Source organism: Scophthalmus maximus, chromosome 4 (genome assembly GCF_022379125.1).
Source record: "Scophthalmus maximus strain ysfricsl-2021 chromosome 4, ASM2237912v1, whole genome shotgun sequence".
NCBI classification, from domain to species: domain Eukaryota; kingdom Metazoa; phylum Chordata; class Actinopteri; order Pleuronectiformes; family Scophthalmidae; genus Scophthalmus; species Scophthalmus maximus.
The window spans coordinates 28,694,007-28,836,513 of NC_061518.1; the positions used below are offsets into that span (position 1 = coordinate 28,694,007).

At 42.4% G+C, this 142,507-nt stretch overlaps 3 protein-coding genes and 42 non-coding genes across 45 annotated transcripts; 11 read left to right on the forward strand and 34 right to left on the reverse strand.

The window, feature by feature from the left end:
* Window positions 1-2,473: 2,473 nt before the first annotated feature.
* Window positions 2,474-2,547, reverse strand: trnai-aau. The gene has a single exon. It is a non-coding gene; the product is annotated as a tRNA-Ile (tRNA).
* A 16,065-nt stretch (window positions 2,548-18,612) lies between these two features.
* Window positions 18,613-18,686, reverse strand: trnai-aau. Its single transcript has one exon. It is a non-coding gene; the product is annotated as a tRNA-Ile (tRNA).
* A 1,416-nt stretch (window positions 18,687-20,102) lies between these two features.
* trnai-aau lies at window positions 20,103-20,176 on the reverse strand. The gene has a single exon. It is a non-coding gene; the product is annotated as a tRNA-Ile (tRNA).
* A 2,039-nt stretch (window positions 20,177-22,215) lies between these two features.
* trnai-aau lies at window positions 22,216-22,289 on the reverse strand. The gene has a single exon. It is a non-coding gene; the product is annotated as a tRNA-Ile (tRNA).
* A 2,660-nt stretch (window positions 22,290-24,949) lies between these two features.
* Window positions 24,950-25,023, reverse strand: trnai-aau. The gene has a single exon. It is a non-coding gene; the product is annotated as a tRNA-Ile (tRNA).
* Window positions 25,024-27,066: 2,043 nt separating this feature from the next.
* On the reverse strand, window positions 27,067-27,140 carry trnai-aau. Its single transcript has one exon. It is a non-coding gene; the product is annotated as a tRNA-Ile (tRNA).
* A 2,040-nt stretch (window positions 27,141-29,180) lies between these two features.
* On the reverse strand, window positions 29,181-29,254 carry trnai-aau. Its single transcript has one exon. It is a non-coding gene; the product is annotated as a tRNA-Ile (tRNA).
* A 2,038-nt stretch (window positions 29,255-31,292) lies between these two features.
* trnai-aau lies at window positions 31,293-31,366 on the reverse strand. Its single transcript has one exon. It is a non-coding gene; the product is annotated as a tRNA-Ile (tRNA).
* Window positions 31,367-33,404: 2,038 nt separating this feature from the next.
* trnai-aau lies at window positions 33,405-33,478 on the reverse strand. The gene has a single exon. It is a non-coding gene; the product is annotated as a tRNA-Ile (tRNA).
* Window positions 33,479-36,138: 2,660 nt separating this feature from the next.
* trnai-aau lies at window positions 36,139-36,212 on the reverse strand. The gene has a single exon. It is a non-coding gene; the product is annotated as a tRNA-Ile (tRNA).
* A 2,043-nt stretch (window positions 36,213-38,255) lies between these two features.
* trnai-aau lies at window positions 38,256-38,329 on the reverse strand. The gene has a single exon. It is a non-coding gene; the product is annotated as a tRNA-Ile (tRNA).
* Window positions 38,330-40,369: 2,040 nt separating this feature from the next.
* On the reverse strand, window positions 40,370-40,443 carry trnai-aau. Its single transcript has one exon. It is a non-coding gene; the product is annotated as a tRNA-Ile (tRNA).
* A 2,038-nt stretch (window positions 40,444-42,481) lies between these two features.
* trnai-aau lies at window positions 42,482-42,555 on the reverse strand. The gene has a single exon. It is a non-coding gene; the product is annotated as a tRNA-Ile (tRNA).
* A 2,038-nt stretch (window positions 42,556-44,593) lies between these two features.
* Window positions 44,594-44,667, reverse strand: trnai-aau. The gene has a single exon. It is a non-coding gene; the product is annotated as a tRNA-Ile (tRNA).
* Window positions 44,668-45,552: 885 nt separating this feature from the next.
* Window positions 45,553-45,625, forward strand: trnar-ucg. The gene has a single exon. It is a non-coding gene; the product is annotated as a tRNA-Arg (tRNA).
* A 1,708-nt stretch (window positions 45,626-47,333) lies between these two features.
* trnai-aau lies at window positions 47,334-47,407 on the reverse strand. Its single transcript has one exon. It is a non-coding gene; the product is annotated as a tRNA-Ile (tRNA).
* Window positions 47,408-48,825: 1,418 nt separating this feature from the next.
* On the reverse strand, window positions 48,826-48,899 carry trnai-aau. The gene has a single exon. It is a non-coding gene; the product is annotated as a tRNA-Ile (tRNA).
* Window positions 48,900-50,313: 1,414 nt separating this feature from the next.
* trnai-aau lies at window positions 50,314-50,387 on the reverse strand. The gene has a single exon. It is a non-coding gene; the product is annotated as a tRNA-Ile (tRNA).
* An 885-nt stretch (window positions 50,388-51,272) lies between these two features.
* Window positions 51,273-51,345, forward strand: trnar-ucg. The gene has a single exon. It is a non-coding gene; the product is annotated as a tRNA-Arg (tRNA).
* Window positions 51,346-53,053: 1,708 nt separating this feature from the next.
* On the reverse strand, window positions 53,054-53,127 carry trnai-aau. The gene has a single exon. It is a non-coding gene; the product is annotated as a tRNA-Ile (tRNA).
* Window positions 53,128-54,545: 1,418 nt separating this feature from the next.
* On the reverse strand, window positions 54,546-54,619 carry trnai-aau. The gene has a single exon. It is a non-coding gene; the product is annotated as a tRNA-Ile (tRNA).
* Window positions 54,620-56,033: 1,414 nt separating this feature from the next.
* On the reverse strand, window positions 56,034-56,107 carry trnai-aau. Its single transcript has one exon. It is a non-coding gene; the product is annotated as a tRNA-Ile (tRNA).
* A 263-nt stretch (window positions 56,108-56,370) lies between these two features.
* Window positions 56,371-56,443, forward strand: trnar-ucg. The gene has a single exon. It is a non-coding gene; the product is annotated as a tRNA-Arg (tRNA).
* A 1,706-nt stretch (window positions 56,444-58,149) lies between these two features.
* On the reverse strand, window positions 58,150-58,223 carry trnai-aau. The gene has a single exon. It is a non-coding gene; the product is annotated as a tRNA-Ile (tRNA).
* A 1,416-nt stretch (window positions 58,224-59,639) lies between these two features.
* On the reverse strand, window positions 59,640-59,713 carry trnai-aau. Its single transcript has one exon. It is a non-coding gene; the product is annotated as a tRNA-Ile (tRNA).
* Window positions 59,714-59,976: 263 nt separating this feature from the next.
* On the forward strand, window positions 59,977-60,049 carry trnar-ucg. Its single transcript has one exon. It is a non-coding gene; the product is annotated as a tRNA-Arg (tRNA).
* Window positions 60,050-61,756: 1,707 nt separating this feature from the next.
* Window positions 61,757-61,830, reverse strand: trnai-aau. Its single transcript has one exon. It is a non-coding gene; the product is annotated as a tRNA-Ile (tRNA).
* A 1,418-nt stretch (window positions 61,831-63,248) lies between these two features.
* Window positions 63,249-63,322, reverse strand: trnai-aau. The gene has a single exon. It is a non-coding gene; the product is annotated as a tRNA-Ile (tRNA).
* A 1,419-nt stretch (window positions 63,323-64,741) lies between these two features.
* Window positions 64,742-64,815, reverse strand: trnai-aau. Its single transcript has one exon. It is a non-coding gene; the product is annotated as a tRNA-Ile (tRNA).
* A 263-nt stretch (window positions 64,816-65,078) lies between these two features.
* Window positions 65,079-65,151, forward strand: trnar-ucg. Its single transcript has one exon. It is a non-coding gene; the product is annotated as a tRNA-Arg (tRNA).
* Window positions 65,152-66,863: 1,712 nt separating this feature from the next.
* On the reverse strand, window positions 66,864-66,937 carry trnai-aau. Its single transcript has one exon. It is a non-coding gene; the product is annotated as a tRNA-Ile (tRNA).
* Window positions 66,938-67,200: 263 nt separating this feature from the next.
* trnar-ucg lies at window positions 67,201-67,273 on the forward strand. Its single transcript has one exon. It is a non-coding gene; the product is annotated as a tRNA-Arg (tRNA).
* Window positions 67,274-68,979: 1,706 nt separating this feature from the next.
* trnai-aau lies at window positions 68,980-69,053 on the reverse strand. The gene has a single exon. It is a non-coding gene; the product is annotated as a tRNA-Ile (tRNA).
* A 1,418-nt stretch (window positions 69,054-70,471) lies between these two features.
* trnai-aau lies at window positions 70,472-70,545 on the reverse strand. The gene has a single exon. It is a non-coding gene; the product is annotated as a tRNA-Ile (tRNA).
* A 1,425-nt stretch (window positions 70,546-71,970) lies between these two features.
* Window positions 71,971-72,044, reverse strand: trnai-aau. The gene has a single exon. It is a non-coding gene; the product is annotated as a tRNA-Ile (tRNA).
* Window positions 72,045-72,307: 263 nt separating this feature from the next.
* Window positions 72,308-72,380, forward strand: trnar-ucg. Its single transcript has one exon. It is a non-coding gene; the product is annotated as a tRNA-Arg (tRNA).
* A 1,709-nt stretch (window positions 72,381-74,089) lies between these two features.
* trnai-aau lies at window positions 74,090-74,163 on the reverse strand. Its single transcript has one exon. It is a non-coding gene; the product is annotated as a tRNA-Ile (tRNA).
* Window positions 74,164-75,659: 1,496 nt separating this feature from the next.
* trnar-ucg lies at window positions 75,660-75,732 on the forward strand. The gene has a single exon. It is a non-coding gene; the product is annotated as a tRNA-Arg (tRNA).
* A 1,706-nt stretch (window positions 75,733-77,438) lies between these two features.
* trnai-aau lies at window positions 77,439-77,512 on the reverse strand. The gene has a single exon. It is a non-coding gene; the product is annotated as a tRNA-Ile (tRNA).
* A 263-nt stretch (window positions 77,513-77,775) lies between these two features.
* On the forward strand, window positions 77,776-77,848 carry trnar-ucg. The gene has a single exon. It is a non-coding gene; the product is annotated as a tRNA-Arg (tRNA).
* Window positions 77,849-79,558: 1,710 nt separating this feature from the next.
* On the reverse strand, window positions 79,559-79,632 carry trnai-aau. The gene has a single exon. It is a non-coding gene; the product is annotated as a tRNA-Ile (tRNA).
* Window positions 79,633-81,052: 1,420 nt separating this feature from the next.
* trnai-aau lies at window positions 81,053-81,126 on the reverse strand. Its single transcript has one exon. It is a non-coding gene; the product is annotated as a tRNA-Ile (tRNA).
* Window positions 81,127-84,795: 3,669 nt separating this feature from the next.
* On the forward strand, window positions 84,796-86,001 carry gjd6 (gap junction protein delta 6). Its single transcript, XM_047331698.1, has 3 exons — window positions 84,796-85,125; window positions 85,192-85,321; window positions 85,394-86,001. Exons 1-3 carry the CDS (start codon window positions 84,796-84,798, stop codon window positions 85,999-86,001), a joined length of 1,068 nt encoding a protein of 355 aa, XP_047187654.1.
* A 3,148-nt stretch (window positions 86,002-89,149) lies between these two features.
* Window positions 89,150-99,248, forward strand: lto1 (LTO1 maturation factor of ABCE1). The gene is made up of 5 exons (XM_035628556.2): window positions 89,150-89,522; window positions 94,369-94,474; window positions 94,606-94,676; window positions 95,578-95,695; window positions 98,782-99,248. The coding sequence occupies exons 1-5, from the start codon at window positions 89,398-89,400 to the stop codon at window positions 98,851-98,853; spliced, it is 492 nt and encodes a 163-aa protein (XP_035484449.1). The 5' UTR covers window positions 89,150-89,397; the 3' UTR covers window positions 98,854-99,248.
* Window positions 99,249-115,567: 16,319 nt separating this feature from the next.
* On the reverse strand, window positions 115,568-120,806 carry ccnd1 (cyclin D1). The gene is made up of 5 exons (XM_035628555.2): window positions 120,358-120,806; window positions 118,986-119,201; window positions 118,197-118,356; window positions 117,925-118,073; window positions 115,568-117,811 (listed from the first exon to the last, which is right to left on the reverse strand). The coding sequence occupies exons 1-5, from the start codon at window positions 120,553-120,555 to the stop codon at window positions 117,650-117,652; spliced, it is 885 nt and encodes a 294-aa protein (XP_035484448.1). The 5' UTR covers window positions 120,556-120,806; the 3' UTR covers window positions 115,568-117,649.
* Between the last annotated feature and the right edge of the window lie 21,701 nt (window positions 120,807-142,507).

Sequence of the window (142,507 nt, forward strand, 5' to 3'; positions counted from 1 at the left end):
GTTGGTTTCCTGGTCGTCTTCCCCGGTCCGTTTCTGCATTTTTCCCCAGTCTGTTTCTGCCCTTTCCCCCCTGGCTCCAGTATTTGGGTTACCTGTTTTGCTACATGTCGTGGACACCCTTGGTTTGATTCTGTTTTCGTTTTATTATTAAATATCCTTTTTTTCCCCACATCTGCATTTGGGTCCTGCTTCCTGACAGTCAATATTACAATATTACAGGGAAACCCCAAAAAATCCCACAATGAGCAAGTATTTGGCGACTGTTTTGACAGGAAGAAATCTCTTGCAGAAGAGGACTCAGTGGTGGGCGGTAATCTGTCTCGACTGGTTGGGGTGAGGAGGGAAATGGGGGAGAGAGGAGAGAGAGAGAAAGGACAGTTGTACAACCGCCGCTTTAATCTTTATCAAACTTCTCTCGTCTTCTCTCTCTTAGATTCATCGTCTGACTTGTGGAAGACAATATGCAAGCCAGCAGGTAAATCCGTAGCAGATTAAAATCGGAGAGTCTGAGATATACGCCAACAGCCGGACAGAGATATCATTCTAGAGGTAAATCAACAGCCGGACAGAGCTTAAGTACAGGTGGGTTTCGTGTTTCCGTGACCGGCAGCCCAGGCATCCATCGGAGCGTAGCCTCCGTCAGCAACAGCTCCAAGGACCCTTTTCCTGCCCCTTTTATGGCTGTATATTTTAAGGATTACTCTGGTCCTCTTTTAGATCCAGTAAACCCTCCCTGGAATGAGGATCGGGGAAAAGCCGATTTTTCACTGTTTTTATGTGTCACCATCTGTCAGCGCTGTTTCTGTTTTTACAAGTTGTTTTTACCAGTTTTCTAGAGGTTTTTAGTAAGGAGGTTTTTATTCGTGTTTTTTTTACACTAGCCAACACAAATAGAAGAGCCAGCTTTTAAACTTCATTTTAGGGCAGGCCAAGATGGCGGTGTACGTCAGCAGAGAGAGGAAGGTAGAGGGAAACCTCCATGTTGAGTCGGTCCCTGTCTGTGTCAACTGGATCAAAGCCAGACTGTTGGTTGATTTTAGTTTCTACAGAACAGCAGGTGACCTTGACTCTTTTAAAGATCTGTGGTGCAGAATAACAGTTTGTGTTCTGTCACAGCTGGGAAACTCATTCATGCAAATTACCTCATGTGAATGATTTATTTTTTTAAATGTTTTTTTTGAAAATAATTTATTAGGTAATTACTTGGTACACTGTGTACAGTTGAGAAAAAAAGCCTAATAAAAGTTGATTTCAAAAATCTAAAAATCTCTTTCTCTCTCTGCCCCCATGTATTTACATTACATGTCACTAACTCTGTTTTCTCTCTCTCCTAGTGTATCTCTGACCCCAGAGCTACAGGATCCAAACCCGTCATTATTATTACTATTATTATTATTAATAACATCATTGCATTTTTTTCAGTTTTTCCCATAATTATAAGTATCAATCTGGTAGAGATTAAAGCAACTGTTATACAACTCTTCTCTCCCCGATATGTTTACATTACATGTCACTAACCCTGTTTGTGTTTTCTATCTCTCCTAGTGTATCTCTGACCCCAGAGCTGCAGGACCAAACCGGTCATTATTGTTATTATTATTATCACTAATAACAAAAATGACATGATTGTAATTGTTTGTAATTATAAGTATCAGCCTGGTAGAGACTAAAGCGGCAGTTGTACAACTGTCCTCTCTCCTACTGTCTCTCTTCTCACTTCTCTTTCTACCCACCTCTCCTCTCTTCCCCATTTCTCTCCTCACCTCAACCGGTCGAGACAGATGACTGCCCACAACTTAGTCCGGTTCTGTCAGAGATTTCTTCCTGTTAAAAGGGAGTTTTTTCTCTCCACTGTCGCCAAGTGCTTTGCTCATTGTGGGATTTGTTGGGTTTTCCCTATAATATTGTAATATTGACCTCACTTTGTAAAGTGCCTTGAGACAATGTCTGTTGTGATATGGCGCTATACAAATAAAATTTAAGTGAAATTGAATTGAAATTTTTTAGTAATGGTCAATCTGACTGTGGCAGACAGTCACTGTGTTTGTGTGTGAGAGAGAGAGAGCGAGAGACTTACTTTGTTAAAAAACAACAACTGTGAAAATGGTTAGAGCGTGGTGCTAATGATGCCAAATTCATGGTTCAATCCCCATACTGGCCAGTCATCTTGATAAAAGAGTATCCCAGTGCTTTTGTCATCATCTGTTTTGTTGTTGTAATATACTATCACTTGATACAAATATTTCTCCACTTCCTGTAACATTCATGTCCCCAGACTTTTAAGTGCAAGGCCAAAGAAAATCATCTTTTCTCAAAACACAATGAAAGAGGACTTGAAAAACATCACTGCTGTGGAAGGCTACCAGAGAAATTTGTTTATTTTACATTCTAATCAATAATTCTGCTTTCTGCCTCACGTCACCGAATGGAGGGTGATTAGACCCACCCTGCTATAGTACAGTTTGGTGACTACTGGCCAGTATGGGGGTTGAACCCATGACCTTGGCATTATTAGCACCACGCTCTAGCCATCTGAACTAACCGGCCACGTTTTGTATTCATGCATAACTGTTGATGAACAACTGTGTGGATCTTCAGTCGGGTGTAACAGGTGTAGGTGGGCATGCAGTGGACAAGCTCTAAATCAGACAAAAACATAAGTCACCAAGACTTGTATTGAGTTCTATGACTGTAATTCAAAGCTACCATTACAATTAGCATGTTCAACTCTTTAACAAATAACTGCTTCAACAATCAAATCATAGTTTTCTCCTATCCAGCCACCACACAGCTCCACTCTTGAGTTTTGTGACCATGTGATCTAATGGAGAAGGCGTCTGACTTCGAATCAGAAGATTGAGGGTCCCTTCGTGGTTGGAATCAGCATCCTCCTAGTTGTAGGCTGTACGAGACGTGGTTTCTATAAAATGACATAAGAACAAAAAAAAACCTCACTGCTACAAGTGAAGGAACATAAAAGGTCTTTCAATATCTCAACACTTTGGCTGTGGTGTTAATAAGGCAAAGTTTATACCTTCAGCCCCCATACAGGACAGTGTTTACCTTTCTAAAAGGACCAGAACACTTCTAAATTCAGATCAAACTGAACTGACTTTACTTGGCCCTACACAACGGGTTGGTGTTTGCTGAGGAGAATTTGCTGAAGTAGTGTGACTGCTGCCCTGCTGCCCACATATGAATATAATGACGGCATGAGGAAATGGCATCATTATTGGCTGACCTGCACATACAGCACATGCGGAGGGTTTGCATAAACATTAGGATGCTTTTCATTGCCTTTGCCAAAGAGGTTATTTTTTCACCCTTGTCCAATTATTTTTTGTCAGCAGGATTACACAAAACTCTGTGGAGGTATGGGACATGGATATAGACTGTATATACAAATGGATGCAGTCACCGGATCCAGCAAGTGAAGCGAATGGGAAGTGCCTGAAACCTGTCATCTTTGGAATAACCAGCCGACGGTCACTGTGTTTGTGAGAGAGAGATTTGATATTTGAAATCAATTTTTATTAGGCATTTTTTCCATGGGTGTACCAAGTTATTTCCTAATAAATTATATTGTAAAACTTGAACTTGTAAAAACAGAAACAGCGCTGACAGATGGTGACACACATAAACGGTGAAAAATAGTCTCTCTTAAGCCACAGAATGGGCATTTGTCCTCCATAGCTTGGTTTATAATGGACACGAAAGAGTTCACTGCCATTATCCCATGGAGTATCCTCCACTGTAAGTCCCCATGCCTCTTGGATAGTGGAGGCTTGTATAAAGACCTCCACTGAGGTCTGGATCCCAGGTCCAGCCCTAGTTAATCCCTCCATGCAGTGAGAGTCCGTCCGTTCAGTTTTTTTCTGTTGGTCCAGTATAGTCCCGTACAGAACGGCTCCTGCAGCAGCCAGTGGAGGGAATCCGCCTGCTGCTTTCTCTCCTTTTTAATCAGGTTCCAGACAATAAAAACACTTTTATAAAAAACAGGAAGAGATGATGCAAGAACCTTATCGTCATCCATTAAAAACAGGCTTAAATCAAGACCCAGGCTGTTAAAATGCCTCAGGATGCACCGGGATAAAGGTCTCCACAGAGTGTCCTCTGGCCCAGTCAGTAGCCTTTGGATAAATTGGAGTCGGAAGGCAGCGCCCCTGCTGGCCAGATGGACCAGGCTCTTGCCTCCCTCCTCCCTCCCTTCCCTGAGTTTATGGAGCAGGGTCTCCATGACCAGGGAGTACAACATGCCAGAGAGAGAGCAGCCCTGCCTCACCCCTCTCTGGATGTCAAACGGAGTACTCAGCCCGCCGTTTATCTGTAGGACACTCGCAATGTCACTATAGAGAACCCGGATCATGGCTATAAAACCTGGGTTGAACCCAAAAGCAGACAGAGTCTGCCATCAATACTGGTGTTCAACCCGGTCGAAAGCCTTTTCCTGATCTATGGAAATAAGACCAGTTTCTACAGCCAATGAACTGGAGAGGTCCAAAACATCTCGAAACAAAGTGACATTGTCACTGATGAGTCTGCTGGGCACACAGTAAGTCTGGTCAGGGTGGACGACGGAGCAGTAGAAAAGACAGTGATCAGTGAAACCCACAGGCTGAATAAAACACCTTTTAAAAATGTTAAAATGGTGTTTCATGGCGGTCCAGTCTGGCCAAAGATGAAAGGTTTCCCCTTGAGTGGCTCCAGGTGTACTGTCTGTGATAACTGTTAAAAACCCTCCACAGGTCAGACAGCTCATGTTCTTCTACCAGCTGTCTGATCCTGTGGGATGAAGCAGGATGTGGTTCAGGATGATTCCAGTCTAGGTTGGGCAGTTAACTGTGCAGTTAAAATCACCCCCTAAAAAAATACAATCCTTACTACCACAAGCTGTAACAGAATCACTTAAAATGTTTAAAATCAGTACTCTTTCCACCCCATTGGTGGGCGAGGACAAGAAAACACAAGCTTCACATTCTCATATTCAGCTATGACTTTCAATAAAACACCCAGAATTATTTCTTCAATTACACATGAAACAGATAAAAAACTTTTGGAAAATAAAATCCCCACCCCCCCACTCAGATTGGACTTGTGCCTTAAAACAACCTCCCCGTTAAAAGCCATCCTCCAGTCATCATTATCTGGTGTGCTGTGGGTTTCCTGTACAAACGTAAAAAGAGCAGCTCTTTTAAAATCAGCCCTGGCTCCATTCAGGTTTGAAGTGCTGATATTAAAATCACACATTGGTGGAGGGAAGTTCAAAAAGAAAACAACAATGATAAAACATGTCAATAAATAACAGCACAAGGTCTTATGTTTAAAACTCATCTTCATCAATGACGATTTGTGCTTTCACTCTCACAAGCAGTTTTTGTGGCGATATATCTCCTTGTCTGTAAGTACCTCCTCAGCCTTCCCAGTCTTCCTGATGAGAGGCTGAGCAGACTGGATTAACAGTCTCAGGTTGTTAAAATGATCTTCTACTATGGGAAGTCTGGCTCCTTTTATGACCTCTAAAAAAGTTTGAATGCTTTCAGGAGAGTAGAGACTCTGCTGCTCCTCTTGAGTCATGCAGAAGTCACTCTCTGACTCTGCTGCAACATTTGACTCTTTTACACCAGTTTTTTGGGGTTTAGTGTTTGACTGCAACGCTTCAGAGTTTTTCCTCTTTTGGGATAATTTCATGACGTCGTCATCAGAAAAATCCTCATTCATTATATGTAACTTTATGGTCTCGTTTTCACTATTTTCCATGATGTCATCACTTTTGCTCATCTTGAGCCACTTTCTGTTTCACTGCTTCTGGCTGGGCTTTTTTCATTATCTGTTTCTCCCCTTTACATGTCTCAGAACCAGAGCATAAGGGGGGGTCACTGCTCACAGGGTCGACAACGAACCCCGAAGGCTCGGCAGCCTCGAAGGCAGGGGCACCGCCTCTGCCACCGCAGGCAGCGGAGCGCCCCCCGGCTCCCCAGCAACCACCCCGACCGGTCGCGGCTCTCCGCCGGCAGTGGTAGCAGCTGGCCGCTGTCCCGCCCCTCCCTCCGGGCAGGAGTTGACTAAGTGTCCCTCAGCCCCGCAACCAAAGCACTTCATGTTTTCCCAGGAAGCAAACACTATATAGTTGAAACCCTCAACTTAAAAAGATTAGGACAGGTTGAGATTGCTTGTCGTGTCTTTGAGGATCATGTACACCTGGCTCCGGTGACACACAACATCATTTAGCTGCGGGGATCTGCAGCCCAAAGAAACCATTTTTATCTGAGAGACCAGCTGGCCAAACCGTGACAACTCTTGAACCAGCACTTCGTTCTTGATGATCGGAGGAGCATTGGAGATCGTTACCTTGGTGGCCGGACTCACCAGCAGGAGAACGGGAGTGAAAGTGTCTTTTATCACGACCCCGTTCTCCACCACCTCGCCAACCTTAGCCGTGCTATCCAGGAAGATAACGATCACTCCATTCATGGGGGAGGCAGACTTGATGCTGCCATACCCACCACCTCTCCCATCGATAAACCTGCCTCCTCAGCCGAGTACTGCACCGCCGGGAGGAGTTTGATGGCTGATGCCGAGTCAGCCTCTCAAACTCCGCGGCAGCAGCAGCCGCCACCGGCATCGTGCCAAACAAAACTGCTTTAACCCTCCACCAACACACCAAACACACAAAAAACACTCTACTAACTAAAAGAAAACACCCATACACATAAACTCAGAGAAAAAATAACAACAAAACACTGGAAAACTTTTCCACATCTTTCATTGCATCATAATAGTTCAAATCTAGCTTCATACGAGCTTTCACCATTTTACCAAACAACAGAACAGCATCATCATCCACAGCTTTCTATCTGCCTTCGGCTCAGATAGACGGCCACCTTGGCTCTGCCCAGAATGAAATTAAAAAGCTGACATTTATCCTTGCTCTTTTGAGAGTATCTGTACCCCAGAATGAACACTTTCCTGGAAAACACTTCCCCAAACAGATGGAAAAGGTTCTCCAGCAAAGAGAACAAAGGCATCAGTCGACAACACTCCATAAAACAGTGAAACACCGTCTCATGACTGGAACAGACTGGACAGTCATGACTCACTCAAAATTATAAATGCAACACTTTTGTTTTTGCCCCCATTTTTCATGAGCTGAATGAACTCAAAGATGTAAGACTTTTTTTATGTACACAAAAGGCTTATTTCTCTCAAATATTGTTCACAAATCTGTCTAAATCTGTGTTAGTGAGCACGTGTCCTTTGCCGAGATAATCCATCCACCTCACAGGTGTGGCATATCAAGATGCGGATTAGACAGCATGATTATTGCACAGGTGTGCCTTAGGCTGGCCACAATAAAAGGCCACTCTAAAATGTGCAGTTTTACTGTATTGGTGGGGTCCGGGGGGGGGGGTGTCCGAAAACCAGTCAGTATTTGTCCGGTGATTATGCTGGCAGTTTATGCAGAAATTCTTTGGTTATGCAAACCGATTGTTGCAGCAGCTGTCCAGGTGGCTGGTCTCAGACGATCTCGGAGGTGAAGATGCTGGATATGGAGGTCCTGGGCTGGTGTGGTTACACGTGGTCTGCGGTTGTGAGGTCGGTTGGATGTTCTGCCAAATTCTCTGAAACGCCTTTGGAGACGGCTTATGGTAGAGAAATGAACATTCAATTTACGGGCAACAGCTCTGGTGGACATTCTTGCAGTCAGCATGCCAATTGCACGCTCCCTCAAAACTTGCGACATCTGTGGCATTGTGCTGTGTGATCAGCGTCTTAATATGCCACACCTGTGAGGTGGATGGATTATCTCCAGAAAGGAGAAGTGCTCACTAACACAGATTTAGACAGATTTGTGAACAACATTTGAGAGAAATAAGCCTTTTGTGTACATAGAAAAAGTCTTACATCTTTGAGTTCAGCTCATGAAAAATGGGGGCAAAAACAAAAGTGTTGCGTTTATAATTTTGTTCAGTGTAGGTGAGCTCTCCATGGATTATCAACATTACCGTTTAGTTTATCCCGGTTCAGAGCTTTGACAAAAATACTATACATTAATTTACTTGGAAAGAAACCATCTCACTAGTTAAAAGCGGTCCTGTACAGTCCCCAAAGTCTTGGGAAACATTCCGAGAAGGGAACACGTCATTAACATCAGCTACCATTAGTCCATCACAGTACTGGTGCAGCAGAGTCCACTCCCTCTCCGAGAGAGCTGCCCTCTACCTGCTGAGCACCAGAGATACAACCGGGTGGAACTCAGCTGCAGGCAGGAGGCCAGAGGAACTGCATTGTCCATCTTAGCCCCTACACAATGAACCACATGACCAAGAGTCACCATCTTAGCAGAACAGAACCGCCTGATCAGTCGGCCCCACCTGACAGCCGGCATCCAGACGGGTCCCTCCAGGTATTGTCCTAACATCCAACTGTCTCAGATCCATAAGGAAAAGAGACCTATCCAGTCCCAGTCCACCCAGCTCATTCAGGATGATACAGGCCAGCGGCCTCCACACTAGATCCTTAGGACCAAACATGAACCGCTGCAGTAACCGGAAACAGAAAGCAGCCCCCCTGCTTCCCAGGTGGATCAGGACCTGTCCTCCCTCGTCCTTTGGGAGGAACAGGACACTCTGGGGGACCCAATGGAGATTGTCCCAGAAAAAAATCCACAAGAGCCTGAATCTTGGCTAGCAGGTCTAGTGGGGGCTCGACACATGACAGGAAGTGCCATAGAGTGGATGAAACCAGATTGTTTATGATGAGCATGCGACCTCTGTACGACATTTTAACCAAAATCCATTTCCACTATGTTTAGCAACCTTTGACCTTCTCTAATACATTCTCTCAGTTTCTAAGGAGCCGATCTCCTAAAAAAACTCCCAAGTACTTCAACCCCAGCGTTTTCCAGATTAACCCTGCAGGTAAGGTGAAATTCTCCAGAACAACTCCAACACTGAGAGCTTCACTTTTGGACCAGTTGACTTTGGCTGAGGAGATCAGACCAAACTGGGCCACGTATCTAGCTAATACATCAATGTCCTGCTGGTTGTCCACCAGGACCACCAGATCATCTACATATGCAGACAGTTTTAAAGGGACATTACACCCAGGAAAGTTCAGACCAAGGAGATATTTTCTGAGTTTTTGTAACAATGGTTCAAAAGCTACAGCATAAAACAATAAAATCAAGCCTGGCTATTGACAGGCAATTGTTTCTAGCATGTGTCCAGGTGTATTGTCTGAGTGTGATGGAAACCTCTCCACACACCACACAACTCATGAGTCTCCATAACCTGGAGCAGCCGAGTATAGAGGCAGCATGAGGTTCTGGATGGTTCCTGTCTAGGCTGCTGTCAATAGTACAGTTAAAAATCACCTGCAATAAATACAAACTCTTCACGGTTACATTCTCAATCACTTCTTTCCAAACATCCAGGGAGACCATACTCTAGTAGTCGGTCTGTAATGACCCCCTCAGTTTCCACAGACTGAGGAATAAAGACTCTGGAGAACAGAATCCCAACCCCACAGGTGCTGCTGGTTTTATGGCTGAGGAAGGTTTCACCAGACCACTCTTTCCTCCAGTCGGCCTCTTTGTCAGGATTACTGTTTCCTGCACAAAAAATTACATTGAACTTTTTCATAGAACACAGTTTGAAAGGAGAAGCACTCTTCCTATGTTCCCTTGCTCCATTTAAATTTAAAGTGCCTATTTTTATGTGTCCCATTACACACAAAGAGAAATGTAAAACAAAAACAAAGAGACAAGACAGTGAAAAGGAACACGATTAAACATCATTGTACATCATTTTGGAGCTGTTTTTTTGACCTTTTGGACCAGTTTCTTTAGACAGTACATCTCCTGGTCAGTGAACGCCTTCTCCCCCCAAACCCCCAGCCCTTCACAGAGTCACAGAAGAGCTGCAGGTCAGGGAACACCAGCTCCACCTTTACATGCCTGCTTCACTATATGTTCTGTAGGAATTTCATGATGCTCGCTAAAGAGTAACCACTCTGTTTATGAGCCACCGGCTGAGAGGAGGCCAGAGACTCTTAATCGCTCTCCTCCTCATCCTCACTCTCCTCCAGCTAGTCACTCTGAAAAAAGACGTTTTTTCCTTTACAAGACAACTCTTTCCTCTTTTTATCTTTATCGTTGGACAGGTCATCAATTAACATTTCATTTCCTTCATCTTGCAAAACAGTAACTGTGTCAGTGTCAACAGTAACTGGACCATCAGTATGAGGAGAGAAATAGTCTTGTTCCCACCAGAACAAGAAGCAGCACTCTGCTCCACAGTAACCGGACCAGAAACCCCAGGACCAGTAGCGCTCGGTCCCGCAGCACCTGATCCGGACTCATTCGGACCAGTAGTGCCCGGTCCCGCAGCACCTGATCCGGACTCATCCGGACCAGTAGTGCTCGGTCCAGCAGCATCTGAACCAGCAGTCTGGGGATCCTGCTCCGGTCCAGGAGCTGCAGCTCCGAGGACATGAACGGATGAGGTGATCCTCCATTCCACAAGCAAAACACTTCATTCTTTCAGAGAAAGCATACACAGTGCAATCAAAGTTATCAATTCTGAACCCTTAACTTTAAATTGAGCTCCTCAGCGTTGTTCTTCAGGACCATGAACACCTGCCTTCTGAATGAAACCACTTCAGGTGCGGAGACTTACAGCCCAGATTAATCATTTTTATGGGAGACATTAACTGTCCATGTTTCACCAGCTCTATGTGTAACATTTTGTTACTGATGAACGGAGGGACTTCGGACAGAATCACTTTTTTTGCCGGGTTAATCAGAGGTAGTACCGGAACAAAGGTATTGTGGATCACCACGCCTCGTTCACCTCACCCCGACTTTATCTATTGAGTCGAGAAAAATAACAACTCCGTTGTTCATTCGGGACGCGGACTTGACACCGCCGCACCCGACGATCTCACAGAGCAGTTAACCGTGGGACACAACATCAATCCTCGTCAGGGTGTGAGCTTCTCCAGCCCATGCCTCCCACTAAATGAGTCGACATGACTCCCACACACAGCCGCGCCGACACCCCTCCAGAACCGGCCCGACGAACAACACAACAATATAACTACTGACAAAGTAGTAAAAAAGATAGAAAACACAAGAGAAAGAGAGAGAGAGAGAGAGAGAGAGAGAGAGAAAGAGAGAGATTTTAGATTTTACAAAAGCACTTTATTTACATTATTTAACACTTTTTATAAATACATGAAAAAGTGTTATTTGTGCAAACAGTTTTTAAAATAAGTTATCAAATAAAAGTTTGTGCAAAAATCAATTGTTCATCTGTGACACAGCAGAGAATGTCTTTATAGCACCAATGTTGTGTGAATGTCTGTATGTCTCCTATTGCCTTGTAATACTTGAACTCAAGCCAGAGTCTTGTTCTGATGTTACAGAGGAACACAGAGAGAGCCTCCTGCTAAGCTCTCTCTTCCACCTTGTTCCTCCTGCTGATATAAATGGCCATTTTTGCTCCTCCTGAAAGGAATTTTAGTAGCTGCCATTTTTTAAAGGTTTTTTTTGTATCTGGCACCAAAGATAAAAACACTCTCTGAAAAATGCACATTAAACAGACTAAAACCCAAAGTTAAAAGAGGGAAAAAACTTGCGAGTCTTTTGCACTTTGTGAACACATGGAAATATTAAAATGGTGTTTAAAACAATGAAAACGATCTAGTCTGGCTGAAGATATCCTACTCTCTTTGAGGTGGGACCATGTACTGACTGCAGTCTGTGTGCATCCTCCTCCACACATCCACCAGGCCGTGAGCAGAGACCAGCTGCCTCAGAGCATGCTGGATGAGGCTCTGCATGATTTAGGTCTAAAATCTAATTTTCAGTACAATTAAAATCCCCACCCAAGAATAAAAAATCCTCTGTGCACAGCCATTTAAAACACCATTTACCTTTTCTAAAAACATCTTCCTCTCTGCACCTTTGGTTGGAGCAAACAAATGAATAAAAGCAGCCGTAAAATTGGAGCATTTTAGCCTCCCCTCGATAAAATGCTCGACCTCCAGTGAGACTGGAGTGAAAGCCATGGAGAAGAGGAAGCCCACTCCTCCACTCAGAGACATGTCATGGCTCAAAATGGCTTCCCCTTCCCAATCTCTCCTCCAGTCTGCCTCATTCCCTTTGTCACCAGGGCGGGTTCTTGGCATAGGCCGTCGCCTAGGGCGCAGAATGTCAGGGGGGCGCCGCAAGGATCAATTATTAAATTTTTTTCATAAGTGCGCAGCAGCATAGGAGAGCAATGCCAGTGTGCGCCGCCCTCCCCTGTTGTACTCCGGTAATCAGGGGAGCGCGACCAGGCGGGGAGAAAGACCCGTGGGAGAAGTGACAATCCCCAGCGAGGCTGCACCAAGCCCGGGGACTTCACTCAGCCTTGAAGCAGGAAAGACATGGCCAGTCAGTGGTACTGCAGCGAAAAATCCAATGCGTCCGCCGTGCAATCTGGGTACGCGCGATCATGTCCCCGGAACGAGGTTTCTTGCTTGGTTATGGTGTTGAGAACGAGTATGTGGAGTCAGTCTGGTACTGAAGACTGATGTCAGGCGGAACAGAATTAAAATACATGTGGGTCGAATGGTTGTGATCCGCTTGTCGCTGTGTCGAGATGTTTAAAAGACCGAAGCAGAAGATAAACGAGGAGCAGGTTGCGGTGTAGACTTGTTGCTCTGAGCTAACAGGCTAAGCTAACAACAACAGGCTGAGCTGCTCAGGCAGCTCGGGTATGAGCTCATTCACCCGCAGACAGTTTGACAGTTCGATGGAGTTCAGTTCATTTCACCACCTCGACAAACGACATTAAAAAAATGTAATTTGACACCGTGTAAACCCACCGTCAGGGACAATCTATCTTCAGTCCAACCTGTTAGTGTTACTGTACGGTTCTTATTTTTATTTGAAATGTTCTCGTTCATCACATTAATCTAAATGTTCAGTAACATGCTTTAATATTTTAAAGTTCTTGAACTTCTATCAATTGTTTTTTTTCTTTTTCCTTATCAAATATGTGGGGAATGAATGTATTTCATGAAAACATGTAGTTCTGCAGTAATGTGGAAATATTCTAAACGTGGAACTGTTTCATAAGAGTCACATGCAGCCTTCAATTCATCTACATATGGAAGTCTGATGATGTTGTGACATCAAATGAACTCACAACATCCAAAATATCAATCATTTATCACCATTAATAAGTTGAGTTCAACTTACAAAACACAAATGAATCTCACGTCATAAAAGATTTAATTTATTTTGAATCCATCATGAACACAGATCATATTTGCTGTACTTCAGTCCACATACAGTAAACATACATGTGACATGCTCATCAGCTCGTCTATTGGACAAACTACATGTGGCTCTTCACCTTTTTTTAAATGTTATAATATTAAATACAGTTTGGTCTTTGACAGTGAAATCAAAAAGCTGAGGTGGATCAAAGTGGTGAGGCTCCTAAAAGACTCAAATAATCGAAAGACAAAATATCAGTGTATCATTGGTTTAAATCAACACATTGCATCTGATATGCTGCAACATAAATAAAGTCCTGACAGGTCATGTGACTGTTGGAGGAGCCAGTGTTGCACTGAAGAGAAGTCTTGCTTGCATGATGAACTCAGCTCAGCCCTGACTGCAGCAGACAGCTGTGGGGAACCATGACACATATCAGCATTAACACTGAAGACATGTCATACAAATATACTGTTCAATAAAAACAGGTAAAGAACTTATTTATAAAGACCCAATAATAACTTTATCCCTTTATTTTTCAATAAAAATGACAGAGACAGAATTAACTCTTCTTGCCTGGTTGTGGTTTGTTGTGGAGAATCCAGTGACATTTTCACTGGTTAATATTTAACACGTATTAACCATGAAATGAAACGATTTTAGCGATTTAATATAAACTTACTTCTCACATGAACTTCATTATCGGTCGCTGTTGACGTCTGCATACATCCGAGGCGAGTCCCGTAAAAGTCTGAGTAAACATCCGTGAAGTCCACTAGAACAGGATGTAGCTAGCATCTCGTAGCATTCATGGACGCGCAGAGCGAGATCCAGAACACGGTTTGCTTGTCCTCATAACCCAGAGCCATGATGAGAGAGACGCTACTGCGCAGAATCATTCGGCCCACGTCCAGGAAGTAACGTGGAAGTCAGAAACTTTATTGGCACATGCGGTGAGTGAGCAACTTTTGTGGAAATGAATGACGCCGCCATTTTGTCTGGGCGACATCTGTTATCTAGGTTTTAAATAGTAAACGCACACTTGTAGGTGATCTGTGATTTATAAAGGGAGAATTGCGCACAGGTGTGCGTATGCACGGTTTTATAAGTCTGAATATTTTTCGGTGTATGCCATTTTCGGCTTTTGGGCGCACGTACACTTTTAGTGAGGATCCTAAGCACAGTTTTATTAATGAACCCCTGGTTATTAAGAGTTAGACTCAGACAGAACCGTGAACCGGAGAACAACACGCCTTTGTCTTATTGACAACGTCTCTCGTTGACGAGTCCCAGCTGCAGCTGCTCCAGAGCTATGATCAGCTGTTTATTAAAAATGTATCATGTCCAAATTCAACTCTGCACTTTCTTGGCCCACACACAACAAGTGTTTGACAGACAGACAGACAGATTTCTTGCAACATTAGTAAAATGTCTTCAGTAGTGGAGAGTTCATGTACATTACAGTACATTCTGCTGCCCTTATATATAAGATGTATGTCTCAAAATTATCTTCATTTCTATGAGGATCACAAAACATACAGTGGTGTGAAAAAGTGTTTGCCCCATTCCTGATTTCTTATTTTTTTTGCATGTTTGTCACACCTAAATGTTTCAGATCATCAAACAAATTTAAATATAAGACAAAGATAACACAAGTAAACACAAAATGCAGTTTTTAAATGAAGTTTTTTATTATTAAGGGGAAAAAAATCCAAACCTACATGGCCCTTTGTGAAAAAGTGTTTTCCCCCCCTGTTAAAACATAACATAATTGTGGTTTATCACACCTGAGTTCAATTTCTCTTGCCACACCAAGTCTGGAAAAGGTTATAAAGCCATTTCTAAACCTTTGGGACTCCAGCGAACCACAGTGACAGCCATTATCCACAAATGGCGAAAACATGGAACAGTGGTGACCTTTCCAGGAGTGGCTGGCCGACCAAAATAACCCCAAAAGCGCAGCTACGACTCATCCAAGAGGTCACAAAAGACCCCAAAACAACATCCAAAGAACTGCAGGCCTCACTTGCCTCAGTTAAGGTCAGTGTTCATGACTCCACCACAAGAAAGAGACTGGCCAAAAATTGCCTGCATGGCAGAGTTCCAAGACGAAAACCAATGCTGAGCAAAAAGAACATTAAGGCTTGTCTCATTTTTGCCAGGAAACATCTTGATGATCCCCAAGACTTTTGGGAAAATACTCTGTGGACTGACGAGACAAAAGTTGAACTTTTTGGAAGGTGTGTGTCCCATTACATCTGTAAAGTAACACCGCATTTCAGAAAAAGAACATCATACCAACAATAAAATATGGTGGTGGTAGTGTGATGGTCTGGGGCTGTTTTGCTGCTTCAGGACCTGGACTTGCTGTGATAAATGGATTCTGCTGTCTACCAAAAAATCCTGAAGGAGAATGTCCGGCCATCTGTTCGTGACCTCAAGCTGAAGCAAACTTAGGTTCTGCAGCAGTACAATGATCCAAAACACACCAGCAAGTCCATCTCTGAATGGCTGAAGAAAAAAAAAATTAAGACTTTGGAGTGGCCTAGTCAAAGTCCTGATCTGAATCCTATTGAAATGCTGTGGTATGACCTTAAAAAGCCGGTTCATGCTCGAAAACCCTCCAATGAATGGCTGAATTACAACAATTCTGCAAAGATGAGTGGGCCAAAATTCCTCCACAGCGCTTCACTCAACACTTCATTCTCACTCTCTCTCACATCATTCACACACTCGCCCTTGTGTATTTTCATTACTCACCGCCCTGTTCCTGCACCAGCAGCCCCTCTCGGACCAGGCGGATTCGGATCACTTTGTCTTGGGCAGGCTCTCACCATGTATCCCTCTTCTCCACAACTGAAGCAACTTTAGCAGTTGCAAAAATCACATACTCATAACCATCTACTTTGACATGGAATCGGATGTTGAGCTCCTCATTCCGGTTGTTTAGTATCATATAAAGCGGTGAGAAACTACGTGTTTCAGCAATTGAGATTTACATCCAGACAGGATTTTTTTAATGGGGGAACAATATTCCTGTGTCTGGAGAACTCTCTACTGAGAAACTCATCGGTTATGAATGGTGGGATGTTCGACAAGACAGCCTTGGTAGCAGGTTGTCACAAGGGCAGTACCTGAACAAACATTTCATTCACGGTGATGCCTGCCTCAATGACTCAGTTCACCTTCTCTACCTGGTCCAGAAAGATGACCACGGTGCTGTTCATCCAAGCGGCCGACTTAATGCTTCCTTACCCGACATTTCCCCCCCAGCCAGCCCAATGTTCTCCACACTACACAGAAAACTTGGACAGATTTTTTTTCCATGTTTTCTGTTCAGCATGGGGAAACCACCTCCGTTTACCATGGCGGATGCACCCGTCGACCGGCGAGACGCTGGCAGGAGACACAATCAAACAAAGCAAACCCAATTAACCACCAAGCAAATAACAAAGAAAAAATTTAAGTGACCTAATACCAATAAGCTGTATGAAATGTAAAGTCACAATCAGAAAAAATGGGGGGGAAATGTTAAAAAAAAAACACAATCGCTCTCCAGCTCATTCACTCAATGCTCTCAGCATCCACTCAGAGAGAGAGAGAGAGAGATAGATAGATAGATGAATACTTTATTCATCCCAAGCTGGGAAATTCTGGTGTTGAGAACAGAACTGCCACTCCACCACTGTTGGACAGTTTGTGGCTGAGGAAGATTTGCCCCGGCCACTCCATCTTCCAGTTGCGCTCGTTCTCACCATCACTGAGTTTCCTGTAATAAAACCACGTCTAGGTGTTTTTAAAAAGAGAAGCTCTTTTTTAACGCTTCCTGCTCCATTTATGTTTAAAGAGCATATTTTATTGTGAGCCATAGAAAAAAAATCAAAGGAACAAAAACACATACAACAAGTATGTTGACAAAAAACTTAAACTATACATCGTCTCCTATGAGAGGCGCTTGGACCTTCGTCACCAGTTTCTTGAGCCTGTACAGCTCTTGGTCACTGAAGGCATCATCTTCCCTCCTCAGCCGAGTCACAGAATTGATGAAACCTCTGAGATCTGTGAAAAACTCCTCCGTCTTCACGGCCCTCAGCCCCTTAGTGAGCGACAGAAAGGCCTTGATTTTATCCAGCGGATACAAAGTTATGTCCTCCTCCTGTGACGGTGTCCACTCACACTCCTCATTGTTATCAAACCCCTCCTCCAGAGCCTTTCTTGCTTTAGCTCCGTTTTGACCTTTGACACTGCTGTTTTTTCTCTTGCCCAGACTATCCCGGCCCGGATGGCCGGCTCGGCCCGCTCTCTCTTTTCTGGGCACGACTGGATCAAGTGTCCTTCCCCACAACCAAAGCACTTCATAGTCTCAGAGGTGGCAAACACCACGTAGCTGAAGCCCTCCACCTTGAAGCTCAACGTCAGGTTGAGGTCCCCCGTACTGTACACTTGTCCCCTGTGGCACACCACGTGCTTCAGTTTCGGGGACTTGCTCCTCAGCAGAACCAATTTCATCCGGGACACCAGCTGCCCATAGCACGACAGCTCTTTGGCCAGATCATAATTTTTTATAAACGGAGGTGCATTAGATATAATAATATTTTTCGCCGGCTTCACCAGCGGGAGAACCGGTGTGAAGGTATCGCGCACCATGATGCCGTTCTCAAAACCTGCTCCAATTTAGCGACATCGTCCAGGAAGATGACGATGGCGCTGTTCATTCGAGAGGCTGGCTTGACACTGTGGAAGCCGATCAGTTCTCCCACAGCGAGACTGGCCTCCTCCACAGAGCATCCGACCACCAGTGAGACCCTAACTGCATGTCGGCGAGTCAGCCTCTCCAGCTCCGCATGGCCGCTGACGAAGGACATGACGCCCGACTGCCTTCAAAGCTCACTCGTCCCGCAACAACACCCCCCACTCACTCCACACTCATGCATGCATTCTGAGAGGGAGAGAGACTTGGTGCTGATGAAAAAAAATGTTAAAATGGTTAGAGCGTGGTGCTAATGATGCCAAAGTCATGGTTCAATCCCAATACTGGCCATTCATCTGGACAAAACAGTATCCCAGTGCTTTTGTAGTCTGTTTTGTTGTCATAAAATACTATCACATGATGAAAATAGTCCTCCACTTCCTGTAACATGTCACGTCCCCAGACTTTTAAGTGCAAGTTCAAAGAAAATCATCTTGTCTGAAAAAACAAAGCAAGAGGACTTGAATTATATCACTGTTGTGGAATACTCCCAGAGAAATGAGTTTATTTTAGCATCTAATCAATTAATCTGCTTCCTGCCTCAATTACCAAATGGAAGGTGATTAGACCCATCCTGCTAAAGTTTGGTTGCAATTGGCCAGTATGGAGGTTGAACCCATGACCTTGGCATTATTAGCACCACGCTCTAACCATCTGAGCTAACCGGCCACATTTTGTATACATGCCTAACTGTTGATGAACAACTGTGTGGATCTTAAGGCGGGTGTCACAGGTGTAGGTGGATGTGCAGTGGACAAGCTCTCAATCAGACAAAAGCATAGCTCACCAAGTCTTGAATTGAGTTCTATGATTGTAATTCAAGGCTACCAGTAAAATTAGCATGTTCAACTCTGTAACAAATATCTGCCTCAACAATCAAATCATAGTTTTCTCCTATCCAGCCACCACACAACTCCATCCTCGAGTTTTGTGGCCTAATGGACAAGGCGTCTGACTGTAAATCAGAAGATTGAGGCTTTGAGTCCCTTCCTGGTTAAAATTAGCATCCTACTTGTTGTAGCCTGTACAAGACATATGGTTTCTATGAAATCACATGAGAACAAACAAAAACCTCACTGCTACAAGGGAAGGAACATAAAAGGTCTTTCAATATCTCAACACTTTGGCCGTGGTGTTAATGAGGTAAAGGTTATAGCTTAAGCCCCCATACAGGACAGTATTTACCTAACTAACAGGATACTTTTAAATTCAGATCAAACTGAGATGATTGTACTCGGCCCTACAAAACTGGTTGGTGTATGCTGATGAGAATTGGCTGAAGTAATGTGACTGCTACCCACATATGAATGCCTTGATGAAATGGCATCATTATTGGCTGACCTGCACGTACAGCACATGCGGAGGGTTTGCATATACATTGTGATGCATGTCATTGCCTTTGCCAAGGAAGTTGTGTTTTCAGCACTGTGCGGCGGTTATTTGTTGCCTTGTATGTTATTTTTTTGCCAGAAGGATTACACGTAAAATACTGAACGGATTTCAGCAAAACTCTGTGGAGGTATGGGACATGGATATAGGGTGTATATACAAACGGATGTAGTCACTGGATCCAGCAAGTGAAGCCAATGTGGAAGTGCCCGAAACCTGTCATCTTTAAAATTATCAGCAGACGGTCACTGTGTTTGTGAGAGAGAGAGAGAGACAGAGAGAAAGAAAGAAAGAGGGAGAGAGAGAGAGAATTACTTTGTTCAAAAAAAACAAACTGTTAAAATGGTTAGAGCGTGGTGCTAATGATGCCAAAGTCATGGTTCAATCCCCATACTGGCCATTCATCTGGACAAAACAGTATCCCAGTGCTTTTGTAGTCTGTTTTGTTGTCATAAAATACTATCACATGATGAAAATAGTCCTCCACTTCCTGTAACATGTCACGTCCCCAGACTTTTAAGTGCAAATTCAAAGAAAATCATCTTGTCTGAAAACACAATGCAAGAGGACTTGAATTATATCACTGTTGTGGAATACTCCCAGAGAAATGAGTTTATTTTAGCATCTAATCAATTAATCTGCTTCAATCACCAAATGGAAGGTGATTAGACCCATCCTGCTAAATTTGGCTACAATTGGCCAGTATGGGGGTTGAACCCATGACCTTGGCGTTATTAGCACCACGCTCTAGCCATCTGAGCTAACCGGCCACATTTTGTGTACATGCCTAACTGTTGATGAACAACTGTGTGGATCTTAAGGCGGGTGTCACAGGTGTAGGTGGATGTGCAGTGGACAAGCTCTCAATCGGACAAAAGCATAGCTCACCAAGTCCTGAATTGAGTTCTATGATTGTAATTCAAAGCTACCAGTAAAATTAGCATGTTCAACTGTGTATCAAATATCTGCCTCAACAATCAAATCACATTTTACTCATATCCGTCGACCATACAGCTCTCTATGTGAGTTTTGTGACCATGTGGCCTAATGGACAAGGCGACTGATTTCGAATCAGAAGATTGACGGTTCGAGTCCCTTCGTGGTTGAAACTACCATCTTACTTGTTGTAGTCTGTACGAGACATATGGTTTCAATAAAATGACTTAAGAACAACAAAAAAAACTCACTGCTACGAGTGAAGAAACATAAAAGGTCATTTAAATGAAATAGGGAAAAAGTTATAGCTAATCAATAAATCTGCTTCTTGCCTCACAACACTAAATGGAAGGTGATTAGACCCATCCTGGTACAGTTTGGTGACAACTGGGCAGTATGGGGGTTGAACCCATGACCTTATTAGCACCACGCTCAAACCATCTGAGCTAACCGGCCACATTTTGTATACATGCCTAACTGTTGATAAACAACTGTGTGGATCTTAAGGCGGGTGTCACAGGTGTAGGTGGATGTGCAGTGGACAAGCTCTCAATCAGACAAAAGCATAGCTCACCAAGTCTGGAATTGAGTTCTATGATTGTAATTCAAGGCTACCAGTAAAATTAGCATGTTCAACTCTGTAACAAATATCTGCCTCAACAATCAAATCATAGTTTTCTCCTATCCAGCCACCACACAACTCCATCCTCGAGTTTTGTGGCCTAATGGACAAGGCGTCTGACTGTAAATCAGAAGATTGAGGCTTTGAGTCCCTTCCTGGTTAAAATTAGCATCCTACTTGTTGTAGCCTGTACAAGACATATGGTTTCTATGAAATCACATGAGAACAAACAAAAACCTCACTGCTACAAGGGAAGGAACATAAAAGGTCTTTCAATATCTCAACACTTTGGCTGTGGTGTTAATAAGGTAAAGGTTATAGCTTAAGCCCCCATACAGGACAGTATTTACCTAACTAACAGGATACTTTTAAATTCAGATCAAACTGAGATGATTGTACTCGGCCCTACAAAACTGGTTGGTGTATGCTGATGAGAATTGGCTGAAGTAATGTGACTGCTACCCACATATGAATGCCTTGATGAAATGGCATCATTATTGGCTGACCTGCACGTACAGCACATGCGGAGGGTTTGCATATACATTGTGATGCATGTCATTGCCTTTGCCAAGGAAGTTGTGTTTTCAGCACTGTGCGGCGGTTATTTGTTGCCTTGTATGTTATTTTTTTGCCAGAAGGATTACACGTAAAATACTGAACGGATTTCAGCAAAACTCTGTGGAGGTATGGGAAATGGATATAGGGTGTGTATACAAATGGATGTAGTCACTGGATCCAGCAAGTGAAGCCAATGTGGAAGTGCCCGAAACCTGTCATCTTTAAAATTACCAGCAGACGGTCACTGTGTTTGTGAGAAGAGAGAGAGAGAGACAGAGAGAAAGAAAGAAAGAGGGAGAGAGAGAGAGAATTACTTTGTTTAAAAAAAAAACTGTTAAAATGGTTAGAGCGTGGTGCTAATGATGCCAAAGTCATGGTTCAATCCCCATACTGGCAATTCATCTGGACAAAACAGTATACCAGTGCTTTTGTAGTCTGTTTTGTTGTCATAAAATACTATCACATGATGAAAATAGTCCTCCACTTCCTGTAACATGTCACGTCCCCAGACTTTTAAGTGCAAGTTCAAAGAAAATCATCTTGTCTGAAAACACAATGCAAGAGGACTTGAATTATATCACTGTTGTGGAATACTCCCAGAGAAATGAGTTTATTTTAGCATCTAATCAATTAATCTGCTTCAATCACCAAATGGAAGGTGATTAGACCCATCCTGCTAAATTTGGCTACAATTGGCCAGTATGGGGGTTGAACCCATGACTTTGGCGTTATTAGCACCACGCTCTAGCCATCTGAGCTAACCGGCCACATTTTGTGTACATGCCTAACTGTTCATGAACAACTGTGTGGATCTTAAGGCGGGTGTCACAGGTGTAGGTGGATGTGCAGTGGACAAGCTCTCAATCGGACAAAAGCATAGCTCACCAAGTCCTGAATTGAGTTCTATGATTGTAATTCAAAGCTACCAGTAAAATTAGCATGTTCAACTGTGTATCAAATATCTGCCTCAACAATCAAATCACATTTTACTCATATCCGTCCATCATACAGCTCTCTATGTGAGTTTTGTGACCATGTGGCCTAATGGACAAGGCGACTGATTTCGAATCAGAAGATTGAGGGTTCGAGTCCCTTCGTGGTTGAAACTACCATCCTACTTGTTGTAGTCTGTACGAGACATATGGTTTCAATAAAATGACATAAGAACAACAAAAAAAACTCACTGCTACGAGTGAAGGAACATAAAAGGTCATTTAAATAAAATAGGGAAAAAGTTATAGCTAATCAATAAATCTGCTTCTTGCCTCACAACACTAAATGGAAGGTGATTAGACCCATCCTGGTACAGTTTGGTGACAACTGGGCAGTATGGGGGTTGAACCCATGACCTTATTAGCACCACGCTCAAACCATCTGAGCTAACCGGCCACATTTTGTGTACATGCCTAACTGTTCATGAACAACTGTGTGGATCTTAAGGCGGGTGTCACAGGTGTAGGTGGATGTGCAGTGGACAAGCTCTCAATCGGACAAAAGCATAGCTCACCAAGTCCTGAATTGAGTTCTATGATTGTAATTCAAAGCTACCAGTAAAATTAGCATGTTCAACTGTGTATCAAATATCTGCCTCAACAATCAAATCACATTTTACTCATATCCGTCCATCATACAGCTCTCTATGTGAGTTTTGTGACCATGTGGCCTAATGGACAAGGCGACTGATTTCGAATCAGAAGATTGAGGGTTCGAGTCCCTTCGTGGTTGAAACTACCATCCTACTTGTTGTAGTCTGTACGAGACATATGGTTTCAATAAAATGACATAAGAACAACAAAAAAAACTCACTGCTACGAGTGAAGGAACATAAAAGGTCATTTAAATAAAATAGGGAAAAAGTTATAGCTAATCAATAAATCTGCTTCTTGCCTCACAACACTAAATGGAAGGTGATTAGACCCATCCTGGTACAGTTTGGTGACAACTGGGCAGTATGGGGGTTGAACCCATGACCTTATTAGCACCACGCTCAAACCATCTGAGCTAACCGGCCACATTTTGTATACATGCCTAACTGTTGATAAACAACTGTGTGGATCTTAAGGCGGGTGTCACAGGTGTAGGTGGATGTGCAGTGGACAAGCTCTCAATCAGACAAAAGCATAGCTCACCAAGTCTGGAATTGAGTTCTATGATTGTAATTCAAGGCTACCAGTAAAATTAGCATGTTCAACTCTGTAACAAATATCTGCCTCAACAATCAAATCATAGTTTTCTCCTATCCAGCCACCACACAACTCCATCCTCGAGTTTTGTGGCCTAATGGACAAGGCGTCTGACTGTAAATCAGAAGATTGAGGCTTTGAGTCCCTTCCTGGTTAAAATTAGCATCCTACTTGTTGTAGCCTGTACAAGACATATGGTTTCTATGAAATCACATGAGAACAAACAAAAACCTCACTGCTACAAGGGAAGGAACATAAAAGGTCTTTCAATATCTCAACACTTTGGCTGTGGTGTTAATAAGGTAAAGGTTATAGCTTAAGCCCCCATACAGGACAGTATTTACCTAACTAACAGGATACTTTTAAATTCAGATCAAACTGAGATGATTGTACTCGGCCCTACAAAACTGGTTGGTGTATGCTGATGAGAATTGGCTGAAGTAATGTGACTGCTACCCACATATGAATGCCTTGATGAAATGGCATCATTATTGGCTGACCTGCACGTACAGCACATGCGGAGGGTTTGCATATACATTGTGATGCATGTCATTGCCTTTGCCAAGGAAGTTGTGTTTTCAGCACTGTGCGGCGGTTATTTGTTGCCTTGTATGTTATTTTTTTGCCAGAAGGATTACACGTAAAATACTGAACGGATTTCAGCAAAACTCTGTGGAGGTATGGGACATGGATATAGGGTGTATATACAAACGGATGTAGTCACTGGATCCAGCAAGTGAAGCCAATGTGGAAGTGCCCGAAACCTGTCATCTTTAAAATTATCAGCAGACGGTCACTGTGTTTGTGAGAGAGAGAGAGAGACAGAGAGAAAGAAAGAAAGAGGGAGAGAGAGAGAGAATTACTTTGTTCAAAAAAAACAAACTGTTAAAATGGTTAGAGCGTGGTGCTAATGATGCCAAAGTCATGGTTCAATCCCCATACTGGCCATTCATCTGGACAAAACAGTATCCCAGTGCTTTTGTAGTCTGTTTTGTTGTCATAAAATACTATCACATGATGAAAATAGTCCTCCACTTCCTGTAACATGTCACGTCCCCAGACTTTTAAGTGCAAATTCAAAGAAAATCATCTTGTCTGAAAACACAATGCAAGAGGACTTGAATTATATCACTGTTGTGGAATACTCCCAGAGAAATGAGTTTATTTTAGCATCTAATCAATTAATCTGCTTCAATCACCAAATGGAAGGTGATTAGACCCATCCTGCTAAATTTGGCTACAATTGGCCAGTATGGGGGTTGAACCCATGACCTTGGCGTTATTAGCACCACGCTCTAGCCATCTGAGCTAACCGGCCACATTTTGTGTACATGCCTAACTGTTGATGAACAACTGTGTGGATCTTAAGGCGGGTGTCACAGGTGTAGGTGGATGTGCAGTGGACAAGCTCTCAATCGGACAAAAGCATAGCTCACCAAGTCCTGAATTGAGTTCTATGATTGTAATTCAAAGCTACCAGTAAAATTAGCATGTTCAACTGTGTATCAAATATCTGCCTCAACAATCAAATCACATTTTACTCATATCCGTCGACCATACAGCTCTCTATGTGAGTTTTGTGACCATGTGGCCTAATGGACAAGGCGACTGATTTCGAATCAGAAGATTGACGGTTCGAGTCCCTTCGTGGTTGAAACTACCATCTTACTTGTTGTAGTCTGTACGAGACATATGGTTTCAATAAAATGACTTAAGAACAACAAAAAAAACTCACTGCTACGAGTGAAGAAACATAAAAGGTCATTTAAATGAAATAGGGAAAAAGTTATAGCTAATCAATAAATCTGCTTCTTGCCTCACAACACTAAATGGAAGGTGATTAGACCCATCCTGGTACAGTTTGGTGACAACTGGGCAGTATGGGGGTTGAACCCATGACCTTATTAGCACCACGCTCAAACCATCTGAGCTAACCGGCCACATTTTGTATACATGCCTAACTGTTGATAAACAACTGTGTGGATCTTAAGGCGGGTGTCACAGGTGTAGGTGGATGTGCAGTGGACAAGCTCTCAATCAGACAAAAGCATAGCTCACCAAGTCTGGAATTGAGTTCTATGATTGTAATTCAAGGCTACCAGTAAAATTAGCATGTTCAACTCTGTAACAAATATCTGCCTCAACAATCAAATCATAGTTTTCTCCTATCCAGCCACCACACAACTCCATCCTCGAGTTTTGTGGCCTAATGGACAAGGCGTCTGACTGTAAATCAGAAGATTGAGGCTTTGAGTCCCTTCCTGGTTAAAATTAGCATCCTACTTGTTGTAGCCTGTACAAGACATATGGTTTCTATGAAATCACATGAGAACAAACAAAAACCTCACTGCTACAAGGGAAGGAACATAAAAGGTCTTTCAATATCTCAACACTTTGGCTGTGGTGTTAATAAGGTAAAGGTTATAGCTTAAGCCCCCATACAGGACAGTATTTACCTAACTAACAGGATACTTTTAAATTCAGATCAAACTGAGATGATTGTACTCGGCCCTACAAAACTGGTTGGTGTATGCTGATGAGAATTGGCTGAAGTAATGTGACTGCTACCCACATATGAATGCCTTGATGAAATGGCATCATTATTGGCTGACCTGCACGTACAGCACATGCGGAGGGTTTGCATATACATTGTGATGCATGTCATTGCCTTTGCCAAGGAAGTTGTGTTTTCAGCACTGTGCGGCGGTTATTTGTTGCCTTGTATGTTATTTTTTTGCCAGAAGGATTACACGTAAAATACTGAACGGATTTCAGCAAAACTCTGTGGAGGTATGGGAAATGGATATAGGGTGTGTATACAAATGGATGTAGTCACTGGATCCAGCAAGTGAAGCCAATGTGGAAGTGCCCGAAACCTGTCATCTTTAAAATTACCAGCAGACGGTCACTGTGTTTGTGAGAAGAGAGAGAGAGAGACAGAGAGAAAGAAAGAAAGAGGGAGGGAGAGAGAGAGAGAATTACTTTGTTTAAAAAAAAAACTGTTAAAATGGTTAGAGCGTGGTGCTAATGATGCCAAAGTCATGGTTCAATCCCCATACTGGCAATTCATCTGGACAAAACAGTATACCCGTGCTTTTGTAGTCTGTTTTGTTGTCATAAAATACTATCACATGATGAAAATAGTCCTCCACTTCCTGTAACATGTCACGTCCCCAGACTTTTAAGTGCAAGTTCAAAGAAAATCATCTTGTCTGAAAACACAATGCAAGAGGACTTGAATTATATCACTGTTGTGGAATACTCCCAGAGAAATGAGTTTATTTTAGCATCTAATCAATTAATCTGCTTCAATCACCAAATGGAAGGTGATTAGACCCATCCTGCTAAATTTGGCTACAATTGGCCAGTATGGGGGTTGAACCCATGACTTTGGCGTTATTAGCACCACGCTCTAGCCATCTGAGCTAACCGGCCACATTTTGTGTACATGCCTAACTGTTCATGAACAACTGTGTGGATCTTAAGGTGGGTGTCACAGGTGTAGGTGGATGTGCAGTGGACAAGCTCTCAATCGGACAAAAGCATAGCTCACCAAGTCCTGAATTGAGTTCTATGATTGTAATTCAAAGCTACCAGTAAAATTAGCATGTTCAACTGTGTATCAAATATCTGCCTCAACAATCAAATCACATTTTACTCATATCCGTCCATCATACAGCTCTCTATGTGAGTTTTGTGACCATGTGGCCTAATGGACAAGGCGACTGATTTCGAATCAGAAGATTGAGGGTTCGAGTCCCTTCGTGGTTGAAACTACCATCCTACTTGTTGTAGTCTGTACGAGACATATGGTTTCAATAAAATGACATAAGAACAACAAAAAAAACTCACTGCTACGAGTGAAGGAACATAAAAGGTCATTTAAATAAAATAGGGAAAAAGTTATAGCTAATCAATAAATCTGCTTCTTGCCTCACAACACTAAATGGAAGGTGATTAGACCCATCCTGGTACAGTTTGGTGACAACTGGGCAGTATGGGGGTTGAACCCATGACCTTATTAGCACCACGCTCAAACCATCTGAGCTAACCGGCCACATTTTGTATACATGCCTAACTGTTGATAAACAACTGTGTGGATCTTAAGGCGGGTGTCACAGGTGTAGGTGGATGTGCAGTGGACAAGCTCTCAATCAGACAAAAGCATAGCTCACCAAGTCTGGAATTGAGTTCTATGATTGTAATTCAAGGCTACCAGTAAAATTAGCATGTTCAACTCTGTAACAAATATCTGCCTCAACAATCAAATCATAGTTTTCTCCTATCCAGCCACCACACAACTCCATCCTCGAGTTTTGTGGCCTAATGGACAAGGCGTCTGACTGTAAATCAGAAGATTGAGGCTTTGAGTCCCTTCCTGGTTAAAATTAGCATCCTACTTCTTGTAGCCTGTACAAGACATATGGTTTCTATGAAATCACATGAGAACAAACAAAAACCTCACTGCTACAAGGGAAGGAACATAAAAGGTCTTTCAATATCTCAACACTTTGGCTGTGGTGTTAATAAGGTAAAGGTTATAGCTTAAGCCCCCATACAGGACAGTATTTACCTAACTAACAGGATACTTTTAAATTCAGATCAAACTGAGATGATTGTACTCGGCCCTACAAAACTGGTTGGTGTATGCTGATGAGAATTGGCTGAAGTAATGTGACTGCTACCCACATATGAAGGCCTTGATGAAATGGCATCATTATTGGCTGACCTGCACGTACAGCACATGCGGAGGGTTTGCATATACATTGTGATGCATGTCATTGCCTTTGCCAAGGAAGTTGTGTTTTCAGCACTGTGCGGCGGTTATTTGTTGCCTTGTATGTTATTTTTTTGCCAGAAGGATTACACGTAAAATACTGAACGGATTTCAGCAAAGCTCTGTGGAGGTATGGGACATGGATATAGGGTGTGTATACAAATGGATGTAGTCACTGGATCCAGCAAGTGAAGCCAATGTGGAAGTGCCCGAAACCTGTCACCTTTAAAATTATCAGCAGACGGTCACTGTGTTTGTGAGAGAGAGAGAGAGAGACAGAGAGAAAGAAAGAAAGAGGGAGAGAGAGAGAGAATTACTTTGTTCAAAAAAACCAAACTGTTAAAATGGTTAGAGCGTGGTGCTAATGATGCCAAAGTCATGGTTCAATCCCCATACTGGCCATTCATCTGGACAAAACAGTATCCCAGTGCTTTTGTAGTCTGTTTTGTTGTCATAAAATACTATCACATGATGAAAATAGTCCTCCACTTCCTGTAACATGTCACGTCCCCAGACTTTTAAGTGCAAGTTCAAAGAAAATCATCTTGTCTGAAAACACAATGCAAGAGGACTTGAATTATATCACTGTTGTGGAATACTCCCAGAGAAATGAGTTTATTTTAGCATCTAATCAATTAATCTGCTTCAATCACCAAATGGAAGGTGATTAGACCCATCCTGCTAAATTTGGCTACAATTGGCCAGTATGGGGGTTGAACCCATGACCTTGGTGTTATTAGCACCACGCTCTCACCATCTGAGCTAACCGGCCACATTTTGTGTACATGCCTAACTGTTGATGAACAACTGTGTGGATCTTAAGGCGGGTGTCACAGGTGTAGGTGGATGTGCAGTGGACAAGCTCTCAATCGGACAAAAGCATAGCTCACCAAGTCCTGAATTGAGTTCTATGATTGTAATTCAAAGCTACCAGTAAAATTAGCATGTTCAACTGTGTATCAAATATCTGCCTCAACAATCAAATCACATTTTACTCATATCCGTACATCATACAGCTCTCTATGTGAGTTTTGTGACCATGTGGCCTAATGGACAAGGCGACTGATTTCAAATCAGAAGATTGAGGGTTCGAGTCCCTTCGTGGTTGAAACTACCATCCTACTTGTTGTAGTCTGTACGAGACATATGGTTTCAATAAAATGACATAAGAACAACAAAAAAAACTCACTGCTACGAGTGAAGAAACATAAAAGGTCATTTAAATAAAATAGGGAAAAAGTTATAGCTAATCAATAAATCTGCTTCTTGCCTCACAACACTAAATGGAAGGTGATTAGACCCATCCTGGTACAGTTTGGTGACAACGGGGCAGTATGGGGGTTGAACCCATGACCTTATTAGCACCACGCTCAAACCATCTGAGCTAACCGGCCACATTTTGTATACATGCCTAACTGTTGATAAACAACTGTGTGGATCTTAAGGCGGGTGTCACAGGTGTAGGTGGATGTGCAGTGGACAAGCTCTCAATCAGACAAAAGCATAGCTCACCAAGTCTGGAATTGAGTTCTATGATTGTAATTCAAGGCTACCAGTAAAATTAGCATGTTCAACTCTGTAACAAATATCTGCCTCAACAATCAAATCATAGTTTTCTCCTATCCAGCCACCACACAACTCCATCCTCGAGTTTTGTGGCCTAATGGACAAGGCGTCTGACTGTAAATCAGAAGATTGAGGCTTTGAGTCCCTTCCTGGTTAAAATTAGCATCCTACTTGTTGTAGCCTGTACAAGACATATGGTTTCTATGAAATCACATGAGAACAAACAAAAACCTCACTGCTACAAGGGAAGGAACATAAAAGGTCTTTCAATATCTCAACACTTTGGCTGTGGTGTTAATAAGGTAAAGGTTATAGCTTAAGCCCCCATACAGGACAGTATTTACCTAACTAACAGGATACTTTTAAATTCAGATCAAACTGAGATGATTGTACTCGGCCCTACAAAACTGGTTGGTGTATGCTGATGAGAATTGGCTGAAGTAATGTGACTGCTACCCACATATGAAGGCCTTGATGAAATGGCATCATTATTGGCTGACCTGCACGTACAGCACATGCGGAGGGTTTGCATATACATTGTGATGCATGTCATTGCCTTTGCCAAGGAAGTTGTGTTTTCAGCACTGTGCGGTTATTTGTTGCCTTGTATGTTATTTTTTTGCCAGAAGGATTACACGTAAAATACTGAACGGATTTCAGCAAAGCTCTGTGGAGGTATGGGACATGGATATAGGGTGTGTATACAAATGGATGTAGTCACTGGATCCAGCAAGTGAAGCCAATGTGGAAGTGCCCGAAACCTGTCACCTTTAAAATTATCAGCAGACGGTCACTGTGTTTGTGAGAGAGAGAGAGAGAGACAGAGAGAAAGAAAGAAAGAGGGAGAGAGAGAGAGAATTACTTTGTTCAAAAAAAACAAACTGTTAAAATGGTTAGAGCGTGGTGCTAATGATGCCAAAGTCATGGTTCAATCTCCATACTGGCCATTCATCTGGACAAAACAGTATCCCAGTGCTTTTGTAGTCTGTTTTGTTGTCATAAAATACTATCACACGATGAAAATAGTCCTCCACTTCCTGTAACATGTCACGTCCCCAGACTTTTAAGTGCAAGTTCAAAGAAAATCATCTTGTCTGAAAACACAATGCAAGAGGACTTGAATTATATCACTGTTGTGGAATACTCCCAGAGAAATGAGTTTATTTTAGCATCTAATCAATTAATCTGCTTCAATCACCAAATTGAAGTTGATTAGATCCATCCTGCTAAAGTTTGGTTACAATTGGCCAGTATGGGGGTTGAACCAATGACCTTGGCGTTATTAGCACCACGCTCTAACCATCTGAGCTAACCGGCCACATTTTGTATACATGCCTAACTGTTGATGAACAACTGTGTGGATCTTCAGGCGGTTGTAACAGGTGTAGGTGAACGTGCAGTGGACAAGCTCTCAATCAGACAAAAGCATAGCTCACCAAGTCCTGAATTGAGTTCTATGATTGTAATTCAAGGCTACCAGTAAGATTAGCATGTTCAACTGTGTATCAAATATCTGCCTCAACAATCAAACCACAATTTACTCATATCCGTCGACCATACAGCTTTCTATGTGAGTTTTGTGACCATGTGGCCTAATGGACAAGGCGTCTGACTTCGCATCAGAAGATTGAGGATTCGAGTCCCTTCGTGGTTGAAACTACCATCCTACTTGTTGAAGTCTGTACGAGACATATGGTTTCAATAAAATGACATAAGAACAACAAAAAAACCTCACTGCTACGAGTGAAGGAACATAAAAGGTCATTTAAATATAATAGGGAAAAGGTTATAGCTAATCAATAAATCTGCTTCTTGCCTCACAACACTAAATGGAAGGTGATTAGACCCATCCTGGTACAGTTTGGTGACAACGGGGCAGTATGGGGGTTGAACCCATGACCTTATTAGCACCACGCTCAAACCATCTGAGCTAACCGGCCACATTTTGTATACATGCCTAACTGTTGATAAACAACTGTGTGGATCTTAAGGCGGGTGTCACAGGTGTAGGTGGATGTGCAGTGGACAAGCTCTCAATCAGACAAAAGCATAGCTCACCAAGTCTGGAATTGAGTTCTATGATTGTAATTCAAGGCTACCAGTAAAATTAGCATGTTCAACTCTGTAACAAATATCTGCCTCAACAATCAAATCATAGTTTTCTCCTATCCAGCCACCACACAACTCCATCCTCGAGTTTTGTGGCCTAATGGACAAGGCGTCTGACTGTAAATCAGAAGATTGAGGCTTTGAGTCCCTTCCTGGTTAAAATTAGCATCCTACTTGTTGTAGCCTGTACAAGACATATGGTTTCTATGAAATCACATGAGAACAAACAAAAACCTCACTGCTACAAGGGAAGGAACATAAAAGGTCTTTCAATATCTCAACACTTTGGCTGTGGTGTTAATAAGGTAAAGGTTATAGCTTAAGCCCCCATACAGGACAGTATTTACCTAACTAACAGGATACTTTTAAATTCAGATCAAACTGAGATGATTGTACTCGGCCCTACAAAACTGGTTGGTGTATGCTGATGAGAATTGGCTGAAGTAATGTGACTGCTACCCACATATGAAGGCCTTGATGAAATGGCATCATTATTGGCTGACCTGCACGTACAGCACATGCGGAGGGTTTGCATATACATTGTGATGCATGTCATTGCCTTTGCCAAGGAAGTTGTGTTTTCAGCACTGTGCGGTTATTTGTTGCCTTGTATGTTATTTTTTTGCCAGAAGGATTACACGTAAAATACTGAACGGATTTCAGCAAAGCTCTGTGGAGGTATGGGACATGGATATAGGGTGTGTATACAAATGGATGTAGTCACTGGATCCAGCAAGTGAAGCCAATGTGGAAGTGCCCGAAACCTGTCACCTTTAAAATTATCAGCAGACGGTCACTGTGTTTGTGAGAGAGAGAGAGAGAGACAGAGAGAAAGAAAGAAAGAGGGAGAGAGAGAGAGAATTACTTTGTTCAAAAAAAACAAACTGTTAAAATGGTTAGAGCGTGGTGCTAATGATGCCAAAGTCATGGTTCAATCTCCATACTGGCCATTCATCTGGACAAAACAGTATCCCAGTGCTTTTGTAGTCTGTTTTGTTGTCATAAAATACTATCACACGATGAAAATAGTCCTCCACTTCCTGTAACATGTCACGTCCCCAGACTTTTAAGTGCAAGTTCAAAGAAAATCATCTTGTCTGAAAACACAATGCAAGAGGACTTGAATTATATCACTGTTGTGGAATACTCCCAGAGAAATGAGTTTATTTTAGCATCTAATCAATTAATCTGCTTCAATCACCAAATTGAAGTTGATTAGATCCATCCTGCTAAAGTTTGGTTACAATTGGCCAGTATGGGGGTTGAACCAATGACCTTGGCGTTATTAGCACCACGCTCTAACCATCTGAGCTAACCGGCCACATTTTGTATACATGCCTAACTGTTGATGAACAACTGTGTGGATCTTCAGGCGGTTGTAACAGGTGTAGGTGAACGTGCAGTGGACAAGCTCTCAATCGGACAAAAGCATAGCTCACCAAGTCCTGAATTGAGTTCTATGATTGTAATTCAAAGCTACCAGTAAAATTAGCATGTTCAACTGTGTATCAAATATCTGCCTCAACAATCAAATCACATTTTACTCATATCCGTCCATCATACAGCTCTCTATGTGAGTTTTGTGACCATGTGGCCTAATGGACAAGGCGACTGATTTCGAATCAGAAGATTGAGGGTTCGAGTCCCTTCGTGGTTGAAACTACCATCCTACTTGTTGTAGTCTGTACGAGACATATGGTTTCAATAAAATGACATAAGAACAACAAAAAAAACTCACTGCTACGAGTGAAGGAACATAAAAGGTCATTTAAATAAAATAGGGAAAAAGTTATAGCTAATCAATAAATCTGCTTCTTGCCTCACAACACTAAATGGAAGGTGATTAGACCCATCCTGGTACAGTTTGGTGACAACTGGGCAGTATGGGGGTTGAACCCATGACCTTATTAGCACCACGCTCAAACCATCTGAGCTAACCGGCCACATTTTGTGTACATGCCTAACTGTTCATGAACAACTGTGTGGATCTTAAGGCGGGTGTCACAGGTGTAGGTGGATGTGCAGTGGACAAGCTCTCAATCGGACAAAAGCATAGCTCACCAAGTCCTGAATTGAGTTCTATGATTGTAATTCAAAGCTACCAGTAAAATTAGCATGTTCAACTGTGTATCAAATATCTGCCTCAACAATCAAATCACATTTTACTCATATCCGTCCATCATACAGCTCTCTATGTGAGTTTTGTGACCATGTGGCCTAATGGACAAGGCGACTGATTTCGAATCAGAAGATTGAGGGTTCGAGTCCCTTCGTGGTTGAAACTACCATCCTACTTGTTGTAGTCTGTACGAGACATATGGTTTCAATAAAATGACATAAGAACAACAAAAAAAACTCACTGCTACGAGTGAAGGAACATAAAAGGTCATTTAAATAAAATAGGGAAAAAGTTATAGCTAATCAATAAATCTGCTTCTTGCCTCACAACACTAAATGGAAGGTGATTAGACCCATCCTGGTACAGTTTGGTGACAACTGGGCAGTATGGGGGTTGAACCCATGACCTTATTAGCACCACGCTCAAACCATCTGAGCTAACCGGCCACATTTTGTATACATGCCTAACTGTTGATAAACAACTGTGTGGATCTTAAGGCGGGTGTCACAGGTGTAGGTGGATGTGCAGTGGACAAGCTCTCAATCAGACAAAAGCATAGCTCACCAAGTCTGGAATTGAGTTCTATGATTGTAATTCAAGGCTACCAGTAAAATTAGCATGTTCAACTCTGTAACAAATATCTGCCTCAACAATCAAATCATAGTTTTCTCCTATCCAGCCACCACACAACTCCATCCTCGAGTTTTGTGGCCTAATGGACAAGGCGTCTGACTGTAAATCAGAAGATTGAGGCTTTGAGTCCCTTCCTGGTTAAAATTAGCATCCTACTTGTTGTAGCCTGTACAAGACATATGGTTTCTATGAAATCACATGAGAACAAACAAAAACCTCACTGCTACAAGGGAAGGAACATAAAAGGTCTTTCAATATCTCAACACTTTGGCTGTGGTGTTAATAAGGTAAAGGTTATAGCTTAAGCCCCCATACAGGACAGTATTTACCTAACTAACAGGATACTTTTAAATTCAGATCAAACTGAGATGATTGTACTCGGCCCTACAAAACTGGTTGGTGTATGCTGATGAGAATTGGCTGAAGTAATGTGACTGCTACCCACATATGAATGCCTTGATGAAATGGCATCATTATTGGCTGACCTGCACGTACAGCACATGCGGAGGGTTTGCATATACATTGTGATGCATGTCATTGCCTTTGCCAAGGAAGTTGTGTTTTCAGCACTGTGCGGCGGTTATTTGTTGCCTTGTATGTTATTTTTTTGCCAGAAGGATTACACGTAAAATACTGAACGGATTTCAGCAAAACTCTGTGGAGGTATGGGACATGGATATAGGGTGTATATACAAACGGATGTAGTCACTGGATCCAGCAAGTGAAGCCAATGTGGAAGTGCCCGAAACCTGTCATCTTTAAAATTATCAGCAGACGGTCACTGTGTTTGTGAGAGAGAGAGAGAGACAGAGAGAAAGAAAGAAAGAGGGAGAGAGAGAGAGAATTACTTTGTTCAAAAAAAACAAACTGTTAAAATGGTTAGAGCGTGGTGCTAATGATGCCAAAGTCATGGTTCAATCCCCATACTGGCCATTCATCTGGACAAAACAGTATCCCAGTGCTTTTGTAGTCTGTTTTGTTGTCATAAAATACTATCACATGATGAAAATAGTCCTCCACTTCCTGTAACATGTCACGTCCCCAGACTTTTAAGTGCAAATTCAAAGAAAATCATCTTGTCTGAAAACACAATGCAAGAGGACTTGAATTATATCACTGTTGTGGAATACTCCCAGAGAAATGAGTTTATTTTAGCATCTAATCAATTAATCTGCTTCAATCACCAAATGGAAGGTGATTAGACCCATCCTGCTAAATTTGGCTACAATTGGCCAGTATGGGGGTTGAACCCATGACCTTGGCGTTATTAGCACCACGCTCTAGCCATCTGAGCTAACCGGCCACATTTTGTGTACATGCCTAACTGTTGATGAACAACTGTGTGGATCTTAAGGCGGGTGTCACAGGTGTAGGTGGATGTGCAGTGGACAAGCTCTCAATCGGACAAAAGCATAGCTCACCAAGTCCTGAATTGAGTTCTATGATTGTAATTCAAAGCTACCAGTAAAATTAGCATGTTCAACTGTGTATCAAATATCTGCCTCAACAATCAAATCACATTTTACTCATATCCGTCGACCATACAGCTCTCTATGTGAGTTTTGTGACCATGTGGCCTAATGGACAAGGCGACTGATTTCGAATCAGAAGATTGACGGTTCGAGTCCCTTCGTGGTTGAAACTACCATCTTACTTGTTGTAGTCTGTACGAGACATATGGTTTCAATAAAATGACTTAAGAACAACAAAAAAAACTCACTGCTACGAGTGAAGAAACATAAAAGGTCATTTAAATGAAATAGGGAAAAAGTTATAGCTAATCAATAAATCTGCTTCTTGCCTCACAACACTAAATGGAAGGTGATTAGACCCATCCTGGTACAGTTTGGTGACAACTGGGCAGTATGGGGGTTGAACCCATGACCTTATTAGCACCACGCTCAAACCATCTGAGCTAACCGGCCACATTTTGTATACATGCCTAACTGTTGATAAACAACTGTGTGGATCTTAAGGCGGGTGTCACAGGTGTAGGTGGATGTGCAGTGGACAAGCTCTCAATCAGACAAAAGCATAGCTCACCAAGTCTGGAATTGAGTTCTATGATTGTAATTCAAGGCTACCAGTAAAATTAGCATGTTCAACTCTGTAACAAATATCTGCCTCAACAATCAAATCATAGTTTTCTCCTATCCAGCCACCACACAACTCCATCCTCGAGTTTTGTGGCCTAATGGACAAGGCGTCTGACTGTAAATCAGAAGATTGAGGCTTTGAGTCCCTTCCTGGTTAAAATTAGCATCCTACTTGTTGTAGCCTGTACAAGACATATGGTTTCTATGAAATCACATGAGAACAAACAAAAACCTCACTGCTACAAGGGAAGGAACATAAAAGGTCTTTCAATATCTCAACACTTTGGCTGTGGTGTTAATAAGGTAAAGGTTATAGCTTAAGCCCCCATACAGGACAGTATTTACCTAACTAACAGGATACTTTTAAATTCAGATCAAACTGAGATGATTGTACTCGGCCCTACAAAACTGGTTGGTGTATGCTGATGAGAATTGGCTGAAGTAATGTGACTGCTACCCACATATGAATGCCTTGATGAAATGGCATCATTATTGGCTGACCTGCACGTACAGCACATGCGGAGGGTTTGCATATACATTGTGATGCATGTCATTGCCTTTGCCAAGGAAGTTGTGTTTTCAGCACTGTGCGGCGGTTATTTGTTGCCTTGTATGTTATTTTTTTGCCAGAAGGATTACACGTAAAATACTGAACGGATTTCAGCAAAACTCTGTGGAGGTATGGGAAATGGATATAGGGTGTGTATACAAATGGATGTAGTCACTGGATCCAGCAAGTGAAGCCAATGTGGAAGTGCCCGAAACCTGTCATCTTTAAAATTACCAGCAGACGGTCACTGTGTTTGTGAGAAGAGAGAGAGAGAGACAGAGAGAAAGAAAGAAAGAGGGAGGGAGAGAGAGAGAGAATTACTTTGTTTAAAAAAAAAACTGTTAAAATGGTTAGAGCGTGGTGCTAATGATGCCAAAGTCATGGTTCAATCCCCATACTGGCAATTCATCTGGACAAAACAGTATACCAGTGCTTTTGTAGTCTGTTTTGTTGTCATAAAATACTATCACATGATGAAAATAGTCCTCCACTTCCTGTAACATGTCACGTCCCCAGACTTTTAAGTGCAAGTTCAAAGAAAATCATCTTGTCTGAAAACACAATGCAAGAGGACTTGAATTATATCACTGTTGTGGAATACTCCCAGAGAAATGAGTTTATTTTAGCATCTAATCAATTAATCTGCTTCAATCACCAAATGGAAGGTGATTAGACCCATCCTGCTAAATTTGGCTACAATTGGCCAGTATGGGGGTTGAACCCATGACTTTGGCGTTATTAGCACCACGCTCTAGCCATCTGAGCTAACCGGCCACATTTTGTGTACATGCCTAACTGTTCATGAACAACTGTGTGGATCTTAAGGTGGGTGTCACAGGTGTAGGTGGATGTGCAGTGGACAAGCTCTCAATCGGACAAAAGCATAGCTCACCAAGTCCTGAATTGAGTTCTATGATTGTAATTCAAAGCTACCAGTAAAATTAGCATGTTCAACTGTGTATCAAATATCTGCCTCAACAATCAAATCACATTTTACTCATATCCGTCCATCATACAGCTCTCTATGTGAGTTTTGTGACCATGTGGCCTAATGGACAAGGCGACTGATTTCGAATCAGAAGATTGAGGGTTCGAGTCCCTTCGTGGTTGAAACTACCATCCTACTTGTTGTAGTCTGTACGAGACATATGGTTTCAATAAAATGACATAAGAACAACAAAAAAAACTCACTGCTACGAGTGAAGGAACATAAAAGGTCATTTAAATAAAATAGGGAAAAAGTTATAGCTAATCAATAAATCTGCTTCTTGCCTCACAACACTAAATGGAAGGTGATTAGACCCATCCTGGTACAGTTTGGTGACAACTGGGCAGTATGGGGGTTGAACCCATGACCTTATTAGCACCACGCTCAAACCATCTGAGCTAACCGGCCACATTTTGTATACATGCCTAACTGTTGATAAACAACTGTGTGGATCTTAAGGCGGGTGTCACAGGTGTAGGTGGATGTGCAGTGGACAAGCTCTCAATCAGACAAAAGCATAGCTCACCAAGTCTGGAATTGAGTTCTATGATTGTAATTCAAGGCTACCAGTAAAATTAGCATGTTCAACTCTGTAACAAATATCTGCCTCAACAATCAAATCATAGTTTTCTCCTATCCAGCCACCACACAACTCCATCCTCGAGTTTTGTGGCCTAATGGACAAGGCGTCTGACTGTAAATCAGAAGATTGAGGCTTTGAGTCCCTTCCTGGTTAAAATTAGCATCCTACTTCTTGTAGCCTGTACAAGACATATGGTTTCTATGAAATCACATGAGAACAAACAAAAACCTCACTGCTACAAGGGAAGGAACATAAAAGGTCTTTCAATATCTCAACACTTTGGCTGTGGTGTTAATAAGGTAAAGGTTATAGCTTAAGCCCCCATACAGGACAGTATTTACCTAACTAACAGGATACTTTTAAATTCAGATCAAACTGAGATGATTGTACTCGGCCCTACAAAACTGGTTGGTGTATGCTGATGAGAATTGGCTGAAGTAATGTGACTGCTACCCACATATGAAGGCCTTGATGAAATGGCATCATTATTGGCTGACCTGCACGTACAGCACATGCGGAGGGTTTGCATATACATTGTGATGCATGTCATTGCCTTTGCCAAGGAAGTTGTGTTTTCAGCACTGTGCGGCGGTTATTTGTTGCCTTGTATGTTATTTTTTTGCCAGAAGGATTACACGTAAAATACTGAACGGATTTCAGCAAAGCTCTGTGGAGGTATGGGACATGGATATAGGGTGTGTATACAAATGGATGTAGTCACTGGATCCAGCAAGTGAAGCCAATGTGGAAGTGCCCGAAACCTGTCACCTTTAAAATTATCAGCAGACGGTCACTGTGTTTGTGAGAGAGAGAGAGAGAGACAGAGAGAAAGAAAGAAAGAGGGAGAGAGAGAGAGAATTACTTTGTTCAAAAAAACCAAACTGTTAAAATGGTTAGAGCGTGGTGCTAATGATGCCAAAGTCATGGTTCAATCCCCATACTGGCCATTCATCTGGACAAAACAGTATCCCAGTGCTTTTGTAGTCTGTTTTGTTGTCATAAAATACTATCACATGATGAAAATAGTCCTCCACTTCCTGTAACATGTCACGTCCCCAGACTTTTAAGTGCAAGTTCAAAGAAAATCATCTTGTCTGAAAACACAATGCAAGAGGACTTGAATTATATCACTGTTGTGGAATACTCCCAGAGAAATGAGTTTATTTTAGCATCTAATCAATTAATCTGCTTCAATCACCAAATGGAAGGTGATTAGACCCATCCTGCTAAATTTGGCTACAATTGGCCAGTATGGGGGTTGAACCCATGACCTTGGTGTTATTAGCACCACGCTCTCACCATCTGAGCTAACCGGCCACATTTTGTGTACATGCCTAACTGTTGATGAACAACTGTGTGGATCTTAAGGCGGGTGTCACAGGTGTAGGTGGATGTGCAGTGGACAAGCTCTCAATCGGACAAAAGCATAGCTCACCAAGTCCTGAATTGAGTTCTATGATTGTAATTCAAAGCTACCAGTAAAATTAGCATGTTCAACTGTGTATCAAATATCTGCCTCAACAATCAAATCACATTTTACTCATATCCGTACATCATACAGCTCTCTATGTGAGTTTTGTGACCATGTGGCCTAATGGACAAGGCGACTGATTTCAAATCAGAAGATTGAGGGTTCGAGTCCCTTCGTGGTTGAAACTACCATCCTACTTGTTGTAGTCTGTACGAGACATATGGTTTCAATAAAATGACATAAGAACAACAAAAAAAACTCACTGCTACGAGTGAAGAAACATAAAAGGTCATTTAAATAAAATAGGGAAAAAGTTATAGCTAATCAATAAATCTGCTTCTTGCCTCACAACACTAAATGGAAGGTGATTAGACCCATCCTGGTACAGTTTGGTGACAACGGGGCAGTATGGGGGTTGAACCCATGACCTTATTAGCACCACGCTCAAACCATCTGAGCTAACCGGCCACATTTTGTATACATGCCTAACTGTTGATAAACAACTGTGTGGATCTTAAGGCGGGTGTCACAGGTGTAGGTGGATGTGCAGTGGACAAGCTCTCAATCAGACAAAAGCATAGCTCACCAAGTCTGGAATTGAGTTCTATGATTGTAATTCAAGGCTACCAGTAAAATTAGCATGTTCAACTCTGTAACAAATATCTGCCTCAACAATCAAATCATAGTTTTCTCCTATCCAGCCACCACACAACTCCATCCTCGAGTTTTGTGGCCTAATGGACAAGGCGTCTGACTGTAAATCAGAAGATTGAGGCTTTGAGTCCCTTCCTGGTTAAAATTAGCATCCTACTTGTTGTAGCCTGTACAAGACATATGGTTTCTATGAAATCACATGAGAACAAACAAAAACCTCACTGCTACAAGGGAAGGAACATAAAAGGTCTTTCAATATCTCAACACTTTGGCTGTGGTGTTAATAAGGTAAAGGTTATAGCTTAAGCCCCCATACAGGACAGTATTTACCTAACTAACAGGATACTTTTAAATTCAGATCAAACTGAGATGATTGTACTCGGCCCTACAAAACTGGTTGGTGTATGCTGATGAGAATTGGCTGAAGTAATGTGACTGCTACCCACATATGAAGGCCTTGATGAAATGGCATCATTATTGGCTGACCTGCACGTACAGCACATGCGGAGGGTTTGCATATACATTGTGATGCATGTCATTGCCTTTGCCAAGGAAGTTGTGTTTTCAGCACTGTGCGGTTATTTGTTGCCTTGTATGTTATTTTTTTGCCAGAAGGATTACACGTAAAATACTGAACGGATTTCAGCAAAGCTCTGTGGAGGTATGGGACATGGATATAGGGTGTGTATACAAATGGATGTAGTCACTGGATCCAGCAAGTGAAGCCAATGTGGAAGTGCCCGAAACCTGTCACCTTTAAAATTATCAGCAGACGGTCACTGTGTTTGTGAGAGAGAGAGAGAGAGACAGAGAGAAAGAAAGAAAGAGGGAGAGAGAGAGAGAATTACTTTGTTCAAAAAAAACAAACTGTTAAAATGGTTAGAGCGTGGTGCTAATGATGCCAAAGTCATGGTTCAATCTCCATACTGGCCATTCATCTGGACAAAACAGTATCCCAGTGCTTTTGTAGTCTGTTTTGTTGTCATAAAATACTATCACACGATGAAAATAGTCCTCCACTTCCTGTAACATGTCACGTCCCCAGACTTTTAAGTGCAAGTTCAAAGAAAATCATCTTGTCTGAAAACACAATGCAAGAGGACTTGAATTATATCACTGTTGTGGAATACTCCCAGAGAAATGAGTTTATTTTAGCATCTAATCAATTAATCTGCTTCAATCACCAAATTGAAGTTGATTAGATCCATCCTGCTAAAGTTTGGTTACAATTGGCCAGTATGGGGGTTGAACCAATGACCTTGGCGTTATTAGCACCACGCTCTAACCATCTGAGCTAACCGGCCACATTTTGTATACATGCCTAACTGTTGATGAACAACTGTGTGGATCTTCAGGCGGTTGTAACAGGTGTAGGTGAACGTGCAGTGGACAAGCTCTCAATCAGACAAAAGCATAGCTCACCAAGTCCTGAATTGAGTTCTATGATTGTAATTCAAGGCTACCAGTAAGATTAGCATGTTCAACTGTGTATCAAATATCTGCCTCAACAATCAAACCACAATTTACTCATATCCGTCGACCATACAGCTTTCTATGTGAGTTTTGTGACCATGTGGCCTAATGGACAAGGCGTCTGACTTCGCATCAGAAGATTGAGGATTCGAGTCCCTTCGTGGTTGAAACTACCATCCTACTTGTTGAAGTCTGTACGAGACATATGGTTTCAATAAAATGACATAAGAACAACAAAAAAACCTCACTGCTACGAGTGAAGGAACATAAAAGGTCATTTAAATATAATAGGGAAAAGGTTATAGCTAATCAATAAATCTGCTTCTTGCCTCACAACACTAAATGGAAGGTGATTAGACCCATCCTGGTACAGTTTGGTGACAACGGGGCAGTATGGGGGTTGAACCCATGACCTTATTAGCACCACGCTCAAACCATCTGAGCTAACCGGCCACATTTTGTATACATGCCTAACTGTTGATAAACAACTGTGTGGATCTTAAGGCGGGTGTCACAGGTGTAGGTGGATGTGCAGTGGACAAGCTCTCAATCAGACAAAAGCATAGCTCACCAAGTCTGGAATTGAGTTCTATGATTGTAATTCAAGGCTACCAGTAAAATTAGCATGTTCAACTCTGTAACAAATATCTGCCTCAACAATCAAATCATAGTTTTCTCCTATCCAGCCACCACACAACTCCATCCTCGAGTTTTGTGGCCTAATGGACAAGGCGTCTGACTGTAAATCAGAAGATTGAGGCTTTGAGTCCCTTCCTGGTTAAAATTAGCATCCTACTTGTTGTAGCCTGTACAAGACATATGGTTTCTATGAAATCACATGAGAACAAACAAAAACCTCACTGCTACAAGGGAAGGAACATAAAAGGTCTTTCAATATCTCAACACTTTGGCTGTGGTGTTAATAAGGTAAAGGTTATAGCTTAAGCCCCCATACAGGACAGTATTTACCTAACTAACAGGATACTTTTAAATTCAGATCAAACTGAGATGATTGTACTCGGCCCTACAAAACTGGTTGGTGTATGCTGATGAGAATTGGCTGAAGTAATGTGACTGCTACCCACATATGAAGGCCTTGATGAAATGGCATCATTATTGGCTGACCTGCACGTACAGCACATGCGGAGGGTTTGCATATACATTGTGATGCATGTCATTGCCTTTGCCAAGGAAGTTGTGTTTTCAGCACTGTGCGGTTATTTGTTGCCTTGTATGTTATTTTTTTGCCAGAAGGATTACACGTAAAATACTGAACGGATTTCAGCAAAGCTCTGTGGAGGTATGGGACATGGATATAGGGTGTGTATACAAATGGATGTAGTCACTGGATCCAGCAAGTGAAGCCAATGTGGAAGTGCCCGAAACCTGTCACCTTTAAAATTATCAGCAGACGGTCACTGTGTTTGTGAGAGAGAGAGAGAGAGACAGAGAGAAAGAAAGAAAGAGGGAGAGAGAGAGAGAATTACTTTGTTCAAAAAAAACAAACTGTTAAAATGGTTAGAGCGTGGTGCTAATGATGCCAAAGTCATGGTTCAATCTCCATACTGGCCATTCATCTGGACAAAACAGTATCCCAGTGCTTTTGTAGTCTGTTTTGTTGTCATAAAATACTATCACACGATGAAAATAGTCCTCCACTTCCTGTAACATGTCACGTCCCCAGACTTTTAAGTGCAAGTTCAAAGAAAATCATCTTGTCTGAAAACACAATGCAAGAGGACTTGAATTATATCACTGTTGTGGAATACTCCCAGAGAAATGAGTTTATTTTAGCATCTAATCAATTAATCTGCTTCAATCACCAAATTGAAGTTGATTAGATCCATCCTGCTAAAGTTTGGTTACAATTGGCCAGTATGGGGGTTGAACCAATGACCTTGGCGTTATTAGCACCACGCTCTAACCATCTGAGCTAACCGGCCACATTTTGTATACATGCCTAACTGTTGATGAACAACTGTGTGGATCTTCAGGCGGTTGTAACAGGTGTAGGTGAACGTGCAGTGGACAAGCTCTCAATCAGACAAAAGCATAGCTCACCAAGTCCTGAATTGAGTTCTATGATTGTAATTCAAGGCTACCAGTAAGATTAGCATGTTCAACTGTGTATCAAATATCTGCCTCAACAATCAAACCACAATTTACTCATATCCGTCGACCATACAGCTTTCTATGTGAGTTTTGTGACCATGTGGCCTAATGGACAAGGCGTCTGACTTCGCATCAGAAGATTGAGGATTCGAGTCCCTTCGTGGTTGAAACTACCATCCTACTTGTTGAAGTCTGTACGAGACATATGGTTTCAATAAAATGACATAAGAACAACAAAAAAACCTCACTGCTACGAGTGAAGGAACATAAAAGGTCATTTAAATATAATAGGGAAAAGGTTATAGCTAATCAATAAATCTGCTTCTTGCCTCACAACACTAAATGGAAGGTGATTAGACCCATCCTGGTACAGTTTGGTGACAACTGGGCAGTATGGGGGTTGAACCCATGACCTTATTAGCACCTACCTCTAACCATCTGAGCTAACCGGACACATTTTGTATACATGCCTAACTGTTGATGAACAACTGTGTGGATCTTCAGGCGGGTGTCACAGGTGTAGGTGGATGTGCAGTGGACAAGCTCTCAATCGGACAAAAGCATAGCTCACCAAGTCCTGAATTGAGTTCTATGATTGTAATTCAAGGCTACAAGTAGGATTAGCATGTTCAACTGTGTATCAAATATCTGCCTCAACAATCAAACCACAATTTACTCATATCCGTCGACCATACAGCTTTCTATGTGGGATTTGTGACCATGTGGCCTAATGGACAAGGCGTCTGACTTCGAATCAGAAGATTGAGGATTCGAATCCCTTCGTGGTTGAAACTACCATCCTACTTGTTGTAGTCTGTACGAGACATATGGTTTCAATAAAATGACATAAGAACAACAAAAAAAACTCACTGCTATGAGTGAAGGAACATAAAAGGTCATTTAAATAAAATAGGGAAAAAGTTATAGCTAATCAATAAATCTGCTTCTTGCCTCACAACACTAAATGGATTTTGATTAGACCCATCCTGGTACAGTTTGGTGACAACTGGGCAGTATGGGGGTTGAACCCATGACCTTATTAGCACCACGCTCAAACCATCTGAGCTAACCGGCCACATTTTGTATACATGCCTAACTGTTGATAAACAACTGTGTGGATCTTAAGGCGGGTGTCACAGGTGTAGGTGGATGTGCAGTGGACAAGCTCTCAATCAGACAAAAGCATAGCTCACCAAGTCTGGAATTGAGTTCTATGATTGTAATTCAAGGCTACCAGTAAAATTAGCATGTTCAACTCTGTAACAAATATCTGCCTCAACAATCAAATCATAGTTTTCTCCTATCCAGCCACCACACAACTCCATCCTCGAGTTTTGTGGCCTAATGGACAAGGCGTCTGACTGTAAATCAGAAGATTGAGGCTTTGAGTCCCTTCCTGGTTAAAATTAGCATCCTACTTCTTGTAGCCTGTACAAGACATATGGTTTCTATGAAATCACATGAGAACAAACAAAAACCTCACTGCTACAAGGGAAGGAACATAAAAGGTCTTTCAATATCTCAACACTTTGGCTGTGGTGTTAATAAGGTAAAGGTTATAGCTTAAGCCCCCATACAGGACAGTATTTACCTAACTAACAGGATACTTTTAAATTCAGATCAAACTGAGATGATTGTACTCGGCCCTACAAAACTGGTTGGTGTATGCTGATGAGAATTGGCTGAAGTAATGTGACTGCTACCCACATATGAAGGCCTTGATGAAATGGCATCATTATTGGCTGACCTGCACGTACAGCACATGCGGAGGGTTTGCATATACATTGTGATGCATGTCATTGCCTTTGCCAAGGAAGTTGTGTTTTCCGCACTGTGCGGTTATTTGTTGCCTTGTATGTTATTTTTTTGCCAGAAGGATTACACGTAAAATACTGAACGGATTTCAGCAAAGCTCTGTGGAGGTATGGGACATGGATATAGGGTGTGTATACAAATGGATGTAGTCACTGGATCCAGCAAGTGAAGCCAATGTGGAAGTGCCCGAAACCTGTCACCTTTAAAATTATCAGCAGACGGTCACTGTGTTTGTGAGAGAGAGAGAGAGAGACAGAGAGAAAGAAAGAAAGAGGGAGAGAGAGAGAGAATTACTTTGTTCAAAAAAAACAAACTGTTAAAATGGTTAGAGCGTGGTGCTAATGATGCCAAAGTCATGGTTCAATCTCCATACTGGCCATTCATCTGGACAAAACAGTATCCCAGTGCTTTTGTAGTCTGTTTTGTTGTCATAAAATACTATCACACGATGAAAATAGTCCTCCACTTCCTGTAACATGTCACGTCCCCAGACTTTTAAGTGCAAGTTCAAAGAAAATCATCTTGTCTGAAAACACAATGCAAGAGGACTTGAATTATATCACTGTTGTGGAATACTCCCAGAGAAATGAGTTTATTTTAGCATCTAATCAATTAATCTGCTTCCTGCCTCAATTACCAAATGGAAGGTGATTAGACCCATCCTGCTAAATTTGGCTACAATTGGCCAGTATGGGGGTTGAACCCATGACCTTGGCATTATTAGCACCACGCTCTAACCATCTGAGCTAACTGGCCACATTTTGTATACATGCCTAACTGTTGATGAACAACTGTGTGGATCTTAAGGCGGGTGTCACAGGTGTAGGTGGATGTGCAGTGGACAAGCTCTCAATCAGACAAAAGCATAGCTCACCAAGTCTTGAATTGAGTTCTATGATTGTAATTCAAGGCTACCAGTAAAATTAGCATGTTCAACTCTGTAACAAATATCTGCCTCAACAATCAAATCATAGTTTTCTCCTATCCAGCCACCACACAACTCCATCCTCGAGTTTTGTGGCCTAATGGACAAGGCGTCTGACTGTAAATCAGAAGATTGAGGCTTTGAGTCCCTTCCTGGTTAAAATTAGCATCCTACTTCTTGTAGCCTGTACAAGACATATGGTTTCTATGAAATCACATGAGAACAAACAAAAACCTCACTGCTACAAGGGAAGGAACATAAAAGGTCTTTCAATATCTCAACACTTTGGCTGTGGTGTTAATAAGGTAAAGGTTATAGCTTAAGCCCCCATACAGGACAGTATTTACCTAACTAACAGGATACTTTTAAATTCAGATCAAACTGAGATGATTGTACTCGGCCCTACAAAACTGGTTGGTGTATGCTGATGAGAATTGGCTGAAGTAATGTGACTGCTACCCACATATGAATGCCTTGATGAAATGGCATCATTATTGGCTGACCTGCACGTACAGCACATGCGGAGGGTTTGCATATACATTGTGATGCATGTCATTGCCTTTGCCAAGGAAGTTGTGTTTTCAGCACTGTGCGGTAATTTGTTGCCTTGTATGTTATTTTTTTGCCAGAAGGATTACACGTAAAATACTGAACGGATTTCAGCAAAGCTCTGTGGAGGTATGGGACATGGATATAGGGTGTGTATACAAATGGATGTAGTCACTGGATCCAGCAAGTGAAGCCAATGTGGAAGTGCCCGAAACCTGTCATCTTTAAAATTATCAGCAGACGGTCACTGTGTTTGTGAGAGAGAGAGAGAGACAGAGAGAAAGAAAGAAAGAGGGAGAGAGAGAGAATTACTTTGTTCAAAAAAAACAAACTGTTAAAATGGTTAGAGCGTGGTGCTAATGATGCCAAAGTCATGGTTCAATCCCCATACTGGCCATTCATCTGGACAAAACAGTATCCCAGTGCTTTTGTAGTCTGTTTTGTTGTCATAAAATACTATCACACGAGGAAAATAGTCCTCCACTTCCTGTAACATGTCACGTCCCCAGACTTTTAAGTGCAAGTTCAAAGAAAATCATCTTGTCTGAAAACACAATGCAAGAGGACTTGAATTATATCACTGTTGTGGAATACTCCCAGAGAAATGAGTTTATTTTAGCATCTAATCAATTAATCTGCTTCCTGCCTCAATTACCAAATGGAAGGTGATTAGACCCATCCTGCTAAATTTGGCTACAATTGGCCAGTATGGGGGTTGAACCCATGACCTTGGCCTTATTAGCACCACGCTCAAACCATCTGAGCTAACCGGCCACATTTTGTATACATGCCTAACTGTTGATGACCAACTGTGTGGATCTTAAGGCGGGTGTCACAGGTGTAGGTGGATGTGCAGTGGACAAGCTCTCAATCAGACAAAAGCATAGCTCACCAAGTCTTGAATTGAGTTCTATGATTGTAATTCAAGGCTACCAGTAAAATTAGCATGTTCAACTCTGTAACAATTATCTGCCTCAACAATCAAATCATAGTTTTCTCCTATCCAGCCACCACACAACTCCATCCTCAAGTTTTGTGGCCTAATGGACAAGGCGTCTGACTGTAAATCAGAAGATTGAGGCTTTGAGTCCCTTCCTGGTTAAAATTAGCATCCTACTTGTTGTAGCCTGTACAAGACATATGGTTTCTATGAAATCACATGAGAACAAACAAAAACCTCACTGCTACAAGGGAAGGAACATAAAAGGTCTTTCAATATCTCAACACTTTGGCTGTGGTGTTAATAAGGTAAAGGTTATAGCTTAAGCCCCCATACAGGACAGTATTTACCTAACTAACAGGATACTTTTAAATTCAGATCAAACTGAGATGATTGTACTCGGCCCTACAAAACTGGTTGGTGTATGCTGATGAGAATTGGCTGAAGTAATGTGACTGCTACCCACATATGAATGCCTTGATGAAATGGCATCATTATTGGCTGACCTGCACGTACAGCACATGCGGAGGGTTTGCATATACATTGTGATGCATGTCATTGCCTTTGCCAAGGAAGTTGTGTTTTCAGCACTGTGCGGTTATTTGTTGCCTTGTATGTTATTTTTTTGCCAAAAGGATTACACGTAAAATACTGAACGGATTTCAGCAAAGCTCTGTGGAGGTATGGGACATGGATATAGGGTGTGTATACAAATGGATGTAGTCACTGGATCCAGCAAGTGAAGCCAATGTGGAAGTGCCCGAAACCTGTCATCTTTAAAATTATCAGCAGACGGTCACTGTGTTTGTGAGAGAGAGAGAGAGACAGAGAGAAAGAAAGAAAGAGGGAGAGAGAGAGAGAATTACTTTGTTCAAAAAAAACAAACTGTTAAAATGGTTAGAGCGTGGTGCTAATGATGCCAAAGTCATGGTTCAATCCCCATACTGGCCATTCATCTGGACAAAACAGTATCCCAGTGCTTTTGTAGTCTGTTTTGTTGTCATAAAATACTATCACACGATGAAAATAGTCCTCCACTTCCTGTAACATGTCACGTCCCCAGACTTTTAAGTGCAAGTTCAAAGAAAATCATCTTGTCTGAAAACACAATGCAAGAGGACTTGAATTATATCACTGTTGTGGAATACTCCCAGAGAAATGAGTTTATTTTAGCATCTAATCAATTAATCTGCTTCAATCACCAAATGGAAGGTGATAAGACCCATCCTGCTAAAGTTTGGTTACAATTGGCCAGTATGGGGGTTGAACCCATGACCTTGGCGTTATTAGCACCACGCTCTAACCATCTGAGCTAACCGGCCACATTTTGTATACATGCCTAACTGTTGATCAACAACTGTGTGGATCTTCAGGCGGTTGTAACAGGTGTAGGTGAAGGTGCAGTGGACAAGCTCTCAATCAGACAAAAGCATAGCTCACCAAGTCCTGAATTGAGTTCTATGATTGTAATTCAAGGCTACCAGTAAGATTAGCATGTTCAACTGTGTATCAAATATCTGCCTCAACAATCAAACCACAATTTACTCATATCCGTCGACCATACAGCTTTCTATGTGAGTTTTGTGACCATGTGGCCTAATGGACAAGGCGTCTGACTTCGCATCAGAAGATTGAGGATTCGAGTCCCTTCGTGGTTGAAACTACCATCCTACTTGTTGAAGTCTGTACGAGACATATGGTTTCAATAAAATGACATAAGAACAACAAAAAAACCTCACTGCTACGAGTGAAGGAACATAAAAGGTCATTTAAATATAATAGGGAAAAGGTTATAGCTAATCAATAAATCTGCTTCTTGCCTCACAACACTAAATGGAAGGTGATTAGACCCATCCTGGTACAGTTTGGTGACAACTGGGCAGTATGGGGGTTGAACCCATGACCTTATTAGCACCTACCTCTAACCATCTGAGCTAACCGGACACATTTTGTATACATGCCTAACTGTTGATGAACAACTGTGTGGATCTTCAGGCGGGTGTCACAGGTGTAGGTGGATGTGCAGTGGACAAGCTCTCAATCGGACAAAAGCATAGCTCACCAAGTCCTGAATTGAGTTCTATGATTGTAATTCAAGGCTACAAGTAGGATTAGCATGTTCAACTGTGTATCAAATATCTGCCTCAACAATCAAACCACAATTTACTCATATCCGTCGACCATACAGCTTTCTATGTGGGATTTGTGACCATGTGGCCTAATGGACAAGGCGTCTGACTTCGAATCAGAAGATTGAGGATTCGAATCCCTTCGTGGTTGAAACTACCATCCTACTTGTTGTAGTCTGTACGAGACATATGGTTTCAATAAAATGACATAAGAACAACAAAAAAAACTCACTGCTATGAGTGAAGGAACATAAAAGGTCATTTAAATAAAATAGGGAAAAAGTTATAGCTAATCAATAAATCTGCTTCTTGCCTCACAACACTAAATGGATTTTGATTAGACCCATCCTGGTACAGTTTGGTGACAACTGGGCAGTATGGGGGTTGAACCCATGACCTTATTAGCACCACGCTCAAACCATCTGAGCTAACCGGCCACATTTTGTATACATGCCTAACTGTTGATAAACAACTGTGTGGATCTTAAGGCGGGTGTCACAGGTGTAGGTGGATGTGCAGTGGACAAGCTCTCAATCAGACAAAAGCATAGCTCACCAAGTCTGGAATTGAGTTCTATGATTGTAATTCAAGGCTACCAGTAAAATTAGCATGTTCAACTCTGTAACAAATATCTGCCTCAACAATCAAATCATAGTTTTCTCCTATCCAGCCACCACACAACTCCATCCTCGAGTTTTGTGGCCTAATGGACAAGGCGTCTGACTGTAAATCAGAAGATTGAGGCTTTGAGTCCCTTCCTGGTTAAAATTAGCATCCTACTTCTTGTAGCCTGTACAAGACATATGGTTTCTATGAAATCACATGAGAACAAACAAAAACCTCACTGCTACAAGGGAAGGAACATAAAAGGTCTTTCAATATCTCAACACTTTGGCTGTGGTGTTAATAAGGTAAAGGTTATAGCTTAAGCCCCCATACAGGACAGTATTTACCTAACTAACAGGATACTTTTAAATTCAGATCAAACTGAGATGATTGTACTCGGCCCTACAAAACTGGTTGGTGTATGCTGATGAGAATTGGCTGAAGTAATGTGACTGCTACCCACATATGAAGGCCTTGATGAAATGGCATCATTATTGGCTGACCTGCACGTACAGCACATGCGGAGGGTTTGCATATACATTGTGATGCATGTCATTGCCTTTGCCAAGGAAGTTGTGTTTTCCGCACTGTGCGGTTATTTGTTGCCTTGTATGTTATTTTTTTGCCAGAAGGATTACACGTAAAATACTGAACGGATTTCAGCAAAGCTCTGTGGAGGTATGGGACATGGATATAGGGTGTGTATACAAATGGATGTAGTCACTGGATCCAGCAAGTGAAGCCAATGTGGAAGTGCCCGAAACCTGTCACCTTTAAAATTATCAGCAGACGGTCACTGTGTTTGTGAGAGAGAGAGAGAGAGACAGAGAGAAAGAAAGAAAGAGGGAGAGAGAGAGAGAATTACTTTGTTCAAAAAAAACAAACTGTTAAAATGGTTAGAGCGTGGTGCTAATGATGCCAAAGTCATGGTTCAATCTCCATACTGGCCATTCATCTGGACAAAACAGTATCCCAGTGCTTTTGTAGTCTGTTTTGTTGTCATAAAATACTATCACACGATGAAAATAGTCCTCCACTTCCTGTAACATGTCACGTCCCCAGACTTTTAAGTGCAAGTTCAAAGAAAATCATCTTGTCTGAAAACACAATGCAAGAGGACTTGAATTATATCACTGTTGTGGAATACTCCCAGAGAAATGAGTTTATTTTAGCATCTAATCAATTAATCTGCTTCCTGCCTCAATTACCAAATGGAAGGTGATTAGACCCATCCTGCTAAATTTGGCTACAATTGGCCAGTATGGGGGTTGAACCCATGACCTTGGCATTATTAGCACCACGCTCTAACCATCTGAGCTAACTGGCCACATTTTGTATACATGCCTAACTGTTGATGAACAACTGTGTGGATCTTAAGGCGGGTGTCACAGGTGTAGGTGGATGTGCAGTGGACAAGCTCTCAATCAGACAAAAGCATAGCTCACCAAGTCTTGAATTGAGTTCTATGATTGTAATTCAAGGCTACCAGTAAAATTAGCATGTTCAACTCTGTAACAAATATCTGCCTCAACAATCAAATCATAGTTTTCTCCTATCCAGCCACCACACAACTCCATCCTCGAGTTTTGTGGCCTAATGGACAAGGCGTCTGACTGTAAATCAGAAGATTGAGGCTTTGAGTCCCTTCCTGGTTAAAATTAGCATCCTACTTCTTGTAGCCTGTACAAGACATATGGTTTCTATGAAATCACATGAGAACAAACAAAAACCTCACTGCTACAAGGGAAGGAACATAAAAGGTCTTTCAATATCTCAACACTTTGGCTGTGGTGTTAATAAGGTAAAGGTTATAGCTTAAGCCCCCATACAGGACAGTATTTACCTAACTAACAGGATACTTTTAAATTCAGATCAAACTGAGATGATTGTACTCGGCCCTACAAAACTGGTTGGTGTATGCTGATGAGAATTGGCTGAAGTAATGTGACTGCTACCCACATATGAATGCCTTGATGAAATGGCATCATTATTGGCTGACCTGCACGTACAGCACATGCGGAGGGTTTGCATATACATTGTGATGCATGTCATTGCCTTTGCCAAGGAAGTTGTGTTTTCAGCACTGTGCGGTAATTTGTTGCCTTGTATGTTATTTTTTTGCCAGAAGGATTACACGTAAAATACTGAACGGATTTCAGCAAAGCTCTGTGGAGGTATGGGACATGGATATAGGGTGTGTATACAAATGGATGTAGTCACTGGATCCAGCAAGTGAAGCCAATGTGGAAGTGCCCGAAACCTGTCATCTTTAAAATTATCAGCAGACGGTCACTGTGTTTGTGAGAGAGAGAGAGAGACAGAGAGAAAGAAAGAAAGAGGGAGAGAGAGAGAATTACTTTGTTCAAAAAAAACAAACTGTTAAAATGGTTAGAGCGTGGTGCTAATGATGCCAAAGTCATGGTTCAATCCCCATACTGGCCATTCATCTGGACAAAACAGTATCCCAGTGCTTTTGTAGTCTGTTTTGTTGTCATAAAATACTATCACACGAGGAAAATAGTCCTCCACTTCCTGTAACATGTCACGTCCCCAGACTTTTAAGTGCAAGTTCAAAGAAAATCATCTTGTCTGAAAACACAATGCAAGAGGACTTGAATTATATCACTGTTGTGGAATACTCCCAGAGAAATGAGTTTATTTTAGCATCTAATCAATTAATCTGCTTCCTGCCTCAATTACCAAATGGAAGGTGATTAGACCCATCCTGCTAAATTTGGCTACAATTGGCCAGTATGGGGGTTGAACCCATGACCTTGGCCTTATTAGCACCACGCTCAAACCATCTGAGCTAACCGGCCACATTTTGTATACATGCCTAACTGTTGATGACCAACTGTGTGGATCTTAAGGCGGGTGTCACAGGTGTAGGTGGATGTGCAGTGGACAAGCTCTCAATCAGACAAAAGCATAGCTCACCAAGTCTTGAATTGAGTTCTATGATTGTAATTCAAGGCTACCAGTAAAATTAGCATGTTCAACTCTGTAACAATTATCTGCCTCAACAATCAAATCATAGTTTTCTCCTATCCAGCCACCACACAACTCCATCCTCAAGTTTTGTGGCCTAATGGACAAGGCGTCTGACTGTAAATCAGAAGATTGAGGCTTTGAGTCCCTTCCTGGTTAAAATTAGCATCCTACTTGTTGTAGCCTGTACAAGACATATGGTTTCTATGAAATCACATGAGAACAAACAAAAACCTCACTGCTACAAGGGAAGGAACATAAAAGGTCTTTCAATATCTCAACACTTTGGCTGTGGTGTTAATAAGGTAAAGGTTATAGCTTAAGCCCCCATACAGGACAGTATTTACCTAACTAACAGGATACTTTTAAATTCAGATCAAACTGAGATGATTGTACTCGGCCCTACAAAACTGGTTGGTGTATGCTGATGAGAATTGGCTGAAGTAATGTGACTGCTACCCACATATGAATGCCTTGATGAAATGGCATCATTATTGGCTGACCTGCACGTACAGCACATGCGGAGGGTTTGCATATACATTGTGATGCATGTCATTGCCTTTGCCAAGGAAGTTGTGTTTTCAGCACTGTGCGGTTATTTGTTGCCTTGTATGTTATTTTTTTGCCAAAAGGATTACACGTAAAATACTGAACGGATTTCAGCAAAGCTCTGTGGAGGTATGGGACATGGATATAGGGTGTGTATACAAATGGATGTAGTCACTGGATCCAGCAAGTGAAGCCAATGTGGAAGTGCCCGAAACCTGTCATCTTTAAAATTATCAGCAGACGGTCACTGTGTTTGTGAGAGAGAGAGAGAGACAGAGAGAAAGAAAGAAAGAGGGAGAGAGAGAGAGAATTACTTTGTTCAAAAAAAACAAACTGTTAAAATGGTTAGAGCGTGGTGCTAATGATGCCAAAGTCATGGTTCAATCCCCATACTGGCCATTCATCTGGACAAAACAGTATCCCAGTGCTTTTGTAGTCTGTTTTGTTGTCATAAAATACTATCACACGATGAAAATAGTCCTCCACTTCCTGTAACATGTCACGTCCCCAGACTTTTAAGTGCAAGTTCAAAGAAAATCATCTTGTCTGAAAACACAATGCAAGAGGACTTGAATTATATCACTGTTGTGGAATACTCCCAGAGAAATGAGTTTATTTTAGCATCTAATCAATTAATCTGCTTCAATCACCAAATGGAAGGTGATAAGACCCATCCTGCTAAAGTTTGGTTACAATTGGCCAGTATGGGGGTTGAACCCATGACCTTGGCGTTATTAGCACCACGCTCTAACCATCTGAGCTAACCGGCCACATTTTGTATACATGCCTAACTGTTGATCAACAACTGTGTGGATCTTCAGGCGGTTGTAACAGGTGTAGGTGAAGGTGCAGTGGACAAGCTCTCAATCAGACAAAAGCATAGCTCACCAAGTCCTGAATTGAGTTCTATGATTGTAATTCAAGGCTACCAGTAAGATTAGCATGTTCAACTGTGTATCAAATATCTGCCTCAACAATCAAACCACAATTTACTCATATCCTTCGACCATACAGGTTTCTATGTGAGTTTTGTGACCATGTGGCCTAATGGACAAGGCGTCTGACTTCGAATCAGAAGATTGAGGGTTCGAGTCCCTTCGTGGTTGAAACTACCATCCTACTTGTTGAAGTCTGTACGAGACATATGGTTTCAATAAAACGACATAAGAACAACAAAAAAAACCTCACTGCTACGAGTGAAGGAACATAAAAGGTCATTTAAATATAATAGGGAAAAGGTTATAGCTAATCAATAAATCTGCTTCTTGCCTCACAACACTAAATGGAAGGTGATTAGACCCATCCTGGTACAGTTTGGTGACAACTGGGCAGTATGGGGGTTGAACCCATGACCTTATTAGCACCTACCTCTAACCATCTGAGCTAACCGGCCACATTTTGTATACATGCCTAACTGTTGATGAACAACTGTGTGGATCTTAAGGCAGGTGTCACAGGTGTAGGTGGATGTGCAGTGGACAAGCTCTCAATCAGACAAAAGCATAGCTCACCAAGTCTTGAATTGAGTTCTATGATTGTAATTCAAGGCTACCAGTAAAATTAGCATGTTCAACTCTGTAACAAATATCTGCCTCAACAATCAAATCATAGTTTTCTCCTATCCAGCCACCACACAACTCCATCCTCGAGTTTTGTGGCCTAATGGACAAGGCGTCTGACTGTAAATCAGAAGATTGAGGCTTTGAGTCCCTTCCTGGTTAAAATTAGCATCCTACTTCTTGTAGCCTGTACAAGACATATGGTTTCTATGAAATCACATGAGAACAAACAAAAACCTCACTGCTACAAGGGAAGGAACATAAAAGGTCTTTCAATATCTCAACACTTTGGCTGTGGTGTTAATAAGGTAAAGGTTATAGCTTAAGCCCCCATACAGGACAGTATTTACCTAACTAACAGGATACTATTAAATTCAGATCAAACTGAGATGATTGTACTCGGCCCTACAAAACTGGTTGGTGTATGCTGATGAGAATTGGCTGAAGTAATGTGACTGCTACCCACATATGAATGCCTTGATGAAATGGCATCATTATTGGCTGACCTGCACGTACAGCACATGCGGAGGGTTTGCATATACATTGTGATGCATGTCATTGCCTTTGCCAAGGAAGTTGTGTTTTCAGCACTGTGCGGTTATTTGTTGCCTTGTATGTTATTTTTTTGCCAGAAGAATTACACGTAAAATACTGAACGGATTTCAGCAAAACTCTGTGGAGGTATGGGAAATGGATATAGGGTGTGTATACAAATGGATGTAGTCACTGGATCCAGCAAGTGAAGCCAATGTGGAAGTGCCCGAAACCTGTCATCTTTAAAATTACCAGCAGACGGTCACTGTGTTTGTGAGAAGAGAGAGAGAGAGACAGAGAGAAAGAAAGAAAGAGGGAGGGAGAGAGAGAGAGAATTACTTTGTTTAAAAAAAAACCTGTTAAAATGGTTAGAGCGTGGTGCTAATGATGCCAAAGTCATGGTTCAATCCCCATACTGGCCATTCATCAGGACAAAACAGTATCCCAGTGCTTTTGTAGTCTGTTTTGTTGTCATAAAATACTATCACATGATGAAAATAGTCCTCCACTTCCTGTAACATGTCACGTCCCCAGACTTTTAAGTGCAAGTTCAAAGAAAATCATCTTGTCTGAAAACACAATGCAAGAGGACTTGAATTATATCACTGTTGTAGAATACTCCCAGAGAAATGAGTTTATTTTAGCACCTAATCAATTAATCTGCTTCACTCACCAAATGGAAGTTGATTAGACCCATCCTGCTAAAGTTTGGTTACACTTGGCCAGTATGGGGGTTGAACCCATGACCTTGGCATTATTAGCACCACGCTCTAACCATCTGAGCTAACCGGCCACATTTTGTATACATGCCTAACTGTTGATGAACAACTGTGTGGATCTTAACGCGGGTGTCACAGGTGTAGGTGGATGTGCAGTGGACAAGCTCTCAATCAGACAAAAGCATAGCTCACCAAGTCTTGAATTGAGTTCTATGATTGTAATTCAAGGCTACCAGTAAAATTAGCATGTTCAACTCTGTGACAAATATCTGCCTCAACAATCAAATCATAGTTTTCTCCTATCCAGCCACCACACAACTCCATCCTCGAGTTTTGTGGCCTAATGGACAAGGCGTCTGACTGTAAATCAGAAGATTGAGGCTTTGAGTCCCTTCCTGGTTAAAATTTGCATCCTACTTGTTGTAGCCTGTACAAGACATATGGTTTCTATGAAATCACATGAGAACAAACAAAAACCTCACTGCTACAAGGGAAGGAACATAAAAGGTCTTTCAATATCTCAACACTTTGGCTGTGGTGTTAATAAGGTAAAGGTTATAGCTTAAGCCCCCATACAGGGCAGTATTTACCTAACTAACAGGATACTTTTAAATTCAGATCAAACTGAGATGATTGTACTCGGCCCTACAAAACTGGTTGGTGTATGCTGATGAGAATTGGCTGAAGTAATGTGACTGCTACCCACATATGAATGCCTTGATGAAATGGCATCATTATTGGCTGACCTGCACGTACAGCACATGCGGAGGGTTTGCATATACATTGTGATGCATGTCATTGCCTTTGCCAAGGAAGTTGTGTTTTCAGCACTGTGCGGTTATTTGTTGCCTTGTATGTTATTTTTTTGCCAGAAGAATTACACGTAAAATACTGAACGGATTTCAGCAAAGCTCTGTGGAGGTATGGGAAATGGATATAGGGTGTATATACAAATGGATGTAGTCACTGGATCCAGCAAGTGAAGCCAATGTGGAAGTGCCCGAAACCTGTCATCTTTAAAATTACCAGCAGACGGTCACTGTGTTTGTGAGAAGAGAGAGAGAGAGACAGAGAGAAAGAAAGAAAGAGGGAGAGAGAGAGAGAGAATTACTTTGTTAAAAAAAAAAAAACTGTTAAAATGGTTAGAGCGTGGTGCTAATGATGCCAAAGTCATGGTTCAATCCCCATACTGGCCATTCATCTGGACAAAACAGTATCCCAGTGCTTTTGTAGTCTGTTTTGTTGTCATAAAATACTATCACATGATGAAAATAGTCCTGTAACATGTCACGTCCCCAGACTTTTAAGTGCAAGTTCAAAGAAAATCATCTTGTCTGAAAACACAATGCAAGAGGACTTGAATTATATCACTGTTGTGGAATACTCCCAGAGAAATGAGTTTATTTTAGCATCTAATCATTTAATCTGCTTCCTGCCTCAATTACCAAATGGAAGGTGATTAGACCCATCCTGCTAAATTTGGCTACAATTGGCCAGTATGGGGGTTGAACCCATGACCTTGGCGTTATTAGCACCACGCTCTAACCATCTGAGCTAACCGGCCACATTTTGTATACATGCCTAACTGTTGATGAACAACTGTGTGGATCTTAAGGCGGGTGTCACAGGTGTAGGTGGATGTGCAGTGGACAAGCTCTCAATCAGACAAAAGCATAGCTCACCAAGTCTTGAATTGAGTTCTATGATTGTAATTCAAGGCTACCAGTAAGATTAGCATGTTCAACTGTGTATCAAATATCTGCCTCAACAATCAAACCACAATTTACTCATATCCTTCGACCATACAGGTTTCTATGTGAGTTTTGTGACCATGTGGCCTAATGGACAAGGCGTCTGACTTCGAATCAGAAGATTGAGGGTTCGAGTCCCTTCGTGGTTGAAACTACCATCCTACTTGTTGAAGTCTGTACGAGACATATGGTTTCAATAAAACGACATAAGAACAACAAAAAAAACCTCACTGCTACGAGTGAAGGAACATAAAAGGTCATTTAAATATAATAGGGAAAAGGTTATAGCTAATCAATAAATCTGCTTCTTGCCTCACAACACTAAATGGAAGGTGATTAGACCCATCCTGGTACAGTTTGGTGACAACTGGGCAGTATGGGGGTTGAACCCATGACCTTATTAGCACCTACCTCTAACCATCTGAGCTAACCGGCCACATTTTGTATACATGCCTAACTGTTGATGAACAACTGTGTGGATCTTAAGGCAGGTGTCACAGGTGTAGGTGGATGTGCAGTGGACAAGCTCTCAATCAGACAAAAGCATAGCTCACCAAGTCTTGAATTGAGTTCTATGATTGTAATTCAAGGCTACCAGTAAAATTAGCATGTTCAACTCTGTAACAAATATCTGCCTCAACAATCAAATCATAGTTTTCTCCTATCCAGCCACCACACAACTCCATCCTCGAGTTTTGTGGCCTAATGGACAAGGCGTCTGACTGTAAATCAGAAGATTGAGGCTTTGAGTCCCTTCCTGGTTAAAATTAGCATCCTACTTCTTGTAGCCTGTACAAGACATATGGTTTCTATGAAATCACATGAGAACAAACAAAAACCTCACTGCTACAAGGGAAGGAACATAAAAGGTCTTTCAATATCTCAACACTTTGGCTGTGGTGTTAATAAGGTAAAGGTTATAGCTTAAGCCCCCATACAGGACAGTATTTACCTAACTAACAGGATACTATTAAATTCAGATCAAACTGAGATGATTGTACTCGGCCCTACAAAACTGGTTGGTGTATGCTGATGAGAATTGGCTGAAGTAATGTGACTGCTACCCACATATGAATGCCTTGATGAAATGGCATCATTATTGGCTGACCTGCACGTACAGCACATGCGGAGGGTTTGCATATACATTGTGATGCATGTCATTGCCTTTGCCAAGGAAGTTGTGTTTTCAGCACTGTGCGGTTATTTGTTGCCTTGTATGTTATTTTTTTGCCAGAAGAATTACACGTAAAATACTGAACGGATTTCAGCAAAACTCTGTGGAGGTATGGGAAATGGATATAGGGTGTGTATACAAATGGATGTAGTCACTGGATCCAGCAAGTGAAGCCAATGTGGAAGTGCCCGAAACCTGTCATCTTTAAAATTACCAGCAGACGGTCACTGTGTTTGTGAGAAGAGAGAGAGAGAGACAGAGAGAAAGAAAGAAAGAGGGAGGGAGAGAGAGAGAGAATTACTTTGTTTAAAAAAAAAACCTGTTAAAATGGTTAGAGCGTGGTGCTAATGATGCCAAAGTCATGGTTCAATCCCCATACTGGCCATTCATCAGGACAAAACAGTATCCCAGTGCTTTTGTAGTCTGTTTTGTTGTCATAAAATACTATCACATGATGAAAATAGTCCTCCACTTCCTGTAACATGTCACGTCCCCAGACTTTTAAGTGCAAGTTCAAAGAAAATCATCTTGTCTGAAAACACAATGCAAGAGGACTTGAATTATATCACTGTTGTAGAATACTCCCAGAGAAATGAGTTTATTTTAGCACCTAATCAATTAATCTGCTTCACTCACCAAATGGAAGTTGATTAGACCCATCCTGCTAAAGTTTGGTTACACTTGGCCAGTATGGGGGTTGAACCCATGACCTTGGCATTATTAGCACCACGCTCTAACCATCTGAGCTAACCGGCCACATTTTGTATACATGCCTAACTGTTGATGAACAACTGTGTGGATCTTAACGCGGGTGTCACAGGTGTAGGTGGATGTGCAGTGGACAAGCTCTCAATCAGACAAAAGCATAGCTCACCAAGTCTTGAATTGAGTTCTATGATTGTAATTCAAGGCTACCAGTAAAATTAGCATGTTCAACTCTGTGACAAATATCTGCCTCAACAATCAAATCATAGTTTTCTCCTATCCAGCCACCACACAACTCCATCCTCGAGTTTTGTGGCCTAATGGACAAGGCGTCTGACTGTAAATCAGAAGATTGAGGCTTTGAGTCCCTTCCTGGTTAAAATTTGCATCCTACTTGTTGTAGCCTGTACAAGACATATGGTTTCTATGAAATCACATGAGAACAAACAAAAACCTCACTGCTACAAGGGAAGGAACATAAAAGGTCTTTCAATATCTCAACACTTTGGCTGTGGTGTTAATAAGGTAAAGGTTATAGCTTAAGCCCCCATACAGGGCAGTATTTACCTAACTAACAGGATACTTTTAAATTCAGATCAAACTGAGATGATTGTACTCGGCCCTACAAAACTGGTTGGTGTATGCTGATGAGAATTGGCTGAAGTAATGTGACTGCTACCCACATATGAATGCCTTGATGAAATGGCATCATTATTGGCTGACCTGCACGTACAGCACATGCGGAGGGTTTGCATATACATTGTGATGCATGTCATTGCCTTTGCCAAGGAAGTTGTGTTTTCAGCACTGTGCGGTTATTTGTTGCCTTGTATGTTATTTTTTTGCCAGAAGAATTACACGTAAAATACTGAACGGATTTCAGCAAAGCTCTGTGGAGGTATGGGAAATGGATATAGGGTGTATATACAAATGGATGTAGTCACTGGATCCAGCAAGTGAAGCCAATGTGGAAGTGCCCGAAACCTGTCATCTTTAAAATTACCAGCAGACGGTCACTGTGTTTGTGAGAAGAGAGAGAGAGAGACAGAGAGAAAGAAAGAAAGAGGGAGAGAGAGAGAGAGAGAATTACTTTGTTAAAAAAAAAAAAACTGTTAAAATGGTTAGAGCGTGGTGCTAATGATGCCAAAGTCATGGTTCAATCCCCATACTGGCCATTCATCTGGACAAAACAGTATCCCAGTGCTTTTGTAGTCTGTTTTGTTGTCATAAAATACTATCACATGATGAAAATAGTCCTGTAACATGTCACGTCCCCAGACTTTTAAGTGCAAGTTCAAAGAAAATCATCTTGTCTGAAAACACAATGCAAGAGGACTTGAATTATATCACTGTTGTGGAATACTCCCAGAGAAATGAGTTTATTTTAGCATCTAATCATTTAATCTGCTTCCTGCCTCAATTACCAAATGGAAGGTGATTAGACCCATCCTGCTAAATTTGGCTACAATTGGCCAGTATGGGGGTTGAACCCATGACCTTGGCGTTATTAGCACCACGCTCTAACCATCTGAGCTAACCGGCCACATTTTGTATACATGCCTAACTGTTGATGAACAACTGTGTGGATCTTAAGGCGGGTGTCACAGGTGTAGGTGGATGTGCAGTGGACAAGCTCTCAATCAGACAAAAGCATAGCTCACCAAGTCTTGAATTGAGTTCTATGATTGTAATTCAAGGCTACCAGTAAAATTAGCATGTTCAACTCTGTAACAAATATCTGCCTCAACAATCAAATCATAGTTTTCTCCTATCCAGCCACCACACAACTCCATCCTCGAGTTTTGTGGCCTAATGGACAAGGCGTCTGACTGTAAATCAGAAGATTGAGGCTTTGAGTCCCTTCCTGGTTAAAATTTGCATCCTACTTGTTGTAGCCTGTACAAGACATATGGTTTCTATGAAATCACATGAGAACAAACAAAAACCTCACTGCTACAAGGGAAGGAACATAAAAGGTCTTTCAATATCTCAACACTTTGGCTGTGGTGTTAATAAGGTAAAGGTTATAGCTTAAGCCCCCATACAGGACAGTATTTACCTAACTAACAGGATACTTTTAAATTCAGATCAAACTGAGATGATTGTACTCGGCCCTACAAAACTGGTTGGTGTATGCTGATGAGAATTGGCTGAAGTAATGTGACTGCTACCCACATATGAATGCCTTGATGAAATGGCATCATTATTGGCTGACCTGCACGTACAGCACATGCGGAGGGTTTGCATATACATTGTGATGCATGTCATTGCCTTTGCCAAGGAAGTTGTGTTTTCAGCACTGTGCGGTTATTTGTTGCCTTGTATGTTATTTTTTTGCCAGAAGAATTACACGTAAAATACTGAACGGATTTCAGCAAAACTCTGTGGAGGTATGGGAAATGGATATAGGGTGTGTATACAAATGGATGTAGTCACTGGATCCAGCAAGTGAAGCCAATGTGGAAGTGCCCGAAACCTGTCATCTTTAAAATTACCAGCAGACGGTCACTGTGTTTGTGAGAAGAGAGAGAGAGAGACAGAGAGAAAGAAAGAAAGAGGGAGGGAGAGAGAGAGAGAATTACTTTGTTTAAAAAAAAACCTGTTAAAATGGTTAGAGCGTGGTGCTAATGATGCCAAAGTCATGGTTCAATCCCCATACTGGCCATTCATCTGGACAAAACAGTATCCCAGTGCTTTTGTAGTCTGTTTTGTTGTCATAAAATACTATCACACGATGAAAATAGTCCTCCACTTCCTGTAACATGTCACGTCCCCAGACTTTTAAGTGCAAGTTCAAAGAAAATCATCTTGTCTGAAAACACAATGCAAGAGGACTTGAATTATATCACTGTTGTGGAATACTCCCAGAGAAATGAGTTTATTTTAGCATCTAATCAATTAATCTGCTTCAATCACCAAATGGAAGGTGATAAGACCCATCCTGCTAAAGTTTGGTTACAATTGGCCAGTATGGGGATTGAACCCATGACCTTGGCGTTATTAGCACCACGCTCTAACCATTTGAGCTAACCGGCCACATTTTGTATACATGCCTAACTGTTGATGAACAACTGTGTGGATCTTCAGGCGGTTGTAACAGGTGTAGGTGAAGGTGCAGTGGACAAGCTCTCAATCAGACAAAAGCATAGCTCACCAAGTCCTGAATTGAGTTCTATGATTGTAATTCAAGGCTACCAGTAAGATTAGCATGTTCAACTGTGTATCAAATATCTGCCTCAACAATCAAACCACGATTTACTCATATCCTTCGACCATACAGCTTTCTATGTGAGTTTTGTGACCATGTGGCCTAATGGACAAGGCGTCTGACTTCGAATCAGAAGATTGAGGGTTCGAGTCCCTTCGTGGTTGAAACTACCATCCTACTTGTTGAAGTCTGTACGAGACATATGGTTTCAATAAAACGACATAAGAACAACAAAAAAAACCTCACTGCTACGAGTGAAGGAACATAAAAGGTCATTTAAATATAATAGGGAAAAGGTTATAGCTAATCAATAAATCTGCTTCTTGCCTCACAACACTAAATGGAAGGTGATTAGACCCATCCTGGTACAGTTTGGTGACAACTGGGCAGTATGGGGGTTGAACCCATGACCTTATTAGCACCTACCTCTAACCATCTGAGCTAACCGGCCACATTTTGTATACATGCCTAACTGTTGATGAACAACTGTGTGGATCTTAAGGCAGGTGTCACAGGTGTAGGTGGATGTGCAGTGGACAAGCTCTCAATCAGACAAAAGCATAGCTCACCAAGTCTTGAATTGAGTTCTATGATTGTAATTCAAGGCTACCAGTAAAATTAGCATGTTCAACTCTGTAACAAATATCTGCCTCAACAATCAAATCATAGTTTTCTCCTATCCAGCCACCACACAACTCCATCCTCGAGTTTTGTGGCCTAATGGACAAGGCGTCTGACTGTAAATCAGAAGATTGAGGCTTTGAGTCCCTTCCTGGTTAAAATTAGCATCCTACTTGTTGTAGCCTGTACAAGACATATGGTTTCTATGAAATCACATGAGAACAAACAAAAACCTCACTGCTACAAGGGAAGGAACATAAAAGGTCTTTCAATATCTCAACACTTTGGCTGTGGTGTTAATAAGGTAAAGGTTATAGCTTAAGCCCCCATACAGGACAGTATTTACCTAACTAACAGGATACTTTTAAATTCAGATCAAACTGAGATGATTGTACTCGGCCCTACAAAACTGGTTGGTGTATGCTGATGAGAATTGGCTGAAGTAATGTGACTGCTACCCACATATGAATGCCTTGATGAAATGGCATCATTATTGGCTGACCTGCACGTACAGCACATGCGGAGGGTTTGCATATACATTGTGATGCATGTCATTGCCTTTGCCAAGGAAGTTGTGTTTTCAGCACTGTGCGGTTATTTGTTGCCTTGTATGTTATTTTTTTGCCAGAAGAATTACACGTAAAATACTGAACGGATTTCAGCAAAACTCTGTGGAGGTATGGGAAATGGATATAGGGTGTGTATACAAATGGATGTAGTCACTGGATCCAGCAAGTGAAGCCAATGTGGAAGTGCCCGAAACCTGTCATCTTTAAAATTACCAGCAGACGGTCACTGTGTTTGTGAGAAGAGAGAGAGAGAGACAGAGAGAAAGAAAGAAAGAGGGAGGGAGAGAGAGAGAGAATTACTTTGTTTAAAAAAAAACCTGTTAAAATGGTTAGAGCGTGGTGCTAATGATGCCAAAGTCATGGTTCAATCCCCATACTGGCCATTCATCTGGACAAAACAGTATCCCAGTGCTTTTGTAGTCTGTTTTGTTGTCATAAAATACTATCACACGATGAAAATAGTCCTCCACTTCCTGTAACATGTCACGTCCCCAGACTTTTAAGTGCAAGTTCAAAGAAAATCATCTTGTCTGAAAACACAATGCAAGAGGACTTGAATTATATCACTGTTGTGGAATACTCCCAGAGAAATGAGTTTATTTTAGCATCTAATCAATTAATCTGCTTCCTGCCTCAATTACCAAATGGAAGGTGATTAGACCCATCCTGCTAAATTTGGCTACAATTGGCCAGTATGGGGGTTGAACCCATGACCTTGGCGTTATTAGCACCACGCTCAAACCATCTGAGCTAACCGGCCACATTTTGTATACATGCCTAACTGTTGATGAACAACTGTGTGGATCTTAAGGCGGGTGTCACAGGTGTAGGTGAAGGTGCAGTGGACAAGCTCTCAATCAGACAAAAGCATAGCTCACCAAGTCCTGAATTGAGTTCTATGATTGTAATTCAAGGCTACCAGTAAGATTAGCATGTTCAACTGTGTATCAAATATCTGCCTCAACAATCAAACCACAATTTACTCATATCCTTCGACCATACAGCTTTCTATGTGAGTTTTGTGACCATGTGGCCTAATGGACAAGGCGTCTGACTTCGAATCAGAAGATTGAGGGTTCGAGTCCCTTCGTGGTTGAAACTACCATCCTACTTGTTGAAGTCTGTACGAGACATATGGTTTCAATAAAACGACATAAGAACAACAAAAAAAACCTCACTGCTACGAGTGAAGGAACATAAAAGGTCATTTAAATATAATAGGGAAAAGGTTATAGCTAATCAATAAATCTGCTTCTTGCCTCACAACACTAAATGGAAGGTGATTAGACCCATCCTGGTACAGTTTGGTGACAACTGGGCAGTATGGGGGTTGAACCCATGACCTTATTAGCACCTACCTCTAACCATCTGAGCTAACCGGCCACATTTTGTATACATGCCTAACTGTTGATGAACAACTGTGTGGATCTTAAGGCGGGTGTCACAGGTGTAGGTGGATGTGCAGTGGACAAGCTCTCAATCAGACAAAAGCATAGCTCACCAAGTCTTGAATTGAGTTCTATGATTGTAATTCAAGGCTACCAGTAAAATTAGCATGTTCAACTCTGTAACAAATATCTGCCTCAACAATCAAATCATAGTTTTCTCCTATCCAGCCACCACACAACTCCATCCTCGAGTTTTGTGGCCTAATGGACAAGGCGTCTGACTGTAAATCAGAAGATTGAGGCTTTGAGTCCCTTCCTGGTTAAAATTAGCATCCTACTTGTTGTAGCCTGTACAAGACATATGGTTTCTATGAAATCACATGAGAACAAACAAAAACCTCACTGCTACAAGGGAAGGAACATAAAAGGTCTTTCAATATCTCAACACTTTGGCTGTGGTGTTAATAAGGTAAAGGTTATAGCTTAAGCCCCCATACAGGACAGTATTTACCTAACTAACAGGATACTATTAAATTCAGATCAAACTGAGATGATTGTACTCGGCCCTACAAAACTGGTTGGTGTATGCTGATGAGAATTGGCTGAAGTAATGTGACTGCTACCCACATATGAATGCCTTGATGAAATGGCATCATTATTGGCTGACCTGCACGTACAGCACATGCGGAGGGTTTGCATATACATTGTGATGCATGTCATTGCCTTTGCCAAGGAAGTTGTGTTTTCAGCACTGTGCGGTTATTTGTTGCCTTGTATGTTATTTTTTTGCCAGAAGAATTACACGTAAAATACTGAACGGATTTCAGCAAAACTCTGTGGAGGTATGGGAAATGGATATAGGGTGTGTATACAAATGGATGTAGTCACTGGATCCAGCAAGTGAAGCCAATGTGGAAGTGCCCGAAACCTGTCATCTTTAAAATTACCAGCAGACGGTCACTGTGTTTGTGAGAAGAGAGAGAGAGAGACAGAGAGAAAGAAAGAAAGAGGGAGGGAGAGAGAGAGAGAATTACTTTGTTTAAAAAAAAACCTGTTAAAATGGTTAGAGCGTGGTGCTAATGATGCCAAAGTCATGGTTCAATCCCCATACTGGCCATTCATCAGGACAAAACAGTATCCCAGTGCTTTTGTAGTCTGTTTTGTTGTCATAAAATACTATCACATGATGAAAATAGTCCTCCACTTCCTGTAACATGTCACGTCCCCAGACTTTTAAGTGCAAGTTCAAAGAAAATCATCTTGTCTGAAAACACAATGCAAGAGGACTTGAATTATATCACTGTTGTAGAATACTCCCAGAGAAATGAGTTTATTTTAGCACCTAATCAATTAATCTGCTTCACTCACCAAATGGAAGTTGATTAGACCCATCCTGCTAAAGTTTGGTTACACTTGGCCAGTATGGGGGTTGAACCCATGACCTTGGCATTATTAGCACCACGCTCTAACCATCTGAGCTAACCGGCCACATTTTGTATACATGCCTAACTGTTGATGAACAACTGTGTGGATCTTAACGCGGGTGTCACAGGTGTAGGTGGATGTGCAGTGGACAAGCTCTCAATCAGACAAAAGCATAGCTCACCAAGTCTTGAATTGAGTTCTATGATTGTAATTCAAGGCTACCAGTAAAATTAGCATGTTCAACTCTGTGACAAATATCTGCCTCAACAATCAAATCATAGTTTTCTCCTATCCAGCCACCACACAACTCCATCCTCGAGTTTTGTGGCCTAATGGACAAGGCGTCTGACTGTAAATCAGAAGATTGAGGCTTTGAGTCCCTTCCTGGTTAAAATTTGCATCCTACTTGTTGTAGCCTGTACAAGACATATGGTTTCTATGAAATCACATGAGAACAAACAAAAACCTCACTGCTACAAGGGAAGGAACATAAAAGGTCTTTCAATATCTCAACACTTTGGCTGTGGTGTTAATAAGGTAAAGGTTATAGCTTAAGCCCCCATACAGGGCAGTATTTACCTAACTAACAGGATACTTTTAAATTCAGATCAAACTGAGATGATTGTACTCGGCCCTACAAAACTGGTTGGTGTATGCTGATGAGAATTGGCTGAAGTAATGTGACTGCTACCCACATATGAATGCCTTGATGAAATGGCATCATTATTGGCTGACCTGCACGTACAGCACATGCGGAGGGTTTGCATATACATTGTGATGCATGTCATTGCCTTTGCCAAGGAAGTTGTGTTTTCAGCACTGTGCGGTTATTTGTTGCCTTGTATGTTATTTTTTTGCCAGAAGAATTACACGTAAAATACTGAACGGATTTCAGCAAAACTCTGTGGAGGTATGGGAAATGGATATAGGGTGTATATACAAATGGATGTAGTCACTGGATCCAGCAAGTGAAGCCAATGTGGAAGTGCCCGAAACCTGTCATCTTTAAAATTACCAGCAGACGGTCACTGTGTTTGTGAGAAGAGAGAGAGAGAGACAGAGAGAAAGAAAGAAAGAGGGAGAGAGAGAGAGAGAGAATTACTTTGTTAAAAAAAAAAAAACTGTTAAAATGGTTAGAGCGTGGTGCTAATGATGCCAAAGTCATGGTTCAATCCCCATACTGGCCATTCATCTGGACAAAACAGTATCCCAGTGCTTTTGTAGTCTGTTTTGTTGTCATAAAATACTATCACATGATGAAAATAGTCCTGTAACATGTCACGTCCCCAGACTTTTAAGTGCAAGTTCAAAGAAAATCATCTTGTCTGAAAACACAATGCAAGAGGACTTGAATTATATCACTGTTGTGGAATACTCCCAGAGAAATGAGTTTATTTTAGCATCTAATCATTTAATCTGCTTCCTGCCTCAATTACCAAATGGAAGGTGATTAGACCCATCCTGCTAAATTTGGCTACAATTGGCCAGTATGGGGGTTGAACCCATGACCTTGGCGTTATTAGCACCACGCTCTAACCATCTGAGCTAACCGGCCACATTTTGTATACATGCCTAACTGTTGATGAACAACTGTGTGGATCTTAAGGCGGGTGTCACAGGTGTAGGTGGATGTGCAGTGGACAAGCTCTCAATCAGACAAAAGCATAGCTCACCAAGTCTTGAATTGAGTTCTATGATTGTAATTCAAGGCTACCAGTAAAATTAGCATGTTCAACTCTGTAACAAATATCTGCCTCAACAATCAAATCATAGTTTTCTCCTATCCAGCCACCACACAACTCCATCCTCGAGTTTTGTGGCCTAATGGACAAGGCGTCTGACTGTAAATCAGAAGATTGAGGCTTTGAGTCCCTTCCTGGTTAAAATTTGCATCCTACTTGTTGTAGCCTGTACAAGACATATGGTTTCTATGAAATCACATGAGAACAAACAAAAACCTCACTGCTACAAGGGAAGGAACATAAAAGGTCTTTCAATATCTCAACACTTTGGCTGTGGTGTTAATAAGGTAAAGGTTATAGCTTAAGCCCCCATACAGGACAGTATTTACCTAACTAACAGGATACTTTTAAATTCAGATCAAACTGAGATGATTGTACTCGGCCCTACAAAACTGGTTGGTGTATGCTGATGAGAATTGGCTGAAGTAATGTGACTGCTACCCACATATGAATGCCTTGATGAAATGGCATCATTATTGGCTGACCTGCACGTACAGCACATGCGGAGGGTTTGCATATACATTGTGATGCATGTCATTGCCTTTGCCAAGGAAGTTGTGTTTTCAGCACTGTGCGGTTATTTGTTGCCTTGTATGTTATTTTTTTGCCAGAAGAATTACACGTAAAATACTGAACGGATTTCAGCAAAACTCTGTGGAGGTATGGGAAATGGATATAGGGTGTGTATACAAATGGATGTAGTCACTGGATCCAGCAAGTGAAGCCAATGTGGAAGTGCCCGAAACCTGTCATCTTTAAAATTACCAGCAGACGGTCACTGTGTTTGTGAGAAGAGAGAGAGAGAGACAGAGAGAAAGAAAGAAAGAGGGAGGGAGAGAGAGAGAGAATTACTTTGTTTAAAAAAAAACCTGTTAAAATGGTTAGAGCGTGGTGCTAATGATGCCAAAGTCATGGTTCAATCCCCATACTGGCCATTCATCTGGACAAAACAGTATCCCAGTGCTTTTGTAGTCTGTTTTGTTGTCATAAAATACTATCACACGATGAAAATAGTCCTCCACTTCCTGTAACATGTCACGTCCCCAGACTTTTAAGTGCAAGTTCAAAGAAAATCATCTTGTCTGAAAACACAATGCAAGAGGACTTGAATTATATCACTGTTGTGGAATACTCCCAGAGAAATGAGTTTATTTTAGCATCTAATCAATTAATCTGCTTCCTGCCTCAATTACCAAATGGAAGGTGATTAGACCCATCCTGCTAAATTTGGCTACAATTGGCCAGTATGGGGGTTGAACCCATGACCTTGGCGTTATTAGCACCACGCTCAAACCATCTGAGCTAACCGGCCACATTTTGTATACATGCCTAACTGTTGATGAACAACTGTGTGGATCTTCAGGCGGTTGTAACAGGTGTAGGTGAAGGTGCAGTGGACAAGCTCTCAATCAGACAAAAGCATAGCTCACCAAGTCCTGAATTGAGTTCTATGATTGTAATTCAAGGCTACCAGTAAGATTAGCATGTTCAACTGTGTATCAAATATCTGCCTCAACAATCAAACCACAATTTACTCATATCCTTCGAGCATACAGCTTTCTATGTGAGTTTTGTGACCATGTGGCCTAATGGACAAGGCGTCTGACTTCGAATCAGAAGATTGAGGGTTCGAGTCCCTTCGTGGTTGAAACTACCATCCTACTTGTTGAAGTCTGTACGAGACATATGGTTTCAATAAAACGACATAAGAACAACAAAAAAAACCTCACTGCTACGAGTGAAGGAACATAAAAGGTCATTTAAATATAATAGGGAAAAGGTTATAGCTAATCAATAAATCTGCTTCTTGCCTCACAACACTAAATGGAAGGTGATTAGACCCATCCTGGTACAGTTTGGTGACAACTGGGCAGTATGGGGGTTGAACCCATGACCTTATTAGCACCTACCTCTAACCATCTGAGCTAACCGGCCACATTTTGTATACATGCCTAACTGTTGATGAACAACTGTGTGGATCTTAAGGCGGGTGTCACAGGTGTAGGTGGATGTGCAGTGGACAAGCTCTCAATCAGACAAAAGCATAGCTCACCAAGTCTTGAATTGAGTTCTATGATTGTAATTCAAGGCTACCAGTAAAATTAGCATGTTCAACTCTGTAACAAATATCTGCCTCAACAATCAAATCATAGTTTTCTCCTATCCAGCCACCACACAACTCCATCCTCGAGTTTTGTGGCCTAATGGACAAGGCGTCTGACTGTAAATCAGAAGATTGAGGCTTTGAGTCCCTTCCTGGTTAAAATTAGCATCCTACTTGTTGTAGCCTGTACAAGACATATGGTTTCTATGAAATCACATGAGAACAAACAAAAACCTCACTGCTACAAGGGAAGGAACATAAAAGGTCTTTCAATATCTCAACACTTTGGCTGTGGTGTTAATAAGGTAAAGGTTATAGCTTAAGCCCCCATACAGGACAGTATTTACCTAACTAACAGGATACTTTTAAATTCAGATCAAACTGAGATGATTGTACTCGGCCCTACAAAACTGGTTGGTGTATGCTGATGAGAATTGGCTGAAGTAATGTGACTGCTACCCACATATGAATGCCTTGATGAAATGGCATCATTATTGGCTGACCTGCACGTACAGCACATGCGGAGGGTTTGCATATACATTGTGATGCATGTCATTGCCTTTGCCAAGGAAGTTGTGTTTTCAGCACTGTGCGGTTATTTGTTGCCTTGTATGTTATTTTTTTGCCAGAAGATTACACGTAAAATACTGAACGGATTTCAGCAAAGCTCTGTGGAGGTATGGGACATGGATATAGGGTGTGTATACAAATGGATGTAGTCACTGGATCCAGCAAGTGAAGCCAATGTGGAAGTGCCCGAAACCTGTCATCTTTAAAATTACCAGCAGACGGTCACTGTGTTTGTGAGAGAGAGAGAGAGAGACAGAGAGAAAGAAAGAAAGAGGGAGAGAGAGAGAGAGAATTACTTTGTTCAAAAAAAACAAACTGTTAAAATGGTTAGAGCGTGGTGCTAATGATGCCAAAGTCATGGTTCAATCCCCATACTGGCCATTCATCTGGACAAAACAGTATCCCAGTGCTTTTGTAGTCTGTTTTGTTGTCATAAAATACTATCACACGATGAAAATAGTCCTCACTTCCTGTAACATGTCACGTCCCCAGACTTTTAAGTGCAAGTTCAAAGAAAATCATCTTGTCTGAAAACACAATGCAAGAGGACTTGAATTATATCACTGTTGTGGAATACTCCCAGAGAAATGAGTTTATTTTAGCATCTAATCAATTAATCTGCTTCCTGCCTCAATTACCAAATGGAAGGTGATTAGACCCATCCTGCTAAATTTGGCTACAATTGGCCAGTATGGGGGTTGAACCCATGACCTTGGCGTTATTAGCACCACGCTCTAACCATCTGAGCTAACCGGCCACATTTTGTATACATGCCTAACTGTTGATGAACAACTGTGTGGATCTTAAGGCGGGTGTCACAGGTGTAGGTGGATGTGCAGTGGACAAGCTCTCAATCAGACAAAAGCATAGCTCACCAAGTCTTGAATTGAGTTCTATGATTGTAATTCAAGGCTACCAGTAAAATTAGCATGTTCAACTCTGTAACAAATATCTGCCTCAACAATCAAATCATAGTTTTCTCCTATCCAGCCACCACACAACTCCATCCTCGAGTTTTGTGGCCTAATGGACAAGGCGTCTGACTGTAAATCAGAAGATTGAGGCTTTGAGTCCCTTCCTGGTTAAAATTAGCATCCTACTTGTTGTAGCCTGTACAAGACATATGGTTTCTATGAAATCACATGAGAACAAACAAAAACCTCACTGCTACAAGGGAAGGAACATAAAAGGTCTTTCAATATCTCAACACTTTGGCTGTGGTGTTAATAAGGTAAAGGTTATAGCTTAAGCCCCCATACAGGACAGTATTTACCTAACTAACAGGATACTTTTAAATTCAGATCAAACTGAGATGATTGTACTCGGCCCTACAAAACTGGTTGGTGTATGCTGATGAGAATTGGCTGAAGTAATGTGACTGCTACCCACATATGAATGCCTTGACGAAATGGCATCATTATTGGCTGACCTGCACGTACAGCACATGCGGAGGGTTTGCATATACATTGTGATGCATGTCATTGCCTTTGCCAAGGAAGTTGTGTTTTCAGCACTGTGCGGTTATTTGTTGCCTTGTATGTTATTTTTTTGCCAGAAGGATTACACGTAAAATACTGAACGGATTTCAGCAAAGCTCTGTGGAGGTATGGGACATGGATATAGGGTGTGTATACAAATGGATGTAGTCACTGGATCCAGCAAGTGAAGCCAATGTGGAAGTGCCCGAAACCTGTCATCTTTAAAATTACCAGCAGACGGTCACTGTGTTTGTGAGAAGAGAGAGAGAGAGACAGAGAGAAAGAAAGAAAGAGGGAGAGAGAGAGAGAATTACTTTGTTCAAAAAAAACAAACTGTTAAAATGGTTAGAGCGTGGTGCTAATGATGCCAAAGTCATGGTTCAATCCCCATACTGGCCATTCATCTGGACAAAACAGTATCCCAGTGCTTTTGTAGTCTGTTTTGTTGTCATAAAATACTATCACACGATGAAAATAGTCCTCCACTTCCTGTAACATGTCACGTCCCCAGACTTTTAAGTGCAAGTTCAAAGAAAATCATCTTGTCTGAAAACACAATGCAAGAGGACTTGAATTATATCACTGTTGTGGAAGTGGACAAGCTCTCAATCAGAAAAAAGCATAGCTCACCAAGTCCTGAATTGAGTTCTATGATTGTAATTCAAGGCTGCCAGTAAGATTAGCATGTTCAACTGTGTATCAAATATCTGCCTCAACAATCAAACCACAATTTACTCATATGCTTCGACCATACAGCTTTCTATGTGAGTTTTGTGACCATGTGGCCTAATGGACAAGGCGTCTGACTTCGAATCAGAAGATTGAGGGTTCGAGTCCCTTCGTGGTTGAAACTACCATCCTACTTGTTGGAAGTCTGTACGAGACATATGGTTTCAATAAAACGACATAAGAACAACAAAAAAAACCTCACTGCCTACGAGTGAAGGAACATAAAAGGTCATTTAAATATAATAGGGATAAGGTTATAGCTAATCAATAAATCTGCTTCTTGCCTCACAACACTAAATGGAAGGTGATTAGACCCATCCTGGTACAGTTTGGTGACAACTGGGCAGTATGGGGGTTGAACCCATGACCTTATTAGCACCTACCTCTAACCATCTGAGCTAACCGGCCACATTTTGTATACATGCCTAACTGTTGATGAACAACTGTGTGGATCTTAAGGCAGGTGTCACAGGTGTAGGTGGATGTGCAGTGGACAAGCTCTCAATCAGACAAAAGCATAGCTCACCAAGTCTTGAATTGAGTTCTATGATTGTAATTCAAGGCTACCAGTAAAATTAGCATGTTCAACTCTGTAACAAATATCTGCCTCAACAATCAAATCATAGTTTTCTCCTATCCAGCCACCACACAACTCCATCCTCGAGTTTTGTGGCCTAATGGACAAGGCGTCTGACTGTAAATCAGAAGATTGAGGCTTTGAGTCCCTTCCTGGTTAAAATTAGCATCCTACTTGTTGTAGCCTGTACAAGACATATGGTTTCTATGAAATCACATGAGAACAAACAAAAACCTCACTGCTACAAGGGAAGGAACATAAAAGGTCTTTCAATATCTCAACACTTTGGCTGTGGTGTTAATAAGGTAAAGGTTATAGCTTAAGCCCCCATACAGGACAGTATTTACCTAACTAACAGGATACTTTTAAATTCAGATCAAACTGAGATGATTGTACTCGGCCCTACAAAACTGGTTGGTGTATGCTGATGAGAATTGGCTGAAGTAATGTGACTGCTACCCACATATGAATGCCTTGATGAAATGGCATCATTATTGGCTGACCTGCACATACAGCACATGCGGAGGGTTTGCATATACATTGTGATGCATGTCATTGCCTTTGCCAAGGAAGTTGTGTTTTCAGCACTGTGCGGCGGTTATTTGTTGCCTTGTATGTTATTTTTTTGCCAGAAGGATTACACGTAAAATACTGAACGGATTTCAGCAAAGCTCTGTGGAGGTATGGGACATGGATATAGGGTGTGTATACAAATGGATGTAGTCACTGGATCCAGCAAGTGAAGCCAATGTGGAAGTGCCCGAAACCTGTCATCTTTAAAATTATCAGCAGACGGTCACTGTGTTTGTGAGAGAGAGAGAGAGACAGAGAGAAAGAAAGAAAGAGGGAGAGAGAGAGAGAATTACTTTGTTCAAAAAAAACAAACTGTTAAAATGGTTAGAGCGTGGTGCTAATGATGCCAAAGTCATGGTTCAATCCCCATACTGGCCATTCATCTGGACAAAACAGTATCCCAGTGCTTTTGTAGTCTGTTTTGTTGTCATAAAATACTATCACACGATGAAAATAGTCCTCCACTTCCTGTAACATGTCACGTCCCCAGACTTTTAAGTGCAAGTTCAAAGAAAATCATCTTGTCTGAAAACACAATGCAAGAGGACTTGAATTATATCACTGTTGTGGAATACTCCCAGAGAAATGAGTTTATTTTAGCATCTAATCAATTAATCTGCTTCAATCACCAAATGGAAGGTGATAAGACCCATCCTGCTAAAGTTTGGTTACAATTGGCCAGTATGGGGGTTGAACCCATGACCTTGGCGTTATTAGCACCACGCTCTAACCATCTGAGCTAACCGGCCACATTTTGTATACATGCCTAACTGTTGATCAACAACTGTGTGGATCTTCAGGCGGTTGTAACAGGTGTAGGTGAAGGTGCAGTGGACAAGCTCTCAATCAGAAAAAAGCATAGCTCACCAAGTCCTGAATTGAGTTCTATGATTGTAATTCAAGGCTGCCAGTAAGATTAGCATGTTCAACTGTGTATCAAATATCTGCCTCAACAATCAAACCACAATTTACTCATATGCTTCGACCATACAGCTTTCTATGTGAGTTTTGTGACCATGTGGCCTAATGGACAAGGCGTCTGACTTCGAATCAGAAGATTGAGGGTTCGAGTCCCTTCGTGGTTGAAACTACCATCCTACTTGTTGAAGTCTGTACGAGACATATGGTTTCAATAAAACGACATAAGAACAACAAAAAAAACCTCACTGCTACGAGTGAAGGAACATAAAAGGTCATTTAAATATAATAGGGAAAAGGTTATAGCTAATCAATAAATCTGCTTCTTGCCTCACAACACTAAATGGAAGGTGATTAGACCCATCCTGGTACAGTTTGGTGACAACTGGGCAGTATGGGGGTTGAACCCATGACCTTATTAGCACCTACCTCTAACCATCTGAGCTAACCGGCCACATTTTGTATACATGCCTAACTGTTGATGAACAACTGTGTGGATCTTAAGGCAGGTGTCACAGGTGTAGGTGGATGTGCAGTGGACAAGCTCTCAATCAGACAAAAGCATAGCTCACCAAGTCTTGAATTGAGTTCTATGATTGTAATTCAAGGCTACCAGTAAAATTAGCATGTTCAACTCTGTAACAAATATCTGCCTCAACAATCAAATCATAGTTTTCTCCTATCCAGCCACCACACAACTCCATCCTCGAGTTTTGTGGCCTAATGGACAAGGCGTCTGACTGTAAATCAGAAGATTGAGGCTTTGAGTCCCTTCCTGGTTAAAATTAGCATCCTACTTGTTGTAGCCTGTACAAGACATATGGTTTCTATGAAATCACATGAGAACAAACAAAAACCTCACTGCTACAAGGGAAGGAACATAAAAGGTCTTTCAATATCTCAACACTTTGGCTGTGGTGTTAATAAGGTAAAGGTTATAGCTTAAGCCCCCATACAGGACAGTATTTACCTAACTAACAGGATACTTTTAAATTCAGATCAAACTGAGATGATTGTACTCGGCCCTACAAAACTGGTTGGTGTATGCTGATGAGAATTGGCTGAAGTAATGTGACTGCTACCCACATATGAATGCCTTGATGAAATGGCATCATTATTGGCTGACCTGCACATACAGCACATGCGGAGGGTTTGCATATACATTGTGATGCATGTCATTGCCTTTGCCAAGGAAGTTGTGTTTTCAGCACTGTGCGGCGGTTATTTGTTGCCTTGTATGTTATTTTTTTGCCAGAAGGATTACACGTAAAATACTGAACGGATTTCAGCAAAGCTCTGTGGAGGTATGGGACATGGATATAGGGTGTGTATACAAATGGATGTAGTCACTGGATCCAGCAAGTGAAGCCAATGTGGAAGTGCCCGAAACCTGTCATCTTTAAAATTATCAGCAGACGGTCACTGTGTTTGTGAGAGAGAGAGAGAGACAGAGAGAAAGAAAGAAAGAGGGAGAGAGAGAGAGAATTACTTTGTTCAAAAAAAACAAACTGTTAAAATGGTTAGAGCGTGGTGCTAATGATGCCAAAGTCATGGTTCAATCCCCATACTGGCCATTCATCTGGACAAAACAGTATCCCAGTGCTTTTGTAGTCTGTTTTGTTGTCATAAAATACTATCACACGATGAAAATAGTCCTCCACTTCCTGTAACATGTCACGTCCCCAGACTTTTAAGTGCAAGTTCAAAGAAAATCATCTTGTCTGAAAACACAATGCAAGAGGACTTGAATTATATCACTGTTGTGGAATACTCCCAGAGAAATGAGTTTATTTTAGCATCTAATCAATTAATCTGCTTCCTGCCTCAATTACCAAATGGAAGGTGATTAGACCCATCCTGCTAAATTTGGCTACAATTGGCCAGTATGGGGGTTGAACCCATGACCTTGGCGTTATTAGCACCACGCTCAAACCATCTGAGCTAACCGGCCACATTTTGTATACATGCCTAACTGTTGATGAACAACTGTGTGGATCTTAAGGCGGGTGTCACAGGTGTAGGTGGATGTGCAGTGGACAAGCTCTCAATCAGACAAAAGCATAGCTCACCAAGTCTTGAATTGAGTTCTATGATTGTAATTCAAGGCTACCAGTAAAATTAGCATGTTCAACTCTGTAACAAATATCTGCCTCAACAATCAAATCATAGTTTTCTCCTATCCAGCCACCACACAACTCCATCCTCGAGTTTTGTGGCCTAATGGACAAGGCGTCTGACTGTAAATCAGAAGATTGAGGCTTTGAGTCCCTTCCTGGTTAAAATTAGCATCCTACTTGTTGTAGCCTGTACAAGACATATGGTTTCTATGAAATCACATGAGAACAAACAAAAACCTCACTGCTACAAGGGAAGGAACATAAAAGGTCTTTCAATATCTCAACACTTTGGCTGTGGTGTTAATAAGGTAAAGGTTATAGCTTAAGCCCCCATACAGGACAGTATTTACCTAACTAACAGGATACTTTTAAATTCAGATCAAACTGAGATGATTGTACTCGGCCCTACAAAACTAGTTGGTGTATGCTGATGAGAATTGGCTGAAGTAATGTGACTGCTACCCACATATGAATGCCTTGACGAAATGGCATCATTATTGGCTGACCTGCACGTACAGCACATGCGGAGGGTTTGCATATACATTGTGATGCATGTCATTGCCTTTGCCAAAGAAGTTGTGTTTTCAGCACTGTGCGGCGGTTATTTGTTGCCTTGTATGTTATTTTTTTGCCAGAAGGATTACACGTAAAATACTGAACGGATTTCAGCAAAGCTCTGTGGAGGTATGGGACATGGATATAGGGTGTGTATACAAATGGATGTAGTCACTGGATCCAGCAAGTGAAGCCAATGTGGAAGTGCCCGAAACCTGTCATCTTTAAAATTACCAGCAGACGGTCACTGTGTTTGTGAGAAGAGAGAGAGAGAGACAGAGAGAAAGAAAGAAAGAGGGAGAGAGAGAGAGAATTACTTTGTTCAAAAAAAACAAACTGTTAAAATGGTTAGAGCGTGGTGCTAATGATGCCAAAGTCATGGTTCAATCCCCATACTGGCCATTCATCTGGACAAAACAGTATCCCAGTGCTTTTGTAGTCTGTTTTGTTGTCATAAAATACTATCACACGATGAAAATAGTCCTCCACTTCCTGTAACATGTCACGTCCCCAGACTTTTAAGTGCAAGTTCAAAGAAAATCATCTTGTCTGAAAACACAATGCAAGAGGACTTGAATTATATCACTGTTGTGGAATACTCCCAGAGAAATGAGTTTATTTTAGCATCTAATCAATTAATCTGCTTCAATCACCAAATGGAAGGTGATAAGACCCATCCTGCTAAAGTTTGGTTACAATTGGCCAGTATGGGGGTTGAACCCATGACCTTGGCGTTATTAGCACCACGCTCTAACCATCTGAGCTAACCGGCCACATTTTGTATACATGCCTAACTGTTGATGAACAACTGTGTGGATCTTAAGGCGGGTGTCACAGGTGTAGGTGGATCTGCAGTGGACAAGCTCTCAATCAGACAAAAGCATAGCTCACCAAGTCTTGAATTGAGTTCTATGATTGTAATTCAAGGCTACCAGTAAAATTAGCATGTTCAACTCTGTAACAAATATCTGCCTCAACAATCAAATCATAGTTTTCTCCTATCCAGCCCCCACACAACTCCATCCTCGAGTTTTGTGGCCTAATGGACAAGGCGTCTGACTGTAAATCAGAAGATTGAGGCTTTGAGTCCCTTCCTGGTTAAAATTAGCATTCACTTCTTGTAGCCTGTACAAGACATATGGTTTCTATGAAATCACATGAGAACAAAAAAAAAACCTCACTGCTACAAGGGAAGGAACATAAAAGGTCTTTCAATATCTCAACACTTTGTCTGTGGTGTTAATAAGGTAAAGGTTATAGCTTAAGCCCCCATACAGGACAGTATTTACCTAACTAACAGGATACTTCTAAATTCAGATCAAACAGATGATTGTACTCAGCCCTACAAAACTGGTGTTTTTAGGTGTATGCTGATGAGAATTGGCTGAAGTAGTGTGACTGCTACCCACATATGAATGCCTTGATAAAATGGCATCATTATTGGCTGACCTGCACGTACAGCACATGCGGAGGGTTTGCATAAACATTGTGATGCATGTCATTGCCTTTGCCAAGGAAGTTATGTTTTCAGCACTGTGCGGTTATTTGTTGCCTTGTATGTTATTTTTTTGGCAGAAGGATTACACGTAAAATACTGAACGTATTTCCACAAAACTCTGTGGAGGTATGGGACATGGATATAGGATGTATATACAAATGGATGTAGTCACTGGATCCAGCAAGTTCAGCTAATGTGGAAGTGCCCGAAACCTGTCATCTGGGGACTGGGGACGAGGAGCAGACGTCGGCCGGACCACCGACGGAGAACGTGTCACTCGGCCCACCGACTGGAGACGTGGAGGACGGCTGGAGGCAAGCAAGCCGCAGGCCTGCCGACATTGTTGGCCTGTTCATAGCTCGAGCCGAATAATCCAAAAATCCCTGGAGTCCTCGTATCATGTCATAAATCTCCTCAACTGAAACGCCACTCTTTGCCCTACCAACTGAGGACGAGGAGGAGCAGACGTCGGCCGAACCACCTACGGGGAACGTGTCGATTGGTCCTCCGACTGACGACGTGGAGACCGGCTGTACACACGGAACCATGATGCTAGCAGGCCTGACGCTAGCCACCTGGGGTGCTGGCTGGATGCTAGCAGGCCTGATGCTAGCCAACTGGGGTGCTGGCTGGATGGCACACTGGGAGGCTGGCTGGATGCTAACAGGCCTGATGGTAGCCAACTGGGGTGCCGCCTGGATGGCACACTGGGAGACTGTGTGGGAGTCCGGGGTATTCAAAAAGTCCTTGAGCCAGCCAGGCAATGAACTCCTCAACCAGGGCCTCTGGGAAACTTCCCTGCGTGCCATGCGCAGACACCCTTCCTTGTATTCCCATCCTATGTTCCTATTAAATTGTCCACGAATACAAGTCTCACGATTAAATTAACTCACGAAGATCTAAATCAAAAGAATCACCTGCTGGGTCCATTTTGTGGCTGGATTGTACTGTCCCAGTTGAGCAGGAACTGGACCCAAATGCAAAGGTGATGAAAAAAGGATGTTTAATAATAAAACAAAAAAACAGCATACAACTAAAGGTGTCCACGAAAATTAGCAAAAAAACGATACTCCAAATACTGGAGCCAGGGGGGGAAAAAATGCAGAAACAGACCGGGCCAGACAACAAGAAAAAACAGACGATCCAACACAGACAAAGGGAAGCACAGAGACTAAATACACACAAGGAGGGCAGGGCAATTAGAACACAGGTGAGACACATTAGGAACAGGTGCAGACAATCACAGGGGCAGGAGACACAGGAAAAACAAGACACCAGAAACTAGACACAGGACAGGAAGTGAAACAACACAAGGAACTAATTGAAAATAAAACAGGAAATGAAAACACAAGATCATGACACATAGATTACCTTAACGCCTCAAATTAGACACTAAAGAATAAAGTAACCCATACAATATTAACATCTTTCTCTTAGAATTTTAACCCTTTTTACACATGACTGATTTTAACTGTTAAACACAATTTTATGATTTTAATCCTTCCCTATGAACTAGCACTCCTGAATGGATGATCTTTTTAACTTTATTACAGATTTTAAGATCCCTACAGACCATGAACTTACTAAGACTTTTTAACTTATAACAGACTATGAGTGTATTTTCTTTAACCTGTCAAAAAAATATTATGTATGAACTTTACATATTAGTAATTTGCTGAAAAATGTCTTTACTGATGCTAAAATTGAAACTAAAACTGCAGTAGTGCAATGACTCATGCACAGAGGACACTTTCAGTCTTTTCTGGTGGTAGTTGTGTGAAAAATAAAAAAAGAGGGAGAGAGGTTAAAACCCTGTGCCGGCAAACACTTGGTCAATCACTAGATATGATTGTCAGCTTATCCGTTAAAGAAAATTACAATAATTGTCAAATGCAACTCATCTTCTTCTGAATCCACCAGAAGATGCTGTAGGATCATCCAACAATAACTTTATAAAATGCCTACAGAGGCCTTAAGAATATAAATTACATATTTTATTTAATGCTGCACCAAACTTTTCTGTTCATGTCATAAATAGAAAGTGAGCAGAGCTCTGAGAGATAGACTCAGCTTGCCAGGACTGTTTGATGTAAGGAACAGGGTCACTGAGTGTTCTATCTGCAGGACAGGATGATTTGATGCTGGTACCTTTCAAGGGTCTTTTTTTAAAACACCGATAAGAGGATTGCCAAGTGGCTGGAGAGGAGCAGTCAAAACAAGGCCTTGAACAGAAAATCTCATGAGACACCAGACTGAATTGTCTGACTCTCAGTCGTCTAAACCATATTTCCAAATTATTTTGCTTAGTGTATCTAAGTTGACCTATTTGTGAATAATATTTTTAAGTGTTGTCCAGAACATGGGCGTGAACATGCACTTCTTTACTAGTCATCATCAAAAATATGCCTCTCCATTAAAGGAAGAGCCCATTAGCTTTCAGAGGACTAATCATTGAAGAATGCTCTATCTGTCTGCACTATCAGCAGGTCCTCTGGTAAAGGAAGGGGGATGTCTGTACATTCTAAAATTGATCCTAAACACCAGAGAGAAGTACGCACCAAGTGACTCATCTCAAGTGGACATCCTTATCAATGAAAGATGGAATGGCTCTCTTGCAATGGCTCCACTGCTCTCAAAGCAGCCAGTCTGGCAATCACAGAGAGGGAGTCTACTGCAGGCTTCAGTTCAGGAGGATAGGTGCTCTGATTTCAGAAGATCCTTCTGATTAAGAAAAAAGAGGCAACAGTTGCTACAATTGAGAAAAAACAAAAAGTAGTCTAGATTAAGTGGGACAGTGTTCAGGTCATCTGCAGGTCAGTATAAAGTGTCAACTGGTCCAGGAGGGTAGGGGTTTAGGAGAAGGAGAGGTGGATCAGACCAGAGAAGTCTGCTCTACTCCAGGCAGCTCGTCCCTCCTCGAGGCAGCCATCAGCCAGAGGCCACCATGACGGAGTGGACCCTGCTCAAACGTCTCCTGGATGCTGTCCACCAGCACTCCACCATGATTGGTCGCCTGTGGCTTACCGTCATGGTCATCTTCCGGCTGCTCATTGTGGCTGTGGCCACCGAGGATGTGTACACCGACGAGCAGGAAATGTTTGTGTGCAACACCCTGCAGCCAGGATGCTCCACTGTCTGCTACGATGCATTTGCACCCATCTCGCAACCACGCTTCTGGGTGTTTCACATTATCAGCGTCTCTACGCCATCCCTCTGCTTCATCATCTACACATGGCACAATCTTTCCAAGCTGCCCCACAACACCTCCCAAAGGGTGGGGCAAGAGCCAGGGGATATCCCAGGGCATGGAAGCCCAGATGTTGGGCGTGACAGCCGACAGGAGGCTTATGATCGGAGCTGCGACTCAGATAGCTGCATCCGCTCCCATAAGCATTTAGGACACAGTCTGGCAGATGTGCTGGAGGGCATCACCAACCAGGGCCTTCAGAGGGGAGACCCCCAAGAACATGGCACAACCTTGAACCAGGCACAAACTTTCTCCTTCACGGGGGAGGGCACAGAGGGTCATGTGGTCCCTGGAGGGGTTCTGTCCAAATGTTACATCTTCCATGTGTGTTTACGTGCTATTCTGGAGGTGGGCTTTGTCCTGGCCCAGTGGAAGCTGTTTGGCTTCCAGGTGCCCGTTCATTTCCTTTGCACCTCTGCCCCCTGCAGCCAGCCAGTGGACTGCTACGTCTCCAGGCCCACAGAGAAGACCATCTTCTTGTGCTTCATGTTTTGTGTGGGGGTTTTCTGTATCCTTCTCAACCTGCTGGAGCTAAACCACCTGGGCTGGAAGAAGATCCAACAGGTGGCAAGGCTTAGGGAGAAGACCCCCTGGGGTGGTTGCCCAGGTTTGAGAGGGGGGTATGAAACCTTCCCTCCTGACAGCCCATCTCTCATATCATCTTTAGGCTTCAGAGACGTGACCAGGACTTCCTCTCACCCCACTTTGGACCTCGTGGTGGGTCACCAGCCGAATTGGACTTGTGCCGTGAACTGTAGTAGTATGAGGGAATCTGAGGAGGTCAGAGAGACTAGACTGGAGCAGCCACAGAGACAGAATTCCCATAAAGAAGAGATGCAGCCCCTGAGGAGTAAGAGAGAGATCAGAGGGTCCAAGCAGAGGAGTGCTCAGGTCTGGATATAGTCTATGACACATTGTGCTGCCATTATTTTTTTAGACCCACGGATCTCACTTTGGAATTTAAAGGGTCCTCAGAGAAATAAATAATTTAAAGAGAAATAGCCCCAAATTTCTTTCTTAGGTCTAATTCAGGGGTCTTCAACCTTTACTATCAAAAGAGCCATTTTTGGCAGTTCTCCCACCAAATCAAATTCATCTGGAGCAACAAAACCGATTTGACCCTTAAAATGAAGAAAGCCCAGCGTATAAAGTTTTATATATATTTATACTATATATAAAAGAACTATAGTTCTTTTATAGTCATACTGTTTTGAACTGTTATAACAAAGAAAAACACCAAACTCCTATGAAGAGGAGAGGGAAAAAACTGGCATGTGTAGGCCTTCTTTGAAATAAAACTAGAACTATGCAGGCCTATTTGAGTCCTTCCCTTATTTGTGTAACATTAATGAGATTAGCCACCTGCAGGCGTAAGATAGAGGTGGCAGGCTTGTAGTCATGACAACAATTTAGGATGTGATGCATATTTTTGTTGAAGAAATATTTTTTTAAAATTGTGTCAAAGTATCCAGGGTTTCCTCTACGTTCATTTTGCTTAATTATTGCCGCCACTGCTACAGAATTTTACGAAATTTCATGAAGTTGCGATTACATGACAACTACAATGACAAACACATCACTGTAGCGACATGCCCCAGAGGAGACGTAGGGAGAGAGACGAGTGAGGAGAAAGTAGAGTTCGGTTCTGCTTATTGGTTCCTAAAGGTGTATATATTTTTAATATACGTCAGGCATCAACGTAACGTGCCTGTCTTTCTATACAAGCTACCAATTAGCATGCATGTTAACATCCGAGCCACAGAGTGAAACATGGGCAGAGGATAACAGTTAAAAGTCTGCCTGTGACAGAGAAATTGGCGACAAGTGCAGGAAATGCGGGGGGTTTATTAGCAGCACGTCGAATCTGAACAGACATTTAAGGCAGAGCTGTAGGTTCCCGACCCCAGGTCTATTTGAATAAAGCCATGAAAAAAGAACAGAAAAATTTAACAAAATAGTGTGGAGGTAAATTGAATCAGATTTGTTATGTTCACAGCATAAAAATTACACTGAAAGATTCAACACTAAAATGTCCTTTGAAAAGTAGGCTCCTTTAATCAGGATAATCCATTCAAGAATTCAAGAAACCTTCTGATCGTTATTACTCCTCAGCCTGTTTCCAACACCCTTTTTTCACTTTGTTTTACTTTTATTTATTTACGAAAGATTAAAACATTTTGACCAGTCCCTTTTGTCAATGCAATAATACACCTATTATACCCTTTCTTGACAGTTCACATATACATTGGTAATTTCTTAACACGTTATATAAATGACTGTAAACAGGAATGAAGGTGCTCTTTCATAAGCATGATTTGGGACTGAAATTCTGTAAAAAGAAGCTGTTCTTTGGCTACATTATGGGGGGTGATTAATGTTATTTTAATTTTTGACTCACCACACGCTTGTTTCTTATAGACATTGTGCTTTTTAAACATTTTGATTGGGAAGTTGATGCTCCGACAACAAAAGAAGTGTTCCCATCCATGCTTTGGCTGCACTCTTTGCAATAAATGCAATGCATAATGTTGGCTGTTTTTATTATGTCAGGCATTCCTTCTGAATAGGGGTGGGTATCATTAAGATTTTAATGGTACTCTGGTTCTCTTATTAACCCTCCCGCTTGCCACACGTGTAATTTTCAGAGGCCCTCTGGGTCTCTCGGACCCCCGGACACCCCCCGGAGCCTCCGGGCTTCTCTGACCCCAACCCCGGGGTCGGACAAACCGCCCCGGAGCCTCGGGGTCGGGTCGGGGCTTCTCTGACCCCAACCCCCCCCCGCCCCCAAGAGAGATAGAGAGAGAGAGAGAGAGACACACACACACACACACACACACAGAGAAAGAAAGAAAGAAACAGCGCCGACCCCTGGACACGGGTGATAGAGGGTGCCCCAACTCCAAAAAAAATTCACGAAAGGGACACAGGCGGGCGCTCTCACGATCAAGGCCTTCGCCTGATCTCTGCCTTTGGCCTATGCGCGCAGGCCGGTGGCGATTTAAAAACACCCCCCCCTGGCGGACCAAGTATGCAAAAGGGTAGCACAAGGGTTATATGATATAACTCCAAGAGGAAGTAGAAGAAGAAGAAAAATAAGCATGACGATGGCACGTTCACCTTGCATTAACCAGTTTCATAAACATGCAGTCAGAAACAAGACAGCACATAATCAAACTGTTTCCAGAATAAACAATGCAGTAGTCATAGTATTTTTCATCTGGATTCCAGCTCATATAGGTGTAGACGGAAATGAATTGGTAGATAAATAGGCAAAAAGTGCAACACAAAAAGAAGAAGTAAATATGGTAGTAAATTATAGTAAGGCTGAAGTTAAACGCATAGTGAAAGAAGAAATGAAAAAGTAGTGGCAGGAACAATAGAACAGGGAAACTAAAGGAAGATGGTTCACAGAATCCAAAAGGAGGTCGAAGGAATGAGAGAAATAAGTAGGAATAAAAGGAAGAGGACATAATTTCCAGAATGAGATTTGGGCATACTGGATTAAATAGTACGCTTAATTTAATTGGAAAGCATGAAACTGGTATGTGTGAGGGATGTAATAGTCAAGAAGAGTAGAGCATGTCACTATTAATTGTCCAAACGATTTTACAACATAAACTGGGAAGAGAACACATCAAATTCAATATTAAAGAAATAATACAGATGAACTCAGGGCATGTGGGATATAGAGCAGCATTTAGTTTCTTGGAAAAGACCGGAATTAATAGAAGTATATAGAGTAGTTATTCTTATTTATTTATTTTTGCTTTTGTTTGTTTTTAATTTGTTTGTTTCTGTTTTTGTTTTCTCATCCATTAGAATAGACCATTCTGATCCACACTCCATTTCAGAAGGTGGCGGTAATGCGCCTAAAAGGTGTTTGACAACCGCCATTTAAAGAAGAAGAAGAAGAAGGAGAAGAAGAAGAAGAAGAAGAAGAAGAAGAAGAAGAAGAAGAAGAAGAAGAAGAAGAAGAAGAAGAAGAAGAAGAAGTTCAACCTCCCGCACACCAGGGGGCAGCATGGGGCCCGGAGGAAGCACAGACCGTGAGCGGTTTCCGGCGACGAGCAGCGGAACATGTTATAGATGTTTCACAGACGGTTCACAGACGCGCTGACTGGGAGGAAGGAGAAGGAGAAGAAGAAGTAGAAGAAGTAGAAGAAGTAGAAGAAGAAGAAGAAGAAGAAGAAGAAGAAGAAGAAGAAGTTCAACCTCCCGCACACCAGGGGGCAGCATGGGGCCCGGAGGAAGCACAGACCGTGAGCGGCTTCCGGCGACGAGCAGCGGAACATGTTATAGATGGTTCACAGACGGTTCACAGACGCGCTGACTGGGAGGAAGGAGAAGCAGATGGCTGGCAAGCAGATGGCTGGCGGCCATGCACAAGATGATCTGTTTGACAGCATTCTCCTGGCGGATGAGCGGTGAGTCTTTGTCTCTCTTGCTGTCACGTCGTAAACAGCGGCAGCGTCTCGGTCCGTGTACGTTCGCTTTCATTCATCTCGTTTCCCGTCGTTGACTTATAGAACGAAGTGAAGCTTCTTTAGCTCCTAAAGCTCCCCCAGCAGCTCCCGAGCAGCCGGGAGGACAGGGCGGCTGGGTGACTGTCCGCAATAAGAGGCATAGTCCTAAACTGAAGCCCACGGTTCACCACCAACCACTTCACGTTTCTAATAAATTCTCCCCTCTCGACACACCCACTGAGGAAACAACTCTGATCATTGGAGACTCTGTTTTGAGGAACGTGAAGTTCGCGAAAGCAGCGACCACAGTCTGTATCCCAGGGGCCAGAGTCTGTATCCCAGGGGTCACAGTCTGTATCCCAGGGGCCAGAGTGTGTATCCCAGGGGCCAGAGTCTGTATCCCAGAGGCCACAGTCTGTATCCCAGGGGCCAGAGTCTGTATCCCAGGGGCCAGAGTCTGTATCCCAGGGGCCAGAGTCTGTATCCCAGGGGCCAGAGTCTGTATCCCAGAGGCCACAGTCTGTATCCCAGGGGCCAGAGTCTGTATCTCAGGGGCCAGAGCAGGCGACGTTGAATCCCACCTAAAACTGCTGGCTAAGGATAAACGTAGATATGGTAAAATTATTATTCACGTCGGCAGTAACGACACCTGATTACGTCAATCGGAGGTCATGAAGATGAATATTGATTCGGTGTGTACTTATGCATGAACAATGTCGGACTCTGTAGATTTCTCTGGACCCCCTGCCCAACAAGTGATGACATGTATAGCTGTACATCATCACTAAACCGCTGGTTGTCGAGTTGGTGTCCAGATAACAATGTGGGCTTCATAGATAACTGGCGCTCCATTTGGAGAATTCCTGGTCTGATGCGGAGAGACAGCATTCATCCAACTTTGAATGTGCAGCTCTCATTTGTAGAAACCTGACTCAGTTACCTAGACGGTCAACCCCGTGACTTTTCAGAGTTGGGACCAGGAAGCAGAGTTGCAGTCTTACACGCTTCTCTGCGCTTCTATTACAGCAGTGCTCCGACAAAACCCCATAGAAACTGTTTCTGCCCTACGACCACTTCAACTATCTAATCCAAAGGGAAATAAAAGAGGTGTAATTCACACAAATCTCTTAAAGATCAACACAAACCCTATAAATGAACCTAAGAATAGAACAATAAAATGTGGATTATTTTATTTTATTTTATTAGGTCACTCCCATCTAAATCTTTGTTAGTGAATGATCTGATAACTGATCAGCACGTTGATTTATTCTGTATGACTGAAACCTTGCTACAGCCAGAAGAATATGTTAGTTTAAATGAATCAACACCTCCCTCTTATATTAATACTCATATTCCTCGGACCACAGGCCGAGGAGGAGGAGTAGCAGCAATCTACCAAGCAGACTTATTGCTTAACCCTCGACTTAAACATAGTTTTAACTCATTTGAAAGCCTAACTCTTAGCCTCTTTCACCCAAGCTGGAAATGTCAAAAAACAGAGTAGTCATCACCAGTTTTGCTAGTCGTTGTATATCGACCACCAGGCCCTTACTCTGAATTTTTATCTGAATTTTCAGACTTTTTATCTGAGTTGGTGCTTAGCACAGATAAAGTTATTATAGTGGGTGATTTCAACATTCATGTGGATGTTGCCAATGACAGTCTTAGTTCTACCTTTAATTCGTTCATAGACTCAATTGGTTTTACTCAACATGTAAACAAACCCACTCACTGTTTTAATCACACCCTCGACCTCGTTCTGACCTATGGCATAGACATTGACAATCTAATAGTATTTCCTCAAAACCCTCTGTCCGATCACTACTTAGTTACATTTGAATTCTCCATTATTAACTTTACTGAATTTGGAGAAAAGTTCTATTACAGCAGGTGTCTATCAGTAAACTCTGTTAGTAAATTCAAAGAAACAGTTCCTTCGTTATTTACTCTACTGCCATGTGTCGCTACAGTGCAGGATCGTTATCAAAACTTTACTCCCACACAAATTGATGATGTTGTTGATAGTGCAGCAGCCTCACTACGTTCCACACTTGACACTGTCGCCCCTCTGAAAAAGAAGACAGTCAAACAGAGGAGGATAGCTCCATGGTTTAATGCACAGACACGTGCTTTAAAACAGACGTCACGTAGGTTAGAAAGGAAGTGGCGTTTCAATAGTCTAGATGATTCTCACCTAGACTGGAAAAATAGTTTAATTACATATAAGAAAGCCCTCCGAAATTCCAGAACCAATTATTTTTCTTCACTGATAGAGGAAAATAAAAACAACCCCAGGTTCCTCTTCAGCACTGTAGCCAGGCTGACAGAGAGTAAAAGCTCTACTGAACAGTCTATTCCTCCAACTCTAAGTAGCAATGATTTCATGAGTTTCTTTACTAATAAGATTATTACCATCAGAGAAAAAAATTTACCAGCTTCTTCCCACTAATGGCACAGACACTCTGTCCAGTACAGTAGCTTCTGAACCAATAGTATCGCCTAATTTATATTTAGAATGCTTCTCCCCTATAGATCTGGCTGGTATTCTGTTACAGAGACTAGAACACATTGGGATTAAAGGAACAGCACTAGAATGGTTTAAGTCCTACTTATCTGATAGATTTCAGTTTGTTAACGTTAATAACAAATCTTCCATTCATACAAAAGTGAGACATGGAGTACCACAAGGTTCTCTACTGGGACCGATACTTTTCACTTTATATATGCTTCCTTTAGGCAATATTATAAGAAAACGCCACATCAATTTCCATTGCTACGCTGATGATACCCAGCTGTATTTATCTATAAAGCCAGATGAAACTAATCAGGTAGACAAACTTCAGGATTGTCTTACAGACATAAAGGCCTGGATGACTTATAATTTTTTACTTCTAAATTCAGAAAAAACTGAGGTCATTATACTCGGCCCTAAACACCTCAGAGAAACATTATCTGATCATATAGTTACTTTGGATGGCATTACCTTGGCCTCCAGTTCTACTGTGAGGAACCTTGGAGTTACCTTTGACCAGGACATGTCCTTTGACTCACACATAAAACAAGTCTCTAGGACAGACAGCCTTCTTTCACCTGCGCAATATCAAGAACATTAGAAACATCCTATCTCAAAAGGATGCTGAAAAACTAGTCCATGCATTTGTTACTTCTAGACTGGACTACTGTAATCCATTACTGCTAGGATGCCCCAATAAGTCTGTGAAAAGCCTCCAGCTAATCCAAAATGCCGCAGCACGACTTCTGACAGAAACTAGAAAAAGAGATCATATTTCTCCAGTGTTAGAATCTCTGCATTGGCTTCCTGTAAAATTCAGAATAGAATTCAAAATACTGCTCCTAACCTACAAAGCCCTTAATAATCAAGCTCCATTATATCTTACAGAGCTCATAGTTTCATATTATCCCAATAGATTTGGGACTTCGCTCTGTAAATGCAGGATTACTTGTGGTTCCCAGAGTCTGTAAAAGTAGAATGGGAGGCAGAGCCTTCAGCCACCAGGCTCCTCTCTTCTGGAACCAGCTCCCAGTCCATCCCTCCATTCATTCTTTCACTAGTAAATATAGACAACAACAGGAAACAATGAGGAGTTGAGTATGAATACACATCAGACCTGTGATGTAGTAGAACAGAGTTAAATAAATGAAATTACAAATTGAAAGTAATGCACAAAACAGTGGATGGATGACAAAGTCAGGTGATAGTTATCCGACCCCTGGGTCAGTGGTGATGGTGGCTGCGTCTTTGAGTGACCTCTGACCTGCAGCAGTCCAGCAGCTTCCGCCACAAGCGACAACAACAGAACAAAACAGTGAAATGTTCCTGACCCGTTGGTTCCTTTGTCATTATTTGTATTCAAAGCATTCTAGGTACAGGTGCATTGCAAAAAATCCACTACACATGAATTTAAAAAAAATCTTTTTTAATTTTGATTTCAGTAATTACAGCCTACAGCTCAAAAAAATTTGAAGAAATTTGTCTTGGACATACATTTTTCTTTTTCTTCTGAAGTTACCATTCTATCCTCTTGCCTTTTATTTTGAAATTTTGACTTCCGTGTCACCTGTCTTCAGGAATTTTCTTAAACCTGACCCACGTGGTTTGAGGTCCTTTTTGATTCCGACATGTTTTTCTTCTTAAGACGAAACTATACCTTTTTTCTGACGTTACACTTTAGTACCCATCAAGCCACTTTTGTAAAAGAAAGATTTCTTTTAAGGTGCGTTGACACCGGACGCAATGCGAATTTCTCGTGCGGGTAGATCACACATCACACAAGTCAATGCAAAGACGCAACTAGACTCGAATTTTGCGGCACTGACTCGGGCAGAACGAATGGTGCGATATGTGCGATGCGAAATGGGCAAAATTCGTTGGGTTGAAATATTGAGTTGAAATATTTGAACTCGGGCGACATATTTGCGTCGCGATAGCCAATGAGCGTTGAGATCCTCCCTCAGGAGGGGGAGTCCTGTCATTGTATCAGGAATGGACTTGGACGAGCCCCTTAACACGAAAATTTGCATCCTGTCCTGTGTGAACTCACATTAGTATTTGGTTGAAAACAAAAATAAAGGTTATAATGGAAACGTACACGGACTAGGCCTCAACGTCTGCACCGTCTCACCTGGGCCATAAAGCAGCAGCCTGTCCGCATCCAGTAAGAGGCGCCGAAGTTAAATAGGGGGAAATTGCTCTAAAGCAGTTCTGTTAATGTAGCCAAGCACAATCCACATAATAACGAAAGGTCAAAGCACCGAGTGAGCGCAGTGTGTGTGTGTGTGTTCTCAGGTTCCGAGGGGAGGGCTACCACGAGGGGTTTGAGAGAGGGAAATGCCGAGGACTGCGGGAGGGCCAGAGACACGGGGCCTCTCACGGGGCCAAGTTGTCCACCGAGGTGAGGGAATATGACTGTTCAGCCTTCATGTGACACATTGTTATCACACCAAATTGATGGGAGAATATGACTAATATCACAGTTGCCCTGATTTGATGTCTAATGACCATGGGCCCTCTCATCTCTGACAGATTTCCTTCTATCACGGTTTCGCCATCACATGGAAATGTCTCCTTCAAACTAACACAGACATCAAATCCAGGTACAGTCTCCACAGACAAGAGTTTCACCGTCATTTACGTGTTACTTCAACACACTAATAATGACAGATATCATAACCTACCTTTCTTCAAAGTGGCCTAACTAAGACAAGGTAACATGCTGTTGTCAGGCCAAACGATCCTGTTAGATTTGACTCGTTTGAATAAGTCAAAAAATAGAAAATCATTTTGTTATAAAGTACATGATGTTGGGTGATGGGACTAACATAAAGCCTGTCAGAGGAAACAAAGTAACACAGCTCAATATATATAGAAAGACTGTTTGACTCTAGTGTTGTAAAGGGTTGGAGGTCTTTCACTCATTCACCCTCTCCTCAGTCTCCTCCCACTGGCTGCAGCTGCTGTCTCTGACCGAGACCAGCAGAAGTAGAGTTTACTTTCACAAAATGCTCTGTGCTACCACCTTTACTTGCAAAACATTTGTTACACTTGTGCCGTTGTCTCCATTGATTTGGGTGAAGTACAACCGGACTTTAGACTTTCGGTTCGTTCTCTCTGACACAGGCACACAGATCTCTGTGCAGCACTTACATTGTGCATAGTACACACTGTTACATTTCCCCTTACATAGTATGCAGTCAATTTCTTTAGGTTTCAGAGTTTAAAAAATCTCACATTGTCTCAGCGGCTAGTGATTCAAGATTCAAGAAAACTTAATTTATCCCCAGGGGGTATAGTGCGGTACAGACGGCTAGTGGCTGATATTGGTCAGTTTTGGCTAATGCTTGTAAAAATGCATCACCAGTGTTGATGTTCTGTGTGTGTGAAAGCATTAGTATTTTATTAATGGGTGTGTGTGTGTGTGTGTGTGTGTGTGTGTGTGTGTGTGTGTGTCCGTGTATGTGTCCGTGTATGTGTCCGTGTATGCGTGTCCCCCTTCAGAAAACGTCTGAAGGCTCTGGAGGCTCTCCTGGGTTTGATCCAGAACTCTCCTCATGAGGATCCTCAGTCTCCAACGCTACAGGGGGACATGGAGAAGCTTCGGGCCAAGTTCAGACAGGTACTGTCCTCATTTATTTTATATATGTGTGTGTGTATATATATATATATATATATATATATATATATATATGTATGATGCTGTCTGATATATTATTTATTCTGGTATGACCTGGTTGAAGCAGCTGTCACATGGGGTGGTGCTGGAACGTCAACTGTGGCTCCAGGATACTGAAAGTTAGAGCAACACTTAAATGGACACATATTTTCCATCATGTTACTGATCAACGCTTTGGTAATAAATAGATATGAAGGTTAGATCTAATATTATAGACAATCATGAAGGTTATATATAATATTATGAACTATTATGTGTGAATGCACTCAATTATTCACACATCTAGATAATCAAATCTTTATTATGCTTAATCATCTGTAGCGGCTATCTCCTATCACTCGATGGCTATTACTTTTCTAAGCTTTATCATATTTCAGTGATTTTGTATTCAAAAATCGCCCTGTATGGGGCCAGCGAAGCTGCGATTCTTTTTTTCTTTGACTAAATGACCTGGTCTATCGAGATCTCCTTAGCGCAGTGGTCTGGTCTGTCGTCTCTCAGCCAGAAGACTGGGGGTCTATGCTGTTCACATAAAATGCCTCTGGACAGGTTGGCGATATATACTGAGGCATTGCAAGAACCGTTTGTACTGACAGATTTGTACTCAAATCATGCGTACACGATGAACCACGAGGCCACACACACACACAGAACTGACAGCTAGCGGAGGAAATATTCGCTGATTTTTACAAAAGGTGTTTTGCTTTAGAATCGCTTCCTGCCCTTTTAACAGCCCTGCTTTAGCCCGTCTCCTAACTCCTGCTGCTGCAATTTAGACTTTGATGTAGAGTACAGACCAAAAGTTTGGACACACCTTCTCATTCAATGAGTTTCCTTTCTTTTCATGACTATTGACATTGTAGATTCACACTGAAGGCATCAAAACTATGAATTAACACGTGGAAATATGTACTTAACAAAAAAGTGTAAAACAACTGAAAATACGCCTTATATTCTAGTTTCTTCAGAGTAGCCACCTTTTGCTTTGATTACTGCTTCGCACACTCTTGGCAGTCTCTTCATGAGCTTCAAGAGGTAGTCACCTGAAATGGTCTTCCAACAGTCTTGAAGGAGTTCCCAGAGATGCTTAGCACTTGTTGGCACTTTTGCCTTCACTCTGCGGTCCAGCTCACCCCAAACCATCTCGATTGGGTTCAGGTCCGGTGACTGTGGAGGCCAGGTCATCTGGCGCAGCACCCCATCACTCTCCTTCTTGGTCAAATAGCCCTTACACAGCCTGGAGCTGTGTTTGGGGTCATTGTCCTTTTGAAAAATAAATGATGGTCCAACTAAACGCAAACCGGATGGAATAGCATGCCGCTGCAAGATGCTGTGGTAGCCATGCTGGTTCAGTATGCCTTCAATTTTGAATAAATCCCCAACAGTGTCACCAGCAAAGCACCCCCAAACCATCACACCACCTCCTCCATGCTTCACGGTGGGAACCAGGCATGTAGAGTCCATCCGTTCACCTTTTCTGCGTCGCACAAAGACACGGTGGTGGGAACCAAAGATCTCAAATTTGGACTCATCAGACCAAAGCACAGATTTCCACTGGTCTAATGTCCATTCCTTGTGTTCTTTAGCCCAAACAAGTCTCTTCTGCTTGTTGCCTGTCCTTAGCAGTGGTTTCCTAGCAGCTATTCTACCATGAAGGCCTGATTCACACAATCTCCTCTTAACAGTTGTTCTAGAGATGTGTCTGCTTCTAGAACTCTGTGTGGCATTGACCTGGTCTCTAATCTGAGCTGCTGTTAACCTGCGATTTCTGAGGCTGGTGACTTGGATGAACTTATCCTCCGCAGCAGAGGTGACTCTTGGTCTTCCTTTCCTGGGGCGGTCCTCATGTGAGCCAGTTTCTTTGTAGCGCTTGATGGTTTTTGCGACTGCACTTGGGGACACTTTCAAAGTTTTCCCAATTTTTCGGACTGACTGACCTTCATTTCTTAAAGTAATGATGGCCACTCGTTTTTCTTTACTTAGCTGCTTTTTTCTTGCCATAATACAAATTATAACAGTCTATTCAGTGGGACTATCAGCTGTGTATCCACCTGACTTCTGCACAACACAACTGATGGTCCCAATGCCATTTATAAGGCAAGAAATCCCACTTATTGAACCTGACAGGGCACACCTGTGAAGTGAAAACCATTACAGGTGACTACCTCTTGAAGCTCATAAAGAGAATGCAGAGTGTGTGCAAAGCAGTAATCAGAGCAAAAGGTGGCTACTTTGAAGAAACTAGAATATAAGGTGTATTTTCAGTTGTTTTAACTCATTGAATGAGAAGGTGTGTCCAAACTTTTGGTCTGTACTGTATGTCACTCAACACTCTAATTACGGAAGAGGATTAGGGCTACAAAGGAAATGAGCAAAACACGCAAAAAAAAACGCTTAGGTACGACATCTCCGACCTGTGATTTCCCCCTCCTGCATGGCAACGTGACTCTCCCACTGAGGTTGGTCCTGGAGTCAGGTACTCGAGTTTAAAGTCAAAATTTTTAGAATAAAATCAAAATTCAGAGTTTAAAGTCAGAATTCTGAGAATCAAGTCAGAATTTCTTCAATCTCTGTTCTCATAAACTTCTTAATTTTTCTCTTTGATGTTGTTTTCATGAATGAAGTCTTCCTGACATTGGGGCAGGAAGCGTAGACTTACATTGTACTATCGGGGCATTGATATGCTAAATTGCGATCCACAGGCACACTAGCTCAAACACGTACAGGTGGCATTAATCTTTCTACACAGGTCATTTACAAGTGAATTCGATGCGGCCCGTTCATACGAACTCACCGTACGAACAGATGTAGGAGAAATTTAGGATGAACACATTTTTCCGTGAGCTACCACCTGGTCCGTCTGCTCTCTTGTTGCCATGGCAGTGGACTGAGGCTGCTGCTCTGTGACCTGTTGTGTTCAAGTCACATCAGTCGCAGCGTGAACGTCTCACTCACCATCGTGTAGTTGTCCTGCACTATAGCAGAGGCAGTTCAAGCTGACCAGCTAACTTCTCTCTGCTTTCGTCTAGGTCTGCTCCATGTTGAATATCCCGACTGACTTCAAGGATTACATCAAAACCTCTGAGGGGACTTCTTTCTGAACCGGTCCTGGTGGTGAGGAGGAGCAGCAGCAGCTGAGACGACGGAGGAGGCAGCCCGAGCTGTCAGTCAGCGGGGGGCCGGTCTGTGGTGGATGTTTGTGTGACTGCATCAGTTTAGACAGACACCAATGAGAGTAGGGGTGGGAATCTTCGATTCAGAATGCTACGATTCGTTAATATGAAACAATTATCCACAAAATCATGTTGTTGTTTTTTTATTGATCAATAATGAATATAAACAGATACGTTTCATTCCATCATATTTTATTAATAGTAATCAATGGAATAGAGATGTCCACTGGAAGGATATATTTGCCAATACCTTTCCCAGCAAAAAAAACTTTCAAAGCTGTTCTCTCTACTCCACAAATTAATAAAGACTTCTCTTCCTGTTATGGTCAATGAGCATAAAAGGAACAACGCTACGCTACATTTAGCTGGAGACTATATGAAAATCAAGCCCAAGCCCAAGTGTGTACTTTTCTGGCGGCATCTGGTGGTAAAGTTGCAAAAACGCAACCAACAGGGGGACACTTTATGGTGGCCCACTGCTAATTACATTTCCGGTTTCCCGCAGCGCTAGAAATTCAACGCGAATGCGACGTATTCTGGACCATTTTCTGCAACCTTATTTAATGCTGCATTCCATTAGACCTCAGAACTTGGCCCCCGGAAGTTGGGGTGGTGATTTTTATTTCCGGAATTGGAACGCAGCACAACACGACGTAGCAAACATGGAGACCTACTCGGAGGTCGGGTCCACCTCATGTTACTATATTTAACTAGTTGACAGAAAATCAAAGAAATCGCTGGCTTTTCGTGCAGCGGGGGCCGGTGGAATCGTTCCGGTCAGTTGCTCTTGTTTAGCCATGCTAACATGTCTCCTCGTCCATGACGCTCAGCCGTAAGGAACGTAGCGGGCGTCAGGGTGATGTACGTTACGTTTCTTTAGTTGTTGTTTTTTTATTTAATCTTTACTTAATCTGGCAAACTCATTGAGATTATTGATTAATTAGACATCATGAGCATGAACAAAAACAAATATAAGATAAAAATACAAAGACAAAACACAAACAGATAAATCACTCAAACCAGGGAGAAGTATAGTGCTTATACAGTCCTGCCCCAACAGATTAAAAATTTATTTTTCAAGAGAGGCCTGAGAACAATTTACGTTTACAGCAACAAATTACAGAGAGCATGAGCAAACAACAGGCAAAAATAAGACTAAAGGCAGTTGCAAGCTTCAGTGAAGTGTTCTAATAACTGTTTGAATTCTCATTTGGCGCTATACAAATAAAATTGAATTGAATATTTCAGGGTCTGCATGGTGGTGTAGTGTTAGCACTTTCGCCTCACAGCAAGAAGGGTTCTGGGTTCGAGTCCCGGTTCAAACCAACCAGGGCTTCTCTTGTGTGGAGTTTGCATGTTCTCCCCGTGTATGCGTGGGTTCTCTCCGGGTTCTCCGGCTTCCTCCCACAGTCCAGAGACATGCAGAATGGGGTCAGGTTCATTGAAGACTCTAGATTGACCGTAGGTGTGAATGTGAGAGTGAATAGTTGTCCGTCTCTGTATGTGGCCCTGTGATAGGCTGGAGACCTGTCCAGGGTGTACCCCACCTCTCCCCCTATTTCAGCTGGGATTTGCTCCAGCCCCCCGCGACCCTTAAATGGATAAAGTGGTAGACGATGAATACTTCATTTTTCTTCTTCTTTGCACTCCGCTCAATTGATGCGAATGGTTGTTTCAGTTTGCCGAGAAACACAGTTTGCCGAGATGCATCGTTACACATACAAAAAAAACACCTGCATCATTTCGACGTTGCTGACGTGATTGAGTAGATTTCTGACGGGGATTCGCTGACTCATGCCGAAGTCAATTCATGCAAACCAATGTTTGAGACAAAAGAACGTGTAGTGGGCAGATTATTTCAGAAAAAGCTCAGCATATAATAATTGTTGTGCAATTCTCTGTGTATGCTGAAGAACATAAACACCTGGGACGACTGCTCCTGGTGTCGACTTTGTTTGGAAGAACCAGGCACACACAAAGAAGTAACGGTGGGAAAAGATACAAGTTGTCATTTTTATTTTTTAATTCTCGGAGTACAATTTCTCAATGCAGCCGAGATTACACAAAAATAAAACAAAAGTTAAATTACAAAACAATAGTGCGGAATAGTAAATGTTTGGTACAAAGGACAAATAACAAAAATACAGTAACATAAAAATCAAGGACATATAAGTCACTTAAAGCAATTACAACCAACAACAGGAATATTTAGCATTATTGCTCTGAACTGCCCATAAGTAGGGAGGTGATTCATTTCAAGGGACTGTTGGAGCCTATTCCAAGTGGCTGGGGTGTTAAAGAAGTTAACTGTGTCTAGTTTGGACGGGACTGGAGTTGCACTCTAACATTGATGAAATATAGGTAGGCAGCATTCCAGTTATTACAATTAATAAATGGGAACATTTCTTCTTTCAGAGTGTAAACCTTTGTGAGAGAAACAGGAGCTGTACACTGACTACTGTGCGTGTGCGTGTGTGTGCTGGGATACAGTAGCAGCTGGCTCGTGCAGTGTCAGGCAGCAGGTGAACGCCGTCTTCTGGTCGGCAGCTTTCTGAAGGCAAACAGAGAGAGGAGAAAGAGGGGAGGAGGGGGACGGGGGCCGACTGAGAGAAGCTGCATTCTGACTAGTGGTTCAGCGACTTGGGCCCTCTTAAAGTCACAAAAAAGAAAATCAAAAGGCAGAGACGGGAATGAACAGTTATCAAACGAAGAATCCAAAGAAAAAGGAGTGAATGAATTACAACATCCAGTAAAGTTGAGAGGAGGACGAGGTGCGGACAGTGTGAGGAGTTAGAGGAGAGGGAATAATAATCCTAGGAGGGAAGGGGAGGAGTGGAGGAAGATGAGGAGGGAGAGGAAGGGGGCCGGGGGTCTGGAGAGAATGTAGAGGAATGTGGGAGCAGGTGGTGAGTGGTGACATGAAAAGCAGTGGTGACAAATGCGGCCGTCCGGCCGTCCGGCAGCAGGAGAGCTCTGAATGAAGCGCTGGCATCAGATTTCACCACGAGGAGGAGGAGGACGGAGGGGGCATCATTATTTATATATAAATTGTGAAGAAACAAAGCGGCTCAAAAATACCTCGCGGTCCATTTAGTAGCTTTTTTCTCGTGCTTTCATCTGCTCCTGGACTTCCTCAGTGTGCAGAGTTTGTTCACAGGTGCTGTAGGTCACATGATGACGAGTGAGCTGATGAAGACTTTTTACATTTCTTTATGGTGAACTACTTTCAGTGATGTGACGCTCTGCGGAGTGTGTAAAGATCCGGATCCATTTGAACACAAAAGGCCTTCTGCGGAAGATTATTAGGGCCAGGCCTACGGAAAGAATGAGGGGGAAGATCTTCTTCAAAAAGGAGAAATGTCGAGATTAAAGTTGAAATAGCCCTGAACGTCCGTGTTGTGGTACCAGTTAGCAAAGCTACGCTAGCTTCAGTAACTGCAGGCCTCTCAAAATCCATTCACAGGTGTTTGCACATGAACGTTCATGTGCGAACACCCGTTGTCCTGCATCGTTTTCTTCCAGGTTCAGGCTGTCAATGATAATAACACAACGTTACAACTTGTTTAGCAGAATAATAACAAATGACCCCCAAACGTATCGCATCTCAGCTTTCTGTGAGGCTTCTCTGTTTTCAAATGTGTTGGTCTGCACTCAGACGGCCTGCTACTGCTGGGACGTCCTGCCGGTTCACCTAGAGGAGCGGGTCCCTGCTGTTAGTTCTGGCCAGAGCCCTTTGCTGCATGCCGCCCCGTCTCTCTCCCCTAACTATACTTCCCCTATAATAATTTCCATCCATTATCTCTAACGCTTTATTCTCTAAGGGTCACAGGGAGGGTCACTCACATTCACAGCTATGGTCTCCAATGAACCTAACCAATCTGCATGTGTTTGGACTGTGGGAGGAAGCAGGAGATACCGGAGAGAACCCATGCAGACACGGGGGGACACAGGAAGGCGGCTGGGTCCGAACCCGGATTCAAACCCAGAACCTGTGTTGGGGTGCGTTTGTTTGAACTCTCACGACAGGTTCAGCAGAGGAACACTTGTCATTTGAACGGTGTTCGGTTCTTCAGATTGAAACGGAAAAAGTGAAGTAAATTAAATAAAGGTATAAAGAGTGATGAGCGTATCCGGTGGGAATTATCAGCAAACGGTGAGAGGCACATGCATGGGAGAGAGTGAATGCACATTGTAACAACAGCAGGCTGTTGCATGAGTTACGTGTGTGTATGTGTGTGTGTGTGGGGAGGGTCTTTGTCTGCTGCTGGCTGAGCCGGCGCTGGCAGGCCTGTGGGAAAGGATTAGACTTTCACGCCTTTTCCTCCACATTGAAACCCCATCAAAGACATTCCTTGCATAACAAATCAGTGAGTACTGTCTCTCTCTCTCTCTCTCTCTCTCTCACTCTCACACACACACACACACTCCTGTTAATGATTAGCCAAACAATTACTTTCAGGATTCATACAAAAAGTGTGTTGTTCTCTCCTCTCCTGTGTGCAGGAGGAGAATGAGCAGTGTACATACACGTTTGTACCAGTGCTCATGATCGAGTCAAAATTAATATTATTTAATTGAATATAATTTTTGTAGCATTAAAGTGTATTAAAATTAGCAGGTAGTATAAAAACCATGAGCCTCTTTACTGCAGTATAAGATGTGTCGTGATACCACATTACGTTACCGTCACACGTTTTGATTTCATATTGTCTAAAGGATTCATAAAAGTGGCGTCGTCACACACGACGGGCCGTGATGAATGCCGCTGCACCCCGTCATAGCTCTCGACATTACCCAGGACCTGGCTCAGTCTCGTCCGGCTCCGCGAGCCGTAGGACACAGAGTTGTTTTTAAAAGTTGAGAAGAGTAACTGCTGAATCGTCCCCGACTTTACAAAGGGGACTAGTTAGTGTCGTTAGCTCTCTGCAGGAAGTGAACCGTCGTGGCTCCGGCTGGTCCACTGAATGTCGGGGGTTCGATGCCTGCTTTCTCCGTCCGTAGTCCAAAATGCCCTTTCGGCAAGACGCTGACCCCTGACTGGCCTCTGACAGAACCTATGGTGTATAGCAGTGCTGTATGAATGTGTGTGGGACTGTAAAGTATTTTGAGTGACACGAAATAAACACTGTGCGTTCACCGTTCAGGCCTCTACTGTACCTGACGGACTGACTGAGGAACAGTGATAGGTGGGACATGCCGCCTGGTCACTGCAGCCTCCAGCAGGTTCAAACAACTGATTTGAGTTTGAGTTTATTTATACATATTACAATACATATTAATGAACATATACATGTAAATATGTAAGATTATAGCCAACGGCTTATTTCCATCTTTAGTCCCTTCGGCAGTTTGATGTCAACAACATAGGATAGTAAAATCAATAAAACAACAGTAACAACAAATAGAATAGTTAGCCTTCATGGCCAGTATGAATAGGAGGAGTAATTACAGAGAGAGAAAACACAATGGGACAGAAAATAAAAAAGAAAAGCAAGAACAATGAAGAGTTTAGTGGATCATGAAACACATATACACCACATAATATACATGTTTAGGCAGGGTTGTGGCAACAGTGCTGTTCTTCCAATAGCCAAGCTTTAAGATGTTTGATAAGAGGTCAGAGTCGGGAGTTCACGTATTGTGTGTTGTATTGAATTCCAGGTGTGAGAAGCACGAACAGAAGGCACTCTTTCTAAAAGGAACTACACCGTCACCTCTAGAGCCAGCTCTTGTTGATCTGTTTGAGGTTTTTTTCAAAAATTCTTGTAATGGAGGAGGTGCTTTGCCATGGAAGATTTTGTAAATCAAGATAGCGTCGGTGTGTTTAACAGTGTTGTCCCAGCTTAAGCGCTCATGTTTTTTTTAATATCTGACAGTGATGGTACGTTTTTGTTTTTTTATCTAGTACTTTCAGAGCTTGTTTATAAACTGTTTCAATCTGTTTGTGTCGTTTTACAGACCGACGCCCAACTTGTTACACAATAGGACATGTGTGACATGATCATAGTGTCAAAGTATAATTTTGCTGACTCAAGAGTTAGATTGTTTCTAATAAACCTAAAGTTGGACAAGTTGAACTTAATTTTATTCACAATGTTTTTTATCTGTCCTTTGAAAAGAAGTTGTTAGTCAAGAGTGATTCCTAAGTATTTAAACTCTTGTACCACCTCAATTGTTTTACCTTGCACAGAAACCTTAGGATCACTGTCGGTATTTGCTCTTTTTGATAAGTACATACAAACAGTCTTGGATATGTTCAAGTATAGTTGGGATTTCTCAAGCCAGTTATACACATTTGTCATAGCATCTGTCAATTCTTGCGCAGCGTGTTTTCTATCCTTTGCATGGACATTAAGAACAGCATCATCAGCATACATTTGGCAGGTGACATTCAAAGGACAGCAACTTGGCAGATCATTTATAAACAAACTGAAAAGCAGTGGGCCTAGTACTGACCCCTGTGGTACCCCAAGATTGTTGTTACGTGATGTTGACTTCATGTTCCGTATTCTAACACACTGTGATCTTGCAGAAATGTATGATTCAATCCAATTCAGAGTACCTTCGGAGAAGTTAAAATGAGACAGTTTGGTCAACAGTATCTGGTGGTTAAGGGTGTCAAACGCTTTTCTAAGATCAATGAAAACAGCACTAATGACACCGCCTGCATCCAGCTTTGATTTTATGTTTTCCAGAAAGAAGCAAACCGCCGTCTCAGTAGAATGATGTTTTCTAAAGCCAAATTGCATCCTATTTAAGGTATATGGACTGTTGTTAAGATGATCTACAATTTGCTCCACTACTATTTTTTCCATGATTTGGAGACTGCTGGAAGTATGCTTATCGGTCTGTAGTTGCTGGTTATTGCAGGATTACCTGACTTAAAGACTGGTGTAATGACAGAGCCCTTCCAGGGTTCAAGGAACAAACTTTCGTTTATGGATTTATTTATAATAGTAGTTAAGGGTGCTATTAACGAATCTTTGTGATATTTTAGAAATATTACATCCATACAAAATGCATCTTTGGCTTTAGAGCTTTTGAGGCCACACATAGCTTTATCAACTTATGACTGCGACACTACGCACAAATTAAGAAAGGATTTGTCGGCGTTCAGTGGCATTGGTGGGTAGTATTCTATCTGGGGGCAGTTGCTTTGAGTCAGCTCTTTAACTGAGTCTATAAAGTAATCGTTCAGAGTGGTTGCAATGTCCCTTGGATCATGGATAACTTTCTCCTCTAGCTGTAGCTCCCTAATTTCTCTGTGCACTATACTGTTTCCTGTCAGTTTTTTAATATTTGTCCAGATCTCTTTAGCATTTCCTCTTGCAGTACTAATTATATTAATAAAAAAATGTGCTTTTGCAAATAGAATTTCCTTTACCACTTTATTTCTAAGAGAAGTAAATCTCTGTCTTTCATTCACTCTTTTCGTTTTAAGTGATATTTTAAGAGCATGATCTCGCTTTTTCAGTAATGTCCGTATGGTTTCATTCAACCACGGGAGGTGATTCTTTTTTGATGGTTTTGCTTTGATTTTTCTAGTAAATGCAGACACTGTGTCTTGGATAACAGTCATGAATACATTACAGTTGTCACTAACATGATTATGGGTGAGATAATTATCCCAATTGATATTATTTAGTGCCTGTGTCAAATTTGGAATCTCCCTCCTCGGTACTCTCATCTGCTCTGATATTGTTTTTTAGTACAAGAAAATCTTTTTTTAGATAGCTTTCTTGTGAACAAAATGAAGTTATGGTCTGACAGACCTGTGATCATATTGAACGTCTGTTGAATTTTCTCACACTTATTGGAAAAGACAAGGTCTATGCATGTTTCAGAGGAAGTAGTTAGTCTAGTAGGATTTGATTAATTGAGTAAAGTTAAAATTAGTTAATAGTTATTTTAGCTGTTTCCGAATAGATTTGTCAAGCCAGTTGATATTTAAATTTCCAAGCAAGATAACTTCATTTTTCATATCACATTCCTTAAATAAAGCCTGAAGCTCCATCCCAATCAGCGTTATCGATATTTATGGAGAGAGAACTATTTTAAGACCAATACATTCTAGGTTGTGTTCACAGACCCATTCTATCTGTTTACACTTTAAGTGTTCCCTTACATAAAATATTACCCCTCCACCCCTATTTCCCACCCGGTCTTCCCTAAAAATATTGTAGCCTGGTACATACAGTCCCGCCATCAGTGAATTTATATTTAGCCAGGTCTCACACAAACATAAAAAGTCTAGGTTTGAGTTACTTAGTAGATGAAGAACTTGGTCACACTTGGGCAAAATGCTTCTAATATTTAAGTGTCCATCAAGTAGACCTCTTGGCTTATATTGTGGGTCCCAGATTACCTTAGCTTGGTTAAGGATGCTGTATGTATTTGCAGATCGTAGTTTTTTGAACACAGGGTTCCTGGGGCATAACCCACTCCTGGACTCACCCACGACTACACTGCTGATGGAGTCTGAAGGAGCTGCTGGCAGTTTTGGAGGTCCCGCCGGCAGCGATGTCAGCCCAGCCAGTGGTGGTAGAGGTCCAGCTAGCTGAGGTGGAGGCCCAACCAGTGGTGGTAGAGGTCCAGCTAGCTAAGGTGGTGGCCCATGCAGCAGAGGCGGAGATCCAGCTAGCTGAGGTGATGGTCCAGGCAGCAGAGGCGGGGATCCAGCTAGCTGAGGTGGAGGCCCAGGCAGCAGAGGCGGGGATCCAGCTAGCTGAGGTGGAGGCCCAGGTAGCAAAGGCGGGGATCCAGCTAGCTGAGGTGGAGGCCCAGGCAGCAGAGGCGGAGATCCAGCTAGCTGAGGTGATGGTCCAGGCAGCAGAGGCGGGGATCCAGCTAGCTGAGGTGGAGGCCCAGGCAGCAGAGGTGGAGATGCAGCTAGCTGAGGTGGAGGCCCAGGCAGCAGAGATGGAGATCCTGCTAGCAGAGGTGTTAGCCCAGCTAGCAGAGGTGTTAGCCCCGCTACCAGAGGTGGAGGCCCAGCCAGCAGAGATGTTAGCCCAGCTAGCAGAGGTGTTAGCCCCACTAGCAGAGGTAGAGGTCCAGCTAGCACTGGAAGTGATTCAGCTAGCCGTGGGGCTAATCCAGTTAAAAATTGAGGTCCAGGATTTAGTTCAACATCACCAGCCAAGAGAAGTATCAGCAAAAGATTAAAAACACCCAGGAGGGGTCTACCTGTGACAGCCTGTTCCTGTTCACCTGGGGGCGGCCTGGCATGGCCATAGTCCAGTACTCTTGTGAACAGCATGTGCTGACTCCATCTGGCTGGATACAGGGTTTGATTGTCCCTTTTTCTTGGATATGTTGAACTCAGCAGAAGATAAAGAGTTATCCACACAACAGAGCAAGACGTTGATAGCACAATCCAAGGTCTTTTTCACTCTTTGGGTTACTTTTTCAGCAAACACAAAGGACCTGCCAACCTGTGTGTCTGCCCCTTGGCAACCATTTTGTTTTTCATCATCATGTGTGTGTGTGTATTTGACTGAAATATTCTTTCAGTTAGTTTTTTCTCCATCTGAATGTCTCCACGTCCCAGAGTTCTAACAAGGCCTGAACATCCTGATTTGTCCACGGCCACAGAAACCTTGTGGATAACATGTTGAATTGAAGGAGGACACGCCTCAGTGTGGAGGACATGGCCTCAGCGTGGAGGACACGCCTCAGTGTGGAGGACATGGCCTCAGCGTGGAGGACACGCCTCAGCGTGGAGGACATGGCCTCAGTGTGGAGGACATGGCCTCAGTGTTGAGGACACGGCCTCAGTGTGGAGGACACGCCTCAGCGTGGAGGACACGACTCACTGTGGAGGACACAAGTCAGTGTGGAGGACATGGCCTCAGTGTGGAGGACACGGCCTCAGCGTAGAGGACATGACTCACTGTGGAGGACACAAGTCAGTGTGGAGGACATGGCCTCAGGGTGGAGGACATGGCCTCAGTGTTGAGGACACGGCCTCAGTGTGGAGGACATGCCTCAGTGTGGAGGACATGGCCTCAGTGTGGAGGACACGCCTCAGCGTGGCGGACACGACTCAGTGTGGAGGACACAAGTCAGTGTGGAGGACATGGCCTCAGTGTGGAGGACACGGCCTCAGCGTGGAGGACACGACTCACTGTGGAGGACACAAGTCAGTGTGGAGGACATGGCCTCAGGGTGGAGGACATGGCCTCAGCGTGGAGGACATGGAGGACATGGCCTCAGGGTGGAGGACATAGCCCCAGAATGGAGGACATGGCCTCAGCGTGGAGGACATGGCCTCAGGGTGGAGGACATGGAGGACATGGCCTCAGCGTGGAGGACATGGCCTCAGCAGGGTGGAGGACATGGCCTCAGGGTGGAGGACATGGCCTCAGCGTGGAGGACATGGAGGACATGGCCCCAGGGTGGAGGACATGGCCTCAGCGTGTGTCCTGAGGTGCGTCTAGTCTCAGTCTGGCCTGAATGTTCTTGCTCCTGATTGGCCAACTCACTGCAGCTGTGACCATCAGCCAATCAGCGCACCTCCTCTGCTCCACCTCTCTCTCCTGCAGCTGAGGACAGAACACACGTTGACCTGATTTTAGATTTCACTCATTTATAAGTATCTTTTTTTCACAAACAATAATAATAATGTTAATAATACATTTTATTTATGATCCAACCGAATGTCTATGTAGTTGTTTATGTGCTTGAGGAAGCTAAGATCCTTATGTTCTTCACTGTGGTCTGCTGAGGGAGCAGCATCGGACACACTTCATTCACTGTTTAAGAAGGCTGGCAGCTCTTATATCTTTACATTTATATTTTTTATATTTAGTTATGTATTATGGGTGACTTTACCTGCATATGTAACATCGAAATGTATCCAGTTTGGCATCTATCTATCTATCTATCTACCTATTAATCTACCTATCTATCTACGTATATATCTACGTATCCATCTATCTACGTATCTATCTATCTTTCTATCTATCCATCTATCTACGTATCTATCTATCTATCTACGTATTTATCTACGTATCTATCTATCTATCAATCTATGTATCTATCTATCTAGCTACGTATTTATCTACGAATCTATCTATCTAGGTATCTATTTATCTAGTTATCCATCTATCTATCTACGTATCTATCTATCTATCTATCTACGTATCTATCTGTCTATCTTTCTATCTATCAAGGGAGGGTATGGAGGTGACTCAGAGAGCAGCTGATTCCAGTTGTCTAATCTCTCTCCTTGTTACAGTTTTTCTCAGTCGCTTTGGTACATTTCTCGAATCATCCTCGACATTTGCAAAACAGTAAGTGCATTTCTCAAAACAATTCGTACAAATAGCAAAACACCATGGATTACCTGCAAAGCCAGTCTCTTGCTCAAAATCCTTAGTTCATCTCTCAAAAGTAAATATCTGTGTCAATGAACATGTCAGTGCCATCAGAATGACAAGTCCTTGTGTCATTGTGTACGGATAAGACAGTCGAATTGCTGAGTCATGTTGTCAATATAATAGTGTACTCTGGAGGGATGTTCTGATGTAAACTATGGCTAAAGTTTTGATGACAATTATTGTAAATTGTAGGTTACACCTTAGTGTATTTGGGAGTTTGATTGCAGGAGAGTGGACAAGATTCACATTTACGCTTTTACTGTTTGTACTGTAATTTGTTGACAGACCATGTCATTGCGATACAGAAATGTGAACATAGGACAATCTCCTTAGGGAAAACTGTACATGCAGTGCTGTAGGAATTACAGTGTAGTCTTCCTATCTGTTGGGCCACAAATTGTCATCCACATCACAAGGAATATCTTCTCTTGCGATGCAGCGTGGAAAGAATCTTTTAGAGTGTCTTATCCAGCCTCTGCAGGCACCTGCTGTGATGTCATCACACGCTGCATCCATGGCAGCCAGAAGGGTCATCTTTGTATGTGGCTGGCGATCATTTACATTCCATCTCCATGCTGAGAAAAATTCCTCAATGGGGTTAAGGAATGGGGAGTAGGGTGAGAGGAACTCCATCAGCATCCTGTTTTGGGCCACAAACCATTGCCTGATGATGTTGGAGCGATGGAAACTGATATTGTCCCAAACTATCACGTACTTTGGCAGGTCATCTCCAATCGGACCCCTCCCTTGTTCAGGGATGAGATCCCTGTAGAGAGTGTCTAAAAAAGGTGAAAGGACGCTCTGTATTGTATGGCCCAAAAATTGGGAATATGCGTTAGCACACCATCCTCAGAGATAGCAGCACCCATGGTTATGTTCCCGCCCCGTTGGCCTGGCACATCAACTGTAGCTCTGTGGCCGATGATATTTCGACCACGCCTTCTGCGTTTCGTTAGGTTGAAGCCAGCCTCATCCATGTAGATGAAGCTGTGTGGTGGTTCCCTTGCTTCCAGTTCCATTATACGCTATATCCAGAAGACACAAGATGAGTTTTATGAATTACATGCATTTTAATTTCGGGCAAGATACAGTTACATCAAATGTATACAGCACATATTGCATCTTCTTTTCTATAAAATATAGTAATACAAAACACAAAATTGAGTAAGATAAAATGTCACTGTTTAAAGTATACTTACTGTATATTGTAAAATGCAAGTGGATTACTGTAATATTTTATGAATCATTACAGAAAGTATACAGTATTACAGTACAGTGCTTATTGTTAGATTACATACCTGTTCTGTCAATGAAAAGACTGAATGATTGAGGACACAGTTGTTCAACCCAACATTTGGCTGCACCCTTCGACCAGCCTCGGCCATTGTAAGCCCATGATTGAGAACGTGGTCTACAAGTGTGGCTCTTATCTCATCAGGAACGTGCATATGTCCTCGGCCTCTTCTGCCTCTTCCTCTGTTTTGCCTCCCAACTCCTCCACCACGCAGCCTCACTCCTCTTCCTCTTCTTCTTCTCTCTGGCAGTTGACCCCATCCAATTCCTTGTCCTTCCATTGTCGGACTTTGTAACATTGTGTTGTGCTCCGGCTATATATATACTTGCCAGTTGATGGTTCATGAGATGCACCTTTGTTAAAGAAAGTCAAGATTAACCTGGGAGCAATTTACCAATTCAGGACAGATTTAGAAAGAAGTTTATGTATAGAATTATGCTTGACATATTATATCACCTTGTTCAACCATTTTGCATGTAAAGACTTATGCTATGAACTAATGCCTAAATGTTGTGGGGGGTGAGACTATTCAACAGAGACCCATTGTAATACATTTTGATCAACATGACATAAGCAATTGATAATGTAGGAAACAGCAGAGAATTGTACTTAATCATTTGCATGGATGTACCAAAGCATTTGCAACTTGTTCAAAGAAATGAGAAACTGCTTTTTTGATGTGCACAAGTGACACAATGATGTGAAGATTGAACAGGTAGTTTTGAGAATTTCAATTCTGACCTGAGAAATGTACCAAAGCGACTGAGAAAAACTGTAAATGAGGCAGCACCATGAGGGAGGGAGGCAGCACCATGAGGGAGGGAGGCAGCACCATGACGGTGGGAGGCAGCACCATGAGGGAGGGAGGCAGCAGGGATGGGAGGCAGCACCATGACGGAGGGAGGCAGCAGGGAGGCAGCACCATGAGGAAGGGAGGCAGCACCATGAGGGAGGGAGGGAGCACCATGAGGGAGGGAGGCAGCAGGGAGGGAGTCAGCACCATGAGGGAGGGAGGCAGCACCATGAGGGAGGGAGGCAGCAGGGAGGGAGGTAGGCAGCAGGGAGGGAGGCAGCACCATGACGGAGGGGGGCAGCACCATGAGGGAGGGAGGCAGCAGGGAGGGAGAGAGGCAGCACCATGACGGAGGGAGGCAGCACCATGAGGGCAGCTGCCACCGAACACGGTGAACACCTCATGTGATACAGTGTCATATTTTACTCTTCTTCTCCAGTTTTTGACTGTTTCCTCCTGCTGCCGCTCTTCATGTTGCTGCAGAGTTTGTTCGGCAAAGCAGGAGAAATTTTCTCGGAACAAACCTTAATACTTGGTTTTAGGTACAAAAAAATGTGGAAACACAAATGTAAGGTCATTAATTTTCTTTTGGGACAGGCCAAAATAGCGATTTATGTGAGCAGGAGAAGAAAAAAATCAATGACTCAGTGGACATTGATCCACAACTACTGTTGATCAGAATGACCCGGGGGAGAGTGATGATGGATTTTAATTATGCCAGAGCGTCAAGGGCAGATGAGTTCAGCAGGAAGTGGACTGATGGAGACGTCCTCTGCTCAGTGAGGGAAAACAAGCTGCTGTTTCCTGTAAATCTGCTGTGATCATATGATGTTTATCTATTTATTGATTTGGCTGTGATCTGAAGACTGTTGTTTGTTTGTTTTAAAATGTTTTTATGCAGTTTGTTTTAAATCAAAACTTTCTCTCTCTCATGACACACCTGGTGTCAGTCATGTCTTGATAAAAGTCTGCTCATGACTCCACTTCTGCACCAGATCATTCCATCTCGTTCTGTAGAGCCACAGTGCTTCTCTCTCTAGTGCGGAGAGCTTTACATGTTTTCAGTGTTTCTGTGTGACTCATGTTCTTTTTCTTGCGTTTCATTAGTGGTTAACTATATCCTCGTTCACTTGCCCTCAGCAATTGCGAGCGAGTGAACAACGATGGTCACTTGAGAGGTGGATATCACGGACAAACACACAAGGAATAAAGTGAAAACTAGAATGAACCTCAGCAGAAGGCAACCGTCTCCTGAAAGTCAACCAATCTGCACCAGACACCCATGGACATCAGTCCCCTGAATATGCCAGATTTGATCAATGAATTGTTTTATTTTGCAAATTGGACATGTCAAAGAATGCTCTATCTTGCAATGTTAAAGTTACAGTGTGTAATATTTAGAATAACATATAACGTAGAAGAAATTTATTGTCCATAACTGTGTGTTCATATATGTATTATCACCTGCAACAAAGAACCAATGTTTTTTCGTCAACTTTGAATGAGTTAAATATAGTAACATGAGTTGGACCCGACCTCCGTGTGAGTAGCCATGTTTGCTGGCTACTCACTAATCAAACAACAAACAAACTAATCAAACAACAAACAAACTAATCCAAACAAAAAACAGACTAATCAAACAACGAACAAACTAATCCAACCAAATAATAAACTAATCAAACCAACAACAAATCAAACAACAAACAAAATAATCAAACAACAAACAAAATAATCAAACAAAACTAACTAATCCAAACAAATATCAAACCAACAAACAAATCAAACAACAAACAAACTAATCAAACAACAAACAAAATAATCAAACAAAACAAACTAATCCAAACAAATATCAAACCAACAAACAAATCAAAACAACAACAAACACATCTAAACAAGAAACAAACAAAACATGCACATCAAACAACCAACTCAAACGAACAAATTAAACAACAAACAAATCTAAACAACAAACAAGCTAATACAAACAAACAAACAAATCTAAACAACGAACAAAGGCAGAGGCATCTATGAACAAAATAACTGATGTCACCCTAAGTTTTGTAACATGGACCTTTCATTACACTTAAATGAGTCAAATATTTATGTTTTTTCATTAATCCTGGACTTCAGCTACAAACAAATGTAATGGTGTTGAGGTTTTTCTCAATCGCTTTGGCACAATCGTCGAATGACTATTAAACTTTGTCAAACTATATGACTATTTATATGAACTTAGCCTTGCATATCAAAATAGTTTTCATTCATTGCTATTGAGTCATATTATTCTCAAATGCAATTATACACATGTTCATTGTGTAAATCCCTACATGCTAAATAGAGCAACCAACAATCAAAATAACCTGTCACACATATTAGAAACATAGTAGTTATGTGGTACGTATGTTATAGTTTGGGACAACCTAAGTTTCCATTCTTCAAATTCAGTGAGGGAATGGTTTGTTGCCATCCCATGTTTTGGAGCTTCTCGCACAATCTCCCCATCCCTAAATCCTATTGAGGAGTTCTTTTCTGCACGGAGATCGAAGGCATATGTCCTTACTGCAATTCTGTGCAATGGATGCTGGTAGTGAGGATATCACAGCAGATTGTTGTAGGGGGTGGCTGCGTCGTGCCAAAAGATGTTTCCCTCGTTGTATTGCAAGGGAGGATATCAGATGTGATGTTGATGAGGCCAGAGAGATTGGATGACCCATGAGGTTGCTACATTTAGAGCATATTTTCTTTTTTCTTGCACATATTGTACAGAAGTTCCTGAAAATGTTGCTGTTGTATCTTTTTTTCTGTACAAGCTTTCTTTATGTATGTACTTTATATACATATGTGTGAACATACAGTGAGAATGTATAGTGTGTCACGGCTGACATAAATACTATTCAGCTGCCTAAATATACAATGTTAGCAATTGGACAATATTACAGTGAGTAACTTCAGACAGCGTGTGTGTGTAATCGGCATGTTGGACAGTAGATGAACTGTATTTATAAGTCACTCTTGTTATTCACCACACACACAAGTCCCATTCACCCAGTTTCACATTCACACACATTCAGCCAGTCCGAAGCGCCTCTCTCCTCCAGCAGCGACGGGCTCATCTCGTCGGGATCAGCAGATTCGCACCACGGAACAGAACAGAGCCACTCCACCACGTCACCATACGCTCCATCTACCACGTTTTATTGTGTAGTCACCATTTCCATGAAGTAGACACGACTGTGTGGAATGATTTGTGAAGACAAGAACAAGGACAGTCTATGGCTTAACTGAGCATGACACTGATCTATTTACACACTCTCTGACAGTTTGAAAACTGGGAGCAAAAAGCTTTTTTTTCTCTCTGTTATAAATATTAAAAAAAAGGGGAGGAAGGACGGCCGCCTCGGGCCTAAAGAGGGATAAAGTCTCCTTCACCGAGACACATTAACACTCCACAGAGTCATTCACAATCTACTTCCTGTTATGGCACCAGTGTCAGAGCCCCCGGACTCGCGGCGGGGGTCCGCAGAGCTGCAGAATAAGAACTAAACAGAGTACATGACTAAACATTAGAGCTAGATCTTGACTGTCACATGAGGTATTGTGGATCAAAGCATTTCTGTACATCCGTTTCGTTTTTCCTAGTTTTTTTTTGTGTTTTTTTTTTTGGAATAGTATGGAGAATCACAAAACGTAAATTACAACAAAAAAACGACAAAACATGATCACGTAGAACCTACACGAAAAGCTGAGGATGTCAATAACAATTTTCTATGAGAAAATTTCAAACCTAGAATGGCAGTATATTGACATTAATATGTACTTTTTTTCTTTTTTTCAAAACATCCAAAAAACGTAGCAGCAAACAGGAGAAAAGCATCGATTTCATTTCAATCTGTTACATTTGTCCTCTTTTTTTCTTTTCTTTTCTTTTTAAACATAGCTGGGGTTTATTTTCTATAGCAGCAGAATACAAGGAGTGTTTCTCTCCTACTGTACAATCAGAAACCTAATTCACAGGGTCCCCACACACTGGTCGGGATGAAGAGTGTGAACTACTACATGTCCCAGCTGTGCAGGCCCCCGGTCCTCTCTTCCACCCTCGGTGCTCTGGTTTGCTCTCCATTTTATTTTTAAGGAAAAGTCCCCAAGAAACGCAAGCTCACGTCGTTTAGGTTTGTGCAAAATCACATCAATAGTCTCTTCGCCCCCCGTCTCAGGATCCAGGAGCAGTATTTGAGCTGAGTCGGAGCAGGAGGAGGAGGAAACGCCGAGTTTTAGGTTCACAAGTGTTTCTGGAGGGCCGGGCTGCTCCGGGAGGCACAGATCATCTCACCAGCGGCGTTCAATGTCAGTCGCCGTCGTCGCGTTGAGCAAACTAGAAAAATCCGAGCTTAAAAAATAAATAATACTATATAAAAAATAAAGTATTATTTGAACTCTTGAAAATAATACTTCCTTTTCAATGTTTTCCTCTGGACCTTCTGCCTCCGGCTGCACACTGGAGCTCTAACTCGGGAACAAATGACGTCTGACTCTTATTTGCCGGACCACTCTTCGCTCACAATCCCATTCCATTTTTCATTTTGTTTTAAAAACTTTTATCGCTGTGATTTTTTTTTTTTCAGACAAGCGCCCACCAAAAAGTGCTTTCGAAAAACGAAAAAAACAGAACAGAACTGGAATGGTGAAGACCAAATAAAAACTACTCCGCCGCTCTGCGTCGGATTTGATCTTACAGAGGCGAAGCCGGTTCGGTACAACGTCACCTCGGCAGTCCGCCAGTCGTCAGAGCGTCTCACACTAGAGGTATACGACTAACTGATGAGGAGCCTAAAAAAATCAGATTTAATAAAGTGACTAAACATAAGCGATGGGGGGATATATGAACGTCTGCCCTGCGACAAGACGGACGGAGAGCCGGGACAAAGAGAGTCTGTGCTCATGTTCATGCGTGTTTTCGTGGCTCCAGCTCTCCAGCCCACACAAGTCATTGGTACTCATCGTCTGTCTCTCCGGTCCACTCATCCCAGGGTGGGAGGGGGCCACTGGCAGGGAATGTAACTCGGGAGGGGTTGTGGCGAGGGGGGCGCTCCGTCCCGTCTGGGCAGTCGTGGCAGATGAGCATGTGGTGTGAGCGACACAGCAGTAGCCCACCGGAGGAGGAGGAGTAGGGAGGCCGAGTTCCTCCTCAGCCCCCCGTCGCCACCCTCTTATCCACAGAGTTCCCTCAACGTCATCGGCGGCGGGCCGCCCGTCACTTCAGATGTTGATGTCCCGGACGTCTGTGGGCGTGCAGGACAGGTCCACGTCCTCGTCCATGCGTTTGGTTTCCGTCGAGCTGCCGTGTTGCTGCTGCTGCGCCTGTCGCAGGCTCGACTCCAGCAGCGACTCGATCTGCTCCTGACACGACCGCAGGCAGTCCTGCAAACAAACAGCTTACGCTCAGCCACCACTTTCTAAACTCTCCGTTGGTTTTCTAAAACTCATTCAAACTCAGAGTCTCTGGGTGAGTGAGAGTGTGTGCGCACGCGTACCGGGTCACTGCGAATGATCTGCGACAGGAAGTGTGTGAGGTTCTGGGAGGACAAGGAGGCGTCCTGGCTCTTCAGGTAGAGGCCCTGCACCGCCGCCACAACGCTGCCCGCCGCCACCATGGACGGAGGACTGGCAATGAAGTTCACGTCTGTGGAAAACACCACAAGCACAGAGTTTGTCCGGGATTCTAAAACACCACAGAGCCACCCATCCTGTTAACCCGCTATGTTAACAGGAACATGCAGAGACGGAGGGTGCGGGGGGTCCTCACCTGTCGCGCAGAGCGCCACAAAGGTCTGCGCGTGCTTCCTGAGGACCTGCTTGGCGGACGGGTGGATGTCCAGCTTGGACAGGAAGTGCTCGATGAAGTCGTGCGGCGTGACTGACGCCAGGTCCCACTTGAGCTTGCTTAGGACCAGCAGCTCCATGTGCTGTGGACGGGACCAGACACAGTAAGTCACATCGATTAGTAATCCAATTCTAAATAAATGATTGAACAATTCTGATAGTCGCTTAATCGGTTTCAAGTGGGTTTTCAAAAAAAAAGTCATAATTCTCTGATTTCAGCTTCTTAAATGTGAATATTTGTCCTGGTTTTTTTTGCTCCCTGTGACAGTGAACTTAATATATTTGGTGTCGTGGACAAAACATCATGTTGAGGTTTTTTGGAAACACCATCGACATTTTTAACCATTCTCTGAACCAAACAACTAAGCGATAATTAAAAAATAATCATTAGTCGCAGCCCTAAATGTTTCACTATGCTCCTGTGTTATTGTGGAATCATCAGGTACATAATGAATAGATTTACTTTGAAAGCCTATTCACTTATTAATCCATTTCTAAATTCTATAATGATGTCACTGTGTCCACTGCACCTCCACCATGAAGCCACGAGGTGGCGCTTGTGGGCCAGAGTTTTTTTCTTGTTCTTACTCAGACCATTCATGAAATCAGAGGCCTTCATTCACCGTCTCAACACGATCAAACACTTTACAGTAACGACGTGACCTGTGTGTGTGTGTGTGTGTGTGTGTGTGTGTGTGGTGAAGTCACTCGCCAGCAGCTCCGCGGGCCGGATCGAGTTGTCCGTGTAGATGCAGAGCTTCTCCGCCGTCAGCGGGACCGTCTCCTTCATCTTGGACGCCAGGAACATGCACGCCGCTCCCAGCAGCTGCAGCCGCGTCTTCCCGGTGGCCTCCACCGAGAGGAACCGGTCCAGGTAGTTCATAGCCAGCGGGAAGACCTCCTCCTCGCACTTCTGCTCCTCGCACACCTGGGAGCAGAGGCACGCACGTTCAGTATGCATTCTGACATCCATCACATTGTCTTCCCCCAAAACGAATCCAAGTGAACACGTGAAATACTACACGTCACTATTGAGTGCAAAAATCGATTTTTCAGATTTCATATTCCCATTCTGCAGATGGCAGCCGTGTGACATGTGTCGGTGAGGCCCGCCGCACTCGGTTCCGACGGGAGACACAAAAGGTGGCGGCGCCGACGCGAGTTCCACGCTCCAATTTCAACTTCGTCATCTTTTCAAAAAATATTTAGAAATATTTAAAAATTACCGAGGAAGGTGCAATTGACGTGTAAATGTTCCCCGTCGACGGCCCGATCGGACGGGGGTCGAATGTGTCGAGGTGCGACCCGTTTGGACTTTTTCTCGGATTTATTCCTCCGACTGTGCTTCTTCTCCGTCTCTCGCGCCGCGGGCGACACTTTCGCTACCGGCCGCGCCGGGCGCCGCGCCGCTTTCGGAAATTAATTTAAAATATTTAACGGGAGAAGTTTCGAACCAAAACCTCGTGTAAATGTCGAGAAACGTCTGACGCATCAAAGCCGACGCGTGGGACGCGTGGGACGCGCTTCTATTGTGGACGCGGAGGGGTTTCTTCCACCGGCGCCGCCGCCGAGGAGCTAAAGAAAAACTTCGGCCGCGGCTCGTGGAGCCACGGGGCCGCCGCGGACACCCGTGTGTCCCGGCCTCCGGACCCGAGCTGCCGGTTCCGGACCATCGAACACACTCACTGTCACTGTCACTCAACTTGTAGATTTTTTTTATTTATTTATGATATTTAATTATTTTCTCGTGTACGACAACAAAGATGGCGCGTTGTACTGGCACGGGCCAAGACTGCATACGTGTACATTTGTTATTTTGGAATAGTTTCCTCATTTGATTATCATTTCATATGCTTTCAGAAAACAGGCTGGGGAATAATCGGTACAAAGGGGCCCTGATGCCGCCGGACCACCGGGACCACCCAGCCTGCACGACGTTTATATAACATGCACAGTGAAATAAGTCGCATGTACAGTGGTCGTGTTTTATTGTACAGTATATAAGTGAGCAGCGACACTCACACTCCGGATATGTGTGTGTGCGTGTGGGGGGGGGGGGGGGGGTGAAAACAAGGGGAACCAACCTCCAGCATCCAGGTGGCAACTATTTTCCGCATTTTGGGCACGATCTCCCTCTGAACGCACTTGAAGTAGTTGGGCGACGGGAGGTAGCTCTCCTCCGCGCGCAGCATGGTGCGCAGGACGCGGTCGGTGAGCAGGTTGACGTCCTGGTGGGCTCTGCGGACCGAGTCCACCTCGCAGCACAGCAGCTGGTCCTCCATGGCACCTCTGCTCTGCGGGTTCCGTCCGGAGAGTCGTCCCGGTTCAGGTGGGACCGTGCGGTGCGGGGAGCAGGAGCGGAGGTCTCACTCTGCTCACTTTTAAATTACGCTTTCTGTCGCTGGACTTGTGCCGCTGCTGCTGCTGCTGCTGCTGCTCCGGTGTGCGCGAGCCCTCTGAAGAACACAGCGCTTCCCCTACGAGACAAAAACCCCTGTCTCGCGCTCACTAAACACACACACACACACACACACACACACACATACACAACGGGGGAGGAGGTGCCGGGGTGGCTGGGTTGCGCTCGGTGACGTCAGCTGTTGTTAAGAAGAGGGGGGTGGGTGGTTGGGGGATCAAAGAGACGAGCAGTCTGCTAGGGAGCGCGCGAGGAAAGGATTCGATTATAGACATACATATATACAGTACATATATATATATATATATATATATAGAAGGAAAGAAAGGAGGGGGAAAGGTGGGAGGTCCGTCTGGAGGGGAGCGGGGCCGGGACAGCGCCGGTAGGGGGCGTCCTCAGCAGGGGGACACATGATGGACAATCTGCAATCTTTACATTTCATCCACTCGGGGGAGGAGGAGGCAGGAGTCAGGGGGTCTCTACCTGTGACCTCAGGCTGGAGGGTCCACACACTGTGACCCGTGTGTGTCACTGGAGTGTAAAGGAGGCATTTAAATGCATCCTCAAATGGAGAAAGTGGATCATTCCATTGATTATTATAAAAGAGTATAAACTAAAAATCTCGTTCAAAAAGTTTCTTCTTTGCTCCGAGAACCACGATGGTGAGCGATGCCGCTCGACGACACCATGAAGAGTCGTACAGCACAACTACAGTAAAGTTTCAAGACTTTTCTTTCACATACTCACACACACACACACACACACACACACACAAAACAAACGGGAGGAGATGAGTTGCACCAATGGGAGGAATTGCTGTTACCAGGCAGATGTCGGCGTAACTCGTGCGGAGGAGAAGTTCAGTTCACATGGGAGGGTTGACGCACTTATCGATCAGCGTGTCAGAGGTCCTTTGGCACATACGATGATCTTTCAAATTATCAAAAGACACATTAAGTACATAGTAGTACTTAGCACATAGCCATACTCTGCAAATCAATGAATCCAGCAGCAGTCACATATTCTACATCTCCACAGCGTCATTCGGGCCCTGACTCGTGGGTTGAGTTTCACCAGCATTTAAGTGTGAAGTTTAATCTAGTTTCAATATGAATTGGGAGCTTTTCACATTCCTGGAATTCCTCCCCGGTTCTATTCTGCCGACTACCGTAACGACTGTAGAGCCGGAGTCGGGGAACACAACACGCCAGGATTCTCCTAGCTGAATTGTAAACTTCCAAAACCTTTGCCTCCTGTTTCCCTTCGTTCACTTGGATGTTCACTTGTGTGTCAAGGCCCTCACATGTTTTTCCATGCGTACAGAATATATTAGTATCATGTATTTTTGTTGTTGCGTGACTTCCACTTTACCCCCCGTGTGGACCCTGGGGAGCTGCAAATTAATTGTTCTGAATCAGAATCCATCGTGGGCCCGTGTGATCCGGAGTGTCCTCTGTGCAAGCACATAGACCGCCGCTGAGCCGCTTGAAGAACTTCATCTTAACTTCGTTTAAACTTTAACGATTTTCTAAGTTTGGAAATGCCAACGCGTTGGAAAAAACAACATATACATAACATTACATATATATACAAACTGCAAAACTCTTTTGATCCACTTCCTCTCCCTCTGATACACTTTTCCTCAGTGGCCCTCACACACACGCACGCACACACACACACACACACACACACACACACACACACGCACACACACGCACACACGCATACGCAGACAAACACACACACACTCACACACACACACACACACAGGGGCCTTCAGTGGCAGACAAAGGGAGCTGGAGCATGTGACTTTTGCAGTGAGGCTCTTCTAGCAGCTTTATGGTAACGGAGGGGGCAGGAAGTGTTTTAAAGGGACAGCGGAGACGTGGAGTGAAACCAGCGGGGCACAGACCGGTGCATGCTGCTGATCACACCATGTCCAGGACACCAGTCCTGCTCCGGTTCTCCGTTGTGTATTTCACTTTCACTTCAGGTGTCTTCTCGTTTGGACTCTCACGTGTCCTTCGTTTCATTTCCTCACGAAAAAACACGGATGAATACAGTGTCTGAGGCCGATTCTCTCATGTCAAACCGATGTGGCAAGGACATCACATGTCTGTGCTACAGACAGTTGAAAATTATACAAAGATTAGAAAGAACAACACCCAGAGCCCAGACACTTTTAACAAGCTGATGCTCGGCAGCCAATCTTTGATATCTGTCACCGTCTAACTTTGAATAATATATATATTAATGTATATAAAAAACTGAACTGTGGATCCATAATGGAACATGACCATCCAGTATTGGTTATACTGATATATCTAGATCTAGATATAGATCTAGATCTAGATATATAAGCTCCTGATGTAAGGTAGACAAGGAAGTTCATATAGGATACCGCCTCAAACCAGAATAAAGATTTTCACTGTGCACAAACTTCAACCCATCAGACTGCCTTTCAGATAAAAAGGGATGTTGCGCTCGACGTGTCTTTGCACACACTGATCTTGGACTTCATACAACAGTTTGGACAGTGGCTGTATCCAGTGGCGAGCCTTCAACGTCACAAAGTCAGAATGTGTTTTTGAAGGTGTGAAGAGCTCTGACACGCTGCACAGCGAGCTACGCATTCGCCTCAAACTCCACTAAAATCCCCAAAAATGGTCAAACATGACACGGCGTTACGATGTGAGTACTACGATAGCAAAATATGTTTGGCTGATTTATCCTTCACTTCCTAAATGAACACACAAGCTCCGGACTTCTGTCCCGATCATCAAGTCCTAACCAAAGAGTGAGCCAGCTGTAACCTCTTTTCTGCCTAGAGACAACCACAACAACTAACTCTGATTGGATAACTCTATTTTCAAGGCTTTCGGTCTCTTATACTGTCATTTCTGAAGCAAACTTGATTGTAAATCAACCAAAAATTAGAATTAAAAGAGATAATTACCATTAATTGAAATATGTTAAATATGACATGTTGGCCCTAAGGGTTCCCCTCTGCCTGTTTCACTTTGACTGGACAGATAGTGTTCGGTCCGCGGACACATTCTGTCCTGTTCCAGCTCTGAGGTCCTTGGTTCGTCGTCTGTGACTGAACGTTCATCATCGACTTCATTCACTCTCTCAGCCCTCGACCGTTCATTCACTCTGTCTCCCCCGTACTGCCTTTCATTCATTCACTGGTTCGACTGGTGTGTGTGTGTGTGTGTGTGTGTCACCCCCTCCCTTCCTCTCTCTCCATTACTATTTCTCTTCAATGTGTCCACCTTCTGCACCGTGTTTTCTGAAAGTTTTTTCGTAATAAACTGTGTAAAAGTCTGTTGTCACACACGCACACACGGACACACACACACTCACAAACCCAAAACTCCATTTTGTCATTCATGTAAATGTGCCATCAGACAACTAAGCACATACCTGACATACCTGCCAGTGCCAACAGCAAGGGAACATTTGTCTGTGACACTTCTTCTTCTTTCACTTCCATGTGCTCGATTGTACTAATATGTGTGCAAAGAATATCACAGTGGTATTATTAATAATATTCCCCTGATTTTAAATAGCAGCTCTACTACTACGGGACTGAACCTCTTGTGTCGTTACTTTGGGTGAAAGTGTCCCAACAAATGAGTAAACGAAGTATAATGTAAAAGCAGTGATGTTTGTCTTCACCCTCATTCTATGTTTAGCTTTGAAGTCCTGACGCCTCACCACACACACACACACACACACACACACACACACACACACACACACACACGGTCTGCGCGAGGGCTTCCCTTCCTCCCACCATCATGCAGAGGGGACAGGGTGAAAGAGATGAGGGGAGAGAAAGAGGTGAATGGAAGTCCTTTCTCCGCTGAGGGCAGGTCCACAATGACCCTGCGGAGACGGGAGAGGGAGATTGTCCAGTGAAGTGATCCGCGAGCACAGATAGGCGGGGGGTCAATCTGACCGTGTGTGTGTCTGTGTGTGTGTGTGTCCTGCACCACGACTGACCTTCGAGCACCTCTGTTCTGGCTAGATGGGTGGGTGCTCATGGGGCCTTGTAGGGCCAAGGGCAAGCCCTGCACAATGGCTGACTGGGAGTTGGGTTTTTTGGGAGGGGGGGCTGGATGAATCCCTATCTTGCTCTCACACACACACACACACACACATACACACACACACACACACACACACACACACACACACACAGTTGCGTCAACAGGGTGTTGCATTGACAAGTATCTGTGAACTTCAAGAACAGTGATGCATAGTGAAATAGATGATGTTTCGGCATCATCTTTTAACCTGACGGTCATATCTGAGGCACTTCCTGCTGAGCTTCACGGGCAGGAGGTGATGTTTTCAGTGTTTCCTGTATGTTTTGTCTTGAATAAAAGAATCGGTATGAGATCAGCTCTCACCCAGTGGATAAGAACCCAGCAGCGGCAGCAAGGAACTCATTTGTGAACATTTTGCTCACCACACAAATCGAAACACATTTATATTGTCAATCAAAAGTTAAAGTAACTCTTTGGCTTTGTTGATCTGGGAAGAGGAGTTTGTACTGTGGCATTATCCTCTTATCTCACTGCATTTTGAACAGCTCACGTGAATAATTTGGATCAACTACAAACACTGTTTGCTGGCCAGGCGACACTTGTTGCTCAATGTCCTGTTTAACTGTAGTGGCCCTTTTGCCACTGCCACTTTTGGCCGCTCTGTGCTGAGGATGGACCTTCTCTGGAGGGGGGCCAAAGTGAGCCGGCCCCCCCACCTCCAAGCGGGCTGCCCTTCATCAGACAGCCTGTCATTGTATCAGGAATGGAGGATCACTAAACTGTCGTTGTGTCTGCGCAGCCCGACCGGGTCGCTACTTGTATTGTGGCCGGGTGACGAAGGAGAGGGCTCGGCAGAAAGTTGGACACTATATAGCTTTAGCTCCGCAGTAAGCGCCTTTTTTTCCTCTTCAACAGTTCATGTGTACCTGCGTGTGTGTGTCTTTGTCTGCGATGAGGTTTGTCGAATAAAGTGGAAGGAAGAAGAACGGGCAAATAATAGAATGTTTGCTTGCGACCAAACTCGCGCGAGCAAAGTTTGCCTCGCGTCCTCCGGTGGGAACGCCTGGAAAATCCATCATGAGACGTACCAACAGGCGTTGCACGAAGCCCTGCCGCACTGGGCAGACGAGCTGAGCCAATCTGTGCTGAGCCGAGCCAGCACATGTATATGGAAAAATGCCATAAGACCTGCAGGCGGAGCTGAGACCGCTCCCAGTATCAGGCGGCTGCAGCCAACGACTGACTGACTGACTCATTCACGCCCCAGTAGCCCGGCCTCCACCATCTCCTCACCTCCGTGCAGATAAGAACGACAGGGGAAGACAAATGGGAGATTCTAACGCTCTAATCTCCTCACCCCCATCTCTGCGTGTTCCCCAGAACGATGGCGTGGTTGTCATCTTCTTCACACGGCTGGAAATGTTTGCCCTGCTCGAGGAGAACCACCGTTTAGGTGTTCAGAGTCGAGCCGCTCTGGCGTCGGTGGGAATGCGCAGTTCCTTTTGACAATCAGAGATCAGTCGCTTTCTGAACACCTTGAGGCACAAGGTTAGAAAAAAAAAACACAGCTCCCAACATGCCTGGTCAGGCAGCCTGCATGGGAGCGTCTTCACCTGGGAAATCACTCCTTTGAGTTTTAGTCTCCACCCAGTTTATTTGCATATGTTTGCATACGTTTTGCATTGTGCCTTTTAAAGTATGCAAAGTATTCCTGAAATTATGTGGAAAAATCCAAATAATTCCTCCCCCCTGCCCCTGCAGCTCTTCATTCATGGAAAAACCCCTGAGCTTGAGTTCTGTTCACCGGAGTTGAACCAGATTGGGTGTTTCCTGGTATCAGTCTGATGGTTATAACTGGCCGCACACATCACATATACAGAGAGATAACTGCCTTATCAAGCAGTTACATATTGGAGAGACACGCTCAAACCGAATCCAGATCTTTATTCCCCCTCATTCGCATCAGTTCAAGGACGCGTGTTACTTTCACTTCTCACAGAGGAGTAGATGTAAAGGTGCAGACTATTGATTGGTTATTGTCAAAAAGCAAGAATGTGTGTGTTGTGTGTGTGTTTGTGTGCATGCACGCTTGTTAGAAGTTACTATCAAATCCTTATGAATATTAATGATGTGGGCCAGGAGCCACGGAATTTGACCTTTTACCAGAACCAGAACACACACACACACACGGGTCAAAGGGCCATATCTGCTCTCCGATCAGCCAGTCCCCATCAGTGTGTGGGGGCGGAAACAAAAAGCAGAGGTGTGGTTAGATGGCGTATAAACAGGCCTCAAACCGGAGAGAAAGACTTTATGCTTGATTGCTACTCGAGCTGCTTGGTCACACTGGATTAATTAGTTCATCACGACACATTTCAAAAGATATATGACTCCATAAGTGAGTGCAGTCATTCAAACGTATCCTCAGGACATGCATCACATGAAGAGTGTCCCACAGTGCAAGCCACTGTGTACTGTACTGACCTCATTAGCCCGGCATGGCACTGTGCGTTAGCATAGATCCTCTTTGGAAGGGGGTTATGTATCCAATTCAAGAAAGAGGGAGGGGGGCACAGAGAGAAGTGTAATGTTTAGGTTTCTTCCACACTACTACATTTGACCGCGGCTCAGTGTAAGCCTGCCATCCACACTACTAAAACGCCTAAAGCTACGATGTTTGGAAACAATGAAACGTGCCGCTGCCCTGTACTTTTGGACGGGCACAAACAGGACATGTTTGGAAAATGAGGACGCGGTCGCCTGCCCTCTTGCTGATTGGTTGAAACTCAGCTTCCTGTTGACACCGGAGCACACGTGACCAGTGTGCTCGTGTGGACGGAGATTGTTTTAGTTTTAAAACAGAGTTCGAACATTACAATGTCTTCGTATGGATGTAGCCTTAGTCAGAGGGAGCATGCTGTGAACTAACATTATTTATTTAAACCTCCTCAATACCAAAAAAGTATTCAAAATACACATACATACATAATGTCTGTTTGGGAAAGAACAAACAAAGTAACTCCCTGTGCCTAGTTTGCCCTAAATTAAAAAAAAAATTAAATCTAAATGTTGAGAATAAAATCAAACTAATTCAGATAAGATTTTTTCCCCACTATTGAATAAGGGAATCAGGTCAAAATGTTGACAATCAACTTGGAATTTAAAGGTTAAAGTCAAAGTATATTATATATATGTGTGTATATAATATACATCAATGTTAGTGCATATGACTGCCTCTACAATATGTAGATGAATTAATGGAATTCTACTTCAGAATCTGTTGTTTTATCCATAGACAGTGTGATGGTCAGTTTGAGGATTATGGTCTGTTCAGAGGTAGAAACCACACAAACTTCATATAGCTGCTAGTGGGGAAGCAACAGGGTATCCATGGTTACACCGACAATTCATAATTTTAACGTCATTCTCACAATGCAAAAATGTTTTTAATACTGACCCTAGTAGCCTTCCATAATATCGTCTTTTTGACATTCAGACATTATGGACAAAGACATCATTTCTGAAATAAATGAGTATGACTTTCTTCTTATGCCCCCCCCCCCCCCCCCTCCCAAAAAAACCCATTACCGTTTACATATTCTTCTGTTTTCCAAAAAGTTGAGGTGGGTCACACAGAAACAACTGTGGGCAGCCAATTGGCTAAATGCCTTGTCAGTCAAGTATCAGTAGACAGTGATGAGCAGACCAGTCAGTGTTCCAGGACTCCAGGAGCTCCGCCCACCACCCCCATACCACACTCAGGAGACTGTATTACAGTATTTAGTCGTGCTTCAGAGCTCACCACATGACAGGCAGGTGTAGAGGAGCTGTGGGAGTGTTTGTTGAGACAGAAAGGTGCAGGAGTGATTCTGTGGGCTGGGACATGTTTTATATTTACTTCTCATTTGACAACAAGTCCCTTTAAACATGCTCATTACCTCACTCGCCATATCACTGTGTTTTTCTGCTTGTTTATGAATGTGTAGGTTCACAACGCACAGCGTCGGCTCGCGTGTGGGCGCTGGTCAACATTCCTCCCCGAAAGGAATGCAGTGCGTGTGGAAAGGTGGAATTCTGAATCCCTCCCCAGGGTGGGTGGCATCTGCTTTTTTGATGATCGTCAATCCACACACGCAAGCACACACGCACGTGTGCACACACAAACACACACACATGCACACACGCTTTCAGTCAGGATGATGTTTCATGAGATCAGTCTGTCGTGTGATTGGCTGTCTGGTGAGACGCAAAGCTCCATTTCATGGATGACAGAAAAACACGTCCACTGGAAGCTATATGGACCTATAGGAAGACTTCTGAAATATACAGAAGAGTATTAGGGCCAGGCACAAGAAAAAAAAGTTAGGGGGAAGACTTTTCAAAATTTCTGTAACATTTTGAGAGTAAAGTCGAAATGTTGAGAATAAAGTTGAAATACTATATCGAGAATAAATTAAAAATGCAGAGAATAAAGTTGAAATACTATATCGAGAATAAAAACTAGATGTTGATGTTTTGCTAGCCAGTTTGCTCGCTAACGCTAGCTGCTAACCAAGATGTAAAGTTGCAATATTATTATTATTAACAGGCTGAATCTGGAAGAAACGGGTCAACAAGTGTTTGCACATGAACGTCAACGTGTGTCCTGACACGATAACGTTCAATTGAAAAACAACCTTTAATGAATTTTGGCGTGAGGCGTGCAGTTACCGAAGATAGTGTAGCTTTGCTAACGTTAGATAACGTGGATGTGTGACAGCTGAACTGGAACCACAACACGGACATTCAAGGTCTAATTCTGTCATGATTCTGCCCCCATGACCTTTGTTGACTCTTAAAGTCTTTTTGTTTTTTCTTCATGGACAGTTATTCTTGCTTGTGGATTTTGATTTGATTATTCCCTTGTTGTACTTTTCCTTATGTATCTGTTATATTAGTTTCTTGATCCCTTGTTGTTGGTTCCTGTTTTATTTTGAAGTCCCTCTCCTTGTGTTGCTTCACTTCCTTTTGTCTTGTTTCTGGTGTCTTTTCTTTTCCTGTGTCTCCTGCCCCTGTGATTGTCTGCACCTGCTCCTCATGTGTCTCACCTGTGTTCAATTGGCCTCGCCCACCTTGAGTCTATTTAGTCTCTGTTCGTCTGTTGCTTTCCCCCTGGCTCCTGTCCTTTGCTACTGATTCTTATTCAGTTGAATTTTGTTGTACTTTACACAGTAAGTCTGCAACACTTGCACTTTATTCTCGAAATTGCGTCTTTTTTCTCGACATTTCGACTTTTTTGTTGAAATGGTGGTTGGGGTTAGTGTGACATGGCAGATAATCAGCACGATTACTTACAGTATATAAGCAAATAAATACAAAATAAAAAAATACACAAACTTTGACGGACTTACCAGGTCCACCGCTGATCCCTAGTGGCCGTGTACGTGACGAAGTCTTTAAAATGACCATATACGTCGTGAAATGCTGCGCGTTAAACGACCTGTGTGGTTGTATGAGTTGGAAGACAGGCTTGATTTTTAAAATAAAACTAAACTCTCATCAGTTTAAAATGATCAGTTCCGTTTATTTTGGTGAGGAGACACTGCCGAAATCAAAACCAAGGAAACTTTCACACAATGTTGCAAAAGAAACAAAACTAAACAAAATAAAAAAATGTTACAATAATTTAAAACTACTTACGAGCCCCACAAACTTTGTGTGGCGACCTTGAGGGATTGACCCTTGTTATCGATCCCAGCAGCTGCTCCCTCATCGACCAAACGTGTTCCGATGCTGAACTTCTTCGTCAGAATCATGCTAATATGGATTATTGATCATGGGGCAGAATTTACTCGTCTCCACACAAGGACATCCGCTGTGAATTGATTTGTCCTGTATTTTCAGCCTTATGTTCCATACGGTGACATAATCCTCACAATCCCATCTGTTTTGAATTTGTTATATTAAATTGATTTCATAATGATTCACCGTAAGTTACAGGAAATTTGCACCACCCATCAAAGTATGTTGGTGTAAAGGGATGGGGGTTTAGGTTGGAGTTGTTTTAAACACACATTTATCGGAGGAGGGCAACAAATATATGGCTCGTGTGTGTGTGTGTGTGTGTGTGTGTGTGTGTGTGTGTGTGTGTGTGTGTGTGTGTGTGTGTGTGTGTGTGTGTGTGTGTGTGTGTGTGTGTGTGTGTGTGTGTGTGTGTCTTTTGCTTGGTCTTTATGTCTCTCTCCCTCTCTCTCTCTATCTCCTCCCACACGGCGGCTGTGCCCTCACCACATCAGAGCGATTCTTCCCACCACACACAGGCACACACACATCTCTCTCTATATATATATAGAGAGAGATGTGTGTATTTGTGTTTTATATGTGTGTTATGTACCATATGCATTTCTTTCTGAATACATTCTACTATCATGAAGTGTGTATTAAATAGGACTTTACAGGATTTTTAATGAAGCTTTTAGATTTTTCCCCCTTTGCACTCATTCACGTCCATCTCTCCCCCCTCCCATCCTTTTTTTTTACAGTTTGCTGCCGTTCCTCATGTTTTTGATAGTCACAGCTAGACGGCTCAGAATTCCTCTGGCGCGGCCACTTCCTCCCATGGTGCCCCTAACTCTTGTATGATTGGTCCTGCTGGCTGCCTTGCATCTCGACACAGACCTTAATCACAGTGTGTGCGCGTGTGTGTTTTGAGGGGATGAAGAAAACATACAGATGTGGCAGCTGCTCCAGCGCACTCAGTTTAAAACCAATGATTCACTTTTAAAGTTTACTTTAAAGCTACAGTGTGCAATATTTAGAAGAACATATTCACAGAAATTGAATATATTTTCCATCACTGTGTTCATATATGTATTATCACGTCGTGTTGAGCTGCGTTCGTCTTCCATTTTTTGCAGAAAATGTTCCAGAATACGTTAGCAGTGCGCCACCATAAAGTGTCCCCTGTCGGATGCTCAGTAGGTTGCGGTTTGCAACTTTACCACCAGATGCCGCCAGAAAAATATAAAAATTACAGGCTGGGGCTTTAAGATTTGTGGCATAAAGACTAAGATACACAAAATAGATAATTTCCAAACCTGTTCATTTCCCAGGCTGACGTTGACATGTGACGCGTAAAAAAAAGTGTCCAGAGTCTGTGCAATACTTCAATATGTACTTGTGTTCTTTGTGTTTGCCGGCTGTCCGGCATTGGTACAAATAGAACTCAAGTCCTATATATTAATATATTAAAAATAAATATATTCTTACAGCAGTTGATATACATAATGTTCAATTATAATTTTTTAATTTTAGAAGTCTTCTCATTAATTAATATGTGCCTAAAATTTCACCCCTGTAAATAAGCCTTTGCATGTGCCTGTGGCCTCCATGTAGCTGTAGCCTATAGCAACTGATTTAAAAATCTATCACATTTTTTTTAATGTCTAAATAAATCCAGAAAAATCATTAACAACTTCAAGAGGAACAAATCTTTGTGATGTGGAAACATCCGGAGCATATTTCTTTACTATCACGAGGGTCGTTACAGGAAACACCTCACCTCTGTCGGACAGAGACACTCCGGACTCTTTGAACACTCATGTCACTAGGTGTGTTGTGTGACTGATACCTGCTGCTGTAACACCAGTATTGTCTAGCTTAGCATCAAAAAAGTACTTCTACTAATCTATCTATTTAATAGTTCATTTATCAGACACTTCCACTGCGGTGTATCTAATTAGTATTAGTATTAATTAGGGAGGTCCCGATCCGATATTCCATATCGGTATCGGGGCAATATTGGCCATAATGACTGGATTGGATATCTAAAGAAATAAGAAGTAAAATCCAATATGATACATTATAGTAAACATACCAAATAAATGTCTATTTACATATCTACTCTGGAAGTCTGGAACGACATTCCGGCAGCATATTCTTACGTTAATTTATTATTATTTAATTAACAGTTCAACAGTTCCATTTGTTTTTTGCTTGTTTCAACGATGACGACCATAAAACATTCTGCCAAAAGTTCTGAGAAATAAAACAGCAGAATTCCATAACTCAGTCATGCCGCTGAATAGTTGATTATTTGTCTCACAGTTGACTATGAGGTTTTAGATGGCTATGTTAATCAAAGTGCATCCTGAACAATGAATTATTAATATTTTATTCTACGAGTGGGGAAAAGATGGTATCAGATTAGTATCAGATTGTTATCGGCAGATCCTCAAGGTTGCAGGATCGGTATTGGATCGGACACGAAAAAGTGGTATCATCCCATCCCTAGTATTAATATATTCATACATATACTGTGGCTGATCAGTATAACCCCCAACCCCAAATTTACTCCAAAACCCCCCCAAAACAAGTCCAAAAAAACAAGAGAGAGACACTCGGGTTTCCACGACTGTGGCTAATTCAGCAGTCACCCCGCCACCCTGGCCACAGGATTACCGGATATGAGGGGGATAATCCATGCGGATGTGTCATCTTGAAAGTCGAGAACAAACAATGGAAAACTTAGCGTGGATGGTGCATACTACACCCCTTCATCCACAACCACACACAAAAAGTAGAAATAGCTAATCCCCAGGGGATGGGTTGTGTGATCCATCTGGGGCAGATGGGCGAGGGTGGCGCGCGTTCAGCATTAGCCTACGCCCCGCTGGCCGCCCGGCCCTGACCCTCCTGCTTCTGATCCTATTAGCAGGTGAATGAAGAGATGGACATCGGACTGACAGTCTGGGACTGGCTTCCATTTGGCCACCTGACCCGAATACTCATTAGCCCACACATATGCCACTCCAAAAAACTGGCATATTGCACAAGGCTTCAGCTAATTCCACTCAGTTGTTTCTTATCAAAGTTTTGTCATCAGTCGACACCACGGAGTCGATCAATAGCATGTTGAAGTGTACGTGACTATCAGCTCATCGCGTCACTGTAATAGTAAGGCTGACAGATATGTACACCAGTCACTGATCTGAGAATAGCTTGCAAATAAATGCAGTGCAGTCAGAAGTTGTTTGGAGGAGTGGACGTACACCATGGAGCAAATGTAACCAATCACATTCCAACATTTCCAGCTATCTTTTATCTTAAACCAGCTCGCAGTGACCCTATTCATTTGTTTGTTTTTAAATCAAGGTAATCATGAAGACCAGAATATCACAATACCCTTAATTTAAAGCTACAGTGTGTAATATTTAGAAGGACATATTAACAGAAATTGAATTTATTATCCATAATTGTGTTTTCATATATGTATAAGCAACAAAGAACTAATGCTTTTTTCGTCAACTTTGAATGAGTTAAATACAGTAACATTAGGGGGACCCGACCTCCGTGTGAGTCTCCATGTTTGCTATGTTCCACTGCGACTCAGGAGGTCGGAAAAAAATCACCATCCCGACTTCCGGGGTACGAGTTCCGAGGTATAATGAAATGCAGAATTAAATACGGTTGTTGCACAAAATGGTCCAGAATCGTCCATTCACGTTGAATTTCCAGCGCTGCAGGAAACCGGAAAAGGAATTAGCGGTGCGCCACCATAAAGTGTCCCCTGTCGCATGCTCAGTTGGTTGCAGTTTGTAACTTTACCACCAGATGCCGTAAGAAAAGTTTTACAATTACACTCTGCCCGGCTTCAATCGGAGGCTGTAATGAGTCTCCGTCAGCAACCTGCTTTCTCCAGCTCCGCTTGTTGGCATGACTTGTGCCGTAAAGCTCGTCACAAGTCTCTTGCGTGTTACGCCAAAGTTACAAAGTGCTGTTTTTATGTGGCAAGGGCAGACATGCCACTCTTCACATTATACGTTTGGTGTATCATCAAAATGATTTTGATCCATTATTTTTTGGTTAAAAAGCACTTTAGTTTAGTTTAAACAGATATGCATGGTTTTACTTTGTCGTTATAGGTAGTTTAGTGTAGTTTGATTGGCAAAGAACCTGGACTTTCGTCCAGGTGAAAATTAAATGTACAAGATAAAGTTTGTAAAAAAAGTGAAGGGGCTCAGGACACTTTCTTAAGCTGCCGTTAATCCAACTTCCTATGACATGGTAGGCAGTGATACAAGGTCATTTGGGAAGGTGTTGGTCATGTTACTCACCAAGCTGGTTGGAGAGATAACAAGATGTGAAGTGAAACCAAATTCAATATCAATTGTTTGGTTCATACCATGAGGCAGAGAGAAGTGACTTTCATCAACACCCAGGCAGCAGCTGCTGATGAACGAGCATTTGACTAAAATGTACCCGACGTTTTCACGTTTCTCCCACAAAAGCGGCAACACTGGTTCAGACATCACAGACGTCTCCTCTCTGCTCTCGTCTGTTGCTCAAAAGACATCACATGACTCGTTGGTCTAAACAATTGCGTCCGGATTGATTTTGGTCTGCGTCCATTGGTAACGCCCTCTTCAATTCAATTCAATTCAATTTTATTTGTATAGCGCCATATCACAACATACATTGTCTCAAGGCACTTTACATAGTGAGGTCAATATTACAATATTACAGGGAAAACCCAACAAATCCCACAATGAGCAAAGCACTTGGCGACGGTGGAGAGAAAAAACTCCCTTTTAACAGGAAGAAATCTCTGACAGAACCAGACTCAGTTGTGGGCGGTCATCTGTCTCGACCGGTTGGGGTGAGGAGAGAGAGGAGGAAGAGAGGAGAGGTGGGCAGAAAGAGGGTGGGAGGCGAGACAGTAGGAGAGAAGAGAGAGAGAGGACAGTTGTACAACCGCCGCTGTAATCTCTACCAGACTGATACTTATAATTAAAAAATACAATTATGTTGTTGTTATTATTATTGATGATATTAATATTAATATTAATAATAACAATAATAATGACGGGTTTGGGTCCTGCAGCTCTGGGGTCAGAGATACACTAGGAGAGATAGAGAACACAAACAGTGTTAGTGACATGTACTGTAAACATATCGGGGGATGGGGGGGTAGTATAACAGTTGCTTTAATTTCTACCAGACTGATACTTATAATTAGTGAAAACTGATACTTATAAATACAATGATGTTATTAATAATAATGATAGTAATAATAATAATGACGGGTTTGGATCCTGCAGCTCTGGGGTCAGATCTACTAGGGGAGAGAGAAAACAGAGTTAGTGACATGTAATGTAGATACAATGTAGATATAATATGAAACTAGGAGCTCTGTAAGATATGATGGAGCTTGATTATTAAGGGCTTTGTAGGTTAGGAGCAGTATTTTGAATTCTATTCTGAATTTTACAGGAAGCCAATGCAGAGATTCTAACACTGGAGAAATATGATCTCTTTTTCTAGTTCCTGTCAGAACTCGTGCTGCGGCATTTTGGATTAGCTGGAGGCTTTTCACAGACTTATTGGGGCATCCTAGCAGTAATGAATTACAGTAGTCCAGTCTAGAAGTAACAAAAGCATGGACTAGTTTTTCAGCATCCTTTTGAGAGAGGATGTTTCTAATGTTCTTGATATTGTGCAGGTGAAAGAAGGCTGTCCTAGAGACTTGTTTTATGTGCGAGTCAAAGGACATGTCCTGGTCAAAGGTAACTCCAAGGTTTCTCACAGTAGAGCTGGAGGCCAAGGTAATGCCATCCAAAGTAACTATATGATCAGATAATGTTTCTCTGAGGTGTTTAGGGCCGAGTATAATGACCTCAGTTTTTTCTGAATTTAGAAGTAAAAAATTATAAGTCATCCAGGCCTTTATGTCTTTAAGACAATCCAGAAGTTTGTCTAGCTGATTAGTTTCATCTGGCTTTATAGATAAATACAGCTGGGTATCATCAGCGTAGCAATGGAAATTGATGTGGCGTTTTCTTATAATATTGCCTAAAGAAAGCATATATAGAGTGAAAAGTATCGGTCCCAGTACAGAACCTTGTGGTACTCCATGTCTCACTTTTGTATGAATGGAAGATTTGTTATTAACGTTAACAAACTGAAATCTATCAGATAAGTAGGACTTAAACCATTCTAGTGCTGTTCCTTTAATCCCAATGTGTTCTAGTCTCAGTAACAGAATTTTGTGATCGATGGTATCAAATGCAGCACTAAGATCTAAAAGGACGAGAATAGAAACATATCCACTGTCTGAGGCCATGAGAAGGTCGTTGGTAACCTTCAGTAGTGCTGTTTCTGTACTATGATGTTTTCTAAAACCTGACTGAAAGTCTTCAAGCAGACTATTCCTGTGTAAATAATCACATAACTGGTTAGCAACAGTTTTTTCAAGGATTTTAGAGATAAAGGGGAGGTTTGATATGGGTCTATAGTTAGCTAAGATATCTGGGTCCAGAGTCGGTTTTTTGAGCGGGGGTTTAACTACTGCCACCTTAAAGGCCTTTGGTACATAGCCTGTCAATATAGATAAATTGATCTGATCTAATATGGAATTATTAATTAAAGGTAATACATCCTTATATAGCCTTGATGGAATAGGATCTAAAAGACAGGTTGATGACTTGGATGAAGTGACAAGTGAAGTCAGCTCAGCCAGATCTATAGGGGAGAAGCATTCTAAATATAAATTAGGCGATACTATTGGTTCAGAACCTACTGTACTGGACAGTGTGTCTGTGCCATTAGTGGGAAGAAGCTGGTAAATTTTTTCTCTGATGGTAATAATCTTATTAGTAAAGAAACTCATGAAATCATTGCTACTTAGAGTTGGAGGAATAGACTGTTCAGTAGAGCTTTTACTCTCTGTCCGCCTGGCTACAGTGCTGAAGAGGAACCTGGGGTTGTTTTTATTTTCCTCTATTAGTGAAGAAAAATAATTGGTTCTGGCATTTCGGAGGGCTTTCTTATATGTAATTAAACTATTTTTCCAGTCTAGGTGAGAATCATCTAGACTATTGGAACGCCACTTCCTTTCTAACCTACGTGACGTCTGTTTTAAAGCGCGTGTCTGTGCATTAAACCATGGAGCTATCCTCCTCTGATTGACTGTCTTCTTTTTCAGAGGGGCGACAGTGTCAAGTGTGGAACGTAGTGAGGCTGCTGCACTATCAACAACGTCATCAATTTGTATGGGAGTAAAGTTTTGATAACGATCCTGCACTGTATCGACACATGGCAGTAGAGTAAATAATGAAGGAACTGTTTCTTTGAATTTACTAACAGAGTTTTCTGATAGACACCTGCTGTAATAGAACTTTTCTCCAAATTCAGTAAAGTTAATAATGGAGAATTCAAATGTAACTAAGTAGTGATTGGACAGAGGGTTTTGAGGAAATACTATTAGATTGTCAATGTCTATGCCATAGGTCAGAACGAGGTCGAGGGTGTGATTAAAACAGTGAGTGGGTTTGTTTACATGTTGAGTAAAACCAATTGAGTCTATGAGCGAATTAAAGCCAGAACTAAGACTGTCGTTGGCAACATCCACATGAATGTTGAAGTCACCCACTATAATAACTTTATCTGTGCTAAGCACCAACTCAGATAAAAAGTCTGAAAATTCAGATAAAAATTCAGAGTAAGGGCCTGGTGGTCGATAAACAACGACTACAATAACTGGTTTTTGACATTTCCAGCTAGGGTGAAGGAGGCTAAGAGTTAGGCTTTCAAATGAGTTAAAACTATGGTTAAGTCGAGCGTTAAGCAATAAGTCTGCTTGGTAGATTGCTGCTACTCCTCCTCCTCGGCCTGTGGTCCGAGGAATATGAGTATTATTATAAGAGGGAGGTGTTGATTCATTTAAACTAACATATTCTTCTGGCTGTAGCCAGGTTTCAGTCATACAGAATAAATCAACGTGCTTATCAGTTATCAGATCATTCACTAACAAAGATTTAGATGGGAGTGACCTAATATTAAATAATCCACATTTTATTGTTCTATTCTTAGGTTCATTTATAGGCTTTGTGTTCATCTTTATGAGATTTGTGTGAATTACACCTCTTTTATTTCCCTTTAGATTAGATAGTTGAAGTGGTCGTGGGGCAGAAACAGTTTCAATGGGGTTTTGTGGGGGTGACTGCTGTAATAGAAGCGCAGAGAAGCGTGTAAGACTGCAACTCTGCTTCCTGGTCCCAACTCTGAAAAGTCACTCTTGGGAAATCGAAAATGAAACGAGAGGTCCCAGACTAAGAAAAAAAAATCAGGAGTTTTAAAATAAAACACCAACGTCATCCACTCTTGCCGCACCAGAAGGGAAATGAGAGTTGTCAGTTATTATAGTATATTATATATACTAATTGTCATTGTTGGACTATTTTTATCCTCACATTGATGCCCCCTTTCAGCTTGTTTTAAAATCAGTCATCAGTCACCATCAGACAATAGCCACAGGAAACACTGTCTGTGTTGTTTTGAGGCAACTCCTATAATAATGAATGCATATTGTAATGAAACAATCTACAGTAGAATAGGTTATTTCAGCTGCTGCTGTGTTATTCACTGTTTCTTATTAAAACAGACATTGTCCTGGGTAGTTTTGTCATCTGTGATGAGTCAGATATGACAATAGGATAGTTTTTGACCATCATTTATTTTTGATATAACATGTTCATATTTAAAATGTTTTCATGAGTAAAGGTAATATCAGTCTATAACAGTGGGGTTTTTTTCAACCTTTTTTCCTATCAAGGGCCATTTCATTATCTATAGCATCCTTCAAGGGCCATCCTACGTTACATACATGACCAAACACAGTCTAATCAATTCAATTTGTAATACACGGAAATAAAACATGCATTGTCAAAAAGCACTCTCAAGAGTATGTTGCAGTTTTTTTTCTACATTATTATAGAGAAATCTGACATTTCCCACAATGAGCAAACCCTTGACAATGACAACGGGGGGCGGGGGGGGGGGGGGGGGGGGGGGGGGAGGGGACATCTAGGTAATCTGGGGTGTAGTGATGGAAATGTGCTAGAGGGTCAAGAGAGAAAACCAGGAACAGCTGTGTAACCATTGAATTTAAGCACCGTCAGACTGGTTGTTATGATGACAATGATAATAGTAATGAGTTAATTCATAATAATAACAAGAGTAGTAAGAGGAGCCTGGTAGCTGACAGCTCTGCCTCCCATTCTACTCATGAGCCGCGTTTCCACAGAGGAACTATACCCAGGAACTAGGAACTAACGGAGGAACTCCCTGCTCGGGAGGTAGTAATAACCGAAGGTTCAGGAATTATGGGGGAGGGGCTGCAGTGCTGAAGAACTGTGTTTGGTCGAGTACTCACCGTGTTTTATTTCACCCGCGGTGTTTAAAAGCTGGTGTGCAGCTCTGCAAGTTCACCACTGTTTTGTTTTTTCACCGCGCTTCGTCATGGACATGCAGAAGAGAAACTACGCAACTATGTGCTGCTATGTATGCTACTATGTAAGCTACTACACTTTAACGCCGCTTTATACGTCATCACCGTCTTGTTCTTACCGCCACCTACTGGACTGGTGTGTAACACAGACAACGATGGGCCACAGGATACTTTTAGGTCCTGGAAGAGTAGTTCAAGGAACTAATAGTCTAAAACAGTGGGAACTAATAGTTCCTGGTACTTTTGTTGGAAAAAAAGTCTAGCTTTTTATTTTTAAATTATAAGAGTACTTTTGACAGTATCATCTATCATGTATTTCTAATGGTTGTAAATGGCACTATTCAGCTACAGCATCATCACCATATGGACAAGAATTGATGATACACACCCTGCTGACAGGAGGGACACACACAGTGATTAAGTAAGCTCACAAACTTTAATCATTGCAAACACAAGCAAGAAAAAAAAACTCAGATCACATTAATACCTCACCCTGGACATTAAAGTTGCTGATCTAAAGAAAAAAAAAACAAAGGACGCGGGACACAGGTTTTTAATTAGTAGTATCAGAGGATAAAATAAGTTGTCCCTGGATGATCTGGCTCTGGGGGCTGTAATAATCACTAGTCAAGGCTGGGACCACAGATGCTGAATGTACTGATTATAACACATCTATCAACCCATCTGCATTTTAGTACACACACACACACACACAAACACACACACACACACACACACCTTTGTTTATAAAGATGTGGTTTGCAGATATTGAAATTCTCCTTTATAGAAGAGTCCGGGCCAATTCATTAGGCCAGGAAACAGGCTCACGGGATTAACCCAGCCTAGAATAATACATGGCTAATTAACCCAATAGTCGATGATTATGGTTTTAGTAAAGTGAGAGACAAAGAGAGGAGAGAGCTAATTTGAGTCGGGTCAGAGTTACCTCTGTTCAAAACTCTTCTGTTCTAGTTCGGGTTTCTGTGAATGAAATACCATACTTTTTTATGCCACTACATCTGACAGCTATAAGACACATGGTATAAGGACTGCATCTTCCGCACAGTTCTTTCTAAATTGATGTAAACCAACTCAAATTAAAGCCAAGACTTGGCACTTAAATATAACATTTAGTTTTAAATTGAAGTGAACTGAAAATGTGTAACTGTCCAAATACTTCTGGTATTGTCCCCACCTTATATGAGTATAGATTATTCTAGACAAAGTATATAATGCAGTTTAAATTAGCTTTAATTAAAAACCTGCCACTTAACTGAATGCTATCTAATGCTAGCTTGTGTTTATTTTGCTGATAATACTTTCATTCTTTTTGGATAAATGTGCTAATTCCTTTTTCTTGTCATGGTTTGATAAGAAGACTGATATTACTAATCTATAGTACAGTAAATATGATAAGGTTAACTTATCTTAACATTAATACTGGAAACGGAGAAACAGCTGACCAGGGTCTGCGCACAAAAAAGCAATCTGTCAGCCAGCACCTCTACATTACTGATCAATACTTGGAATAATACTAGCTGTCTTTCATATATCATTTGGAGGAAACCAGACAAGTGTCAAAGGATGTCTCGAAATACGATTTTAAAGGCGCTTTTACTTGGAATGGTGTGTTTTTTTTAAATTGGGTCATTGCCCCTACTTAAATAATCTCGTTTAGGCAAATAATGTTTTAATCATTACCTCCTTCTGCACCCAATCAAACTCTGCTGAGACTTCCGCATAACGTGTTGCACAGCAGCAGTCTGTGAATACAGTGACAGTTTCATTGAAATGTTGATGAAAGAAAGAGGCCAGTGCTAGCAAGTCATTGTTCTACGAGGGACACACAATACATTAAAAGTTTGCTATGACGCCGCAAAACGTTTCAGATCTGCTGCGCTACAGAAATGTGGCCCTTGATTTGCATTATCTTCGATCTGAGCTAGAGTTCAGCTGCTGTTGGGTTATGTAATATGACGCTCCATATCTTCCACATGACTAATTACACTATACAAAAGAAGGAGGGAGGAGGGAGTGTTCAGATAAGGAGAAAGGGGAGGAGAAGGAGGAGGAAGAACAATGACGAGGAGGACGAGGAGACTGCACAAGTTTTTAGGAGGTGATGATGAGAAAGAGGGTGATGAAATAGAAATAATACTATCATTAGTTCCTGTTCCTTCAGTTTATATCAACAAGTGTGATCAGCCTTGCAGCCCGTCTCCCCATCGCCATCCCCACTGTTCTCCAATCAGTCCAAATTGATTGTGATAGCTGCGGACTTTGACCTACTTTGAAGAACAATAGCCCCCCCACGGCTGCTTGAGACATTCTGATGATTTGGTTTGGAGGTCACCCAGCCTTGAACAACACAGAGCGGGCAGGGAGAAGGGTGGGGTGCTGCCGAACCCCTTCATCTTTTCACAAGCACACAACCATCCTCCTTGACCCCAAGTGACAAAGACTCTAAAGGGTCAAAAACAAGCGGATCCCAGACTCTG

What these genes read in the sequence shown, in the direction of transcription:
- gjd6 (XM_047331698.1), top strand. Translation starts at nt 84,796, where the DNA reads ATGACGGAGTGGACCCTGCTCAAACGTCTCCTGGATGCTGTCCACCAG. An exon ending in CCCACAACACCTCCCAAAGG is followed by an intron (nt 85,126 to 85,191) that starts GTGGGGCAAGAG and finishes GACAGCCGACAG; the next exon opens with GAGGCTTATGATCGGAGCTG. An exon ending in GGGAGACCCCCAAGAACATG is followed by an intron (nt 85,322 to 85,393) that starts GCACAACCTTGA and finishes TGGTCCCTGGAG; the next exon opens with GGGTTCTGTCCAAATGTTAC.
- lto1 (XM_035628556.2), top strand. Translation starts at nt 89,398, where the DNA reads ATGGTTCACAGACGGTTCACAGACGCGCTGACTGGGAGGAAGGAGAAG. An exon ending in GGGCCAAGTTGTCCACCGAG is followed by an intron (nt 94,475 to 94,605) that starts GTGAGGGAATAT and finishes CATCTCTGACAG; the next exon opens with ATTTCCTTCTATCACGGTTT. An exon ending in AACACAGACATCAAATCCAG is followed by an intron (nt 94,677 to 95,577) that starts GTACAGTCTCCA and finishes GTCCCCCTTCAG; the next exon opens with AAAACGTCTGAAGGCTCTGG.
- ccnd1 (XM_035628555.2), bottom strand. Translation starts at nt 120,555, where the DNA reads ATGGAGGACCAGCTGCTGTGCTGCGAGGTGGACTCGGTCCGCAGAGCC. An exon ending in TTGCCACCTGGATGCTGGAG is followed by an intron (nt 119,202 to 120,357) that starts GTTGGTTCCCCT and finishes CTCTGCTCCCAG; the next exon opens with GTGTGCGAGGAGCAGAAGTG. An exon ending in TCCGGCCCGCGGAGCTGCTG is followed by an intron (nt 118,357 to 118,985) that starts GCGAGTGACTTC and finishes TCCCGTCCACAG; the next exon opens with CACATGGAGCTGCTGGTCCT.